The sequence below is a fragment of the Teleopsis dalmanni genome, chromosome X (genome assembly GCF_002237135.1).
Source record: "Teleopsis dalmanni isolate 2A chromosome X, ASM223713v2, whole genome shotgun sequence".
Lineage (NCBI taxonomy): Eukaryota > Metazoa > Arthropoda > Insecta > Diptera > Diopsidae > Teleopsis > Teleopsis dalmanni.
In genome coordinates this window covers 36,285,046-36,429,224 of record NC_051848.1, presented here as the reverse complement: position 1 = coordinate 36,429,224, position 144,179 = coordinate 36,285,046, and the positions used below count along the sequence as shown (strand labels likewise).

The following is a 144,179-nucleotide window of genomic DNA, read 5'->3' as shown; positions in this document are numbered from 1 at the left end:
AAATGATACAGTGTTAGCTAGTTAATCAGATAAAAATAATAATAATTGATATTATGAGACCTTGTTACATTTAGTGTTAGTTAAGTCCATTATTTTAGTATTAAATAGATATTTTCTATATTAAAAAACATGAATAAAATCAATAACAACGACAATTAATGCCATTTAAAAAGACATATATTGCATATTTGTCACATATTTTTTTGTTATATGTATATATACGTAAAAAGCAAAAAATCGGGAGTAACCAAACCTACTAATTCTGACGGATATAATTTCAATTCAATATACGTAGAAACTGAAAACTTGTTATTGATTCCTCCATTTAGTAATTTATTCAGATAATAGAACACAAGTATATGCCAAATCATATGCAATGTATTGAATAAATTGTAATTCATAAAAACATAATTTTTTTAATAGATCAGCACAACAAGGTACGAAGTCGTTTCTGAACAAGCGCGTACCACTTCGAGAAGTAGCTGAACTCTGGCAGAAAAGATTGAGACACGTCATTTGCGTAAATTAAGCATATTTAATGCTGAGATTAATCGCTCAGTAAGATACTTACTGTACAATAATCATAACTCATTACTAAGTGGAGCATTATGAGCAGAAATTCTGAGGAATTCGGATGCTTGAGTAAATGTACGAGTACGTTGTCTTACATACGAGCATTCTTACTAAATGTATTTCACAAATTGAAATCAATTGTGTGTGGTGTTGATTCGTAAGCAACTGTGATGCTGCAAAAAATCTGACATTGAATTGCTTAAATATAAGAAATTCTCAAAAGCTATCATACGGTAGCAGCAACTTAACTTCGATCTATCTGATCTGGATTGTACTTAACAAACGCGACTGACTTTAATTTGTTTGTTGAGCTAAATTCCTTAACTTGGGCACATTAAATAGCGTAAAACACGTTTATTTAAAGTTTTTGAAGCTGAACTTAAAATCAATTCCTGACTAATTAAAAACATTTTACACTATTGTGAAATATTGAATTTTTAAGATTTTTATTACATTTTTTTGTAGAAAAATGTCACTCACAATGTAGTCATTTTTATTTCATAAAAGGTTCCTAATTTTTTCTATTAGTAAATTTTCTAACTCAGCGGTTAATTACTTATTTAAAGACATAAAAAACTATTTTCAATGCATTGAGATACGAGGGATGTATGTAAAGTTTCGCACACAAACATGAGTTCAAAGTTCAAATATTTTTTCTGTCTCAAGCCCATGTTATACAGACACCCATATGACGAATGGTCACGGTAGTTTTATGCTCTTTTTGATCATGACCAGAAGGTATGTTATACAGAGAGTCAAATCACAATTAATAATTTTCTACATTCACCTCTTTTTTTAAGTAATTTAAAATACACATATTTGCTCCTAATATGCCCAAATACTGACATTTATTACTGAGCAACACTGCTTTAACCAACATAACAAGACACAAAAGGACTCATCACCGTGACCAAATTTAAATTGAAATTGCTCTCTCTCTCTCTCTCTCTCAAACTCTTAATCTCAATTATTTGTTTTACATTGAAAGCAAGAACAATTTTACATATGAAGTGACTGATGATGTGATGATGTGTGATGACTATATACATGATATGATCCTTATGGACATTGCTTTAAAATACAATATCAAAATGAATTGATAACTATTATATCCAGCGAACACTGGAGAAAGAAATCCAAGCAAGCGGAAAAACCTTTGGAGAAATTAAAACCCTGGCAAAAAATCGTGACAGTTGGAAAAAGTTCGTTATGGCCCAATGTTCCCATGGGAGCGTACTGGATTGATTGATTGATTGATTGATTGATTGATTGATTGATTGATTGATTGATTGATTGATTGATATTCATCGCCATATCACTGTGATCAAAAAATAATGAGAAATATTTTTAGGGAAAAATAGTGAGAATATTATAAAATCCTTTACAATTCTTGAGTTTTTTTGAGTTGTTTGAGTTCTGAATTGTCATTGAACTGGCAATACAGCTGTTTCGAAAAATTTCTAGTTTTTTCCAGACAACTGAAATTACATGGGCTTGTCGATCTCTGCAACCCTTTTTCTAGGTTGGTAGTACTGTCATGACATCTGCCTCAAATTTTGTCTAAAATCTATAATTATCCAATAATTACCCACGTAGCTTGTGAGAAAAAAAAAGTTAATTTAATAAATTTTCATCTCAGAATCTGCATTTATTCAATAATTACTCTTATGTCTTGTGAGAAATTTAAAGGTTAATTTAACTATATGTCAAGGAAATAAATCATTTCAATCACATAAGCACTAAAAACTAATTTAAAAAATTCAAATAGTTCCTAAGACCACTGATGATGAGTAAGTACTTAGCAATACTCGAAACAGAGTTGTATGGTCAACCACACTTCAATAAATTAACTAAAATTTTTGTTGTTATCTTTTCATCTCTATTTGAACTCTTGTACTTTTAAATATTCTCCTTTTTTCATAAATCACTTTCGACAAAAAAATTAACATCAAAAAATTAACACTGTACTTTTTATAAAATAATTACTCGTCGAAATCAGACTTAAATCCATATGACCCAGAAACAACTGACCCATAAATCTAATAGGTAAGCGAAAACCGAAAATACCGACTCCAAAACCTTAAAAATCAAGGTCATGCTAACAGTTTCATTTGACTATCATGATAACAGTTCAAACTGTTAAAGTTCTTCCATCAGTGAAGTCCTCCTCACCTTTACGTGAGGCTTTTCGCAAAAAAAAACTGGAATTATAAAGAAACAAATCATTCGACAACTATCATATTTGCCTGGTTTAAAACCGTGTGACTTCAGTCCATTCCCTGCGCCATTGATACCATTTCTGTACTGTTGAAAGAATAGAAACCGAATCGCAGCGCAATTCAAAGGTCATTCTGAAATTTAACAATGGTTTCAATGAGAGAAGTACTTTAACTGCCTTGAAACAGATTTGAGGAATACAAAAAAAAAAATTTGAGAGCCATAAACAATTTTTCTTCACTTTTCGATCATTGTGATACTTTTCTTATATGCGAAAATATTAAAAAAATAATCCTTTTTCTATATATTACATATATGAGAAAAAAGTAAACTTAATTTATCAAAAATGTCAGCCGTTCCTCTATGTGACTACTGTCATGAGTAGAGAAGACCCTTTAAAAGTTTATAACTAGATTTGGTTTACTTAGTAATAAACTGCCGAAACTAGTTTTACTGTAACCGCTCTGGAGTCATTCGAAAACTTTAAGATACTTCACCTAATATTATGAAGTTCCTCGTTTTATATGTTCGTCCTCTACTTCTTACTTTGGGGCACACAATAAAGAAATTTTTTTCTCTATCCTAATGCGGTTAAAGCCATTGTCATTTTAACACAATCACACAAATATGGTCTCGACAAGTCAAAAGTATCTATACATTAAGACCGAAAAGTTTTCGGAAATTCTCATTTAAAATTCGCGCGCTGTATATTTTTCGATATTTTAAGTTTATGTAGTTTGGCAGAAATTAAGGACAATTACTATGCCAAAAATGAGCGCGATCTGTCAGACAGTTCGTTTACGGCAGCTGTTGAAACCAGTTCACCTCAGTAGTGCGTTGCGAAAAAAACAATGGAAAAAAATATTGAACAAAGAGTTTGCATCAAATTTTGTGTTTCGAACGAAATTTCGTGTGCAGAATCGTTGCGAATGCTACAAAAGGCTTATGGGGAATCAGTTTTATCGAAAACTCAAGTTTATGAGTGGTACAAAGCCTTTCAGTACGGTCTTACGACCGTCGAAGACATTTCGCAACGCACTACTGAGGTGAACTGGTTTCAACAGCTGCCGTAAACGAACTGTCTGACAGATCGCGCTCATTTTTGGCATAGTAATTAAGGAAAGTGCTGCCAAACTACATAAACTTAAAATATCGAAAAATATACAGCGCGCGAATTTTAAATGAGAATTTCCGAAAACTTTTCAGTCTTAATGTAGGTAACCTAACCAAAGTTTTACTCCTACCCCAATTTCTCACTTGTCTTACTTTTTCCCACGTCTTACTCGTTTTCTTTGCTCTGTGGTTTGAATAACATATGTTTCTAAAAATGTCAATAGTAAAATTTTAAGCTAATCTGATTAGGTGATTAGGTCCTGCAAATATTAACAAAAAATATATAAAAAAATGTGGCCCAAAGGTACGAGCATAAGGCACTTTTACAATACACTTTGTCCAATAAGTTGACTCCAATAATAGTCAATATATGGAGTCCTAGCTTAGTAAACAGGGAAAAGTCGAAAAAATATATGTTCATCTATATGTACTATATGTACTTCAGATCTGGCACTTCCGGAGTATCACTTGCTTTGAACTCCAAAAACTTATTTGACTTTAAAATGGACGTCAAGTTCTTACTTGAACCCGGTTATTATTATAATTATCAAAAGATGTTGGAGAGAATGTAATGGACAAAACAGTTTAAAAAAAAATTTCTAAATTTTGTACAAAAAAAGCAGTTTCAAAAAGCACTTCTGAAGTGCATAAAATGGTTTTGTGGGACGGACAGACGGATTATGGCATTAATATACCTGACATAACTAATTACAAAGTTATTTTAAATAGTCCACTAACTATAGTAATTAGTAACTGTTTTATACAATATCAGATATCAAGTGAAAGCAGAAATTTTCTAGTTGTAGAAAAGTGACGGAACAGCTTTAAACTGCCACCATATAATAGTCTTTGAAATTATTTTAGATAATTCAGGAAGAGTAATAACAGAGTCCTTAAAAACCGTGGGGACTTTGTGTGACTACCTTTGGATAATATTTTCAAAAATTTGAACATAAGCAAGCTTTGCGAGAATAAGATGTATATGATAATTAATCTAAGGCTAGAAATGCAAACCCTTAAGAATTTCTAGTGATCTATTTAAACTACTTAAGCAAAACAGTGGAAAGTTTCTATTATGAATCATAACTGCTGATGAAATAAGGTTGTACTAGAACATTCTAAAAGAATAGTTAAACCATGGGTAAAAAGCATAGAACACTTGCATAGAAAACTTATAGCTATAATTTTCAAGATGGCAACCTTAAAAAAAATCGGACAGTAACTATTTATTTAAAAATATTTATTTTTTGACAAATTTACTGATATGTCTGTTAGTACTCAAGCCAGAATCTGAGACTTAGGTGTTTAATAAAATCCACTATTATCTCTTAGTCACGTTCAGATAAAAGTTATACGAAGAATTATTGACACCACATGCAAGGATAAGCGATAACATATATGACACAATCATGGAGTATTCGCAACTTTTTTCTGAGCAAATGTTGTTACAGAAAGAAAGAAAGAAAACGGTTTTAGCTATTATCGCTTTCACACCATTTTGCCTTTACATGCCCATTTCCAACTGATTGTTCTTTAGATCAGCACCCTTATAAATTATATGTACCGTTTAAGAACCTTCATAGTTCGTTATAATGCAATCATAACATCTAACTTCTTCAGATTACTTGAGAATGATATAACTATGATAACTATTTTCCTTGTCTCGTACTAACGTCTAAGCCAGCCTGTAAATAACTTGCGCTAAAAAATTCATGCTACTCTAGAGGTGTAAGTGCCTTTGCCAAAATAGGTACATGACATATTCCAAATCTCCAATTCGGATTAATGAAGTCCATTTCGTAATGTGTCATCCGTTTAATAATGCAGCTATTGCTTCATCTAGATTGTTTCAGTAAGATCAAGCAATAAAGGCTATAAAATGCAGCGCTATCGAATACTAGACTTGACCGCTGTCAATGGTTCGAAGAATATCACACCATTCATTAGAAATTAATTTATAGTTCTTTAATTATCTACACTGGATTGCCTTCTTTATAAATCACATTTCATTAAAATCTATGATTTATACTATCAAATAATTTTTTAAAAATAATATCGGTCGTAAGAACTGAATACCAAAACTTATTAAATTGTTCGAATAAGATACGTATCATTTTAATAAGATCAGTACAAGCATTCACGATTTATGCTACACCTAAATTAGTTTTGTCTCAGTAAGTTTTCTGTAGCATTAAAAATCCCAATCAAGTCCTAATCAAGTTGGAAGCCTCTCCGCAACTAAACCTTCTTTCATTTCCTTCATTTATTGTATGTTGTATGATATATTGTATGATATACCGCCTTATACTTGCGGTATATATATAGAATATATGTATATATATTAACAGAATATGCATGTTTATGGAATCTATATATGTATAAATACATAAGTCTATATAAGCACGAACATATTTCAGGAAATAAATTAAAAATAATCTTTTAAAAAGAACATTTTCCTCGTACTTGTATACAGATACAGATACTTAGTAAAACGTAAAGATACAAGTACTGTTTCAGAGGAGTATCTAGATAAAAATACTTACCATAGAGTTGTGAAAAGTATCTGCGGTACATAAAGATATAATGCCAGAATAGTAACTATCACCATTAGAATTTTCTTCTAAATGCGACACCGCTTTTATTTCGTACTTATTGGAAGAAAACTTTTTCGACGATATCCAGTTGGAAGCATGATTATAATTTTTAAATATTCTGTTTTTGTGTTTAAAGTCCAATTTTGCATTAAAATACATATACAAGGTACAGCAAAAGAAACATATCTGAGTCAAATACAAGGCACACCATTATGTACCTACATACAGTATCCAGATATTTGCATTTTGTGGCTCCGGAGGGTATGCTGATACCGTTGATAAATATTTATAGCAATACAAGTCCACTATGAAACCCTTAGAAAACGAAAGCAACTTCTTATTAATGATCATTTTCACTGAAAATTAGAATGGTACATATACAAGTATTTCTTTATATTATATATGATTCATGGAGAATTTTATATAAAACATATAAGCTTAAAAATATTTATTCATTAAATTTTTTATAAGCAAACATTTTTATGTAATATTGAACTTTCCTGTTGAGAAAAATACTTAAAAATAAATTTTTTTTTTAATTATAAATGCTTATCTACACAACAATACGTTTACTTATTGATAAATTATTTATGTAAACTTATTCTTTTACATCCGAACCTTTACTTTGAGACCAATTAATTAAAAATTATTTATTTCTAATCACATGTCAAAGGCAACAAGTCTCTAATTATTTGTGCTTAAATAATATTAATACACTGTAAAAAAATTAAAATAAATCGTTAATTGCAATGTGAAAGAAAGTTCCATACAAATTTTTTATGATGTGACATATCCAGTAAATGTTACATTTCAAGTGGGACTATTATGTGTGAATCTAAGTTTACTACTTCAATTAACTAAAACAGAAAATAAGTCCTAGTGTAACAATTTTGATACCGGGAAATTAATTGGATCCAAATATATTGAATACAATGGTTACAATGGTTAAAGTACGGTGGTATGCTTTACATGAGGACTACCGATTTATATGATATCGAATACCGGGTACCAATTTGAAAAATCAAAATATTTTTTTTAACAAATTTCACAGTTATTAACTGACGCTTTATAATGTATTATTTTTCATCACGAGACTATCTGAAACTAATTTGCAAAGCTTCGCATTATAAATATATAAGAGAACCAGTTGTAGGTTAAAAATATTAGAAACTTACTCTAGTGAAACTTTTAGTAAAACTTGCAGAATGGACGATGGATGTTTGCCCGACACTTATACATAATCGAAAGAAATACTTGAGCGCGCATCCTATATCGGATTAATAAGACTCAGCGAAGAGAGTATAAAAGTATGATTTATCCACAAAACTGCATTTGAAGAAACACTTTAAACCCATAAAGGGAGTACTAATAACAATAAGCATCATATTATCTTTTTGATAATGACTTCTTGGGTTTCGATTGGATTTTATACTGAATATTGATTTATTCAAATTTAAAACTATTTATATTCCGCCAGAACTTATAACATATTCCATAAGATCGGGTTTAAAGTTGACGCAAACTATTATTCCTAACAATATCTACTAACGAAAATTTTATATGTTAATTTCCTCAATCCATCGTCAGTAGTTATTATGTACTCTAAAAATTTGGGATACCATTTTTTTACAAATAGTCTTCATTTGCTCTCAAAATTGTTTGTGCTTAAAATTTAAACTATAATTGAATAAACGTCCTTGTGAGGGATGTTAAGGTTATGAGTTATTCTTTTAGGTTAAAGTGCTTAGTATCATTTTAAATTGAATATTTGACATTAATTATACTCTCACATTTTTGATAAAATTATTTAACACTAGGTTAGGTTCGGTTCAGAAGGCGTCAGCACTTCTACTTGGTGGGATATATAGCTCATTGCCATGCCCTTAAAAATTTTGCCGGGAGAGGCAAGTTGTTAACCTTTGTTATCATTGTTAAATCATTTGGTTTTCCAGATGAAGTTGAGGTGATCCGATAAGTTAGCTTTCATTATCTATTCCAAGCCAATGAAAAAGCGATAATAATGGGCATGTGCCTTCAAATTATAAATTATATTTAATTTTTTAGCACCATATATAACTTTTTAGTAAAATACTTCAGATTTTAAAGGGCTAAAGTTCAACCCCTGGTACTCATAGTCTTACAAAATTATTTACACATATTTAAATATAACAAAAAATTCCCTAAGACAATCCTCTATTAAAATTATGAAAAATCCCCAATTAAGAAAACAGTTTCTTTGTTCATAACTGACGTTTAAAAATCACTTCTTTTAATATAATATTTACTTAAAACTATAAGGTCACATATTAACTTCTTATCATAATATCTTCAAATAAAATCGATTTTCCGTCCTCTTTTTTTTCAGTGTAATAATCAATTGGAGTGTTATAATTATTAAAGAAAAGTGAAAAGAACTGTTGGTATAACAATTTGTACGACATCTAAGAACCCACCCATAATATTGGATTACATCGTTTCAAGATTAGCGTCAATTCACAAATCAGCAATATTTCACACGCACACAGCACCCCCTCCACTTTTCAATATCTAACAAGAACTGTTTAATTATGAACTTTTACATTCTATCTATAAGCAAGAAATTGCATATGTTACAGAAGTGTTAATAGTTTTCATTATTAGATAGTAAAATATTAAATAATTAGTTGTTGTTAGTTGATAATTATTTAATTAAAAACTAATAAGACAATTAAATGGCAACTTTAACGGCATTTAACTCCAGATCGAATTTCATGTACTAGCGTTGGTCCACGTATCACTAACAGATGCTGTATTTTAATTTTAATCTATAGTTGCCTTCCTAAAAGCAAATTATCGCACATAAATTAAGAAATCACTTATCGAAGAAATAATTATTTATTTTCTAATTGATTCTAGTTTAGTCATATGGTTAGAGTGAATTTTAAAGGTGCTTAGTTTATTTAAATAAACCATTATCAATGGTATTGGAATTATTTCTTTTACTTAATTATGTTATTCGTAACTAATTTTTTTTGAGACTGCAAGAATCAAGAGTTGAACTTCTGCCCTGCCAAATTTGATGCTCAGAATCAGTGCTACTTAACCAACTGACCCAAAGACGTACTTGACTTTTAAAATCGTAAAGCAGATATATAATAATTAAATTAATTAATTTTAGTTATTTTTACATAACCGTTTAATATTTATATTTTTTATGTATATTAACATTCTTATGTTATTTGAACTAATTTAACTAGTTGGATATCACGTAATGTTGGTTCCACAAAAAAGACTCAACTACTAGCTATTACTAAAAAAATAAGTTTTTTTTATTAATTATTAATATATATATTAATATAATATAATACCAATATACCTAATATAAGTATTAAGTATTTATATTTAGTATTAGTATTAAGTATTTATACTTATTATAAGTATTAAATATTTATACTTAGTATTAGTATTGAGTATTTATACTTATTATAAGTATTAAATATTTATACTTAGTATTAGTATTGAGTATATATTATCAGATATAACTACTACTAATATTGTATATGTCCAAATCTAATATATTCTCAAACAGCTTTGTTAAAATCATAGTTTCAATGCTCTTAACTAAACAAGAGGTCTAATTAAAAAAAAAGGGACGTTACGGATGGTGTAGTTAACATGAGGGATAAAGTTGTGTTGTGAGGACAACAAGCTGAATCGGAGAATTGTTGAGACTGTGCTCAATATCAGAGGTGTCAAGGCCTCTATCACAGTGTTGTCGATATATGCAAACTTGGTTTTTTATATTGGGTCCCAGAAGGTTAAATTCGCTTATAAGACTATTTTAGTCTTATAAGTATATTTTATATAAGTCCGCTAAAATATACCTAATCACTCTCATACATATTAAATTATAATCTGCCAAAAATTTACAAAAAAAAAACTCAAATAAATTGCATTTCATCTTAATTCATTAAAAAGTGCATTATGGATCACTAAAAAAGCAAATGAATCACTAAAGAAGCAAATGGATTCACAATATTGAAAATTTATATAATCGCATTTTGACATTACGAATATCTGTACTAAAATAAAACATATTTGTATGTTATTTTTAGAATATAATATTAAGTCTCAATAAGTCAAAACATATAAATCATAAAAATAATTTGCAATTAACTTTTCATCGATTTAGCCGTCCATAGCGATCCATATCAATAAATAATATTTTGTATTAACAATAAAAACTTATACACTTTTGTTACAATAATGTTTTTGATCTATATATACCTCATTTTTCCGATATCACAAAAAAAGTGCTATTAAGTAGCTCAAAAGTGAAAAATTTTAACACGAGTCGATAACGCATATTCTTCTATTCTTCCATTCTTCTATAAATATGAGGTGCATTAAAATACAGAAAGTGAGATTTAACACTTATTTTAATATAATACTTTAATATCTTCATTAGTTAGAAATAAACAACAACCGTTGGTAACTTTTCGTTTGCTTTGAATGCAATATTGCAATAAACAAGAATTTTTTTTTACATTCACATTTAGTATTTAGATGAGTATGCAACTGTTTCACTCTGAGAACATTCACAACATAACAATTATAATCTACTTCTTGAAAATACCGGATAAAAGCAATTTAAATACTCTATATTCCCTGCATCCTTGTGACAAGATTGATAAATTTCATATATCTACCACACAGATAATACCCACAATGACCTTATGATACCCAACTGTGTTGCGTCCTATATTGACCTCAATCAATAAACGCCTATGAGCACGGTTGCCACTTATGGTACTTTAGTACCAAAATTGGTACTTTTTTTTCCGTTTGGTACTCTGGTACTCATGTTCAAAAAATGGCACATTTTCTGCGGCCCAACTTTATTGTGGATATTGTATTGTTTTATACTTTTTGTACATTTTATATAAATTGTATTTTCTTATAAAAAGACAATAGAAAAATTTTGGACCTTTTTTTACAGAAATGGTACCTTTTTAAACCAATTTTGGTACAGAAAAAAATTTTCAAGTGGCAACCGTGCCTATGAGGACGTTTATCCTTAGCTGGAAAACATATTATCGCTAATTTTTTATTGATATTTTTTGGAAAGAATCAGAATAAACCTTTTTCATTCTCAGGACAATGCAACCTAACAATCTCAATAGCAAAGGAACTTCTACTTCCGGATGATAACAAAGGAAATGCTCTGTGTTGTCTACATTCTTTTGACGAGATTGTTAGTTGAATATGTGTTGATACCCATATGAGTGGCCATGTGATGGACATCTGTGTTATACCTAATACTAGTATTCAGTAGTCTAAGATTATTAATTAATTCTTTATTTCAAAAGAAAACTTAGGTTCTTTCACAATCCTTTTCATCACTTTGGGCATTAAGCGTAATAGCGAAGTAATAATAATTCCAATATTACTGCAATATAAATGGGTAATATAATGTTAATTTGATCAGACGACATTCATTAAATTACTTTTGGAGTTTCGGTTTTTTTTTATTCCATTTATTGTTTTTTTTCCCATAGTTTAAATTTTTCTATTCCCAAAGCCAAAATGTCATTGCGGGGGAAATATTTCGAACCGATTACGCCGATCGAACAATAAAATATTGTGATAGTTTAAGCCCATATCTCAATCGACCTACAAGAGTTGTATGGTGTATTAGATAAAACACTGAAATATTTGTATTACACTCGATATAATCTAATTTAATCAAGGAAGAAAAAATGTTCTGTTTCGATTTGACAGTCTAAGACAGAGCTTTAAAAGCAGCCTGACTGTCAGAGTAAATAACAATTCTCGACCCAGACAGTTTTTTGATGACATTGGATCTTACGCATCATGTGTCCATTGCCTCCGAAATTCTGGTGTTGGGAGCACCAGTGCTCCCATCCATTTTTGATCCATCTGTGTACCAGTGATCGTATAATAATAAAAACCCTCAGTTGTGCTCAACAAACATGTTTTTATTTTTTGAAGCGATGAATTTTTTAAATCATGGATTTCGTGGGTTAATGGATTTTTAGCCGTTTTTGTGACGCTGGCATCTGTTTGGGTAGAGAGATAAACACTTAAAAACCGCTTTTAATTTAATCATTAAATTCAGCGTCTAATTGAGAATAATCTAATAATTCTCTGTTGGGTCTATAAATTTCTTTTATTATTAACTTCTGTTAGAAATTAAACTTATTATCATAAAGAAACGTCTCTTATAAGCTACTAATAAAGCTAAAAGCCATATTTTATTCATCTAATTATTTTATGAAATTATATTATAAAGAAATATTTTATATATAAATTCTTAAAGACAATTAAAATTATTGTTGTGTTAAATTTGATTTCAATTCAGAGATAATGTTTGAAGTGAACTTAGCCGATTATTTAATTGACCTCCACTGACTGCTAAGCATTTCCAATCCGAAAATGATCGATTACTTATCATTAAAGTGATTTAAGCTGATTTCTGCTATAAATAAAATAATCAGTTATTGATCTTTATTATATTTGTTTATATTGTTATTGTCATTAAATTATATTTATATTTGTTTTTCATTAAAGTCTATTAATACGAAATATAACTAATTGTAAAGACACATTTATGTTTAAAACGATTTATTTGTTTAGATTTCATTTCTAGTTCCATAGTTTGTTTGACAGAAGTATTCCGGTTTACTTTAAACGTAAACGGTTTTTAATACCATTTTTTCTGTATCGTTTCAATTGTACAAATATTTTCGTTCAATAAAAATAATAATAAAATTGATTTGTCATTCATATTATGCGGAATAAGTATGGAAATGTCTAATTTATTTGATATTTTTTTATGAAATTTTTTTTTTAATTATAAGTATTCAAGGCTGTTTAACTATACAAATAAATGACCACCTTCGTTGTTAAGGTATACGGCTGTAATACATTTAGGATGTTTATCTGTAATCAGGCAATATTTATAGAACATTAAAATAGGAAATATAGTTTGACGTTGAAATTTACAATTCTTCAAAATCTATCGTAAAAATAGGTATTAGTTTGTCAGCCAATTAGTAAATCCTTACTATAAATCGAAAAAACTTCCATAAATCTAAAACGCTTCGCCCTATTTCAGTAAGGATTTTCTAAAAAAGACAACACAACTAAGTCCCGTTTTCATATTCTCAACGTACAACCACCATTAAAAAGTTTTTATCTCTATTACACTATCTGCAATAATCCAATTGAACTCGAAATCTTCAATCTGACAAGCTGGAGTAAGGAACCTAGCCAAACATCAAACTAACTCGTATAGTTATTTATTGCACCAACATAATACCATATATAAAAAAAGCACCTATCTGGAATACATAAAAATACGAGATCAACTGAAAGGTTCTGAATTTGGCGTATAAACGGTCGAGTGTTTTTATATGGATCCAACTTGAATGAGTTAACTAGAATCTAGGGTTTAAAACCTCAATCTTGATGGTTTCAAAATAAAACTTGCGGATAATGTTATCAACTCATGTAGTCTATTTTCTACGATTTAAACTTCAAAGTTTAAACATTCAACTCCGAAAGTTTACTTTCTTGTATATTATGGATTATCAACTTCAGTGGGTTTAAAAACCAAAACCTCTAAGTTTAAAAATATTGACATAAACCTTAAAAAGAAAACCTTTAAGAATTTAAACTAAAATTTTCAATCGTGTGAAAACATATTGTTTGAATTAATAATTTGTGGTTATCTTTACACTGACTACTTTACTTACTTACTGCTGTCATTCTATTCTAGTAAAGCATAACGCCTGACTACTGACTACTTTGGTCTTCATAAAATATAACTTTTAGTAGTTATCTTGCTCTGGCGTAAAAGCAATATTTTATTCGTGATATCACAACGGGCTCAAGTGAGCTTTAGTCTGTTAAGCCACTACTCTAACCTAATTTAAGTCTAACGCAATAATATTTACTTTCTTTTAAAATTTATACTCCTACACCTTTCCTATGTCATTTTCGCTTGATAAATCTAGATTCAATTTTTAATTAATTTAATTTTTCAATTTTTCAATTTTAATATTTATTATTAATTATTTTTAATCAAGAAATCGGCTGACAAAATTATTATTTCAATAAAGCTTATAATGTGGTTAAGCCATATAGATTTGAACTTAACTATTCCTATTATTTTATTTAACAATTAAACTAATTATTAAAGAATGATTCGTATACTAAAATATATGATTAAAAATTTAAAAAGATGACTAATTAGGCCAATAGGTTTTTACCCCATTTATTAAGGTTTGAGTCCTTTTCTTTTCAATCTTCATTTATTCGTCTAAAATCTTATTCTTTTTTATTGTGATTATATAAATATCTTCTGATTTTTAATAATTAACATAAATAGAAATAAAAATAAATTTATTGGCATTTATTTTATTAATTCACAATAAAAATAAATTATTATGATCAGAAACTTCACTAAAATATTTTTTAATTTAAGTTTCCAGATCTATTATCTCATTATTTTTAACTAATATTATTATTTAAAAATAATATAATTAAAATATCTTTACAAAAAAATTATTTTATAGTTTTGCTTTTATAATTTTTACCAGGAGCAATTCTTTATCTAAATTTCCTAGAGTATCCGAAAGATTTTAATTAATAATTTAATTATTTTTATAATTTGGCAAAAATTTGTATACTTATGTTTAACATCTGATATTAGATGTTTATATTGAATTTAATTTCTTTTTTTTTTGAATTTTAGTTGTTTTTAATAATTAATTTATCTGCAATAATTGGAGCTACTAAAAAATTAAACTAAACATTTTTACGAAAATTAATTATTATTAATTTATTAATCAGCTTAAATAAATAATAATTTAATAAAACAATAAATTTATTAAAACAATAAATTTAAATAATATGATAAGATTAAACTATTTTATAAACATTTGTCTATAACATTAATATTTGTAAAAGAAGTGAACTACAAGAACAAAAAATCATTCTTATATTATTATAATTAATTGAATTTTTGACTGACCATACAGCATTTCGAGAATTACCAAGGACCCATCAGCAGTGGTCATGGAAATAATTCTTGTATTTAATTATTCGTAAATAATTATTTTTGAGACTGCAAATACCTTGAATCGAACTCGGGTCCTGCCAAACTTGAAGCTCAGAGTCAGCGCACTTGACTTTTATGTTCGCACATTTTTCTGAAGTTTTGTTACTTTGCTGTGAAAGTTTTATTAACAAATTCACTTGATGTGTTTATGTTAGAACGAAATCAAAAACCAGCTGTGGAATAATTAAATTAATTAAAAATTTATTTATTATTATTAAATAAAATTTTTTAAGAATTAATTAATCAATAAATTTAAAAAAAAAAAATTTTTAATTGTTAGATAGTAAATTATGACACTTTGAAGTCAAGTAAAGAAAAAATCCTGAATTATTTTTTCGCAAATCAGTCGCGTTATATCAAGTACTCATATAATTTTTAAGCAATTTTATATGATGAGCAATCGTATATAATTATGATCTATAATGATGACTAACATTTTCAGTTTTTTATTATATGTTTTATGTGTTATTCTTAATGTATTGCTAAGAATAGAAGGAAATTAACCATATATGGTACGTTTACGTTTGCAATTGTAAGCCGTAAAACGTTCCTCAATTTTTTTGATTTATAAACCCTATATGAATAAAAATATTATTCATTATTAGTAATTAAAAAAAAAAATTAATGGTTTTTTTCAATTGCAAAATGATAAACAAGATTTTTTCCTTAAAATGCTCTTACCGTATTAGACTTCCTATGCAGCAAAAAACACTTCCTCCGTCCACAGTGTCTCATATACCTAATATTCTGTTGTTTAATTTATGGTATTGTTTTCTAAAGTGAATAATGTATCTCTCTTAAGGCTTATGTGTGGCAACATTAAAAATCCGTTAAAAGGCAACACCAACGCCGTACAGCTCTTTTGCTATCGACCCACGTAGCCGCTGTGAATTATAACGTTCCCAGTTACATTCGATACAGTTTCGGTGCCACTGTCGTTCTTTTGTGACTTGAACTGTCAACCTGTCACATCATTTTCCTCTATTTTCTGGCGTATGGCGTGATGTTGGCATTAGATTTTCTATGCCAAAAGAGAGGGCCAGAGAGACTTTATTAGAATTTATTCTGTGCTTTAATTACAAATGTAATTTCCGCTTTGTTTCAATTAAATAAAAATTTTATTCATATTGTTATGGGGATTTTTTACAAATTTTTTTTATTTTTTTTTTAAATTAATTTAATACAATAACTTATATATGTATATTATTTAGTATGAGAGAATATTTTGTTTTCAATTTAAACTAAATTAATTAATTTAATTTTCAATTAATTAATTTAATTTTCAATTAATTTTGAAATCATTTTGAATTTTTGCTACGCTACTCTTAAGTCGAATTATGACCCTTAATTCCTTGTCCCCTGCCGACTTCAGTAGAGTCAAACAATCTTTATTCACTTATAAAGCAAAACGTTCATAAACACATCAGTACTTTGATTTTATATTTTGAGCACTGACCTTATCCAAACCTTAAGTCGAATTATGGTCCTAAGTCCCTTGTCCCTTGCCGACTTCTGTGGAATCAGAAAATCAATTGTCATCTCATCCTTCCACCAAAAATCATAACGGGTAATATAAAATGGATTAAATATGAGAATATCCAACGCAAATGATCATAGTTGAAGACCGGTGACGCTCCACAAATATTCTATCCCTAGATTAACAACAAAGTCATCAATGGAAATCTTCTAATCGGATTGGAAGAGAATTGCCTAATATCAGTTGCTCCAGTTGCTTTTTTGAAGGCTAATTTCGTTGTCTACTGTTCAAAACAATCACTTAAATGAAATAATCAAGAAAAACTAACCAGAGGACTTGTGTCTGTCTTCGTTGACTGTAAATAAACTAACTGAATTTGATTAAGAAGTTTTAATACATGTACCGTATAGCCCGGATCGTCTGACTCATTTGTTTCGAACTCTGCAAAACTGTCTTAATAAATAGTAACAAATTGAACGACCGTAGAGCCACAAAAAATCACTTGAGCAAGTTTTTCACCGATAGCACTCGGGAACATCACACCGCTAGAATTATAAAAGTACCCAAAAAGTGCCAAGGAGTCATAAATGGCTAATATGGCTTAATAAAAATTAATTTTTATTAAAATGGCATATTTGATCATATTGCGCATAAGCCATAACAAAATTGTATTCGTAATAGAGTTACTTAACCGATAATATTTCAATATAAAATTGTGATACCGAGTATCGGAAAAGGATTACTATGGTTTTTTCTATTTATCAGGGTCCCACTTACATATAGATGTATACTTATTGTTGACCATTCCCAAATTTTATTCAATTATTTTATAAATTTTTTGCATGATACTAACAGTATAGATAGATTTTTCAGGTCCCAAATAAAATCCCGAAGCATCATATCGGTCTAATGAGTCCGTCTTGCAATTAACTGCAATATTCTCTTCACAAGCTGTCAAAAATTATCATAAAAATTATTTAAACAGCACTTAAAACCCGTAATTGTTTTTTTACCATTGTATATATAATAATCTAATTATCGTTATATTCTATAACGAAAGTTCCATTTTGTATAGAAAATGGGGTGATGGTAAGAAAAAGCATATGTTCAAAACGGGAGTTTAATCAACTGAATACTTAAGCTGACTGTTTCCGATATAGCCAAATACTCTAAAGGCCATTATCGAAGATCTTTGGAAACTTTTGATAACAGTTTCAATTGATGAAATTTGATAGGAATTGAACCGTAGATCTGCGTACCATATTTTGAATTTAAAAGAATTTAATTCCTAACACAATTTAAAAATTGTATACGTACAATTAAACCAATAAATATTTCTAAAGACCACTGATGTAGTTATTTCTAATATCCAAACTAGCTGTGTTGTCAAACCAAGAAATTGCTTACTAAATATTTTCCTAAACAAAATATTATTCACTACAAGATAATCTATAACTCTTTCCTAAAGTAACCATTTCCGCTTGAAAGGTGCTGCAGTATTTAAGAAATCTATAAGATTTCGATTTTTTCAATCAGACTCTTCTTTAGAATACCTCTGGATGGAATACTTAAAGTGAGTTTAGTGGAGAACTTGCTAATAGCGAAAGTGTAGTCAATATATCCTGAAAAGGAGCTAAGTGACTTATTTCCAATACCTCAAAGAAAACTTTTACGCCATTTAGGTAATGAGTCATTAGGAGTATTATATACTTGCTCAGTCAGACTCTTTTTAACATACTTCGGAATGGAATATTAAAAGTGAGTTTTATGGAGAACTTGCTAATAGCGAAAGCGTAGTCAATATATCCTGAAAAGGAGCTAAGTGACTTAGAAATTGTTTGTCGTACTAGTTCCTCTTTAGACGTGAAATACCCTTATGTGTAAAGGCCAGGGTATTTCCTTACTATGAAATTAAGCAGCATCCAATTAAATACTTAGGTTTGGTTAGGTTAGGTTATACCGGCAATTCAAAGGGATCTAATGGCCGATTGTGTTGCCATATAAGTGAGGAAAAAAACTCAGAGGTTTAAAATCATCTTGAACCTTTGGCAAAGCATTGAATGTTAGTTTAAGGGAGATCTTTCAGATGTGTGTGTGTGTGTGATTAAGATCCTCCAAGAAGGTATAAACACTTAGTCTTGCCTTTATATAATAACTTAGTTATATATTTAAATATATTAGAAATTACATTTTTTTTTTAAATCTATTATTGGTAATTTGTTAATGAAACATGTTTTTTGTACTCGTATTACTATTGCAATAATTATTGTTGTTGTTTTTATTGTTATTGTTGTTGCTGTTGCTGTCATTTGTTATAGACTTGAAGTGCCCTCGTTGTAAATTGTTAGGTTTTGTTAAAAAGATTTCATTATATTTATGCAATTTTCGAAGATCTTTACAATCTTAGCATCATTCATTCATCGTCCAAGACGACTACAACAACATACAGTGAAACAACAACAAAAATGTTAAGTATTTGGTTCAAGTTGATGAATGAATTAGTAGAAGTGTTTGCTTGGCTTGGCAAATGAAAGGGAAAGTAACAATTGTCGGCTCTTCAAATTTTTTTAATTATTCCTTTTATTTGTTGCTGTTTTAATTATCTTTGGAGGCTTATAACTCTTTTAGGAATTATCAAATTTTAATCTGAAATATCGTGTTGTGTCGTGGATTTACTCATGCACTTTGCGTTTGTTTACATTATTAAGGCTAAGAGTTTGCTTGCAAATGTAAATTGTATATTAAAATCATATACTTACTCTACCATATGAAAGTAATTGAATTTTGGGTAGGCGTGTCATGTGTTTGGAGTTGAAGGTCAAAATAACAATACCCAAATTTTAAAAAAGAAAGATGAGCTAGAGATGAAGATTAAGTTGAAAATAAAGACGAAGGTGTATTTGACTGTAGGATTGATCTGATTATGTTGAAATTTTTAAAATGTCTTATTACATTTTTATTTATTTAAATATAGATAAAAAAGATGTGTTCCACTTTTAATGAAACAAGATTTTTCAATAGGTTTTAGTATGTCATAGTCATATTTTAATTAATAAAATATTACAAAGCAATTTTCGTACTATTGAATCCGTAAGTTAGGTTAAGTTATACCGGCAATCCCTAGTGGATCCACTACGGCCTATTGACACATTGTGTTACCGTATATATAGGAAAACCGTTTAGAATCTTTGGCGATACATAAAATGCTAATCATATTTTTTTATTTCATTTTATTTTATTCTATATTATATTATTTTAAATTATTTAATTTAATTTAATTTCATTTCATTTTATTTTATTTTATTTTATTTTATTTTATTTTATTTTATTTTATTTTATTTTATATTATTTTATTTTATGTTATTTTATTTTATTTTATTTTATTTTATTTTATTTTATTTTATTTTATTTTATTATTTTATTTATTTTATTTTATTTTATTTTATTTTATTATTTATTTTATTTTATTTTATATTATTTTATTTTATTTTATTTTATTTATAATTTTATTTTATTTAATTTTATTTTATTTTATTTTATTTATTATATATTTTATTTTCATTTTATTTTCATATTTTTTTACTATATTTCATTTCGTTTTATTTTATATATTTTATTTTATATTATATTATTTTATTTTATTTTATTTTATTTTATTATTATTTTATTTTATTTATTATTTTATTTTATTTTATTTTATTTTATTTTATTTTATTTTATTTTATTTTATTTTATTTTATTTTATATTAATTTATTTTATTTTAATTTAACCTAATTTTATTTTATATTAATAGTTTAATTTATTTAGTTTTATGTTATTTTGTATTGTTTTTTTTTTAATTTATTTTATATTTTTTTTTTCATTTTATTTTATGCTATATTATATTATTTTATTTTATTTAATTTAATTTCATTTTATTTTATTTTATTTTATTTTATTTTATTTTATTTTATTTTATTTATTTTTATTTTATTTTACTTTATTGTATTTTATTTTAGTTTATTTTATTTTATTTTATTTTGTTTTATTTTGTTTTTTTATGTTATTTTATTTTATTTTTTATTGTTTGTTTTTTTTATTTTATTTTATATTATTTTATTGTATTTTATTTTATTTTATTTTATTTAATTTTATTATATTATATTTTATATGTTTTTAATATATGTTATTTTAGTACATATATTTTTATAGTATGTAATTATTTTTTTATATATTATATATTCTATATTATATTTTTTTTACTATATTTTTGTTTTGTAATCTATATATCTATATACGTATAATAGCAAATAAAATTAAAAACAGAAAAAAAACAAAAAATAAGTGGAAGTAACGAAATGTCGTAAATTTAAAAGCGGATTATGACAAACACAAAAAAAAATAAAATAGAAAAAGAAAAAGAAATAGAAACTTTAATGAAAAGAATTGAAATTGAAATACAAAAAGATCGCGGCACAGGTTCAAGATCAAGTGTATCTCACCGTATTTGTACGGTGGAACACAAATCCGTACAAAAAAGCTGATATGCAAAGATATTTAAGGAGTGCTTTACAGTCTTACACATGTTGATTTATATTAATTGGATTGTAATGAAAGCAGACAAGAAGGGGAGGGCACGAATGATTGATTGCTTCTGCTTCAGTTTTGATCGCTGGGTGTTGTGTGCCTGAATATCAGCAGATTTTGCCTGTACCACACAGAAACGGTTTTATCGCGATGAATAAAATAATAAATTAAATAAATTAGCCTTAAATGGCTTTGTTACGCGTTCTTTCTTAACAAGGCAGCACGTTCGTAATTTGCTTTAAGCACATTTCTAAGGGTTTTTTTGAAAGACTTCATTTTTCAAATGGAATCTATTCGTGACTCAAAAGGTTCTATTATACGGATTATGATATTCTATTTGAAGTTAATTAATTATTGTGATTTTTTGCTTATTATGACTTTATCCAAAAGTAGCTTACTACATTAATTAGTTTCCGTTTTCAATATTTTTATGATTGTCTATTTCATTTATAAAGATTTGGTTTCAGAAAATCAGTGGGTACCTATAATCGTCGAAATATATTATTTAGTTATAATGCATTAGAGTGATGCACTCGTATAACTTCAGATAAAACCAATATTCTTCTAATCGTAGTTAATAATATTATATATAGTATATTGTAGTGATTTTCTAAAAAAAAATCTATAAGATATCCGTATGTATGTCTTCATATAAATCAAGTCCTTTTACTCCTTCTTCATATAAATCGAACTATATGAAACCAATATTTATTAATTTAGTTTTATTAAGCTAAACCATTCCGATATGTTGTCAAGGCAATGAAATGGTTCCACAAATAAAAGGCGTGATCCGTAAAAGTACATATAATGATTAAACTAGAAAGTATATATATTTTTTGGTTGTGTTTTTGCTATATATTTTCTGTAGATATAATATATAAAAATGCCTGTAACGATATTGGACTTAACATCTCTAGGGAGAATTATACTAGAAAACATATTTTTTTATATCTTTTTTGACAGTGTTGTGAGAGGATTTATGCTCTCGTCTCCTCTGTATGTACCACTGGCAACTATACTTATGATTTATTTACTAAAAACACACTAAAAGCTATTGTGAAATAAATATATTATCTAGCTATGTGTAGATAGTATTATACCTTGAAAACATCAGTTACTTGCTACTTTAATAGTATGATATATAATAATAAAAATATTTAGCAATCAAAACAAACTCCATAGCATACACCCTAGTACTATTAATATCAGCATTCTAAAGAAGCACTAAAACGTGTCCCTTTCCTTATGTTACGTCTAGTGCATTTTTAACATCACTTTCTTCTCAGAATTAAGCAAACTGTTTTTGGTTTAGTCGGAGAGCTTTAAATACGATTCAAATCTTCAGTACGCATTTCCGAAGATATGCATGGAAATCACTAATTAGAACCGCATTTAAACCACTCTGCGTGTAACGAGAACGCAGCGCTGTAACAATAATTATATATATCACAATAATTAGTTAATGAGTAATGTAGGTATTTTTAGAAGTCTAGAATATGCTACAGACGTTGGGAGTTCTAAGCTTTATTAGATGTAGAAAATGCTATAGACGTTGGGAGTTTTAAGCTTTATTAGATGTAGAAAATGCTGCAGACGTTGGGAGTTCTAAGCTTTAAGAGATGTAGAAAATGCTACAGACGTTGGGAGTTCTAAGCTTTAAGAGATATAGAATATGCTACAGACGTTGGGAGTTCTAAGCTGTAAGAGATGTAGAAAATGCTGCAGACGTTGGGAGTTCTAAGCTTTAAGAGATGTAGAAAATGCTGCAGACGTTGGGAGTTCTAAGCTTTAAGAGATGTAGAAAATGCTGCAGACGTTGGGAGTTCTAAGCTTTAAGAGATGTAGAAAATGCTGCAGACGTCGGGAGTTCTAAGCTTTAAGAGATATAGAAAATGCTACAGACGTTAGCAGTTGTAAGCTTTAAGAGATGTAGAAAATGCTGCAGACATTGGGAGTTGTAAGCTTTAAGAGATGTAGAAAATGCTGCAGACGTTGGGAGTTCTAAGTATTTTCACTTATCCATATATGATGAAAACTAAGACAACATAAGCATATTGGGCTTGCCAATAGAAACTTATTATTGTAGAGGACAGACTTTTAGGAATGTTTTGGAGATAAAATGAATGACAATAAAAAAAGTTAATTACCTATTTAATAATTTTTGCTACATATTTCTATTATATCCATATATGGTATATAAAATATATTTGTATATTTTATTTTCATATTTTTTAATTGGAATCATACAGTTAGTTGTGTATGGTCCATTAAAAATAAATAAATTTAATACGAGTAAATACATGAAATACAAAAATATGCTAATCAGCAGTATGCAGCGTCTGAGTAGATAGAAGAACACAGAATAGCAACAACAAGTACGTTCGAGCACTCATAAAGCCGCACCGAGTGTGGACCAGATAGCCACCGATCGCCATAAACACCTGAAACTGGTTTATTTCAATGCGACTTCGAAGACTATTTAACAATATCACTGATTAATTGCTGCACGCTTCGGAATTGGTTCTAATTAAAATGGTGTTTGTTCATAGCCTGAAGGGGCGGTGCGCTTATAGGTGTTTGGCTTGGTTTGGCAGAGTGGTAGATTGGTAGATTGGTAGATTGGCAGATAGTTTGCTCTGAATTATATTGTTGCTTCCATTAAGCGTTCCTAAAAAAAAAACACACAATTTTAGCAAAACAATATGATTTACAACAACAACAACGCCAATACCGAACAGTGTTTTAGTATTTTTAATAATAATTATTTTTTTCTTTTTTTTTAGGAATTCAACTGTGGCAATGAGAATTTAAATGTATATCCATAAATCAGGTTTCCAATTTATTGTGTACTCGTAAATACATAAATTTAAGTCACCATAGCATTCCATAGAGTTATTGGAATGCGACACTTCTATTTCATTCATTTTCAATTGCCTTTTTTCAATTTTATTTCTTAAATTAATTTTCTTTAATTAATTCTTTTTATATTATTTTTCACTCATTTTTACTTCATATGATCTGTGAAGAGTCTGTGAATCGCAAAAAGCAGTTCTCACTAAAATTACTTCCTGATATTTTTTTTTTTTAATTTGGCTCTTACTGAAGAATTTCAAATGAAAAATATTTTGGATTGACTTTATTTTTTTTTTCATTTTTGATTTCTAAGAATTTTTGCGTAATATTTTTAATTATAATATTTTAAGTGTTAATTAATATAATTTTTAACTATTTTATTTGGTTTAAAAAAGCATTAGCAAATAACTTAAATCAAATGTTTAAATGTGGTCCCGACTTTTGGGCATGTAAACTCAAGTAATTTGCAAAAGATGTGGAACTCAGGCTTTTCCAAATAATAAGATATTTTAGCATAATCGACTATATATTATATAACGTGGTTCTGATTTAACAACACAGCTTCAGTAACCTGATTACACAACATTGCCCAATTCGTAACATCACAGTTTCCAAGATACATGTCGAGCATATGTTTGCCTTAAAACTTTCCGCTTTTCAAAATGGATCAAGCAATGCTTAGAACATACATTGCTGGGCTTTTCAAACAACACTCAATTTTTTTTCAGTGAAGAGAATTCTTTTCAGCTTAGTGGGTATGTCAACAAAGACTAGTAGGCACCACATTTGAAGAAATTTGTTTGACGAGAAAGAAAAAGATAATTATATTCAAATAATTAATATCCATTCTTATCTCATTGCTAAAAGAAGGTTATCCTATTGCCAATCTATTTTAATTTAATTACTGGTGCAGCAACTCTCTACAAATACAAAGCCTATCAGCTCCATATATCACATTTAGAAAGGATTGTCCCTTTCAAAATGTCATCCAATTGAACGTCTTTCCATTACGAAATACAACATATCAGTTCCATTAAATTTTAAGGAAGTAGTCATGCCTCCATATCTCAATGGAGCGTCTTATTATGAAATTTGATATATGAGACGATCCAAGTGATATAAAATATCACTACGTTCACACTTTTAAAAAGTACCCAACCCCCCATATGGCACATTAGCACCATGAAGTTCTATAAATAACTATCGAAAGATCATTTGATTATTTTTATTATGAAATATGAAACATTACAAAATAGCACATCGTCCATCGTGGAAGGTTGAGAAATGGTCAACCCCCCAAATCCAAAAAGCCAATTCCTTGATTATTTCTTGACTATATGTGTAAATATAGATATAGCCCCTTCTAATACTTCAGTAAAGTTGACTCTAACGTAGAACTCAATGGGTGGTAGAAGTTTCTTAAGACACCTATGTGATAGTATACATCACTTTTATCATGATATTTAAGTTTTCCAATTATTATGTTAACATCATAACCAGCATTCATGCATCCCCTTCACCACATACCCATAATACGCCACTGGCAGAATCTTATCAATCATTCTCATCTATTATTTTTTTTTTCTATGGTGCTTTAAGAGAAATGTGGATACAATATATTAACATACAAAAATATATAAATATATATGTTTTCATATAACATATACATATATATATATAAATACATCTAAGCCCGTAAATGATTAGGATTTAGTACTTAACACGTTTAAAAATCTGAAGAAAAAAAATTTATGGTTTTTCAGTATTTAAAAAAGCTTAACAATTACTTCAATTAAATCCAAATCCATTCAAGTCGGAGAACATTATAAATATTAAAAAACGAAAGTGAGAATAATTCTACATAATATATAAGTTTAGGGAGTGCCTGGCTAAGACTGGTGGCGCAGTCTTGTTACAAATTTTTTCCTTTCTTATTGTTTTTTTTTTTCAATAAATTCCATGCCAACAATGAAAAACGTGTTGACCCAATCGATTGCTTTTCGCTATATTAAAATCATTATTGAAATCAAAATTAATCAAATTTATAAATTATGTGAAACAAAAAATAACAAATAACAGAAGTTTCCAAAATTTATTAATTTATTATTTATTAATTATACGTTGTAAGTTACTCAAGTTTTTTATGTATTTTTGTGTTTTAAAAAAAACCTTTGTAAGTACTCCAGTTAAAACTCCAGTTCTCTTTCTCTATCTCCTTCTACATATATATGTATTCTATGTGTATATACATAACAAAGCAAACTACACGGACTTCATTATTTATTTTTGTATTACTTACTGCCGCATAATATATATTAGTACTAAAAACTCAACTTCTCTTCCTGCCCCAGTCTCTTTCTCTATCTCCTTCTACATATATATGTGTTCTATGTATATATATTAGAAACCAAACTACTCGAACTTCCGTATTTAATTAAATCAATCAAGAAAAATTAAATCAATACGATTGATAAACCAATAAAATATCACGCACAGACAGATCCGTTACCAGACATTATCATCGGAAGGTGTTTTCAGATATTTTTATCTTATTAAATAGACAATGTAATAATAAAGAATATTTGCCTGTCGACATAAGACAATGCCTGTCGACAATTTTAATGACAACATTAAAGCAATATTTTCAGACTTATCAGCTAAAAATCAGAAAGCTAAGTAACCCATTGTATTTATATTTGGCTTCATTTAAAAGGTATCAATTTCTTATCAATATTCGAATATATAATATTAATAAAATAAATACTTCTGCTTTGTGACTCCTCAACCCTTGCAGTTAGTTCTGGATATTCTAAGGTTTAAAATCTCTCTACTTTTATATGGTAACACATAATTTCACTGACTTTTTCTGTAAATCGTGGTATATTGTATATATTTTCAGCTAAAGATAATGTTTCAATCAAAAAATATCTTTTCGACTTAATTAACCATAACAAAGAGCTGTAACGATATAACATATATCCCGATCAAGTGGAGCACTAGAACTCAATGCTTGTAATACTCAATGCTTAAAAAGAAATTGCCTGCACTCTTCGTATATCTTTAGATACTTTGAACTTAATAATCTTTATTTCAATGGAAATATAATTTATATAATGCCAACTGCTAAGTGAAATATATACCTAGATATTTCTATATATACTGTGCAATGCCACTTAAAGTAATTCAGCTCAAGATTATAGTATTGCTATAATATCTTTGAAAATGTTGGCAAATTGAATACATAACATATAAAAAAGTTTCTATGACTACCAGATAACTGACCTACCTATGAACTCAAGTTAAAAACGGAACAAGCAAGTGTGACAAACAACGCTTAGTAGCTAAAAAATTCATGAAAACCTGGATCTGATAGGTTGACCTAACCTATCAAAATACATGATATAGATATGCGTTGTTGGTATGTTACAGATATGCAAAATAAGGTATGATTTGTGGTATATTCAATTAGACATAGCTTGGAATATGGATAGAATGAATATAATAACAAATATTACTTCTAAACACCTTAAAACGATTACAAAAACAACAAATGTGGCACAGAAAGTAATTAGTACCTGAAGAAATCACAAAAACCTGAGTCGCAACGAATGTTGAACTTATTTTGACTATAAATCTTTCAGTTAATAGTATATTTTAGTGTTAATATTTTAACTTAAATATTTTAAACTGTGTCAAAATTTAAAATAATTTGATAAAGAAAAAAGTCTCTGATAGAGCGATGTACTCACATGTCTCGTTTTTAACATTTCTGAATTACTACTCTTCTGATATATATGTTGTTATATATGTTATATATTATTGTATGTATAACATGAGGTGACGAATTCTCCACTGTCTATACTCCCCCAAATCTTGAATGATACTTCTTGATAATTTTAGTTCGACTTCCTTGATGGTTCTCTTTGAAAGTTTGCTGGACTATGTCATTGTTCAGTTTGTATATCGTATGAACAATCCACTTAAATTAGTGTTACCGGCAAGATTCCAAATTTCTGGGCACTCCGATTTTACAACAGATTTCATCAAAATTAACTATTCTCAACAACTTTTTCTACTACGCTATATATCAATATAGCTTAGTGTTTCAGATATATGCGTAGAAACTATTGTTGTTACCAATCATTCGAACAATCGAATCAAAAATTACATATACTAATTGACATTTGACGACTTATACAGTTTTCATCAAAATCAATGTAAAAAGTGTACAACTTTTAACCATAATATTTCCAGAAGTGAGCTATAACGACGTAGAGCATAGTTAAACGGCTTTTCCATTTAACTGACTGTTAAACCGCAAGCAGAGCGTTGTAAAATGGGCATACCCTAAAAATCGCAACTTCCATATTTTCTGAGCTCGGTTTCTACGTCTTGTAGGTATTCGTAGCTCCATTTGATATCCGTACGAGTACTCAGTGTTAATGAATACGTGAATATTCGTGTTTAGTTCGCCATTTTGCAACGTATCATGTTGCAAATGGAAGGCAATTTCAGATCCTTCCTTTAAAGAACATTTTTGGATTTGCCAAAAGTTCATGATGGTTTTTAATCTTCTGAATTTTTTACACAATAACACAATGGGCCAATAGATCTAAGTGATTCCTTAGATTCATCGATATAACATAACCTTAGTTAAATTTGTATGGAAGTAATGAATTCAATATATTTTAATTATAATTTTATAAATAAAAATATATTTCTGTTAATGTATTTAATCACTTTCTGTGTTATATTAAACATTTCACAAAAAATTTCAATCTGATGTCCTTTAAACGACTAACAATATTAATAGCATATTAATGCTATATAATCAAATTAAAATTATTGTTTTACACAATGACTGAAATGTCTTATAATTTTTTTAAACAAATTAAATATAAGCTATTAGTTAAAGAATTAAAAGTAACACCACTGTTCGTTTTTAAAATTTATTTATGTATATTATGCTAATTTATATTATTTCGACATATGCTTTCTTATATGCATTTATGTATATTACAAAGTCTTCAAGAAATTATACATACACTACGAAAAGTGTAAATGGAAACAAAATGTATATTTAACAATTCTTAAAGATCTTAAAAACAATTGTGTAATATATAAAAAATCATTTTGGTAAACATCTTATTGTTTCAAAACTTAAGGCTTTCATATTTTTATACTGTATACAAACATTAGAAAAAATATTATAATAGTTAATAAAAATATATGAACTAAGACTTGCTATATAATAAACACAAAAAAAAATCAATATTTAAATAAAAAAAATCTAAAAAAAAATTAAATGAATCATTTTAGAAAATTTAGAACATAAGGAAATATTTCATCGCAAGCCGAATTTAAATCTAACTTATATTGCGAATATTTAACTATTTGGCATATACTCAATATTAACATAAAATCTAATACATTTTTAAAGACAAAATTAATTATTAATAATTAATTTTATACTTTTTACACAAGGCGATTGTAAATAAATAAATAGTACACATAGTATTTAAATACACAAAGCAAAATTTTAATATATATTGTCAAATGTAGTTATTAATTTAAAACTTAAATGTTGCTAGTCAATTATGTTTATAACTTTGACAATTTAATATTATTATTGTTTATAACAACATTCCAAAAAATATTTCAGTTTGTGAGTTTTACAGTACAATAGACATTCATACGACGATATAGGCAAACGCATTAAAAGGGACATACAATGGGGTACCAATTTATCCATCTTCAAATATGGCTCTAAAAATGTGCGAAATTTTCATCTTATGATAAAAATACAATATTCGAGCCTGTTGTACTTTGTAATAAACTCTTAAATGATAAAAAAAAATTTGGTTTTAAATATTCCACGAAAAAAAGATATTGCAATAGAAATAAAAATTAAAAAATTCAAATTATAATAAAAATTAAAAACAAATACAAATAAATGAATAAAAATATAAAAGACATTATATATTCCGTTCCAAAAATGACCCGATCTGCATCCCAGAGCCACTAGTCTAACTCGATGGCCAAGTGCCGTTCGCTACACCGCTAAATAATTTAACAAGCAGATTCCCCACTATTTACAACAACAAAAGTAATAAAATAAAATAAAAATTAAAAAAAAAATAAAATAAAAATTAAAAAAAAAATTAAAAAAAAAATTAAATAAAAATAAAAAAAAATTAAAAAAAATTAAAAAAAATAAAAATAAAAAAAAATAAAATAAAATAAAATAAAAATAAAATAAAATAAAAATTAAAATAAAATAAAAATTAAAATAAAATAAAAATTAAAATAAAATAAAAATTAAAATAAAATAAAAATTAAAATAAAATAAAAAAAAATTAAAAAAAAATTAATAAAAATAAAAAAAAATTAAAATAAATAAAAAAAATTAAAAAAAATTAAAAAAAAAAATAAATAAAAATTAAAATAAAATATAAATTAAAATAAAAATTAAAATTAAATAAAAATTACAAAAATAACACAAATAAAAAATTTTAAAAAAAATTAAATCAAAAAAAAATTAAAATTAAAAAAAAAAAGAAATTACAAAATAAAAAAAAATTAAAAACAAAAAACAAAATGAAAAACCAAAATAAAAATTAAAAAATAACAGATAAAATTAAAAATGAAAATAAAAACAAAAAGAAATATTATATACAAAGAAAAATAATTCAAACTAAAATTAAGAATAACAGAAAAATTAAGAAATAAAAATTAAAATAAAAATCAAGAAAAAAAATTTGAACAAAAATTAAGAAAAAAAAAATTAAAACAAAAATTTAGAGAAAAAAAATAAAACAAAAATGAAGAAAAAAAATTAAAACAAATATTTAGAAATAAAAATTAAAACAAAAATTAAGAAAAATAAAATTTAAACAAAAATTTAGAAAAAAAAAAAGTTAAAACAAAAATTAAGAAAAAAAAAATTAAAAGCAATAAGAGCTAAATTAATATTTTATTTTCTGTGCGCGGTCGAGTCTACGTTTTGAAGCTGATCTCACCGCTCCCAAGAGGGATAATACCAGTGGGTCTATTCGGGTTACGACAACGACACGTAAAAGTAAATATTAATCAATTAATCGTAGATACTTAAAAACGTGGTATAATTAAAATTTTTATATAAACCATTTGAAAACTAACTATATAAAGTGATTTTTTTGTATTGAGTATATGCCGAGTTTCCGTTTCGTAAATAAAAGTATTAAGGATTTAACTATGATATTATTTCGAAGTCTTCGTCAGACTCTGCATCTGCATCACAGCAATTACCAGAAAGCCCCGTTGTGTGTATGTGATTCACATTTTCGAAATCTGTTAACAAAAACAAAAAGAATATTTTGTATTAAAATTTTGTTTAAAAAAATCAAACAATAAATAAAAAAAAGATATAAAATAATAATAATTATAGTAAGTTTTGAACTATATAAACATAAATTTTGTTAGTGAATTAAATTTTTTTGAAAAACACAATATTAAATATTAAGTAAAGAAACGAAACCTTCTGAATCGCAACAACTAATCGTGCGTTTGCATAAAATATTAGCTATTGCCTCTGTCGTTGGTGTTGAAGTTGTGTTTCTATTTGTAGCATCGATTGAGGTCGGAGTTGTTGTATGTGTTGTGATATTATTACGAGAAGTAGTAGTTAAAAATTGTGACTCAATACCTGTCATCGAGACCCATTCCGGTGAACGAGTTTTTGTTATTCCGAACAGTGGTTGCGTACAAGCGCTTAGAACTTCGTTTTTCAATTTCTCTAATAAAATTTCAAAACTTATACGAGATTTACAAAGGAAACACTGAAAATGAACATTTATAATTAATACATGTAATATGAACACATATAGTATTATCGAGTACATACAACAGCTAAAGAAGGATCCATTTGTTGAAAATTTATACGTCCAGCATATTTTTGATGAAAAGTGTCATCAAAATCATACTCGTCCTGCGAAGTTTTCTGCCCCACAGAACCAGATCGTTGTGTCGTGTGAGGGTCAAGGTAGAGCACTTCGTCGTCTACGTACCCAAGAAAATATAGTGCTTGATTTGGTCTACCACCAATCATACCACAACTTCCCACTAGCTCAAAGCAGCGTTTCAATGCTGGTATATATATTGGATTGATATCACTTAAACCCAAACGCAAAGGTATTACAAGTAAAAGAGGCTTCCAGGTTTCATCGTTTTTAGGATTTTCAAGGCAAAGTGAATCTTAAATGATACGTAAAAAAAATCAAATATTAAATATATTCAATATATGAACAATCTTACATATATCATCGGTGACTATTATATTGTCCATCGCTACATGTACAACAATTGAACACCAATCATCATAACGCACAAGTTTTCTAAAAAAAAAACAACATTATTAAATCTTAGTTACACAATTATATATAATGACATTAAACAGTTAGACATACTTTATAACCTGCGCCACAGTATTAGGACCAAACCACTGTCCCACTTTCTTATCTTCAGAATCACCCATCAACGCAATTTGATGAATTGAGAAGTAGCTTTTACGTGAGTCCTCGAAGCGATTTACAATTTTCAAATAAGTTGAGTCACGTGTTTCTGGTGTCCAAAACCAGTCTCGTCCCAAATGCAAATCTATCAGCGCTTGTGCCAAAACCATTTGACCGCAACGCAGCATACACCCCCATCCTTTGTCTGTAGTTAACTGCGGCTCACCTAAAGGCACGAACCCGCGTCTATAAGTGCACCATAGACGCGATTGTATATCGGATCGTATCAACGCTAATTCTATATTGCAAACAAAAAAAGAAATTTGTATAATTTGTAAATTTACTATTATGTATTATATTTCACTCACCATGTATAGCATTGTAGCGTTTTCCAAGCACCCAAACTGTTGAATTTGTTTTCGGTATATCATCTGGCTCACTAACCGCCCCCGCCACACCAGCAAGCATACCATCTGGACCTAAGTAAGTTTCAAACACACTGTCCATTTTGCGTGAAACATTGGTGTACAATGCTATGAAGCGATCGATCTTTGCGATGCAGTGTAGACGCAGGTAGAAAATGCTAGGACTTAAGCGATAAAGTTCTTCAGGGTGCCAACGCGCCCAGGTAACTTCCGCCAATGTGATGGGTATTAACAATAAACTGATGCAAATAACTCCAGATATCACTTGCCAATGGGCAACTACCAAGGCAACAATAAAGGCAATAATGTTGAAGGTCGATTTATACTTGTGCTGACATAAATGTTTTCTTTATTAACTGCTATTAAAGATTTTTCTTAAATTACTTAAATGTTTTATCGATGCAACTGTTTACTTCCTATTTATCGCTTCTTTGCTTTATCAATAACAACACAGCTTTTCCTCAATGAATTTTTCGTATTAATGGCAAAGCAATGACAAGGCGTTGTTGTTGTTTTGATTATTTGCTTGCGTATTTCTGTTATTGTGTTGTGGCATTGGCCGTTTACTCTGTTTTGAATTTTTAATTATGTTTTTATTTACTTTGTGTTATAAACAAATTTGTTATTTTGTTTTTAAAATATAACTGAAATTTGCGCTTACGGCAGTGCTTAATTTTCAACTAATATTCACGTTTCCCCGTACAAATTAGAGTAATAAAATAACATCACTTTAGAAAACAAAGAAATTCGTAGTTTTTGCTTCTCTTTTTGTTCAGCTCCCTAAATTTTGACAGCTGTCAAACGCTTGAAGTCGCTATTGTGACACCGCGCCAACGATTCACAATAGACAAGTACAATTTATTAATAAATTAATTATTTTAAGTAAATATGTAAAATAACCGAAAATACAATTTTTTTATATCTATTTACGAAACATATTTTATAAAAAAATGTTACCCAGTAACTACCTAGTAACAACATCCGTCCTTCCTTCCTCCCTTCACTTGTTTCCAGTTTTCTCTTATGACGTTTTCGATTGATAAATCTGGATGCAATCTAGATTTACTCTCGACTTCTCAAATTTTATAGCCGAATCGAATAGTTAAAAAGTAATCTAACATATTTTAGCTGTATTAGTATGCTTTTAATTTTTATAAATACATATATCGTATCAAGTCACATATGTCACTTGTCAAGTCTTAATTTGAAGCTCTTAATTTCAGAGTAAACTTACTAATTTAGCAATACATCTAGAGTATTATAAATTAATCTCAAGTATTATACATTTCGCTCGAGATTTGTTGCTCGAAAATTAAAATTACACTAAAAATGAATCTCGATTAAAAAAGTTACTCAGATTTACCAATTGATAATGACGTTAGATATATTAACTGTCTAAATACTAAACATTCTGTATTCTAACGTATGCCTTACACTTGTTTACTGTGACGTTTTAGCTTTTAACCTAAATGTCCAATAACAGTAATCCATATTGTATTTCTAAAATGTGGTTTGAGTGGGTTCAAGTCTCACACTACGGCTTGAGATAATTTCCACCTTCCAGAAACAGAAAAATTGTTTTGATTATGAAATTTTTACATTTTCATACATATATATTTTCATAATAATAAATTTAATTTAGATTTAGTATAAAATTGGAATGAGAAAATTTATATAAATTTTTAATATTATTTTGTATATAAATATTTTATAATTTATAAAATATTTTATAAAAATACAAAAAACCGTCTGTCCGTCCATTTCAATACAAGCAGCTATCCTTTTCTCTCTACTAGTTTATGTTCAAGACAACATCAAACATGACATCATGCGATCTCTTTTCGAATAAAATAATTTGTTATATTTTCATAAAGCATAGAAATTCGGATCAAGTTCAGTAGCTCAACAATATTCGGAAAAGTAATAAACGATTTAAATATTATAGCATTTAGTTAATTCCTTCACCAATAAGTTATAGGTGAAGTTTTGTATCAGGGATTTTTTTTTGTAATTCGTGTCATAGTCTATTCACACGACAAGAAAATTCTTATCTCAATTATGCTCTAATTATATTTTAATCGCACTATTACACACTTCTATTAAAATTGTAGTCTGATTTCTTAAAAAAATCCTACAACCAAAATTATGGATTAATAGTAAAATAATATATAAAAAATCCCTTTGAAATTTATTTCTTAATTCACAATAGAACAATTCACAATAGTATATTTCAATAGTAATTTTGCAAATAATTCTTAAGTAAATAAACTATTTCTCGGTATTTTTATTTATTATTAAATAATATCACAATAAATATGTGAAACAATATTATTTTTATATTTTAAAAACTGTTGTTCTCGCTAATAACAACAGTTTTTAAAATATAAAAATAAGAACGTTTAAAATTATAATCAAAATTAAGTTAACTTGTCATCTGAATTGGTTGTTGAACAAAAATGTAAAATTAAACGTTATACGTTTATCATAATTTTTATTATTTGTGCTAATTTTTGTACAATTACAATTATTCGTTGTTGTTTTTTCTAATAACCAAATTTGCAGACTTGATACCTCGATAATTCGATAACTTGATAATTTGCCGCCTTTACACACAAATTTAACGAGTTATAGAGTTACCAAGATTGGTCTATTGAATAATAAATTCAATTGAAAATTTCTCTATCTTCTCTATACATTTTGGAAATATTGCTATCAAATATCGTACCCACCCAAGTGCTATAAATCTTCATCCCTAAGGACGTGTGCGAGTTAGGCTAAGTTGCGTTCTAAATGAGGGAAATTCTAAGTTGTGCCGATAATGTAGTGATGTGTCGATACGTGTTGATAAATTGCTAAATGTGTGCAGTGCAAAAAATCCCAAAAAATCTCCCATTTGGTTTAGCATCAACTTAGCCTAACTCGCACACGTCCTAAATCCCTTTTAAATTAAAGGGCAAATACGCCAAATAGACTAAAATCACAAAAAGTAAATGTTTAAGGTAGCTGTCGGGTCAGGATCCGAACTCATTATTTAACAATATAAATGCACGCCTTTCCCACGTATTCTCATACTTTGGTTATAGAACATATCACCAATAAAATCTTACAACACCCTCTTTACTTTCTGCACAATAGAGATATCCTTAAATCGGCCCAACAATATCGGTGAATTCATGATTACAACCATCATTAAATCAAGAATTCTAGGTGTCACTCTTGACAGAATTTTCCCATTTTCTGTACATGCAACACAGCTGACACAGGTTTTCTGCAGTCGGCTGATATCAGGCAGTACCTTGTTAAATGTCATTACAGATGGTTCATTGGCGAAAGATAAAGACTCTCTGTTGAACTCAAACAAGGCAATAGACCGTTAAGCTCCAATAACTGCAATCGATCTTTGGAGCCATCCCATTAAACTGGTTAGGTTACTTTACATTGATCCAGGTTGAATTGAATCAAAACTCCACCCATCCCCAATTTCATATTATTTCCAAAGAATCATATCCCCTCTCATAAAACGAACAAATAATGAAATTGAAGAACTGCTTGGAAACGTAAATATAGTGAGATACATTAAGTCGCAAAGGTTACAATGGGCTGCTCATGTAATAAGAATGGGGTCGGAGAGAAAACACAAAGCCGATGACAACCAGGCACAAAGGTAGGCCAAAAACAAGATGGGATGAGAACGTGCATGGTGATGCAAGAACGATTGGAGTACTGAACTGGAAGAGAGTAGCAGAAGATAGGGACAGACGGAGGCAAATCGTGAGAGAGACCAAGGTTCATACTGGACTGTAGTGCCAAATAAGATGAAGATATTCTCTCTCATACTATTACCTATACACATTCTAACGCATTTATATGTGGTTATCATTCCTTTCATCTTATCTCCATGGATCTGTGAAGATCTACCGCGGATTATAACAATAAGAACAAAATGTTTTTTTTTGTTATTTTATTCTATTGAGCTCATAAAACATAGGATTAAAATATTTTACATTTAAAATTGAAATCGATTTCAGAATAATGAATATATTATATTCAATAATTTGTATAAAAGAAAATAAATTTATTCTTATATAAAACATATTTTACATTAAGGCTTACTTAAAGTTATCCGACCTTCAGAAGTGCACAGAATTTATTGTTCAAATCATTGAACTCATCCTCCGTCGAATCATTATTACTTAACGAAGCAATGTTAGGATCCGCAGAAGTTATCGAACCCTCCCCACCTTCAGCTGCTTTCTTTCGCAAAGCCTGCCTCTGTTTCTTTAGCAATTTCTTATTAGCCTGCTGTGTTGTTTCTGTCATCTTATCTTCCTTCCAAAATGGCACGAATGGGACGCACCAATCAATCAGAAATTTATACAAATCGTACATCATGACTGAGTCTTGAAAGATGTTCTGCTGTACATAGTAAAACACATCCACTCGTCCACGTAGTAAATCGTACAAATTATATAGAAACACACCGGAATATAAATCGCCCATGCGCGTACTGGCGAAGGGAAAGTCGAGCAAGGCACTGAGTGTGTTCAACTGAAAGACGACAGATTGAAATTCAGCGAAAGCATGCAACACAATCGAAGAGTAGAGATCGTATTTCTTTTTGAATATTTCTTGCATATGGAAATGCTTTAGAAGCGCATCCTGCACAAGATAGCAATCGGATTTCGGCACAAATTGCATACGTTCCGGCACAGGCAACAACTTGATGTCATCTTTGATGGTACGTTTGATTTCCGCCAGTGCCTCCTTCTCACGTACCTGCCGTTCCCTTTTGATAATTTTGCCAAAACGCTTTTGGAATTCTTTTAGATCTCGTTCGGCTGGTATATTGGCATCGACCGTGCGCAATATGACCACGCAAATAATTAACGCATGCAGATGCAATAAATCACAATGTTGCGACCTTTGTAGCCAAAAAACTATGGCAATAAAATATAACTGCAGGTCCTTGGGCAATAGTTTAACATGCTCAAATAACATATTTGTGTCGAACTTTTTCAAATGTGTTTCGAAGAAATCTTGAAACAGCAAAGGATTGGGATTATCTGGTTCATAGGCATGTGTTAACGAACCCTCGATTTCAATATGCTGATATCGTATGTTCGACACCCTGGGAGCGCGACCCATGTATGTGAATTGAAGTGGTGATTCATCCGGTTCTTTATGCAATGGTAGTTTAGGTTCATCACTAAGAGCAGAATTAAATAGCAAATATATGTACTTAAGTATGTCGATGGAGATTTCATTACAGTCATTGTATGGAAAGTGCTCTATTTGAGGACTGTTTATATACTTTTTTAGGTAGACTAGATCCACTGCAAATCGTGGTAAATTCGCTGGGTAAAGCTTTTTTAAAAACCAAACTGGAAACTGTACTTTTTCGACATGTTCGGACTCTTCGCCGTCACACTCTTCTACGCCGTCAATATCTTCGCCGTCATTCTCTTCCTCTTCCTCTTCGCATTCTTTATCTTCATCATAATTTTCATCATCATCATCACCGTCATCGTCATCGTCATCCTCATCATTAGCATTATCATTACCATTGTTATCATTATTGTCATCAACTAATTGTGCCTCCTTTTCATCTGTGTCAACACTATCACATTTTTCAAAATCATCTTCAACATTATCATCATTATTGTCATCAACGAATTGCGCCTCCTTTTCATCTGTGCCTGCACTATCACAAATTTTAAAATTATCTTCAGCGTCATCAGCAACTAATTCAGATTTTTGTGAGCTAATATTATTGCAAAGATGTTTCTCGCTGTCATCATCAATAATATTAACATTGCCATTTTGAAGACTAGTATCGCTAAGCGGTTTCGGTTTGAATGGTGGACTGTTCTCTTCACCAAGAATTAACACAGGGTTTGTAAGGTTTATTGCACATTTCTCTTCAGCACTAAGATCTTTTTGTATAGATTCAACATTAGCAGTCTCAATTTCTACCAATTCTTTTTCGTCACATAATTTCCGCTTTGAAGTCTTTTTCTGCTTATTGGAAACAGTGTCGGAATTCTTGAGCACGTTTTCATAATTAGCCAAAAAGAAATCATACGATTCGCACTTTTCATTTGAATATCCACTTATAGCATCCTGCACTTGTGCCAGCAGAGAGGCACGTTGTTGCTGCAAAAACAAAAAGAAAAGATAAATGATATGAGTATAATATATATGAGAACTCACTTTCTTCAAGCGCGTCAAAATCTTTTCCAATGCCGATTCCACTGTTTCATGCTTCAACCATTCGAGTATAACGCGTATTCGTCGTTGTTGATGATTCGTTTTACGACTACGTCCCAATTTAACCAAACCACCGACAAAGAAGTTATGGAAAGCAGAACGTGATATGTAATCATTACCCAAAAGCGCTGCAAATAGTGGTAACTTCTCCTCACTCAACGAACGACAAGTTATTAAATTCTCAATACGATATATACAACAATCCAGATATTTGTATGATTGATTCTTCTTACCGGCACGTTTATCTACATTATTAGTACATATTCCACTCATAACGCGATGTGCTGTTGTCAATTTTTCGATATGCCTAGCTTCATTTTTACGTAAATTCCGGGTAGGTTGCTGTGAGTCTGCAATATCTGTTTCACCATTTTTTTCCTTAAGCAATTTGGTATGAGCCTTCATTGTTAAAGTTATAAGTGGTATATACTGTACGTTATGTATATAAAAGTCAGAATCATAGCTCAGTACAGGACAATGTAATCTACGACCCAAGGCTGCCAACTCATCGTCTGCCTCAAAAGTGCAACGCATAACAGGTATACCACAATCACGTACAGCGTCTACAAAAACCTCTTTCATCATAACTGGAAACACTGGTATTGAACCACATGGATTGATACGCCTTATTACAGAGATTTTACCGCGTAAACGCTTGGCAACGGTACGCAACTTACGGTGTTCGTAGCCACCGTCCATTAAAACGTAAGCTTGTACATTGCATTCAGCGAGTACGTGAAAAAATTGCACTACGCCACGATAGAAATCATCGTAATCACCACCAAATGCCGAATAGGTGCCCGTGACATCCTTATAAAGATTGCATGCCAGGTTATCGCCATCGATGACCAAACTGCAGTCATGCAATTCATATGGTGTCAGGTATAATTCGGCACGTCGTGCTATATAGCTTGTTAAACCGCGTACCCCCATAATAAATTAATTAAAATATTTAATTAATAAATGTAACATTAAATGTTATGTTTATTAATTAAGAATCAACGTGGAGTGCCCGCAAATGAAACGTCAAAATTTGACCGAATCAAAACACTGTTTTGTTTGTCACAAATTTACTCAGCTGATTGCCGTCAGAAAAAAAATCTCCAAAATCTCTACACAACATTTGACATTCAACGAAGAAGTTTTTTTAACGAAAATTTGTTTCGCTGTTATTTTGTATATGTCATTATTAACATTAAATTTTAGTTTTTAATTATGTTTTTAAACATTTATTTATTAATATTATTTTATATTTAATAATTACTATTATTTAATATTTGATATTTATTTTATTATTAATATATAAAATATATAATATGAACAGTTTAAAATTAAGCAGTATGATTATGCTAATATGAGTGCTGACATTATTTAATATGATTTGCTTTAATATGCATATAAAATAATTAAATAATTATTATATAATTATTATTAGTAAATAATTTAAAACAAATTTAACTACACAATTTATTTTAGTTGATAAATAATTTATTTAACTTTTAAAATACATGATAGCCAAACGTAAAATAATTGACGTAAACTAAAAATTTAATTTATTAATGTTTAATTATTTGAATTTAATTTAATAATTTATAGTTACCATTTATCATAATTCACAGCATATCATTTATCTTAATGTGTAATTTATTGTTTTTTTTTTGATGCTCAAAATTTTTTATTTATCATATTTTCTTTTGTAACAGGCCCATTAATTAATTGTTCAATTAATAAGTTTTTTTAAAAATAATTGAATAACAATTAACCAATCAACCCGTTTTATAAATAAAAATAATATATTAAATAATATGTTTATTTTGTAAAATACATAAAAGCTAAAATTAACATAATTGCCGCAAATTGAATTAAAATTCAAATTAATTATAAATAATTTTAAGTAATTAATGCACAGTTTAATTAACTTGCTAAATAATTTTTTTCATTTTTTTAAAAATATAACGTGAAACTATAACTACAAATTAATTATTAACTTATTAATATTTCATTATTATTATTAAACACATAATTTATATTATAAATAAGAAAACGCTTAGTTATAGAATAAAATACTGGGATATATAAAATGATGTAAATATGTTATAAAAGTTAGCTATTTATGAACTACCTTTATATCATAATAAACTATTATTTCTGCATAGTCTGACACTCTAGCTTAACCTAACCTATTCTTCTTAATTCCTTTATCGACTTGTGGAGCATAGGGCGTCAACCTAGGGTCATATAAGCTATAGTTTAAACTATATTTGTTTTAGTATATTCTAGATAAAGATATTAAATTAGTTTGATTATTATTAACAACTAAAAAAAATAGTTCTAAGACTACTATAGCCATTTTTCTATTCTTTGCCCTAAAATATTATATTCTTTTATATGTTGAATAATATAATATACAAAATAGAAAATTGTTTATATCAATAACAATTAATTTAAAAACATTTTAGACAAAACTTAATTAATGTAAATTCAATGTGAACTCAATAAATATGCACTGCAAATTTAATTATTTGCATAAAATTAATTATGAATCCATAAAGAAATTATAAAAAACCGTTTTTTATAAATGTTTATAAATAAATTTATCCATAATCTTAAATCTTGATCTTCAGAAGTTTGAAAAACATATATAATATTCCATGATATATTAAAGTGAAAATTGTATTCATTTATATGTATGCACTGTGCCATAATAATAATTAATATATCTTATATTTATTGTTTTAATGACTAAATATTTTTAATAATTAAACTCTTAAAAAACTAAATTATTGCTTATAATAAAGGCTGCCAACTGAAGTATATTCGTTACCAAATTATTCCACTTTAAGCCAAACGATTCCAAACTCATATAACCAATTTTTATCATAAGCATATATTTCTAAAATAAAGTATCTATAATCTATATAAGGATCCACCTTAAGCATACTTTACCTTTTTACATTCTGCAGTAAATCCATGCACAAACCATGCTCCAATTCATTCATCTTACATATGTACTGTGCTCTACATATGTTCGCCAGATCCGTCTGTCTGTCCGGTCACAAGTTATTATACATTGAGAGAACGGACTGAAAAATACAAATATCTTCTTCAATGATATCTTCTTCTAAAAAACTAAATTATAATATTTTTTGAAATTAATTTATTCCTTGCAATTTAAAAGTCAAACCTAATGGATTTTTTGTTTTTCAGAATATAGACAACGTTGAAAACTCTAGTGAACCCTAAATGGATTCTATCCATTAAAACAGTAAAAAATTGAATCGTCTAATGCTAAGACTTTATTCTAACAATAAAGAAAAGTGTTGATATCGAAAAAATTAGAGTTTTTTAAAATAAATTGTTATAAATTAAAATTGTAGCATAAAAAGTGAAAATCTGTAGTTACGACTTACTCAATGGATAAGTAAATTAGTTACTATAAAGACGATTGTGGGGCGAAATATAGAGGAAAAGTAAGTAAAGCAGGACTGATAGAGGGCTAAAAATTATAAGGACTTGTTTTTGAAAAAATAATCTTCAAACTTTTTTAAACAGTGATCAAGTTGAGGGAACACTAACCAGGCGTAATGTACGAGAGAAGGCACACACATAGCAGAAGCGCCTGGTAAGATATGCTGCGTTAGGTCTAACGGTAACGGATTGTTATGGCCAAATAACATTCCTATTAAGTAAATAAGTCTTTTAACTTATGGTATAAAAAACTTAATAATAGCATAAAGCTTAAAAATGCTTTTTATTTTTAATTAATGACAAAAATAAATAGGTTATCTTTCTTAATACTTCCTGATTTTCAAGATTAGAGACACAGCCTTCTCTGACGCGAGTAAATATAATCTATAGCAGTTACCCTCATCTTGTAGTTCAATGCTTCGTAAGATCCGATATTATTTAAAAGACTTTCTCTTTGATTTCTTGAATCAAGTCTGAAGGAGTAGTGATTGTTTTGTAATCGAGTTTACTACAAGAATTAGTATTATTTTACTGATTTCTATTGCCTTACCGTGGTTCAAGCCTTAAGTTTTACATTTAGAGTAATTCAATCCATTAATCTGGTACTTAAATGACATATACAACTAAAACCCATTTTAAATTAATTGTCGGTATATTCTGAAGACCAGTAGCTCCAGTTAACTTTTTAGAGATAATTTAAATTGATTTTACAATTTTACAAAAAACTTGATTCATTTATTTAATTCTAAATCAAAACAACAATTATAAATGAATATAGCAAGATAAGAAGAAGAACACTTTTTTAAAATATAAGAATTTAATTATTTGAACGTTTAACACTATATATTAGTATTGACAATTATTGAGTTTGTATAAAAAAATGGCACACGCCGTTGCAATTTTGTATAATTAATTGCGGTAGTGTAAACGCGCTGTTAAACTATATTTACACTTAGACCTATACAACCACTCTTACATATTTTAAAATAGATTTTGTATGAAAAATGCAAATTACAATGCAGTTACAGTGCTTCATGTATTTAATAATAATTTTATATTAATTCTTATACTTTTCTTATACTTTTTAATTGAGATAACCAATTAAATCAACACAAAACTCAAAATCCTCAAATACTGCCTACATATTTAACATATTAATAACACATTAATATTATTTGTGAATTGTTATAAATTATAAATCAATTTTTATATATTAAATATTAATATATATGTTAATTAAATATTAATTTTAATTCCAAAAAACTTTTTTTATTCAAAAAAGTAGTTCAATTGCTATACTTTGTCTTAAAATACGAAGTTTTTCATTATTTAAATTTCAATAAGTCAAAAAATAAAATAAAAAAGAATACAAAAAAAAGTATTCAAGTAGTGAATTTCAGGTTTGTGACTTATTATTTTTCACTCTATTTACAGTTACAGTTACAATTGTTTTTCTATATTCAAATTTAAAAATTTACACTATTTTCAAAATAATTTTCCGGTTTCATTAAAGTTAACTGTCATTGACATTTATTTAATTAAAAATGTCCCTTTATCGTTATCTCAACTTTATCTTTTGCTAAAAATATATTTTACGCATAATTGCATTTGAAATGTCCCTTAACTTCAGCCTGCGTTTTAACCTTAAAACTAACTTTTGTGTGGAAAAAAAACAATTTAATTTCGCTTAAACGAAGGTTAAATTAAGATTTTTGGCGAAATTAAGATGTATCTGAACATTATATAAAGAAGTTTAATATAAATTTCATAATAAACGTTATAATAAATAATAATAAATGTTTTTCTACATCACGTAAAGAATAAAAATAAGTTTTAGTTTTCAGTGCCATCATTCAAATGATAGTAATAATTTAATAAGTTAATGCAATCGCTTTTTATTCACATCAGCAGATATAATGCTTTGTTTTGCATTAGGTAGAACATATCAGCTGATTTATTTCTACAATATTAGTAACAGCTGATAAAGTATTAAGGACTTGCGTTAACTTTGACAATTTTTTTATTTGTACATATTTTTGAATTTTTGTTTATAAACTATAATTGAAATATCGGCGACAATTATCTATATTGTTTGAAGCGAATTTAAGAATTTTTGTGTTATTTAACATTGACCTATTATTCCGCTCAAATATATATTAATAAAATTATTTCATTAAAATAACATATTGTTATTGCTTCTTTTTTATTATTATATTTCATTATAATAATATGTGTATTATGGCAGGTAGTAGTAAATTAAATCGGTATGACAACTAATGTTGGTATTTAATAAAATTTCTAGTAGGTTAAATTAAATAAAAATGGGGTAAATTATATAAATAAATAATAAATATTTATTAATAATAAATAAATAAATAATTTTGAAAACTTTTAACCAAAAATAATAAATAAATATTTACATAAGTGCAGTGCAAAAATCCCTAGGGAAGTTCAATTTACTTTACCTTAATTTACTTTAATATGTATTATGGTCGTGTGCGAGTTAGGCTAATGCTATGTTCAGACAGCCAAATTTCCTTAGTTTCGGAAAAATGAAACTAAGTTAGTTTCGAAAGTGTTCATACTGCCCAAATTAAGGAAATCATATGTTTTTTGTTTACATATGGAATTTAATGTTGATATGCCGCTTGTAAAAAAAATTATAACTAGAAACTTTCGAAATGTTGGGTTGTTGAAAATGCATTTGGACACTTAAAAGCACGAATTCGACGAATAGGAAAGGGTTTGGACAATAGAATTAATAATGCAAATATTATTGTGAGTGCTTGTTGTGTGCTGCACAATTTTTTAAATGAAAACAACGACCACATTAATGCACAATGGTTAAAAGAGCTGAAAAATATTGATAAAAACCAACATCCTGATTATTATTATCTTCATTACGTTAATTCCAAATACCTGAATTTTGAGGTCATGTTATTTATTTTCGTTTGCACTTCTTTGGGATTGAGCATAAACCCGAGTTGATTTAATGCATCGCTGATTTCTTTATGCACATGCCCGTTCTTGCGTGCACCACGAAAGCCTTCCATATTGCATTCCCAAACCTCCAAAAGTGCATTTTCTGCTGCTTGGGTCCAACCGTACCTTTTTTTATAACTTTTCTTCTCCATCGCCAATGCTTAACTGTTTAAATTTTATTCAAAATATTTTCCCGGTTTTATTAAAGTCAGCTGTTTTTAAAAATACATGTCACTTTTTCGTTATCTCAATTTTATCTTTTGCTTAAAATTTGTTTTTAACATAGTTGCATTTGAAAATTCCCTTAGTTTCATGCTTCGTTTCAGCGAAATTAAGGCTATTTTCCTTAGTTTCGTTTTGACATTGAAACTAAGTTTTGTATGGAAAAAACAACTTAGTTTCGCTGAAACGAAGATGAAACTAAGATTTTTGCGAAACTAAGATGTGTCTGAACAGCATATTAGTTGCGTTCTAAATGAGGGAAATTTTAAGTTGCGCCGATAATGTAGTGATGTGTCGATACGTGTTGATAAATGGCTAAATGTGTGCAGTGCAAAAAATCCCAAAAAATCTTCCATTTGGTTTAGCATCAACTTAGCCTAACTCGCACACGTCCTATATATTATAAATACTAACAAAAAATGTTCATTTTTCGAAATACAACACTTTAAGTCTCCACACTTTGTGGGAAAATAATTCGCCGTTTTTTTTTGAGCATTTCTTTTTATTTACATTCTGCTCTCAACGACGTCTCTTTACCAAAACCAAAACCAAAACTCATTATTCCCTCAGTTGTGTTTGTAGTGTGTTTGAGATCATTTGTAAGGCGGTTTCCGTATTGCACATTTTGTGCTTAACAAAAATAGTTTCTAAATAATTAAATAAAAAGTTAAACTTTTTACGATAAACAATTTATCAGCTGTTAATAATAACTAATATTGAAGCTTTTAGTTAACGTTTAATTGAAGATTATAACAATATCAAAAGGGATTCATCGGAATCAGAGAAGTGCTTTCCTCCGTGCTTAGTTGTGCAAACACAACTAAGGGAAATATAAAAATCTAAGAATTTCCTTGCCATTTAGTAAGTGTACGGCATAAGTACAATAAAGTGTAAAATTAAATAAATTGTTTAAAAAAAAATAAAGAAAAAGATTTGTGCAAAATTATTGCGGCAGAAACGATAAAAAATTTTGGAGAAGTTCGTTATTAGAAATTTTCAAAATATATTTTGCCTTATTTGTTACGTTTGTGCGTTTTTTACTTTGTGGTCGGTTTTTTCATATTTTATTGCTTCATTTTCTTGCCGTTTTATTTTTCCATTCATTCATCTGCAGACAGTGTGTGTAAAAGACAAGAAAAAGAAAAGAAAAAAATATTTAACTCAAAGCAACAACAAAAAAAAAAATTAAAAAAACCTGAAAACGTTTTTCTTTTTGGGCGCAGCGCCATTGTTGTTGTTATTTTCATTGTTGGTGTTGGTAAATGTTGTGTTGAAAAATGAGCAAAGCACATAAAAATATATAAAAAATTTATTAAATTTCCTACATCAAACATCAAACATCTTTAAATTAATTAAATAATATTTAAATCTTAAATCTTATTTGTAGTTCCCGAGACAAAATAAAATTCGCTTTTGTTTTTTGGTTTTTTGAATAAGAAAAGAAATAATTTAATTGCTGCTTCTTTATTGCTCTCAGCAGTGTTTTTGTTATTGTATTATTCGTAACTGTCACACATTGAGCTCTTCTCTCGCTTACACTTTCTCGCTCCGGTCAAGTAAGGAGTTGCATCCACATTCACATCTACATCTACATCCACATCCATCATTTGGCAGTTGACTGTTTTCAATTCAGTTCAGTTCAGTTCAATTCGATTCAACCGGTTCGGCGATTCGATGATTCGACGATTCGGCGAGTGTTAAATGGCAAATGTGTTATCCTTTTTGCAGGTGTTGCAGTGCACATTATTAACTTGTGTGTGACTTAATAATAATTTAATAATTAATTTGTTTAAAACAATTAAAAGAAGAGAAAAGAAAAAAAATTAAGTAAAATTAAAATTAACAGAAATTTAATTATTGAAACGAATCCAACAATTTCGTGAGGACATTCAGCAGATATATTCTAAGTCCTAAAGGATTAATAGGTGAGTTGGTGTTAAAAACTTTTTTAAAAATTAAAAAAATTAAATTATTTAAAAAGATTTTCACTATAATATAAATAAAAAGAAGTACTTACTTTGTTCTTATAATAAAAAAAAATTTAGTTGATATTTAAATTTAGTTAGTTTAGTTCCTATGATATTACAATGGGTGTGTTTCATAGGACCAAAATAAGTCTTGTCTTCCAATAGGCTGTCAAATATTTAAATTTGGTTAGAATCTCATACTAGTTCTTGAGATATTATAATGGGTGTGTTTCATAGAACTTAAGTGAGTCTTGTCTTTGAAAAGGCTGACGAATACTTAAATTTAGTTAGAATTTCATACTAGTTCTTGAGATATTATAATGGGTGTGTTTCATAGGATCTAAGTGAATCTTGACTTCCAATAGGTTGCGAATATTTTAATTTCGTTAAAATATCATATTAGTTCCTATGATATTACAATGAGTTTGTTTCATAGAACCTAAGTGAGTCTTGTCTTCGAATAGGCTGACATATATTTAAATTTGGTTAGAATCTCATACTAGTTCTTGATATTACAATGGGTGTGTTTCATAGAACCTAAGTGAGTCTTGTCTTCCAATAGGCTGACGAATACTTAAATTTAGTTAGAATCTCATACTAGTTCTTGTTATATTACAATGGGTGTATTTCATAGGAACTAAGTGAATCTTGTCTTCCAATAGGCCGACAAATATTTAAATTTAGTTAGAATGTTGTGTGAGTGTCTAACTTACCTAAGATCTTCACCTTAGCGCCCTTTTTAAAGAGCAATTATAAGCAAAAGGATCTCAACTTTCGAATAGAATGAGATCCATTTTCTGAAAATAAATCCAATGAATTCTTACACAATGATCTGTACTAAAAGTATGGAACTCTAAAATAACTAATTAGAATATATATAATACATGTTACTAAAAATGTGTAGTTTAAATAAGTTCTGTCTTCCAGCAGGTTGTGTAAAACCGTAATTTTTTTCTGTGCTAAAAAAAATTCTAGAAGCTACTTTCGCGAATTAGTGTAAAGGATTACGTATTTTGTTTGGAATAATTAAATCGAGTTTTTAAGCCGTTCACTTTCTAAAGTTAAAAGATTTCAACAGAACTTTAGGAAATATACGCATATGGGATGTATACTATTAATAAGAACATAAAATTTTTAATAAATTGAAATACCTCTTTTGAATCAGTCCATACTGCTCTCCAAACACTTAGGATTTTAAGGAATTACTCATAATAAGAATAACAAAAAATACTTTTGTCGTTATATAGCGAAAGTACTAAGAAGTTCTTTCCTTTTGGGAGAGAAAAATAGAGAAGTTACTTTATTTTTTTTTAACTGTCTAAAAACGCAGTAAGAAACTCATTTAAGAAATCGATTCCATTCGATTATTTAAAAAATCTTGTTTAGTATTGCATTGACAATAAAATTGTTTTCTAGACCTAATTGACAGGACATATATCTTCTAAGCGCTTATAATAGAACTAGTTTCCATTGTAGTAAGAAAAAAACAATCTTTCTAATAAGCGCTCAGTTTAACTGTGAATAAATAATAATTCCTTTGTGGAAATCATTTCTAAATTTCTAAATAAAACTGAATCTACTGGTAGCTTAAAAAAAATATTTGCTTCAATTTTATATTACTACACCGTATCATCTTATATTAATAATAAAAGATGTATGTACAGCGTAAAATCTTCTAACGAATACCGGGGACCAGACACTATACCAGACCAGACACCTCTCTCTAACAAAAATGAGTTGTTATTGAATTTTATTTAATAAAGTTTCTACTACAGTTTATAAGATGTCCAACATCTTCATTGAAATTATCCATCTTGACAAACTTATGCTCAACTAACTGTTAAATTACAGTAATTTGCTGTCTTGGCTAACTTACCTAAATGTCAATAACTTTTCGTTTTTGAGTTTAATCTAAGTTGTCTTATAGCTTCTAGGTGGTAACACTCGATAGTTAACTGGCATCGGCTGGTTAATAAACTAGTAGTGCATACAGCGAGTCTTATTCCTACAACTTTAAGTTTGGATTGTGCACAGTCTTATTTCCTGGACTTTTGGGTTTGAGTTGTGCACACTCCTATTCCCAGGATTTGAAGTTTGGGTTGTGTACGGAGTTAAGCACCCGTCATGTTAAAGTAGCTGACAGTGAAAGACGTAAAAAGGCCTCGAAAATGACTGTCGGATAAGCGCACAATTAAGCTATAATCTCTGGATTACAGTGAGAGTCGTCAGTTCTCCTCGTAGTTTAATGGGGTGTTGGACATTTATATATCATTTACTCACAATTATGTACAAGGCTTATATGAATATTAAATTCATATAAAAATATAAAATATATGATTAATACGAAATATTTTTCTTTCGTTAAGAATATAAAATTATTATTAATTAAATATTTTGTAAGAAATCTGATTCCCAATCAAAATCAAGTGAAACTGAATTCTTCAAATCCAATTCGCTTTTATTCGAAAATCATTTATATATAATCCAGAAAATGTTCATAATTGAAGGTAGGCATCCTAATAGCTATGAACAGAAGTAATGTCGGTTGATCTCTTGTAGTTTTTTTTTTTTTTTTTTTTTTTTTTTTTTTTTTTTTTTTTTTTTTTTTTTTTGTTTCATACTTGATTCAGTGTAAATGAAAACAACAAAAATGCTAAAATCTACACTGTAACAATTTCATGAACTTCCTTCCTGTGTAGGCTGGTGCGAAAACCGTTTTTCACAATTTTTCTATTCATCCATTCATGGGGAAGGAAACCAGCTACAGAATGAAATTCCCACGCCTAATAACAGGTAAAAAGTACATTTTTGCGAATCTTTTTCTTTCAATAGCACAGATTTCAGACTAAGTTTCTATAGTTGTTGTTACTGCTAATGGCTTCAGGCGGCGGCAAATACAGGGTGCAACAATAAATAATAAACACATAACAATCAACATAAAACGTTATTGAAAATGTTGGCCATTGAATGCCACAGTTGGTGGTTGCATTATTTTTCAGTTAAGAAAATTGAAAGAACAAATATCTCAGAAAAATATAAAATTAACCCCCCGCAATGCAGTAAAAAAAAAAAAAATAAATAAAAAAAAAAAAAAAATTAAATAATGAAAAAAGTTAGGAAAATTGTGAAAAATCATAATTTTCTATTGAAAATTGTAGAAAATTTTAAAAAGTAATTTTTCTAAATGTATCTCAAATTGCTACAATTTACTTACGTAATATACATATTAAGATATTATTTTATAGGGAAAATTTTATTGTGGCCGCTGTGATTGGTATGTGCCGAAGTCGTTGTCCAATAAAATCCACTTTTTTCCTTCAACCCACTTGGCTTAGTAACAGATTGTAAACACTTTTGTGTGGCTATTAAATAAAATAAATAAATTTAATTTGAAAAATCGGTAGTTCACGTTCATATGATGCGCTACAAACTCTTCCTAACAATTTAATAATTTTGTTTCAATTTTTTTTCGATTAAATATAATTTTGCATTTTTGAATTTTTCCAATTTTTCCACTGATTTACCACAAATGTTGGCACAATGAACCTATCACACCCCATTTAACTTGTGACCAAAATTGAGCATCCATTTAAACGTCCTAAAAAGTTGTCAACTGAATTGAGATAATCAAACCAACCACAGTTAAGTGGTTCATCGAGCCCAGGTCAAAATGTTTGCCTTCTGCAGTTTCTCTGGTTACTCGTTACTCTGCTCCATTATTTGCTTTTCTAGCGAAGCTTTCCTACCAGTCCAGTACTATAAGGTTTGCCAAAATTTGTATAAATGAGTTTAGTGCAAAATTAATTGTAGAGAAAGAACACCAAAAACAATGTTTATGCACATTTTCCATCGACAATGGAAACGAGGACAAAAGTTCATTGCAAAAAAGTAGAAGAATAGCAGAAAATTTTAAATAAATATAATAAAATGAGAACAAGGAATTGTGTATAGTAGCGCGCTTACCAACTTAACATACGACACACAAGGTCCATTTCATTTCTATTTGGAGAGGCTAAAAACAATAAATTTCAAAAACTATGCTAAACCACTACAAAAATATTAGAAAATAAAAAAAAAAAAATATAGAGACGAAAAAAGAAAAGCAGGAAGTAGGTTTGCCCTTTCAATCAACCCTCTTAACCTCGCCATGATGTCTGCGATAAAGATTGATACGATTTGCGATTTATTGTTTAAGCATAGGATTATGCATTTGCTAGGATGACGTAGTGCTTCGGCTTGCCACTTCATGGAAGTAGTTTTCGTTTAAGCTTTAATATATTGCATTAAGTTGATCTCTGTTATTGTTTATTGTTAGGAATATTGCTAAAAACCCACAAATAGTTTTGTTTTTAATTTAACAACATAGTTCCATATGTACCATTTACCTAAAAATTAAATATAAAGAGGCAACCTCCTCCCTTCTTTTTCTTTTGTCATTTTTATTCCATCTCTCCGCACAGTCCATCTATTTTGGGGGGTTTGGACATAATGTTTATGCTATATTAAGCCTTTTCCGAGTTTGTGCATCTGGGCACTTTTGCTCTATGATAGTCATCGCGCTGACTATTTTGAGTATTCCTGATAATCTTCGTGATTATTCAATGATTGATCTAAGATCTGCGTACCGCCCCATGCGATTAGTGATTACTCTGAGATTAGATAATGGTCTGACTAATAAGTGTTCTAGTATCGTCCTGCACTATACACACTATATGTACTGCAACAAAGTAAAACGTTATATTTTTGTTAAAATTATTGAAAGATAAATGAAAATTTGCGAAAAGAACTTTAAATTTTTAAGTTAATCTATTTTCTTTTAATATGGCCACTTCTGCCATGAATTATGGTATTCCAACGGCCAATGAAGCTATCTGCATACTGCTCGCAAGTAGCTTTACGGTATTTTGGCACATTCTCGGCTTTGGGTCTGCTTCAGACGGTGAACATTTTGTTATTTTTTAGTGTCAACCTTACCTTTTAAAATACCTCAGATCGAGAAAACTAAAGGGTTTATATCAGGTGAACACGATGGCCATTGTGTTGATGGAATAAAGCACATTATTTTTCATTCATTCTTGAAATGTCTAACGGCTGCGACCGAAATGCTCATCTGCCCAGGGCTTTATTGCTCCTTCTAAAATAATTTCTCTATAGATTTGGGAGAACGACCGTCGGTCGTTACGACGGCTCACATCATCAGTGACGCCTGCTTTCTAGTGGACATTCTTATGTTTCAATTTTTAACTGACGTTTCTGAGAAGTAAACTCGATCATTTTGCTTATTTACGTACTGCTCAATTATAAATGGTGACATAATTTACTACTTCCCTCAATTTACCAACAATTTACTCGAACTCGCACACGGCCTTAGTACTTCTTCGTTGCACACTAAAAGCGCTATTAAAGTGTACGGTTGGGTGCTGGGTATGGCTCATACGAAAACTGTCATCTGACCTAAAAACAAAGGTGTTTTGAAGAACACTTTTGTAAAATTATTTCTCAATTTTGTTAATATCTTTGTTTGATTTCTATATAGCAATAATTAGTTATATTTTGTGGTGAATAAAATCGTATCTGATACATACTGTATTTGTATTGAATTTACTATACTCTAGAATAAATAACTCAGTTGAAACGGAAACTGTGCCCATTGCAGGCATATTATTCAACTTTTCAAACACGGCGGTACAGTTCCATTGGGCTCTAATCCTTTAGTGAAATAAATTATTTTATTTTTGCGGTTTTTCGTACGTACTCCTTGTACGTATCTATTCTATTTTACCGCAGGTACGAATATACAAGTATCTGAAAACAAATTGCAAGTAACTTCGGGCAAGAAATAGCAGAACAGGGTAGTTTGGTATTTGCCTGATGACCTTTTACTTTAATAATGTACTATATTTTTTAATACCTTCTATTTTTTAAAAATATTTCTTTTTTAATACCTTTTATTTTTAATATCTTGATTTGCTCTATGTAATTCTGAAGTGAACCATAACATAAACTGAAATGTTGCTGCCATTCTAAGTTCTTACTTCACTCGTTGTTATTGATTTTGGTACGATTGTGTTTACCTATGGCTATGGACTTTGCTGGCTGAAAGGCTTGCGGTTTAGTTTGTTTGAAGCTTAATATACAGATATGTTAAAAACATGCAACTGCTGTTGAATACAAAGTATTCACTCACTGTAGATTATATATTAATGCATGACAGATCAAAATGTAGTTGTTGACTTATTACTCCCACTAAATATGCTTTCAACTAAATGAATTTTTATTTTTAAAATGTCAAACGTCAACCAAGTAATATATTCTATTGATTTTAATATATTAGGTGTACACGGTGTTTCCAATCCAATCAGTTCTTCATTTGTTCATTAAACAAACCTCGACATGAAAAAAGTCATAAATATTTTAATATTTTATAAAGCCTTTATTAAATAAAAGTTTAACAATCCTATTAGATTGAAATTTAATAAAGAGGAGGTTTCTACATTGTACTTCATCTGAAACTGAAATCAATATATTGTCTCGGGTACATTTGATTACATTATCGTCACTGCGAAATGTATCCACAAAAACCAAAACGAGCTCTTTTGCGATGTTGTAATATCTTTCATTTCAAACAATTCTTATTAGTCATGAAATGAAAAATCAGCTCTATTATACCCTAAAATACATTCATCATTCATGTCTATAACATAAGATATTTTTGAAAGTATGAATACCGAATCTGTCGTATTTGTAAATCAACGCTGAATAATTGTATAAGACTTGTTCCACTGGTGGCTTTTAAAAAAAATTTTTCCATAATTTCTGATCCTAACTACGTATCTGTGTCTAAGGCAATACCCTATAACGTTAAAAATTGTGGTGTTCCGTTCTATTTCTAAATATGGTCACATAGATGTACTCATCATAGATTTAGTACTATCAAACTGCTGCGTCTTGGTCGCTGCTTAAGACGTTTATCTAAACCAGTGGTTCCCAATCGGTGGTCCGTGAGATGATTAGAAAAGGTTCGTGAATAAAATTTAACAGGCATGGGTACATAGCTTGTAATTTGTCGGTTGAAGACTCACTAATTAGAAAATAAGCACAAACAATTTCTAGGTAACTGTATACCTATTTTAGAGACTATATAATGTACTTATGTAATTATACCATTCAGATGCGTAAGCATATTAAAATAGTCATACAGTTTATTATTCTTAAACTTTGTGATCTCTACCAGAAACAAAAATATCATAGTAGTCCATGGTCAATAAAAGGTTCAGAACTATTGGTCTCAACATATACGCTCTGATATAATATATTTAAGCACCACATATAGTCTGTCTAGCTGTTGCAGCAGAGTATGGAAACCTTGATTAGTTCATGAAAAATTGTTTTTATTTTGGTTTATGCTCAAATATAATTGGGTGATTTTAATCGATGCGAGATGAGTTCAAAGATTGCTTATTTGAATACAGCCGCTCTTGGCATTAAAAAAAAAGATTCCTTCCAGACTTTTAAGAAGACGAAAGGATTTCATTGTGGATTGTACTTAGCGTTGCGATCTTTAATTTTAGCGACTTGAGTATCGGTCTTAGTTTCATTGCTCTTTCATTGGTTACAATTTTAGAAAGTATAGGGACATTATGCCTAAATATTATTTAACAAAGTAGTAGATGTATGAAAACATAATAAAAACAACAATAAGCTATATAAAGTGCTATAAAAGTGCTATATAAAAATCTGTTGTAATTTAGTTTTTTTTATGCAAATTACTACTTAAAATCGTTTGTTTTTAGATTATTAACTATAATGAGAATGCTCTTCGAATTAAACGAGAGATTGCGGACTAGATGAAATGAAGTGATCTTGTTATGACCGTCTGTCTGTCCTTTTGTTCAATAGATGTCACAACTTGTTTTTCAGTTTATGAATCAATAGACACACTTATACTTTCACATTTCTTCAAATGCAGAGTAAAATAATCGTTGTCTTATTAGTTTGTACCCTGCAAATGTTAGGAACGGTTCCCGCATCAAAGTAAGGACCATATTCTGTCTCTGTACTTTGCATCTTCTATATTATATCTATTTTATTTGAACTCAGATCAATCACTGGTGTCTGGTATCACTAGTATTATCTTTTAAAGATGTGATTAAAGTACACTGACACTTACAGATTCTGTGAAATGAAGAGTGAGACTTGTGTACCTCCTTACTGCTTGAGGTACAGACTAAACTAATGAAATGTTCAATTAAGTGATATGGAGTATTTTTTTTCGAAACTGTTTATTAGTCCAGATTAGCTTAGATTGTTTGGGATTCTCAATCAAGAGATATTGTAAGTTTTATCTGTAGTACCGAATTTGTCTCGGTTGGCAAACTTATTCCAAAACTTATACCATAGATGTTTTGGATTTTCAATCAAGAAAAATTGTTAGTTTTTTTAAAAGTTTTAATATGTCCGGACTAGTTTAGAATAGTCGTACTAAAAATATTTCAATAGTTGTTTGGGAAAATAAGTATTTTTTTAAATATATTTAATTTGCCCCGGTTAGTTTAGGCAAACTTTTTCCAGGAACACTTTATCAGATCTCATATGACGTGATATACTATTGCCCTTAACAATATAATAATATTACTTATTAAAAATTGGTTTACGAATTCAATAGTTATTTAAATATCAATCAGTTTTTCAAAACTTTTAAGTATATTGAGTCTTCATTCAAATTCTTACAAGACCACCATCAATTTTTGGCAGCCTATGACTTGTTGGTTTAATGACAGCTGTAAATTAAAGTCAATATACGTAAAATAAACCAATTCCAAAAAAAAAAACAAAAAAAAAAAAAAATTAAACATATTTTTGTGTACCTTAAAGTGAATCCAACATTAAAGTAGCTAACAAAAATAAAAAAGATACAAAAATTAAAGATACCAATACCAATACTAAAATGTAAAAGCCAAGTTATACATTATACTGCCAATGTCACTTGCCCCAGACTCTCACGCAAAGACGACAAACAGCAAACGACAGACGATAGACGACAGACTTAGACCCAGTAAATGGCGTCGACGTCACAGTTTTTGTCAACGTTCGAAGACTGCTCATTCATGCCCTTTTTGTTTCACTTTATTTAGATTATTATTATTTTATTTTTTCATTTTTTCATTAGAAATTTAGCCCAGAAACAACTCCAGAAACAAAAACATAAGCAGAAGCAGCAGTTTGTATCTTAACAAATACTACTCAGGCATATAAAAACATACTTGAACTCCACTGACAAGAAAAAGATATATTCTCCAGCCCATAATAAAAAACAAGTAAAAATATTTTTTCCCACTTCACATGTCGCATACAAAAATTCCAACTGACAGATGACATTTTTTTTCTCTTCTTTTTTTGTTGTAGTTGCTATAGTAGTAGTTGTTGTTGTTGTTGTTTCCCTAAAAACAAATGCCTTCATCATCAGTGAAGATCATCAAGCCTGTTACTATATTTACTTTTTATTGCTTCCATGTAGTTTTTTTTCCTCTGTTCTCCCTACAATAAACAGCATGACACACAAATAGTGTGAACGTCAGTTCAGCTGATATATGTAAATACTTAAATACGGTCAGAGTGACGGACAGACAGATAGACAGACAGACAGACGGAGAGACAAGTGATACATGATATTTGTAATGTAAAATGTACGCACGCGTGCGCAGTTCATACATACTCAAGTGCCCAGTCTTGTTCACAACGTCTTCTTATTTTTATTATATTTTGCTTCGGATAACAGCCTGGAAGTGCTAGAAGTGGTTGTCTTCATATGCACTACAATATTTGCTTATGCACTTCCTCTGCAATCTGCTCAACTGCATTGTATACATTGTGTACTCATATATGACAAGTGTCCTGTTTTGGTCCCTAAGGAACTAACTCAATGTTTATGCACTTTTATTACAATATATATAAAAACTAAAATTAGTAGTAGTTAGTGGGGTTAAAAATTATAGATTTTAGCACCAAAGAATATTATAGTCATTTACTAGAGAACTCTGATATTGAAGATCAGATTACTAGATTACTAGATTATATGTGCGACACGTTCTAAATATAGAGAGTGGAATGTTGGAATCAAACAAAATTTTATTTTTGATCATATTAGCATAATGGATTAAATGACATAATGGATTAAATGATATTATATGTAACACTTATTATAATTCTTTTATTGTTAATACACTATTTCATTACTACTATTATAATTATCATAGTATTAGATAAGCACAATTGGTGTAGGGAGTTTACGCACTCAGCTCGATATAATCTTATAATTCAATTAATCAAACGTTATTCTTAGTATCGTTACTGCACTTAGTATCGTTTTTCAGGCAAAAGTCCATGCCTTACAGCTATGTGCCAGAGATTACCTATGCAGTGGCACCCGATCCACCAAATTATGTATTCTTTCGGACAGCAAAGCAGTTCTAAAATCCTTAGCAAACTCTTTATTCCAATCAAAGTTGGTCTAGGAATGCTTTCAACTTCTTAATAGTCTAGAACTATGTTAGTCTTATATGGGTACCGGGACATGAGGGCAATGAAATTTCAAACTTCCTAGGAAAGAAGGGTGCATTGGTTCAGAGCCCTTCTGCGGGTTAACAAATAGCTTCACAAATAACTTAATATGTGAACGGAATAAACGAAGTCTACTTGAACACTGGAGAGCCCAAACAGGCATGTGGCATTCAAAAAGATTTATTAAACCTGAACACTTTAAAGTTGACGCTATCCTTAATCTTAACGAAAACGATATTAAACTGCACATTGAACTACTAACAGAAAACTATGGACTTAATATTCACATATAGCTAATAAGAAATATAGGCGCGCTAGAAATTGATTCCTATATACTCTATCATGGGGAGAAAGGAACATCAGAACAAATTCTATGCAATTGCTCAGCGTAGATAATTTATTAATAGTCTAGAATACTTTTTTTTGGGATTTTAGGCGCTCCGTATAATAGATCTTCTAGGTCGGCCTATTATTTAATAGTAACCTATTATTTTATAACCTACTATATAATATTAATAATCGTTTTATTAAATCTTAGCTTTCATTTTTTATTGCAATGCAAGTTTTTTTAAGTGGACACTTACGGGACTACAATTCGTCCTGGTTAGTAAAAATGACATATAACATAAAAATAATATATTTTTTATTATATATGAAAACTGCAGACTAGCCAAGCTACACTGCACAATTAAGAGTTATATCTGTTAATGACAAAGCTTTCACGGTGTTGCTTTTAGTTAGTTATATATCCATTTCATATACCCTTTTAGGTATATTCATGATAATCAATTTATCTAAGATTATTAAACTATTTGCAAATTTCGCATTAACGTAATTTTTTTTTTGTTTCTATACATCATTTGCAATAATCTATTGATGATAGATTGATCTATCGATAATCAATCTTTTTTGAAGTTGATTAGGTTCTACTTCGCTCATATAATCTATAAATTATTTTGTTTAAAATAATTATTCGAGTAGTAGATAATTAAAGAATAATTATTAACAATTAAATTTTTAGATTGTATGGTTCTCTTTGTTATGATTTTTTTTTAATATTATTTGTAATAATCTATTGACGATAGAGAATTTGAGTTAGATTAGAAGCTTGATTTCTTCATATATATCTGTATGTAATTACACATTATGTGCCGAAAGACTCTAAATATTTCAATTTACTGGATTAGAATATCTACTTGGTTTTTATTATTTATTGTTTAATAAAAAATTATATGATTAAAACAATTATTTTAATAATAATTAATTAATTAGCATAATAAAGAAATAAATTTCTGGATAGTGTGGGTTGATGTAGTTATGATTAAAGGTCAAATCTTCTTATCTGATGACATCTTCTATCTTCAAATCTTCTAAGTTCTTAAGTATTTCAATCCGATTGGACTAGTGCGTCTGCTTGATTTTTGTAATCTGTTGTTAATAAGCTACTTTGATTAATTAATTATTTAATTAATTAAAAGTTTTTGACAATTATTCCAATAATAATTAATTAAATATTCTAATTAACAATTCAATTTCTGGATTATGTGGGTTGCCGTAGTGATTAGGACGTGATTATGACGAATATATGTCATTTACATTGATCTACTGATGACTATAATTAATTAAACCCAAATGTGTTGTCAATCGCTTGTGATAATGAAGCTATTTGCCAACTTAGAAATTTCAATACAATGTAAAGAAGTCTTCTCCGAGTCTGATTATCATAACAAGTGTTATTTATTGTGAAAACGATCAAAATATATTTTATTATTGTGATCGCGTCATCAATTCAATTGCGAAAAACAGTTGCGAAGAAGAAGTGTCAACACAAGAAATCAGCATTCATTCAAAGATTAAAATTAATTTTTATGTAAATAATATATATATGTTTTTTTTTTTTTAATTTTTCACACCATGGCCAGTTCGCGGACTGGCTTGGCTTGGCTTGGCTTGGCTCATGACTCAATCAATTGTCTTGTCTAGAGTACGTAAGCCGCCTGCGCTGATTTCATGTGCAATTATTTAATTGACTTTCATTAAATGTGCAAAACTATTTTTGCTCTTCTAGTTCAATCTAATCAAGAATAGAATTGGCTTGTGAGAAGTTGGATCTTGTCCGACGTTTATGCCAACAACGGATGTGACACATTTCTAAGACAAATTAACAGCGAATGTGTCTGTTTTATAGGATTTTATTAGTTATAAATTGAGGAACTGCTTTAATGGCTTAAAAACATAAATAACCTTCTTTAGTAGCTTCAATATTGCTCGCTTAAGCTTTTAATTCCATTCTCTCTCTCTATATATATATATATATATATATGTGTGTGTGAGTACGTAAGTTATTAGTATTTAAATTAGACTATTTAACTTGCAAATACTAGTTTCAATCACTAACATTTCCGTGAGATCATAATTAATATGATTTTTCATATTTTCCCTACTTTATGACAATTATTGACGTCTGGTCATAAAGTAGTTGACACACTTAAGAATTTTTTTTACAAAGTTGTCGGTATGACTGCAGTTTTTCATACTAATTTTTATTGCTCCATTACTTAATATTTATGATAAACCTTTTAAAATTTATACTATATTTAGTTTTCTATTACTTTTCCTCAAACATAAAATTAAAACTTTATTTATTATATGGTACATCAAAGGTATAATTTAGTAGAAATTTCAATTAATTATTAATATTATTATTATTAAATATATTATTATTAAATTTATTATTATTAAATTAATTATTATTAAATTAATTATTATTAAATTTATTAATATAAAATTTATTATTATTTAATTTATTATTATTAAATTTAATTATTTATTTATTTATTTTAAAACTCTTTTGCTTCCGAAAATATATTTCGATAATTGCACCATTTAATTTGTTTAAAAATTTTGAATAACATAATTTAATTACTGTACAATTCTTTACGTGATAATCAATCAATAACTTATACTTGTCATTCCAAAAATAAAATAAAATAGTATCTGTAATCTTCCTGACTACTAATACAGTCATCTTCTTTACGTGATAATCAATCAGAGTAACTTATAGTTGCTATTAAAAACAAAAAAATAAATAGCTTCCTTGATTTGATCTTCCTGACAACTAATACAGTCATCCTTTCTTGTAACATTTCATGTTTTTTATGTATTATCCATTTTAATTATTCATTAGTCCCCAGATTATAATTGTGGAAACATACGCCATCAACAGTAACGAATCTATTTAAAATGTTTAACATGGTTGTGCTCAATCCGTTCTAATAAAGTCTCTGAATTATTATTAAGGTTATTGCATTTGTGGTTTAACGTTAATTAATCCAAAAGTCTAAATGCTAATGCCTAAATTTACATTTCTAAATTTACTATTTCAAATATAGTTAAACAAAATCATATTTGTTTTATTGAAATCTATAATCTTTATTCAAGTATCACTCAAAACTAAGTAAGAAGTGATCTTAAAAGATAAATACGAATGGGCATAGCACCTATGGGTATTTAACTTCCATTTATCTTCCGACTCAGATAGAAGTTCAAAATTTTAAAAGCCTTTCCAAGGAAAAAAATAATATATTTAGATTTACATATTATTACAAACCGCGCTGTATCAATAAAAAATTTATTTGCATTTTAAAATAGGTGATTGTATTTAAGGTTTCTCTAGATTTAATTTAGATTTATTCAAGCTGTACTCTATCACTCAATATTCGATAAACTTTTACGTATAATTTCTGTTTGTGTAGTTATCGGTGGATTGTTCAGATCGAATGAGTATAGACAACTTTGATTTTGATAAAAAAATAAATAAATTATTTTGAACTTAATAACTCTAAAACACTTAGTTTTCTATTAAAAACAATGACTTATATTTGAGTTAACAAAATTTACAATGGAGATGTGTTGTATTATTGTTTTGATCCATTTAGATGTTCTACTTTTTGGATTCCTTATGGGTAGAGCGGCACTAGTCATCTCTACTAACAAGTAGATCAGGTCGGTGTCATGAAATGTAAAAAAGAGTCAGTGTCATCAACTTAAAGGAGTCGGAAAATATTATTTTATCATCTGATTTCATTACTGGATTGATATACCACTGCAGTCATTTGTACCGACACCCACTAGAATGTCAAAGATAAGAATTTTATATTCTTAGACAACTTTGACTTGTTGAGGAAATAATTTTCCCAATAAAAATACCTTTATTATTAGAAATTAATTTATAAATTTTTGTTTTTATTTATTTTTACTTTTAGTAATTTTTATTTTTATTAAATTTTTTTTTATTAATTTTTTTTTTTATTAATAATTTTTTTTTTTATTAATAATTTTTTTTTTTATTAATTTTTTTTTTTATTAATTTTATTTATTAATTATTTTTTTATTAATTTTTATTTTTATTAAGTTTTATTTTTATTTTTATTAGTTTTTATTTTTATTATTTTTTTATTAATTTATTTTGTATTCATTTTTTTTATTAATTTTTTTATTATTTTTTTTATTATTATTTTTTTTTATTATTATTTTTTTTATTAATTTTTATTTATTAATTTTCTTTTTTTAATTAATTTTTATTTATTAATTTTTTTTTAACTAATTTTTTTTTTATTAATTTTTTTATTAATATTTATTTTTATTAATTTTTTTCTTATTAATAATTATTTTATTTTTTTTTTCTTTTTGTTTTGAATTTTTTCATCACTTCAGTGCAATGTTTTTTTTTTTTTTAAATTACAATTTCAAGCACGTTTTGCTCAAATTAACTATAGTAGCACATAATTAATAAACAAAAGCTATGCCGTCGTCGTCTATAGAAAGCAAAATAAACTTAAAAACAACAACAAATAAAGTAATTATTTCCTCTCGAAGGTGATATAAAAATTACTTTATAGTTAAAGAAATGGGAGAAAAAAAGTTGACTAAAAATAACACCACAAGTTCCGCTGGAGTAAACTTCAAAAATAATTCCACTAAAAAAGAAAGAAAAATTAATAATATATTTATTGTATTTCCAAAACAATAGAAAAAAAATTAAATAAAAATATAAATACAAAAAAAAAAACACGTGCACGCATTAACTTAAAAATCCATAAAATTAATTTAAACACCGAAATATATGTAAACAAACTTACTTATATAAAGGAAATATATGTACATGTACGAGACTTACTTCTATAAAATAAAGAAAACAACTAATCAAATAATTTACCTTTCCAAAGAGTAAACGGAACGGAACGAAACGGAATCGACTTCTTAAAAACATATTACAGAAAACAGCAACAAAATAAAGTACAGAAATGTTTTTACAAAAAAAAAAAAAAAGAAAGGAACAAAAAGCAAAAATTACAATGATTATAATAATACTAATTACAACAACAACAACAACAACAATAACTATAGCAGCAACAAATACACTTCAAATACACAATTCAATATTCAAAACTCTTTTTTCTTAATTTATTTCACATTGAATTGAAATTGCAAACGTTGGCTGCAGTTTTGTTGTTGTTGTTGCTGCTTCTGCTGCTGGTGTTGCTGGCATTTTTAGGAGGGAAGATATTTGAATTTAATCTTTGCTATTTTATTTATTTGCTGCACTACTTTTTGTGGGCAGTTGAGTTAGTTTTGATGTTAAGTTATTGATTATTAAATTTTTAAATATAATTAAAAATTATTTTTATTCTAAGGTAAAAAAATAAATTCGAATAGAAGAAGAGTAAATTAATAGTCAAGATATTTACCCATTTTTCTATTAGTTACTTATGTATATGTTTGGTAAAATAATGAGTCTTAATGAGGCTGTAGTGGCAGCTCAAAAGATAAATTATTCCTAAACTCAATTAGCGATTTTTTAATGTTTTACTAGCATATTCCTCTCAAGAAACCTTAAGATATAAAAAGATAAAAACTAAGTCGATCTCATCGAACTTAGATAATTTATTATTAGATCTTTCGTTCTTACCGATGAATAGTCTAACAAGTTGTCAAATATATATACAGCCAAACTTCCATAGTTCGAAGTACCATTCTGCAAAGAAAAGATTCGAGTTATGAAGACTTCGAGTTAAAGAATTGCATGTAATTTGCTATCTAAACCCTGTTGCACTGTATTTAGTTCGAGAGTATAGAAAATTCCAGTTATAGAAGTTTTACTGTACTTTCTATAGAATATATTTCTTCTGGAGGTCAGCGCCGGGCATTCACAGAGAAAATGCTATATACTTTCTTTTTCCTTTAAGTTTCCGCAACTTCTATTCTGAGTATTAAAAGGAATGCACAATTTTTTTGCATGGGTTCCTATACATCAATGACAAGGGAGCATTTCAGCAAGCTTTGCAGCATACATGAGGTTCCCTTGAATAAGTTCCAAAAATTTGGTATTGTTAACTGGAAAGTTACACATGAGTCAAGTGTCTTCCATTTATTATTGGCAAACTGAAGAAAGTGGAGGTAAATATTATTGCATTAGTAATATCAGTAATGACTAAGTCATATGAATATTAAAATAATTACAAAATTTTTGCAGAAAAAGCTTTCGATTCTTTGTGCTTCAAAGAATCTTTGTTCAATCTTAAATCGGTGTGCCGCCAATGGTTTATTGTTTGGTCGGTAATACTAATATACTATGCTTTAAATAACAAATTACTATTCCTCATTATATCAACTTAATTCATATTAAAAAATGTTTCTCAGAGTTGTATTCAAAGTTAATTTCAATTATATCTTCATTTAAAATAAATGGAACACATTGTTAATATATATAAATGAATTGCACATATTATTATTAACAAGAACTGGTTTTCTGGAAAAATTAACTCGATATTATGTCATATTTGCACTAAGTAGACCCCTTTTTGCTAGTCTTATTAGTAAAAGATTTCGGTAGAATATCTATTCACCAGTAAATATTTGTTTGGTATTTTATCTATAATAAGTGCATATATGGTTTGAAATAGTGACACATGTCTTGGGTTAATCATCGTATGCTATTGAAGTTTAAAAGAAATTATGCTATTATAACCGCCTGTACAAATAGATAATGAGTAAGACAGTTTGAAGACCAAAAACAAAAAAAAAAAAATCTAAAAGCCGGAACTGACGCTTCACTCCGTATAATCAATAATATAAAATGTAAGATATTTGTATAGAGCGGGGGAAGTTTACTGACTATAAAATCTTACGTATGTAATTACAATTTTATGAATGAATAAATTTCAAATAAATGCGAAATTTTTTGCATCGACTAAACCTCATTCACAGTACCACCACTACGAGCTCATTCACGTATTTGTGGACAACTTTGGAGGTAGCTGAGTCATCGGCTAACGTTATAAGTTGTTGCTGCGGCTTATTGGTTGAAGTTCAATACTCAATTAAGTTGTAAAATAATTTGTTTAGTGTGTAAACATTTGATCATAAATCCACAACTGCCTGTCCCTGTTGGCGAATTACCGATACCGATACCGAAACCAATACCAATACTGAAACTTGTAGTTTTGCTTATTTAAAGTACGGATGTCAGGAACACGGCACCACCATAACATTGAATTTATAAACTTGAACCAATTTTTTTTTTTGTGTCATATTTGCCTATTTCTTTAAATGCTTCTAAGCTAAATTAGTTACTTAATTCAATAATTTTCAATGACAATAAATTTCTATCAGTTCTGTCTGTTTATCTGTCCAATGTACATGATGTTGATCTATATGCGGCACACACTGTTAGACTTACGTCATACGTAAATAGCAAATTACGTATACACCGAACTGCTCTTACGGCTCCGTCTTAAGCCCGGTAGTTGTGTTAATGATCGTAAAACATACATATTTGCAAAAGTTAACTCTAACCAAATATAGCTTAGCCGCTTAATGATCGCTTTTGGTGTTTACTTTGTGGTAGACAAGACTAACAACAACAAGCGAGAAGTTTAGATACAACCTAACGCCATAGCAGATTCAGCAGCCGCAACCGAAGATTTGGCGGTTTGACTAATGATCTTGACCACTTGTGAAATAATTTTTATTTGTTGGTTCATTGTCGTTCTGTGACGAATTGGTAGGTGAGAAGAAATGACTTTTAGCTTTTAGCTTTTATTTTTTAAGGCAGATAGATAGATGTTTTGTGTACGCATGCTGCGAATTTTCTCTGTGTATCAACGGTAAACATTAAGTCACAAAAAAACAGCAGTAGTTAGTACAATGACTTCTGTAGTAGCCTTATATAAGTAAGAAATGTGTTAAAAATAGATTTTATTTAGTCTTATATCGCTTTTCAAGTTGATTAATTTGTTTAAAAATAAATTGAAAAAAAATCAAATTGCATACAAAAGAAAAAGTTTTCAAAGGCTTATGTTCATTTAAATAAGAAAGACAATAATTAAGACAATAATTAAGTATATAATATAATATGTATACTTTAAAAACTATTATGTGTGATGTCTGAAGAAGCAGAGAGCGCCTAGGGAGGAGTGCTGTGTCAGCCCGAAACCTGGTAACGGATTGTTATGGTCATTTAAGTGTAAATAAGATATCTGAAGAAACTTCAAGGCAAACAATTGGTATTTTAGAGTAAAAATTTTTAACAAAAATTGATTATAATTATTTTATTTGCTTAATTAATAGTTTACAGCATATAAATATTTTATAAGGTAATGAAAACTTGTAGTTAATAAACAAAAAATATCAATATTTTCAAATATTTAAGATTTCATTCATCAATTTGACACCGTTTCTCAATACGTACGAATTGTTTAAATATCATTTAGTCAATCAATGAGTGGCTCCATAGACAAGTCAATAGTTGAATAAACAAGTGCTACGATACCATTCTTACAAAGAAATCGAGAGCTTGCCTTCAAGATGAAGTATGAGATGAGAACATTGGTTTAATGGATAGCAGCAACTGCAATCCAGAGTCAATAAGTGGAATTGTTATATAGTTTTTAATTTGGTCAAGTGGTTGTAATAATTACTTATACAATTATTACCTTCAACTGAAAAGGAAAAGAAAATCACATATAAACAACAAAACCAAAAGCACAAAAGAATGTAAATAATAATAGAATGATAGAAAATGTTCTAAAAATCTAACTAAAGGTCATATACCATAAGAGTACAATCAGTACAATAAAATTTCATTCATAACATATAATCGATAGTATAGAAATTAGAATTTCTACAATATCTCAAAACGGTAGTAACAATTATAAATTTTACACATAGCAGGAATATCACTTGTTAATTGGAAACAATAATTCATTGAGTAAACAAGATAACCAGGTTAAAGAATGTGTTTTATGCACAGTCAGTCAATATCTTATATTTTTTAATCATTTTTCCATAAAACCAAAAGTATTCATACTATGACCAATAAATACCTTGGGTTTTTCTATAGTGATTGCCTTCATTCCAAATGATTCATTGAGTAAATTGAAGAATTTCACATATCCATCCATACCAGTACGATCACTTCCCAACTATATCTATCTATTCTCCGTCTTTAGCCACATATGTATGTATGTAATGCTCATTCATATGTTTACCAATTTAAACGGACTGATAAGTATAGATAAATACTCCATATATGTGCACTTGTGAGCTACTAATAATGTTAAATACATAAACAATAAAGTTTGTTTGTATAGATAAAATATTATATAAACAAATGCACATTGTTTAATAAGCTCCAAAGTGTACTCGTCGATATTTTTTTTTTTAATTTTTTTTTAGTTTTTTTTATAAACTGATTTTATATAAATTAACAAGTAAAGCAAAATATTTCTTTTTTTCTATATGTTTACTTTTTCTTCGAAGGAAAATTAAGCACACCCACAAGTATTTTGTATGAAGCGCACTCAAGTATTTTTGTATATACCATGTAATGGATAGACTAGGTAAAATCGGGCAAATTAAGAAGGTAATGGATAATAGATCTTTTCTATCCTAGAGTAAATAAAATTATCGACTGACGTCAATATAATTCATTTTCAAATGTTAATTATTTATAAAAATTGCTCAACAATAATAACAAAAATATTTAAAATATAGCAGAAAATATTTTGTAGATATATTAATATCTAACTTACGTAAATATTCGCAGTACTGTTTTTTTACTGACGTCATAAATTAATATAATATTAATGTTAACAAAAAAACAACATTATAGTTTAGAGTGCATTTAAATCCTTCAACGAATCTAATAAAAAAAATATTTCCTTTGCATTTGTAAAACTTTTTTTTTCTTTATATATAAATTTTTTTGTTATATAAAATAATTCTAATCAAATATATTATTTACACAGTGTTTAGTATATATATTTTTCTATATGAAATGTACTCTTACTTCTTGATAATCACATTTGAATCTAAAGCTTTTCAACGCTCTAAAGTAAATAATTTTTTTTATGGAAATATATATGATTTATTGAACACAAATTTAATATCATATTATAAAAATAGAGGGCCAAAAATAATTAAAGTTTTTTTATTTATTCAAGAAATTTTTTTTATATTGTTTTGTACAAATAACGCTTAAATAGATAATGCCAAAGATGATACAAGATAGAATCTATGAAGTTAAATAAAATAATAAAATATATATTCAATTATAATAAGAAATAAAAAAATAATAAGAACTATAATAAGCGAGATACTAAGGAATATAATAAGGAACATAATAAAAAACACAATTAAGAACATAAAATGTACAAATATAATAAGGATCATAATAAATAATAATAATAATAAGGATCATAATAATATGAAACATAATAAAAAATATGATAAAAAACATAATCAGAAGAAATATAATAAGAATCATAATAAGGAACATAATATGAAACGTAATAAAAAACACAAGAAGATGAAATATAATAATATATAAGAAACTGTTCACCAGATGATATTACTTTTAGATTACAAATCACTTTTCACTGTTCCCACTAGTCATTTCGAAGTTCAGATATAAACTCAATTATTGCAATAATGGATTGTTAAATCCAGAAATATGGCTTTAGGACAATATTTAGATGATGCGGTGTACGTTCTTATATGAATCAAAAAGATCTATGTTGTAATTTACAAAATATTTACTTATATTATTTGGGGTCTCGACACAAACAATTAGATCACAATAATTAAGGCATTTAAAATTTACATACATATATTGCTTTTATAGGTATATAAAACTGTTGACAGTGACATATTTTAATAGTGCAGTCTTTGTTTTAAAAGTTAGTAGTAATTGTGAAGGCAAGTATTGAGTAATTAATTTTTTATATCCCAAAAAACAGAATGCAATTAAAAGCATATATGAATTATATTAACCAGAAAATTAGTAAAATTAATATAAAAACAATTAAGTCAATTGTAAGCGAAAGCTGTTTTAAAATCTAATGACGCAGTGCACATCCAAAAATCATATAAAAACAGCTGTGAGAAATGTTTTCTTGAAATCACGAGACAATCTGATGAAATTTAGAAAAGTACATAAGCTGCAAAATAGTTTTGAAGTAGACCAGTACATCATTGAAAGTGTGGAAGAGTTCATGTTAGTGTCTAAGTGTTAATAAAAATAAAAGTAAAAATTAAAAAATAATTATGAACTTAAAAAAAAAAAATTAATTCAAACCATATCAAATCATATCTTCAATTTTTCGCATAATCTGTTTTACTTAGAAAATATCTTCGTTATACGGTTCACATATTACTTATCAAGGATCTTGTCAAATTATAAGTAAAATAATACCATGCAACACAGTGATTTCTTATTATTCTACAGATAATTGTTTGGAAAATTAATACAAAATCGGTAACTACGAGTTTTAACTACTAAAAATTAATGTTTTTTTTTTCAAACTCCACCCATATTGAATAAAAATCTCCTTCCATGGAGCAATATTTCAAGATCTACAAGCAGTTATTAATTATTGGGGCCTAGATCAAGCTCGTATAATTGATGATTTGTTCGGCTTTTATACAATCCACCGTGTTGAATTGTCCTGGTAAAAGAGTAATTTTTTTCTTAATTTTTCTTAATTTTCATTTAAATTTAAAATGTTGTCTTTAATTTTTTTAAATTTTGATTCCCAAGTAAATATATTAATGACCAAGTACTATTACATAAACTTTCAAACCGATTTTGACACCATAAAACCAGCGGTTTGAGCCACAAATAATTTCAATTTTAATTAAATTATCACTTATATTATAAACTCAGCAAACCCAGAAATGACTATAGAATATAGTTTGAATACACAATTTTTTAAAAACTAAATTTTTTTTTTTTAAGTGTATTATTTAACAATTGACCAACTAGCCCGTTTTAAGGACTCACAGACGTGAGTCGTTTGAATTCTCATTTTTTTTTTCAAACAGTTTTCTTTTATAGTATTTCTGTACATTTTTGTCTTATTGTGTTCACGCGTTTATAACCTATGGGGTCCAAACATAGTTTACAATTTTTTCACCTTTAATTATATATCAAAAAAATTTTCTATTTAAGAATCTTATGTCCTACGATAAAAAATATGCTTCAAATAGACTAATGCTATAAAGAAATTTTTCTCTAAAAATTTTCTCTAATTTTTTTCTATAACTTTTTTAATTTACCTTTTTCTCTAATGTTTTTTTTTAATTTTCTTTAATTTTCCTTTAATTTTTCTCTAATCTTTTTCTTTAATCTTTTTCTCTAATTTTTTTTTTCTCTAATCTTCTCAAATCTGTTTCTCTAATTTTTTTTTTATAATTTTTTTATCTTACCTTTTTCTCTGTTTTTTTAATTTTCTTTAATTTTCCTTTAATTTTTCTCTAATCTTTTTCTTAAATCTTTTTTTCTAATTTTTGTCTCTAATCTTCTCAAATCTGTTTCTCTAATTTTTTTCTCTTTTTTTTCTAATCTTTTTCTCTAATCTTTTTCTCTATTTTTTTTTGTAAATTTTCTTTAATTTTCTTTAATTTTTAATTTTTTTTTTGTTTTCTTTTTTTTTTTTGTTTTTGTTTTTAATTTTCTTTAATTTTTGTGTAAAAATTTATTCTATTTTGTCTATAAAATTTAATGTTTTTCTAAAAATTTTGTCTAATTTCTTTTCTAAAAACTAATTTTATGTAATTTTTTATTAAATAAATTTTATTTAATTTTTTTCTAAACATTTTCTCTAAATTTGAATATGAAACTATATTTATCTTATTTAAATGGAAGATTCTTTGATTATTAAATATGAATATAAGAACATGATAACCAATTTCAAACTTATTTCAAAAAATTGTTTAAATCTATCTCTAAATATATATATCCAAATATCTTAAGTTATATACCAGCTTCTATCCTAGGGTCGTTCTAACTGATTTGTTGATCAAAGCGCGGTATAAGTTTTGTAGGTCCAAGTAAGAACAAAAAAAAAAAAAATAAAATATCTATTTACATTGATTAATAGTTTTTTTTGTTAACTTTAGGTTTTTGCAAAGGGTGGACTTTTACCTAAAAAATTTTTCCAATTCTTGGATCATGACGTTGTCTCCATGCAATAAAATCATGTATTGATATATCACTTAAAAATAAAAAGAAGTTTATAATACCCTCATCAAATGATACATCAATATATAATATATTATTACTGTGTATAAAATATTTAAATAGCTAATGTCTCGATATGTCAGTGTTAATTAATCAAATTTAACCAATAAATTCTTGATAATCATTTGTTTGAGTTTAATTTTCCTTAATAGAGACGATTGACTATATATTTCTCAATGTCTTGTCCTCTCTTGTGTGCTAGTTTTGTTGTTGTTTTTATTTTATGTGTTGTCTCTCAATCTTTCTGGAATTTTTAACTAGTTAAAAAGCCATTCATCTAAAATTTTATATTTAATGAATGAAAGAACAAACGGCTCTGAATTGATATTCACTGGTACATACAGTGAAGTATGTTTTTTTTTTATGAATTATTTTGTATTAAATTTCTGAAATCTGTGTAAATCTAAATCTAATACTTTATTCAAAGTGATAATGACCTTTCGGCAATCTGATGTCTTAAATAAAACAAGTTTCTTGTTAATTCTTAATACAGTCTTTTTTTGATGTGTGTTTTTTTCACAACTGAGCTCAAAGTCGAAATTAAGAATCAAAACTGATTCAGAGTTGAAATTCTATCTCATATAAATTCCCATAATTATGTCTTCTTTGATATTGTATAGGTATATAGGTATATCGCCTGGTTATGCTTGGGTATGAGTTTGTTTGTATTTTTCATATTTTCGTATTTCCATTCCAACCAAATAACTGAAATACAAACTTTGTGGTTACAACTTTTCTAGACCACAAAATTCTGTAGCGCAGGCCGGTCGAATGAATCAAGTAGAAACGAAGAAGAAGAAAACTTTAAACAACACCGCTGCTCCATAACAATACAACAGAATACAAAGTACAGAAGACGAAGGTGTGTTCTGGGTAATTTTGTGCTTTTGTTGGCAGTTGGCGCGGTTTGGTTTGGCTTGACTTGACTTGACTTGATTCGGTCGGTTGGTCGGTCGGTCGGTCGGTTCGGTTCGGTACGGTTAGGTTCAAATCAACTCGACTCAACTCGACTCAACCTGCTTAGTGTGTTTTGGCTTAAATGACTCTACATTGACAGACATAAACTTTAAAATTGTTTTCTTATTATTATAATTTTTATTTTTGTTACCTTCTCTCCAGTGCTTTTTTTCCCTTTTTCAAAAATTTTTTAAATTTTTTTTTTCTAATTTTTGTTATTATTATTATTATAAAAAATCCACAAAAACACAAAATGTTGGAAATGAAATGAAAACATGAATTTTTATTCTCTCAGCTAACAGTTTTAACACTTTTCTTTATAAAAAGTGAAAAGTTTGTTTTGTTTTTAGTAACATGAACTTCTGAAAATATTTTCTAAATTGGTTCAAAAATATTTCCCGTAAATAAAACAAAGTTTTTTCTTGAAAAATGTAGTTTTTCCTACTTTTATTGTATGTACAGCTGCCGATCATCAGCGACAAAAATGTCAAACAATAGAATGTTTTGGAAAACTTTTTTCAGTTTATACAACAAATACCAATTTTAAGATACTAAAAAATGTACATTAAAGTGACAACTGACATCAAAAATAATTCGCTATCACTGTTGTCTTAGCCATAAAATATTGTCCATATACAAAAATATGATACGCAGAAGGTACTAAAATATCTTAACTTTAATTTATTTAATTTAATTCATTTATTTTTTGTAGTAGTATTATACATAGTATATACTTGAACATATTTCCTTAGTAAAAAAAAAAATCTCTCATTAAACTCTCTTAATATATTTACAATAAATAGGTGGACAAACACCTGGTCAATTTTACAGTTCAGCTATTAGCTAGAAGAATCCAAGTAATATGCTTAAAAAGTGCGTCAATATCTATCTATCTATCTGTATGCTCATATCTCATATCATAGTTTGAATCCAACAATAGCCTAATGCAATAATATTACATTTTAATTGCTTACGAATATATTTACGAATATGTACAGAAGCACACAAGTGCTTCATTCTAGCACATTCCTTTTTATCGTCTACTGATGCAATTTATTGCAACAATTTTTAGTTTGTATAAAAATTTAGTTCTTCATGTTCTTCATAGTGTGTACCGGTTACCATATGTGTTTGATTAACCCTCTAATTTGTGCCCCATTGTTGCACTCCATTCCATGTTATGCTCTCACCACACCACACACGCATAATTTTGCGGTTCAGTAAATCAGTAGCGCTACTTACTGACTTGTGTTTCGGATTTTTTTATTATTTTGTTTAGTTTTTTACCTGTTTTAAAATGTTGCATCTGTGTTTAATTTATATGCTGTCTACATAAATGGGGTTACCATTGTAAATTTGTAAAGCGTGCTAATATGGAACCGGTATATGGATATGCTTGTAATACAAATTTAAGTCAGCCATCTTGAAAAAAGCAAAGGGCCTGTTAATAACAATCGTGATAGAATTTATGATGTTTTTGATTTAAAAATATAACATGATTTGATAATATATATTATTTTTGTAAGGCCATGGGGTGTATAGAAACCCACATAGAGAAATTTACACGAGTTGAAGACAATCATGGATATTTTCTATAATTGTCCAGCTTTGGCAAACAAAAGGAGCAGAGTCTTGGGGAAATACTTTTATGATAGTGTATCGGTACAGCTCATTCATTTTACATGAAAAATTTACATAAAGCTCCATATAAAAAAATATTCTACAAAATTTGGACATAGTGGAAAAATCTGACACTGTAAATACTGACACTTGGCTTAAGGACAAATGATTTATTACATTACATAAGCTCAATAGGGTAGTTCTAATCTTGTTAATTCATGGGGACTTTTACAAGTACGGTTTTTAAAAAACATATAATTACTGATCATGCAAACAACTTAAACTTGCTTTTATTTTTATCTATATTAATTAGATATTATATTAATAATTAATTATAATTAATAATAATTAATAATTTCATGTTCTATGACAAAAAATCTAGTTCGCACAGAAAAATGGACTAATAGTGAAGAAAATTTCAAATCCAAAAAAACAAAATTTTAAATCCAGAAAATTCATGGGCTGACTATATAGCAATTTCGTTTATCACCAAAATTCTGGAACACCGGTATGATCAATCCAATAGTTCACTTTATTAAAATTGTTAACTATTTTTCAAAAAAATTTGATATAACTATATAAATATAAATATGGATTTATCATTGGGATATATTCTCTTACATTTATATTCCGCGTTATCGCGAAAATGTTTAAAATCCTTAGAGATAGAACAGATCTTTAATTTCTCCTAAGATATCTATCACACATTTATGTAAAGATTTAATTTTATTGCATATTTCTAAAAACAAATAGTTGTGTATCCTACAGCCAGTCTACTAACCTTTATATAAAATCTATTAATTGTAGTTTTGTAAGTTATATTTCATTTGATAAACACATTTGCTTAAAGCTCTAATTTTATCTGATACTTTTAAAAACCAATAAATTTATGTAGAGTTTTGTAAAATATTTTTTATTTAACAATCACTTAATTTACTTAATGGTCTAATATTATTTGATACTTCTAAAAATCATTGAACTACAACAATTTGTATGGAGTTTAATGCCAGTCTAAGTAATCTAAATTTATTCTATACATTATATTTTTAAAATGCCTTTTTGTAAGATATATTTTATTGGTCTATCGCAAATTTGTGTTAAGGAAAGGTCAACGTTTATCTGATACTTCTAAAAACCAATAGATTTATATGGGGATTATACCCAGCTTGAGTAATCTAACCTTAAGCTATATAGTACATACTATTTTTTAAATATAGCTTTAGTAAATATAGTCTAACTATAGATAAACTAGTTAAATCTAATTAGTTAATTGTTTTTGTTAGTTGTAATACTTTTTTTTATTAGGTCTAGATCTAACATGCCTAAAGAGCATTTTATATTAATGAGTCTGTATTAAAATCAGTGAATAGATCAAGAAAAATCAAAGTAAACCATAATTAAAAATCATAATCATGGAAAATAATTACAAATTTGTTAAAGTTAGTAATCCGTTAATATGACTAAGCATTTTCAATGAATTAAATGAACTATTAAAAGCGCCACCTTTACTAAATTCCGCCACCTCCGTTTGACGTCATTATGTATAGAACAATTATAAAAAATGTTGTAAAATATTTTGATATATAGCCAGTCCCAGTTCAATATTCATAGTATACTATAGTATACTACCCTCAAACGATCCTTAAAAGTTTTCATTATGTACACATGAAATACATTTATTGTTCATTAAATTTATATAATAATATATTCAGTGTGGCAATGTGATTTCCTATTTGGGAGTTAATCTATGGTGAGAGTAAATTAATTTTTTGGAACACACGTGCTGCTGCCTCACCAACTAAAACACAATTAATTTTTAGTAAACTTTTTGGAATATATAATTTTTTTTGCTTTTGTCAAAAAAAAAAAAAATGAATAATATTATTTGCAATGTATTTCACACAAAAAAAAAAAAATAAGTTGTTATCGTGTTTAAACTTACTTAAGTTTTGCGTGAAAAAAAAGTTATTTTGCAACAAAAATAAAAAAAAAAAAAAAAGAGAAGTCAGCTTAACATAAAATTAACCCTCTACACTCACTCCTTTTAACTATACACAGAAAAATTATAATAAAAAGGTCACACACCTTGAGTTCGAGGCTTTTTTCTTGTGTATTTTTTAATTTTACTAATGCGAACTGGCGTTTTCGCGTTAGCTTTCAGTAAATTTGCTTTCCTTAGCTGTTTGCTGATTACACACTCCTTTCGCAGTCTGCTAAAACCCTTTTAACCTTTGCCAGTAAGTGCAGAAAAAGACGAAAACTGGAAAGCAAAAGGTAAACTTCACAAAAATATCCTTACGATTTATAGTTCCTTTAATATTTGGTGTCATTTTAATCGCGTGTCAAGTTTATTCCCTTTTAAGAATTATATTTTCTCTTATTTTAATCCTTTAAACAATTATCGATCGTTTAGTTGGACGAACGTCAAAAAGTTGCAGATGTCTGTCGGCGATAAAATATGAGCACTCCAGTAAAATATATTAAACTCAAGTCAAGAATTGATAACTTAATAAATCGAATCAAAATACTTATTTATCGATTATTCACTACTCACTACTCATTTGCAAAACTGTCAAAAACTGTCACTTGGAAAAATTTTATAGGTTCGAAAAGATAGGGAAAGTTAAATTAAATGAAAGTGTATCAAAAATTTTACTAACTCGAAACTAGCATTGTAGATGACGATATTATATTTGAATATCACTTCAAAATTGGCGACATTTTCAAATTTTTAGGATTTTATGTCAACTGCATCAATGACTACTTAATTGACGTCTAGAATACCTTTAAATATCTCTGTTGCATATATAGCAAGATTGTCTAGTTTTATAAGGCCAATAGTTTCTTTTTCTGGACCCAAAAAAATCAGATTTGCATAATATAAAACGTCTAGAACAAATTTTAGTTTTATTGGGCCTATAGGTTTTTATTTTAGAATATTTGTTCTAGACGTTTAATATTATGCAAACCTGATTTTTTTGGGTCCAGAAAAAGAAACTATTGGCCTTATAAAACTAAACAATCTTGCTGTATATGCAACATCTAGAACAACGTCTAGAACAAATTTTAGTTTTATTGGGCCTATAGGTTTTTATTTAAGAATATTTGTTCTAGACGTTTTATATTATGCAAACCTGATTTTTTTGGTTCCAGAAAAAGAAACTATTGGTCTAATAAAACTAAACAATATTGCTGTATATGCAACAGAGATATTTAAAGTTATGACTTGTCTATATTAAGCTTGAAAGACTAAGTTGGACATACCCAATACGTCGTTAAAGCCTAAAACTCAATAGTGACCTACATTCACTACAGTAAATCTGTAGGAAGAAGACGTGCTAAACGACCTAAAACTCCATGACCTGCGAAAGCTAAGTATTCTTAATTAAAAATGTGAAGAATAATAAAAGGGGAACAGTATTGTTTAAAAGACTAAATCAAAGCTTTAGCTATAACCCCAAGTAGCCAGAACGACGGAGCTACTAATACTGAACAGAAAAAACATTCGACTTGTCACAGAGTTTCTCACTGGACATTGTTGAGTTCAAAAACATCTATCGACTCTTGGTATTAGAAGGAACAATAGCTGTACACTTTGTCACAAAGAAGAGAAAAACATTTTGTGTCACTGTAATAATCTTGTCAGATTCAAACTTCGGTACTCATCGATTGCTTATTCACTTATAGCGGAAATAGGCAATATCTCTCTAAGGGACGTAATAGTATTTTTGATTGCTACACACCTCTGGAATTAAAGTGGGTTTATTGCAATAAACCTCAAAGGATGTAGTGACATATTGACATAGTTTCCAACCCTTTTAAAATCTATCTATCTAATCTAACTCCAAGTATAATGATAATAATGATGACAAGGAATCTGTAGAAAATTTTCATCAAGCGGACAACTGAGATTAGTTAGTTGCAAATTTCAATAAAAAATTGTCATTGTGATGCATCCTGATTGATATACATTAGATCGTTAGATATTTAACGAACTGAAAACCAAAAAAAAAAATCGATATATTTGCAGCAGCAAAAACCGGAGTTAAACGGAATACAATATATCGGTTTACTATAGTTTATTATTGTGCAGTTTGGTAACTATTCATACAAGTGTATTTTTAATATTTAATAAATAAGAGTTTATAGTTTAAAAACAGTTTTTATTTATCAGTATTTAAATTTTTTTTTAATGTACTTGTATATGTACCAGAACTTTGACTGAAAACAGTTCTATAGGTATACGTTTTTCTTCTCTGATCATTTGTTACAAACATGCAAGTCAGTTTATATCTTCGTAAAAAAGTCTTATTTGCTATGAGTTCTGCTTAGATATTATTTTGGATACTTACTATATATATTTTTGACGTCTACCATTCTAGGTCGTATCAACTTTTCTAAAATCCCCAAACGTTGAGGGAGCTTTATAACACATATAAACTGTTATATTTTTATAACACTATCGCAATTTAATTTTAAAGTCAATTAGGGGATGGATCTCATAGAGTATGAAAACTTGATTAAGTTATTGATCAATTTACATTCCTGATATCTGCTCCATGATTGATCACTTCATTACCTTTTTTTTTTTGTTTTTTTTTGTATAACATACTGACATATGTATTCCATTTAAATTTATTGTTAAAATTTCTAAATTAATGCACCCCTATAATAATCCAATTTTTTGTTTGCCCCCACCATAACACATCTTTAGCTTACAATTCCCAATCTCAATCCCTTTCCCAATCGCAATCGCAATCCCATTTCGATTTTGATTTGATTGCATAAATTTTATATCGGTTTTACTGTTTACGACTTTGCTCACGTAATACTACACCGGCAGGTGTTTTCATCAATATTTTTCGCAATTACTTATTTACTTTTACTTGGTCTTGTTTACTTCTGCCGATGGCTACGTTTCTGAGTTGTCAATAAAATGTATCTGTGTCATAAAAAGGCCATTGCATGCATTTAACCCCGTCAAATTCAATTTTGAAAATTAAATTTACACAAGAACTCTCTCGCTGCACGTCATTCGTTCTCGATATTTAATGGCAGCAATTGACATTTATTGTTGACATTTTCATATAATTTACTTGCTTTCAAAATAGTTCTTTTTATTGAGAAATTATTTCAATAGTTTTATTAAGTAATAACAGAAAGTATTTTAATCTAATAAGGTAATTTGTCTTATTGAGAGCATTAAAATCATTAATTTAAATGCTTATCTGTTCTAAATCTACAATAGTATAAAGTTATGCACAATGAAATTTGTTCTAAATTTTCCAATACATTACAAAAGTAGATAGATAGTATCTATCTACTATCTTAGCATTGTATTTATAGAAAAAAAAAGTAATAAAATGTTTAGTGTTCAATCAATATTACACTGATCTGATCTGAGAATAAATACTTCGATTGTATATTTTCTTGTATACAATAGTAATTACAAATTAATTATAATTAATTTTAAACTTTCATAAATCACACAAAATCATGTTTATATTTGTATGTCATAATTAAAATATATACACTACATACAATCCTGTTAAATATATACTTCATAAGAAATTTTCTACTCAAGTATCGAAAATTAGAAGAAAAAAAAATTGAAGCAGCTGCTGTTTGTTGCTAAGAAAGTGGCTTGAGAAAGATTTAAATGAAAATTTCTTTAAAAAAAATATATATCATTACAAATACTTTAGCCGCTGTTAAGAAAAATAACTGAAAGAAAAGATACTTGGTTTTTTTTTTTTGCTTTTCAAGTACAGAAAATATTATGAACAAAAAAATTGTATTCATAGCACAACTGAACACATGACTGATGCACAGCGCCCTCCTTATGAAACAAGTGGTGCTTAACATACACCTAAGCTACACATATCTGCCTGAAGAAATCTAATCACAATATATATGCAGATACAATTTTAGAAGCACATACCCAAGAATTATATAAACAATATCATGAAATTATTATGGAAAATGCTTTACTTGTTTTTGTTGTTATTGTTTTTCAATATATATATATATATGGTTGTCTGAAGTATCTGTTAAATAAACATCGAATTAGTACAACTTTTGCTTTTGTAATTTTAAAAGACTTTCACTGGTTCCCACTTTTTAAATTTCCGGGCTCATTTTTTACATACGCAACAGAGTACACACATAATTTGCAAGTGACAACTATTAAGAGTTTATTACGATTTTATATATACTATTTATATATATACTATTTATATATATACTATTTATATATATACTATATTTAGTTTTTAATATACTTATAAACACAAAAATGCTTTTTATTGTAATTTAAGTTAAAATAATTAATTATTGTAATATAAATAATTTTAAAAATTTTTTTATACTCTTTATACCCACACTTCATCGAGGATTTTAACAGCACATTCAAAGTACTCTAAATAAGCTGTTAATAAGCGCTGTCCTTGTACAGTTAATTTTTTTTTATAATATTTTCATGTCATTGTAAGTAAGCGCGTTTTTTTTTTTTTTTGTCAGTAGGTGGAAAGCATCGAAAGCCACAGTGTGAGACTTGAACCCACTAAAACCACCTCTTAGGAATGAATGGAGAAGATTCCCACAACAATGTGGGAACTTCATTCCAGTAATCAGGGGGGAGAGATAGACTTTATACCTAGTGAGTCAGAAAGCAAGGGCATTAAGAAGAATTAAGAAGAAAGGATAATAATGAAGATGGTGAGGTTACAGCTAGTTAGCGGTGGTGATATAATTTGTGACCAGGGTCAAGAAAGCCGCGGTTCACACTCGCTATGCTCAGAGCGTTTTATATGCGCTTCATATCATCACTAATAGTATACATTACTAAGTATGTCCATTACTAGGCAATCGGTGCTAGTTTAAAATACATCTAAAAATTCTTAGGCAAAATAAGTAAGAAGCAATTGTTATTTTTAATAGTTTTTTGCATTTAGAGCAGCAAATCTCTTCAAAGTAATGTATTTGCAAGAAGACCCGTTCTTTAAAGCATCAAATAAATCTGTTCGATCTGATTAAATACATATTTATACAGAAAGCAATTCTTGCCTAAGTAGTAGATTGGCAAGGATAATGATCCATCATTCAATACTACATCATGTGATACTACGTCAATAGAACTTTTCTCTTCAACATTATTTTCTTATTGATAAAAGAATCCGGCATTTTTTTGGAGTGTGTTCAAAATATAATATTTTTGAGAGCTATGTAAAAATATATATATATTTTAATATATTTTCAAAATATTTTTAGAATTTTTTTTTTTAATAAAACAAAATTTTTAATGATTTTAATTTGAACAATATTTGCCACAACAAGCCTGGGCATGGTTTTACAAATTATATCATACGTTATTTATTCATAGAAAAATATGAATTAATTGATTACCAATTATTGAATTAAGAACAAGTTATATATAAATAGTTTACAAATAATTATAGCACATTAGTACTATTAAATTCCAGATGTTATAGGTTTTGATTCACATTATCTCTTCAAAATTATATTAAAACATATATTATTGTCACCTAATTGAATGTTGAGCATTGCTTTTATAGTAATTATTAACTATATTTATGTAATTACATTGAAGTGCTACAAGCAAGCATTAAAAAACTTTTTGTTTTTTTTTTTAGATGTATTTGTATTATTTGTCAGAGATAATTACGTTTCTTTTTCTTTGCTATTGAAGGATAATTGGTCAGAAATAATTAAAGTCAGAAATTATTCACATTATTATTCTTCTTCTTGAACCATTGTTATTTCTTATTTCGTGATATCTCTATCTGAAGTGATGCAGTCAAACTTTCATAACTCGAATTTTCTTTTATTCGAACAAAATAGAGTGCAATAGGGTTTAGAGAACAAATTACATGGAATTAAAAAAAAAATTTTTAAATCGACGTCTCCATAAGTCAAACCTTATATATAGACCTTGTCTTGTATTTTTTAAACCTTGTCCAATTTATTTAAAAACTTTGTATTTAAGCCGTAATATAGTTGAAAGTATAATTTTCTCAAAAATTAAGTTCCTTATAACATAAAAAAAACAGAATATTATATAAATATAAATATTTTAATATATTTAGTACCAAAATCTCTTCATTAACCAATTTTATCCGAATAACTATAAGAATCTGGAGTTTGATAACAATGCGTTCTCTGCAAATCCATGTTTAATTCGTTATGCATTTACATTCTAAGTATATAAAATCATTAAAAATCATGCCATACAAAACATGACGATATACATACATACATACATACACGATATAAATTTATAAATTCCAAACAATTTTTCATTAGTAATTTTCTTGCATCATGCATCTGCATTGGCAATACATCATCCATGCGTTTCCACAAATCTACAACATATGTTGTCTCTGAAGAAAATTCTTCTACAACATTTTCATGTTATCTACATATTTTCTTATTTTCTTCATTTCTTTTAAAATAACAAATAATCTCAGTTTTCATTTTTCACCTTAACTGCTGTCACCTGAAACTGGCCGCTTCCACTATTCCACATCAGTCTCAATGGCATGCACTTTCATTTCCTATTTATTATCTCATTTCAAATACACTTTATATCCGTATATCTATGAAGAAATGTATCTATTCTTTGAAAGGTGCAATTTGTTGATTCTGTTATTTTTATATTATTCTTATTTTTTGTTATTGTTTTTCAATGTATTGTTTTTTGCTTCCAACAAAATTTAAATCCGCTTCCCATTTTCCACAGCTTAGCATCGAACCATCATCCAACCATCTTAGGTAAAAGAAAAAAATAAAATTTTGAATCCTGATTAAGTGGCTTATTATTTTTTTTTATATATCTCTCTTTTTTTTTTTTTTTGGGTACACGAAAATACTACGGCCAGTGCTGCTGTCATTGCGGGTATTAGAATAGTTTTTGTATAGAACCATTCAAACACCTTGTGTGTAACTTGATTGTTTTCTGTATGTTTGCTCGAATTTCGTCCATCAACACGGTTTGCATTTCAATCCATTTGTTGTTGATTGGACACACTGGTTGACTATGCACTACAGAGCTTGCCTTTTCTTGATTAGGTCAATTTTATGTGCCCATGTGTGCAATACGGCAGGCTATTAACAATGTAAGGGTAACCATTTGTAGCAATCCAAGTCCAAGTTATACTCTAATAGGTTTTTATAATGAGCAACATGTAGTTCTTTTTAATGCTAAGTTAGACTTGGCTGTGATTGGCCTTTATATAGTAAATGTTCTGGACATTCCACCGTTTTTATCTGACCTGTAATGAATGATTTTGAATTGCAAACAAACATTTTTAATTTTTATGCCATTTTGCATTTTATTATTATTAATTAAAGTTTTTAAACATATAAAATATTTACACAAAAATTTAAAATGGAATATCTATTTATTATATTTTTCCACATTCGATACAAACACTTGCAAACGTAATTTGCTACAACAACTATGTTGTTTTGTGAAGAAGTTCGTCTGTGTGAATTATTAAAAATTTTTATTTATTTTATATTTGCAACATAAATATTTGTGTAACATATTACTTGTATGTCAACAAAGAAGTAAGTCTTCTTAGTAAAATAAAAGATCTCAGTATCTGATTTAATTAGTTTATGATGTTGAGAAGTCAAGTCTTCTCTAACTAGTGAAGATGTTTTCAATATCTGATCCAAGTATTTTGGTACATGATGTTGAGATTTTTGTCATGAATACCTGTTACTTTGATTTAATTTGTTTTTTTTTTTATTTAAATTACTAGGGTTTTATAAGGGTTTACTAGGGTTTTTAAGAAAATAATATCTAATACTCAAAATAGGGATTAATTTAAAAATTTTTAAATGGTTAAAATTTATACCATTAAATAAATACATTATATATAGGGAGGCCAAGATTCATACTGAACTGTAGTGCTAAATAAGAAGAAATAAATACATTAATTTATATATAACAATATATTGATAATATATTTAAAAATACATTTTTTATCAACAATATAATCATATATAAAAAACATAATAATAACAATAATAATTAATTATTATACAATAACTAAATAATAATATTACGGTAAATAAATTAATTTAAAAAAATTAATTATTGTGAAAAAAATATTGAGATGTATACAAATATTTATATAACTTGAGATTATAGTATTTATTTATATTTTTTTTATTATCATTTTAGGTAAGCATCAGATTCAAGACTGATATATACAAACTAAATTTGGAACTATATTATTCGAATAAAATTTTCGCAGTTGTAAGTAATTTATGTATAATTTTTGTTTGCATGTTTGTCTTTTAAAGATTTATTTATATATATTTATTTATGTATATTACTTTTATTTTTATTATGTGTGAATATTTTTTTAATATATGTAACTTATATTAAATTTGTATAAAAATTTCAACTAATTTTATCTATTTTTCATGATTATGTATTTTTCAATATTATGTACTTTTCATGAATATGTATTCATAAGTGATATGTAATTGTAATGTAATATATAATTTATAATATATACAGGGTAATTCACATGATCCTATGTATATCTGTATATAGAACGCTATATTTTTATATATGAAACTGAATTACATTCAATCACTATAAATAAAATGTTGTAAAATTATTCAATATTTCGAAATCATTTGGAAGTTTCGAACTGGCATCGGGGAAGTCATTGGGGACGATGACTCCTGAGTTGTTTATCTGGCTGAGAAATGAATCGAATGCAGATAAATCTACGTAATCCATTCGTTCATTTCCGAATCATGTTTTTTTTGAGCACATCAATACAATGCTAAGCTTGATCTGAAAAAAAGTCCTTACCGAGAAGCCAATTGTGGTTGTTAGTGGTTAAAATGGTTACTATACTATGGTGAAGTGCTTGCTTGCCTACAGCTTTCTTTAAAAACCTTTTCGCGTTGGATTTTCGTAATATATGTATATAATGCCGGTAACATCAACGAAGAGTGACAATCGATAGTCACTACATTGAAGTACATCTTGTTCCAAATATTTGAATGTCGAAGTTTTTATATTATCTATTTATCTATTTAGTTTGTTAATGAAATACTCAATTCGTATTTTTTTACCTTATAAAGAATGGTATTTGGCAATATGTATATGGCGACCCTGTCATCACAAAAGCTACTTTGCTCTCTCAAGCTTTATAGTTTTTTATATTTATTTAGTTATTTATTTTTTTAGTTATTTATTTTTTCTTTCGTTTTAAATAACAGTGAATTATTGTCTTATTAAAAACTTTCCAAGTTTCAGTTTAAGCCAGCGACCGTTTTTCTTCCACTGCAGTGAGTAAAAGGTCAAATTTTCGAGAATCAGCTTACGGAACCTCTTTTGTCTTAGAAGAAGTTTATCACGATAGTATGTAGTAAGTCCATCACTTTTATTATAATGTGTTATATTTCAAAATTTGAACTATTTCTTTACCTATAAATGTTTAAGGGTTCTAATAATAGTGACGCTTATTTTTCTACATATAGAATATGATATATTATATATATCATAATATTATATTGAATTTATATGACGGATAAATTTTTTTGTAAAAAAACTGGGCTGCTAATGTTGCCGTTTGTAAATAATAAAATAGGTTTTTAACTTGAAAATTATGGTACTTTATACTTGGGTGACTCTCTATATCAATGTTAGTAAAGTGAATGAATGTTTTTGGCTACAATCGAAAAACTTCTCATGTATTCCAAATTTCAATATCTATTAACATTTCATATATATTTATACGTTTTTTTATATCGTCTGGTATCGAATAATCGATTTTAATTTGCGATTAAGCGATGTATTTTTTTTTGTATCGTGAGATATTGATTAATTGATCTTAATTTACGTTTAAGCGTTAGATCAGCATTAGTTCGTCATGTTAGTAATATTCAATTTAAAAATGAATTTTAGTAGTTATATTTTGTTTATGTATGGTAAAGCATTATATTGGGACGTTATTTTTTTTTTTGTATCATAAAGTATCAATTAATCGATCTTAATTTAAGATTAAGCGTTATTTGTGTATTAGTTCTTCTTGCTGGTATATATTCGATTTAAAAATGAATTTTAGTTGGTTTATGAGAAATATAATCTAATCATATATGGTATAGCATTATATTTGGACTTAATTTTTTTTTTTTGTGTCATCAGATATCGATTAATTGAAATTAATTTTTACCGCTACTATCTACTCAATTTACATATAATTTTGATTTGGTTTATGATAAATATAATCCAAAAATATACTATATATCATTACATTAGAACTTAATTTTGTTTTTTTTTTAGCGCCAGTTATCGATTAATTGATTCTTATTTAAGATTGAACGCCTTTTGTCTACTAATTTTTACCGCTAGTATTTATTCAATTTGCATATATTTTTCACTTGGCTTATGAGAGTAAATATAACCCAAAGCACATAAATTGAATCAAATAAGACTAACCGCAATAGCACATGCTAACTGTCGGTATTATTATAGTTATTATAATGATTATCGTCATTGGAATTATCATCATCACAGTAGTGTGTTATTCTTTTAAACGCTTCGCTTCGGTTCTTGCCAGTGCAAAATCTTTCATAAACAAGTCGGGCGTATATAAAATTTGTACTACCGCTTTTTTGAACTATGTTTTCCTGGTAATCAACTTAATAAAAACAAAACAAAAATAAAAATAAAAATAAAAATTGTAGAGGAATAAATAAACGTAACTTGTATCTACAACAAATAAAAAAAAAATATAGAAAAGAAGAAACAGAAGAAATATGATTTCTTTCTTCTCCATATAATATAGTTGGCTACGATCATATGTGCAGGTGTAGAATACCCGCAGAAATGTATCTGAGGAATACTGCAACTTCATTCAAAGTAAAAGAACGTTATGTGCACAATAAATACGAATACTAGATACAAAGTTTTTACTTAAGTGAATAACAATTACAATAACAATAACAATAACAACTAAAGCGAAAAGTTAAAATGCTTGAAATGCCAAACAAAACATCTGAAGTCGCTTCAGGCTGGATGAATTGGATTGTTGCAACAAAGTTGCAAGTGTAAATCAAGTTGAAATATTTTTGCTATTGCAGTTAACAAAATTGTTCGTTCTTACCTACTGCAGTACATTTAATATCAATTAAAGAGTAGGAAACAAAAAAAAACACCTGTATTTCATAAAACACATTTCGATTTTAAATATTATGATCATAGTAATTATTTTGAACCGAACATGGAGTTGATCAGAAGTTGAAACTGAACTTATGTTTCCTAAATGCAGTGCTAAAGTGCAACATCTGAATATAAAACCCAATACGGCATACCCAAATGAACATGGTTCTTTATCATATTTTTCTGCAATAGATAGCAGTAGTCAGCAGTCCATGACTACACATTATAATAAAATAAGATTTACTAGCATGAGCCATAAGCTACGTACTTTTACAATTGTTAATGGTGGAGTGCGTAGGTATGCAATTCGTTCCTCACTGAAATATTTATGAACTTACTATGTAGAAAAGGTTCAAACATTAGTTCATATATTTCAACATTCGTACAACAGTTTCAATTTATGCAGTCAAGAATAGATTTTATGAATTTATGGCTGTATATGTGATATATTGAGATCTTTCAAGATAATCAAAATATACTCTTTTGCTGAATGTATTTCCATTGATAATAATATTAAATTTATTGGATGAGTTCTCTCTAAAGCATAAATACTGCTCATATTTTAGTAAACCTATTTTATATTTTCTTACTTTTATTCACATAAATAAAATTTTTTTAAATTCTAATGCTTTTATAAATTATTTTTATACTCTTCATACTAGATGATATAGTATAGATTTTAATCTACAAACTCAGAGTTGTAGATATAATATAGATTTACCACTTTATTCCAAAGACCTAAAAGTAATAACAGTAGATTGAAAATGTAAAAGAGCTATGTTAATGAGGAAGACTGTGTTGTCATCAGGGAATCTGTGTTGTCGGTCACGGAATGGCAATTTGCTGAACAACTTACTGAACGTCGTAATGCTTGAGAAATGTCTTCAATTGCAAAAAGGACTAATATATATTCATAGAAAATTTATGTATATAAAAGTGTTATAAATTAATGAATGCTAATAGAGCATACTTTTTTGCTACTACAGAAGCTGAAAAGGAAGGATCCTGAAATTCGAAGAAAGATTCTAAAGGAAAATAAAGAATATAGAATTGGATTGCATATGGGAATTGAGAATTTGACGGGTTGTGAAAATGTTGTTCATTTTATTTTTAAATAGTTTCAAAAAAATACATTCTTTAGAAATATCCGAAGTTTAAGAGTGCATTTTTATAAAAAATAAAATAAATAGGGCGACTATATCTGGAATGATGTGAAGACGTTGTGCGGGAATTAGAAAATGGTTTAAAATTGGAGAAAATTTTTCGAGTGCAAGACTTATATGGAGACATATTGTTATGCCGTCCAATGTTATTAAAACGCAACCGTAACTGTAGAAACATATAATGTACAAGAAGATTGAAGACAAGATGATTCTTCCGCTTTACTTGATGAAACACGAATTAGTGTTTAAAGTACCTTTATTCAATAGTGTCTATGACTGCATGGATGATCTACTGTAATAAGAACTGCGTTGAATTCTGATAATAAATCATTCAAATGACTTTATAGAAATCAGAAGAATATATATTGCATTTGATTTCGGGGAGAGGTCAATTTTGAATTATTGTGCGTATCCCCGTAAAATGATAGAATTTCAATATGTTACTGCTGTTTAAAATACAGTGCGTCAAATAATAAGGAAGAAGAGGAAGGATCACTTTAAAATTTCAGAGAATATTAATATTCAATGATATGATGAGAATATTCAATGATATGCAAATTTTTTTTTTATGGCTTAAGTTTTCAATTTGTAAATTCTGCTTAATTATTTTGCCGATGTAATGGCTTTCGATTTCTCTGTGTCAGAATTCCATAAATTATCGACCAACTTTTTAATTCTATCTTAACTATATAGAAATTAAATATTATAAATCTTTAATTTATGTTAACAATAATGCTTTTTTGATATCAATACTTTCTAGTACATTTAATTAAAAGAAATAAATATAATGATATTTATGTAGCGTAAAAGGTTTACCTTGATTTCTTGAATTAAACAAAATAAATTTATCAAGAAATGTTAACATTTTAATACGATTTCCATTGTTTCGTTGTAATTCTTTAAAGTCATATATATTCCACTTTTTCTTAGAATCGCAACAACGGCAGAGCACATTTCGTACACATATCAGCCATATTGTCAAAACAATGCTACAATTACTTTACATTAGTCTCTGAAGTACCTTATTGTTAACATTTGTCCAGAGTAGGCATCACTTAAACTCAACTTGAAGATACTGCAGTGGTACTGGCAGTGCAAGTGGATACATTGGAGCCAACCACAACAGTTAAGAACGTCACTTGCATACTGCATACTGCATAGTGCATATTACATACACTCGCTTATATGTCGACGATGCATTCCATTGCAATGTTTCGCGGTTAATGATCGTGCGTTAAATGTAACAACGCCGGAACAACAACAACAACAACAACAAAAACAATAGAAATAGTAGTAGCAGCAAGTAGCTGAAAAACAATTCAGTATTACCAATAATAAACAACAACAAAAAAGTATATATAGTGTAGTAGAAAATGTTGTATTATGCGCTGATGCATGACAAAAGCAGGTTCAAACATTCTCTTAGCCCATGTAAATACATAAAATATACAAACATCATCAACAACAACAACATCAACATCAACAACAATAAAATAATGAAACAAAAACCAAAAACACATTTGGATGATCAACATCAACGGCGGAATACTCGTCACAACAACAACAGCAAGAACAACAACAACAATAATAATAAATATTATATATATGAGTACCTATCTTCAGATACAGTATGTGTAGTAAATAATTTAAAGTCCATATGGTATTTTAATACAAACATACAATAAAAATGCAATTGTTTGTCTTTAAAAACAGACACAACAACGAACGTTGCAGGTTCACTAAAGTTAATCGATCATGACGGTTTTGCTAAGTGAGCTATACGAGTGTTTGCAGTTATGATGTCAGCTTGAAACTTGGCTTATAGAAATATTAAGACTTAAATGAGGGAATGAATTAGTGTCTTGAACACTAAAACATTACGAGATGACCTCTTGTATTTGCGAATGTTATTATTGTTGATATTATTATTATTATCATTTATTATTATCATTGTTATTATTATACCTTGAAGTAATACTTACATCATATCGTGGTATGACAAGATCTTAAGGAATGACGGGGAGTGATTTTATTCCTTGCGAGTCGGGCTTGCGAGTCACTTTCTAGGTCGTCAGATTGTGTTCAGTGCGTAGGCATTATAATCCTGTAAAACTGTAATACATTGCCATTTATAAGATCTATAGCGTTATTCCTGAAAGTAATTTTCTAAGTTAACTTGGACATATGTAGTCTTTTGAGAAACTTAATAATGTCTCTTGGTTTTAGATTACAACCCACCCAATTCAATGAAAGTTGAATGTAGATACTGGACTCGTTTTCGGGTACAAGCAAAACACTTTAAGAGATGTAAACTATTGACTTTTGGTTTTAACATAGATTGCAGACCTCGTTCAATACAATAAAAAATAATGATAGCATTAGACTCGTTCCTGGGTAATCGCTCAGGTGTAGATAACTATTTTTGGCTGCCTTTATGGCAACGAATATATTAAAACATAGTTTATTTTTGGTTTATATATTTCCCATTGTTTTTATGGGCTTGAGGGGGTCTTACTAATAATCAAGATATTACTAACATCGCTCTTTAGTACATCATTTCAACTGAACCACTAATGACATTTAGAAATTTAAAAGGAAATAATATTTAAATACAACATCATATAGTTGTTTGATTCCTTCACGCTTAATACGTTTATAGCAACCTCTTTTTGGTTGTTTGGTTTTGATTTATACATTCTCTGTTGACGTTATTGGTTTGTGGGGGGCTCTACTTATATTCTTGATATATATATTCTATATATTCGGTCTTCTTAGATTACCATTTTTACTTATTTACTTATTACATCTAAACATTTAAAAGGGGATAAATATATATATATATATGCTATATATGTATTCTATATATATATGCTATTATATATTCTATATATATATGCTATATAAATATTCTATACATATATGCTATATATATATTCTATATATGCTATATATATATTCTATATATATATGCTATATATATATTCTATATATATATGCTATATATATATTCTATATATATATGCTATATATATTCTATATATATATGCTATATATATATTCTATATATATATTCTATATATTCGGTCTTCTCAGATCACCATTTTTACTTATTTACTTATTACATCTAAACATTTAAAAGGTGATATATATATCATCTGTTCTTTAATTCATTCCTGCTTAACCTATGTATAGGTACCTCTTTTTGGTTGTACTTGTGGTGGTAATAGTTACTAAAACGTGGATTATTTTTGTTTATATATATTCCTATTGACGTTGTCGGCTTGTGGGGCCGGACCATACTAAGAATGAAGACATTATTAGCATCGTTCTTTAGATTATAATTTCTACAGAGCGTTGAATGTTTGTACGTTTTCCGGCTAAAAGGCGGGTTAATTTGTTTCAAAAGTTAAAAAAAAAAATGGGATGTTCGTTCGGAAAGTTTTTACTATTATTAGAATATATATGTATATAAAAACTATTTTCGTTTTAATTGTGCTATTAATTGTGATTAATTAGGAATTTGTATGAAAATTGGTTTGCTTAATTTTGACAATAAAATTTCAAGGCGAAACAAATTGAATTATGAATTTTATTTAATTTTATTTTAATACTGAGAAAATGTGAAAAGAAGCATAAATATTTTTGAAAAAGTGTTACATTTTAAGTCAGCATGAAATGCGTTTGTTTGCATTATTCTTACCCTATGGTAAGGCCACCACCTTGCATTGTTCCTGCTTATCCTTCAAAGTATTCCTGCTTGAGCAGGTATTCATTCCTAAATAGAATAAAGAAATTGCTGTTCACTCACTTACTCACTAACTAGAACGTGCTTATTTTATTAAATAACAATTTATGTGCTCTGGAGGGTATATCCTGATGACAAACTGGTTCAATGCATCCATATGTTACTTCGTATCAACAGTGGTAGTGAAAAGGAACAGTAAATTTTTCGCTTTGTGTTTCCTACAGGGACTATCTGAAGACAAAAAAAAAAAAAAAAAAACTATCTGAAGAATAAAAAACTGAAAGGTAGCCGTCGTAGTCTGTGTGTGGTGTGTGGTCATTTCGGGTAACGTTTGCGTGTCAACACTACATGGCAAAAATTTTATCTTTTACTTTTGTCTGGCACATCTATGAGCAAGAGCAAAATAAGTAATTGTCAATTCCAGTATGTTGAATGTAATACTTCGGTTTATCCCGTGCTTTTTATATTTGCTGCTGTTTGTTTGTGTAATAAAATTCTTGTAGGATTGGTGCGAACGTTGAGATAATAATGACGCCTGTTTGCAGTTGGCCAAATATATTTTTTCTAAGAACTCTGCTATTCGTACACACCAAATTAGCACATTTAGCTAACCTACCTATTCCCTGAAATTCGTAATGTCTTCTACCAAACACCCGTTGACCCAAACACCCGTTACGCTTCTTTTTTTTTTTTGTTTGTTAGCTGTTTTTTTTATTGGAGTACGTACTAACTTTAGTATAGTACATTTAGCATTTTTATTTAGTTTCCCTTTCGTGTTGGCAGTTGATGTATTGCAGTTGAGGCCGTTTTAACTGTACTAGCATTCCTTGCATACTAGGACGATTTTGAAGTTCCTTATGGATTTACTTGGATTTCGAGTTTTGTTAAGACATTTGCTAAGACTTGCTAGGGCAAAAAGAAAATTACCACTTGGTATTTCACTTTATTTTCACTAAAAATGAATTTAATTTGTATTTTATTACAATTTTCCATTTCATTTTGTATATTCTCCCTAATATATGTTAGTTCGAAAAGGAACTGAAAGCACAAAATTCTGAATTCTGAATTCTGAAACTGACGACGTATAAAAATCATGATTAGATTTTAAGTGACTTTTTGTTGGCAAGCTAATGAAAGAAAAATATTGCTTCTTGGTTCTTAAAAATTTATTGTCTTGCTCCCTTTTTACGTGGCACTTAACAACATTAAAACTTAGTTTGTTTGGTAGTTGAGTTTTTTCTTTTTATTAATTTTTATTTTTTTATTTTTCATTTTTCATTTATGTACATTTTTAAATTTTTATTGTTATGTAGTTTTGAAAGCATTTAAACAAGCACGCCATACTTACATTTGCCAAAAAAATAAAAATGGTTCAAAAAACGTCTTGAAAGTGACAGGAAGAGTACGAACCGGCGAGCAGTCAATTTCGATGGGATGATTGTGTCTTGAGCAGTTGGTGGTACAAGTTTGCTGCATATTTGGCTCATAAAATTGTCTACGATTTGTAATTTAATTTGTTTGCTAGAAAGAGTTATTGCCACTTTGTCTATGCCGTTAAAGACTTGCCTCACTTTTATTGCTTTTGACAAGATTTACGTGTTTGCAGATGAATTTGTGAAAAGAGATTGTGACTTTTAAGACTGGGGACATTAAAATTAATAAGCTCTATTCAACTCAACAACTACTGTACTTAACTATTTATATATTCTGACTTTATTACACAACTACTCATAATAAAAACTTATAATATCAAATATTGATTATAATATTAACGACTCGCGAATAAGTCGTTAACTTATATTAATAAATATGGGAATGTTTCTTTAAAAAATGTTCTATTCTTTTCTATTCTATTCATTTTTATATAAAATAGAATTAAAATTTATTGTAAATAAAACAATATTATTTAAATAAATAATAAACAAGGTAAATAGTAATAATAATAATTATAATAACAACTTCTATATGGATGTGTAGCGTTTAGTAAAGCTTCAAACACTACAATTTGCCAGCTAGAAATTGCACAAAGCCAGGATCTGAGAAGACTTTCCAAGGTGCCGTGGTACATTAGGACGAATGACATCATCAGGGACCTCAAAATTGATCCCATCAAAAAATACATAAAGGATAGAGCCCTAAAATTATTTGCGAAAACTGACAGACTTACCAACACCGCGTTATAGAATCTTAGAAGGGTTATAGGCTGCTCGTGGAGGTATGCAAAGCTAAGGTCAATTATTGCTTAGTCTAATGAAGTGATAAACAATAATCCAGTCAAGGCTTAAAGAGGGGTTTTGAAAATACGTCGAGTTAAGAAAGAGTAAAAGTGCTTAAGTGCACTGGCTCAAATAGCTTCAACATAATAAGAAATAATAACAACTATAATAATAATAATAAGTAATAATAATAATTAATAATAATAATAGTAATAAATAATGATAACAATAAATAACAGTAATAAATAATAATATATAATAATAATAATAAAAAATAATAATAATAATAAATAACAATAATAATAAATAATAATAATAATAAATAATAATAAAAATAAATAATAATAATAAATAATAGTAATAAATAATAATAATAATGAATAATAATAATAATTAATAATTGTAAAAATAAATAATAATAATAAATAATAATAATAAATAATAATAATAAATAATAATAATAAATAATAATAATAAAAATAAATAAAAATAATAAAAATAAATAATAATAATTATAAATAATAATAATAAAAATAAATAATAATAATAGCAAATAATAATAAGTAATAATAATCAAAAATAAAAAACTATAAACAGAATAAATTTATTTAAATAAAACCTGAATAAAATAAATTTAACAAACAAATAATAAATAAAATAATTTCATTTAGTTTAAATGAGGATGACATAAATGAAACGAATTCTGAAGGCAACTTCTCTGTGAAAGATAAATGACTGATTTCTGATATGAGATGATATTTTCAAGAAGTGACATTTGATATGATATTAATAAAGATTATATGAAGTAGTATATGTTGAAGCATTAAAATATTAGCAAGTTGAAACACTGTCCATTGAAACATTAAGAATGTTACTCAAAAAACATATGATTTCCTCCATTTTAAGTAGTGTGAGTAGTTTCCAAACACCTTAATTTAATTTATCTGTAAATAAAGATATCTTTTTGTCTGTCCTATAACATAGTAGATCACAAAAAATTAAATAAATTCAGATTATTCTGTGACACACGTTCAGTGAAATGGAAAAAGGGTGGCAACTTGCAATGCCTTTGACGTATTGACAGTACGGTTTGCATAAAATAATTCCGGTGCGCTTTGAGAAATGGCGCCTAATTCCACTTTTTTTTAGGTATTGCACAAATTTTTTTACAAAGCAGTTGGAATTGAGTAAAAATAAGAATAAATAAACAAATTAAATTTCCAATGACTACACAAAGGCAATGATTTTCAAATTATATATTCTGTTTCTCTGTGAATGTGGCATTAAATCATAGACACAACCATTCCGATTTACACGCGACTCCATTAAGAAAGAGCCAGCCATGATTTTGTATCTTCCCAATTGGACTAAAATTGATTGAAATAAATTGCCTTGGTTTATGGTAATTGTGTGCCAATTTTACATTAATTTTTAATTAATTTCATTTTTATAGTTGCGAGTGTTACATTTCATTATAGGAATTCTATTGTATGAAGTGCAAACTGCACTGAAGCATATGCTATGAATCGTAAATGCTTCTCATGAACTGAAATATCTTTTTATCTATTTGTATCTGTAAACGTATCAATATATCGCATAGTGCAATGAAAATTCATCTTCTACACTTTGAATTAATTTGAATGTAATGGGCTAATAAACGTTTTTTTATAAAAAAAAAATTGTTCTTAGAAAATCAATTTACACATCCAAGATCATCCAATTAATAAATTAAACAAAAACATGAAGTTCAAGCTTATATCGTAAAATCTATTAAAAATACTTGTCAATTAATTTAGAAAATTAAAATAAATATATTATATATATACAAATATATGTTGAATATTTGTGTGGTTTAGATAAACCATTTTTGAGGTATTACTTTTTTGACTAAAGGTCATTTTTTTGCCATATGTGTATATTTCAGATCCTCTGTCACAGTAAATATTTATAATTGATCCCACGATTTTTTTTGTCTCTTAGACCAAGCAATCATCTTCAAAAAGTTAACGGGAGCATTGGCTCGAAATATTCAACATATCATACTACTTAATTAAAACTCTATTTGAGAACAAATCCTCAAGTATAATCTAATAATTTTAATGGTCACATAAAAAAATTACACTAAAAAGACTTACCAGATCTACAGATCTACCTCTGTATTCTGTAGATTTACTACATTTTAAATTGTTCGTAGTGATCTATCATAAGGCATAATGATTTTTCATTTTCATAATGAGAAAGAATTGTAAGATTATAACAAAATAAAGTGAGAACTCTCTTCGATGAAATCTGTAGGTTCTGCAAACATGAGGAGGAGACCGTGAAGGACGAAAAAAATTCATAATAGCTACTCAACTAATTTGCTGATGAACTAAAATTCCAAGGAATAGCAAAAATACTATAATTTATTAAAAAGGTAAGACTTGGTTAGTCTGACTAGGACATTGTACTCCAAGTAGGCAGTGCAATATGCCATCTATATAATAATGGGCATATCTGAAGTTATCCAAACTTGTAAGAAAAGTAACAATACAATTTATTTAATTTTATATATAAAATAATATATTGGAATATTAGAATTATATTCCAATAAATGAAAATATATTCATATCTTCTTATAATAAATATATGAAATAATAAGACTATACAAGATCCATCTGATGGATAGTGTAGGATATTAACACGAAATAGAGTCCTATTTATACACATTTAAGAGTAGATGTAGTAGACGAGTAGAAACATGTATGTTTGTCAAAGTTATCTTTATAATTGTATATATATAGTAAATCAGCTAATAACGGAACAATATCAATTTTTATTGTAGTATTGGCTTTATATAAGAAACATATTGTGTACGAACATAAACGATTTTTATATTGTGAACTCTTATATTGTACGCTAAATAAAATATAAGTCACTTCATTTTTTATAATAAAAATGTATAGAATCAATTTGTCAACTATAAATCTAATACAAGTATCTGTTTAAAGCATATTGGTATTTTTTTAAACATAATATACATCATCTCATCTCATCATATTATCACAGTTCGTGATGACCCATTGTTTTTCCGCTAATCATTCCATATTTCTTCATTTTCAATTTGATTTCTTCGGTCTCTAACCCTTAAAGTTCGAATATCATCCATCGCTTTCGTACATCCTTTTCTTCCTACTTTATTGCGGACTTCTTTTTTTTTTTATAGTAGGGCATATAGCCGCAATCTGCTTGCGGTACTACATCATTCGTTAATTTTTTTTATATAAATTTTAATTAAAAAAATTTTTTGTGTTTTTTTTTAATAACAAAATACGTTAGTTTTATTTAATAATAATTTTTTTTTTTGTATTTATTGAGAAATTCAATATTTCGGCCATTTTTAAAACGGGTCCATACCCACTTATTCACTTCACTTATCACATTTAATGAATCTTACCAAATTATTCTGCTCATTTCATATTTCCAGTTGCTTATTATGTTAACAGAGAAGTGTTATGCGCTAGGCAGGTCTATGGGTCCGAAAAGTTTTCTCCACATCGCTTAATTTTTTTTTTTTTTTTTCATTATTGTATTATATGATTATTACTAAAAATCTCTTTCCTATTATTGCTTAAAATAAATTAAAATTATTATAAAAAGTAATAAAATATTTTAATTATTATAAGCATTTTTTTCGTAGGCTGATACCTAATACATTTTATATTTATATGATGATTTCTATGCTGATATCAATACTATTTTTAAGTTGACTTATTTTTGATTCTTTCAAAATATTATACGGTATAGACTCTTTGATTTTGAGCTTATATATTTCTTTTCTTTGGTCTCAAAAAAAAAATAAATATTTTCTTTTTGATCTTTAGCTTTTATTTTACTTCACTTGGATCCTTCGTTTATATATTTTTGCTTTTTGATTCTTAGCTTATATATTCCTTTTTTTTCGTCCAAAGTTATTTAATCCTTCTTTTTGATTCATAGCTTTTATTATACTTTACCTGGATCCTAAGTTTATAAATTTTTGCTTTTTGATTCTTAGCTTATATATTTCTTTTTTTTCTTCCGAAGTGATTTAATTCTTCTTTTTGATCCTTAGCTTTTATATTACTTCACTTAGATCCTTAGTTTATATAGTTTTGGTCTTTGATCTTTGATCTTATATATCTCTATTCCTTGATCCTTAGCTTATATATTCTTAGTCTTTGATCTTTTATCTTATATATCTCTATTCCTTGATCTTTAGCTTATATATTTCTACTTACTGATATTTAGCTTATATATTTCTGCTCTCTGATATTTAGCTCATATATATATCTTCTCTCTGATCCCTAACTTTCATATTTCTTTCTCTTTGTAATTCTTGTTTTTTAAAATAAGTCAAATATGCCAATGGCATGCAATTTGGACCTTCTTATTTCTATTTAATCCTTTAAATGTTGCGTCGGTATTCGGTATTCATTGTATTGTTTAAATGATGGTATATGGAACTGATGTATTTCTAAGTAGAAGCCACATCGAAAGACGTTATGGTTCATAAACTTGGAATATGGTTAAAGCACAATAACGATACAGCGACGGTAATTATAACGTTGTTGTTGTTGCTTGTGTTGTTGTTTGTGTTGTTGCTGCTGCTGCTGTTGATGTCGCTGGTGAAAAACATCTGCTGTTGCTGTTGCTGTTACTGTTGAACTCATTTCATTAAGTTTTGCCGTCTGTTGCGCAGGCGCACAAGTACCTTCTCATTTGTATTTTTCGTCTTGAATTTATTTTTTTTATTTTGAAATATTTTTTGTTTTTTGTGAACTCTACTTGGTACACAATGTTTTCATTTATGTTTCTATGCATTTTTCTTTCAATTTCATGTGTATTTGAAGCATTTTTGTTATTTTATGTATGTGCTGGAACGTTGCATTTCTTGTCTTTTTTAATTTGGTTCAAATGCCGCACATTTCGAAATTCAAAAATATTTCAATTCTTCTACGTCAACAACGTCGTTTTCAGCACTTACTTCCATTCAGTTCTTCAGTTCTTCAGTTCTTTGGCTTACGACTACAACGACTTAAGATCGTTTTCTTCAATGTATGTGCATATATTTTTGACAGGTGGTGCACATTCTCAAAAAAAACCTCAATTTTTTTTCTTCTTACTTCTGCTGCCTGCCTGCCTTGCCTTGGCTGCCTTTCATATTATTATAGTTTTATTTTTTTTGGGAATATTTTTTCTTCAAATGTATTTTTGCCTATTCATAAAAATTTTAATAAGTATTTGGCAGACAACAGTAGCCGTAGCAGCAGCAGCAGCAGCAGCAGTCTGATCTGGTTGGAATTCAAGAGGTTTCACTCATAACTTATGGAAGTAGAGATCCTTAAGCATCCCTAACTGTGTGTTGTACCAAAATAAAGTACATCAATATTTATGCCTTAAAAGTCAGTAAAATTCTGTCTGTCCGTATGCTTAGGTTTGTATGAGGCTGTTTTTTTTAGAAACTATAGTATAGCATAAAACGAGATTTAGCAGCTAAGAAAATTATTGTCTAAAGGACAATGAACTTTATGGAATTTACAGTGTTTTAATATACAATTTAATAAATTTATTGAATATTCTAAAAAATCATTAATTTTTAAAATATGTCTTTATTTCTTTGCAGTAAAAGCCGCACAACCATTCGAAAGAGAACCACAATAAACTTACTTAGTTCGGTGCGTGTCAGCACTTTAATTAATTATATATAGATTTATATATATATAAATACATATGTGGTGAATGTAATATGCTATAATTGCAACAAAATGTGCCTCTACGAAAAATCAAAAACTTATACATATAAAAAATTTGTGAAATATTAACACACAAATTGCATTTAAAATTTAAAAATACTTAGCCAAATCAAACACGCTGAAATATGACAACTGAGTATTCAGCACACCCAGCTTTAGCTTCCGAGCAGTTAAAACGTGCTGAACTGGCGAACAATTGTTCCAATACAGCGCAAACCTATCACAGGCGGCACATATCAGGGTCAAGTGGGAGTAAAAGCTTATTTTCTACGCTAACAGATGCCTTAACAGCAGTAACAAAATCTGCAAGCAAACCCGCCAAAATAACTTCCAACACTTCAAAAACAACAGCCACCATTACTAAAACTAGTGATATAGTAAGTTCTACGAACGATATCAATACAACTGATGAGCCACAGAAGACGCTGCCTGATCGAACTAGTTTTACTGATATCAGTCAGGTACGAGCTGATAACAATGTCATTGGTATTAGTTTTGCAAATTTAGATGATAATGACACCAAAGACTGTGTAGACTGTGCGCCCACAATACCAACAGTCTCAATTGATGAACCAGACCATCTGCAGCATCGTTTTAGTCGAACACCACAACACCAACAAAATAGTCGACAGTATTTTTCTCAGCAGCGACAAAATGATATTGATAAGGAAAAAGATAATTTAAATGAAATAGATGATCGAGATGTTTGCAGTAGTGCTATAATGCAGACACACATCAACGATGGATGTTTAAGCGATTTAAGTAGTATTATAAGTTCACCAGCACCCAGTACAGTATCTTCACCACTTTCTACGCCGACAAGACTTGCGCCACACTTTCAACAAAGTCATCACAATTTTCACAATCATCACAATCAACACAATTATCATAATCACAGCCACAATCAGAATCAAAATCAAAATCAAAATCAATATTGCTGTCAAAAGTCAACAACAGCGGATAATGTTAATGTGGCGGGTATGGGTGGTAACAATACGTTGTCTGGCACATCGTTGTCGCTTCCAACAGCGACGTCACAACACCAACATCAGCACCATCAGCAACAACATAATCATCATCATCACCACCATCAACATCATCATCATCTACATCATGCGCATCATCATCATCAAGCTAAGGCCGCAAGCGGATGTAAAAAACTACAGAAATTTGATCCGCGACTTGGTCCGTCGCCCTATCGTCAGCTCTTGCCGATCGCGTTATGCATATTGTCATTTGCGACCGTTTTCAGCATATTAATTGTTTATATGGATACGACAGGTGAGTTTGTATTTAACTTTTATTTATGTTTTTTTTTATTATAAACATTCTAGTTTATATTTTATACTGTAAGGGATTTATTTATGCCTAAGCAGCACATATTTCCTATTATGTATAATTTTTTTTTCTGATTTGTTTACTAAAATTTGATACCTCTACCATATGTTTCATCTTTCGATAAATATATTTATTTATTTAATTTTTTTTTATTGTTTTTATTGTTTTTATTGTACTTCATACGGGAGAGTTCTACCGGAAATAGGTTGTGTTCATTTAATGGATGTAGGCACACTTTAAAGATTAGTTTACCTACCTTCCTTTCTCAATTTTTTTTCTGGTTAGTAGGAAATCATATAACTGGACATACTACGTGATGATATTAACCCATTAAAATTAATATTTTAAAATAAGTGAAGATTATATTATTATTATTAATATTAATAATATATATATAATATCATAAAAGATAGTTCAAATACAATCGAAAATATATATTTAATTATTTTATTAATGGCAGAATTATAATATGTATTTAAGAACTTTAAAACTTTAGCATTTGAACTAATTTTGTATTCGATAAGATTAGTTTAAAGAAACATATTAGCTATGAGTTCCAATTATATATAATATATACAGTAGATATATAACGGAATAATAGGTAATCTAATTGAACTGCAACTTTTCAGAGAGTTGTATTTTTGGATTTTAACAAATAAACAAAAAAAGTAATTAAATTAAACTGTTTTCCGAATTCATTTCGAATTTTCGATATTTAGCTTTTACAATGATTATGGAACCATTTTTGTTACTTACTTACTGCTCTCCTTCTCTCCTAATAGAGTATAGGGCCTCCATAGATAAATCGACAGATAAGTCGAACGCTGCACTAATGATTTTGTAGAATCTTTATCTATTCACGCTGAAGACCGCAACATTTTAGTATTTCTTAGTGCCAATCTTGGTCTGCTGAAAGTTTATGTCTCATACTGAAAACTTCAGCGTCTTTGGTGTTTGGACTAAGACCACTATAAATTCAAAATGAGGTGTGAGGTGTATCTATCAGCCATTGTTTGTTTGATGCATTATAAAATGTCATTGAAACGTTACTAACGTATTATCGAAAGTTAATTTTTTTAATTACCACTTTTGCCGCATATACTGTTTATCCCCGAATTATCTATAGACAACACAATAGAAGTATGGATACAGTGTTGTCACCATTTTGAAACTTATATTAGTTTAGGATTAAATTTAGTTCAATTGGATGCTCTTGTATATAGTTATATATACTATATATACAACTACATATATATAGTATTATGAAGCTATATAATTTATAGCCCCATATAGTTGTATACGTCCTAAAGATTTATATGGATTGTCGTCTTAAAACCTTGCAAAATAATTTTTTAAATTAAAAAAAATTGGCTTAATAAAAAAATGTAGACAGATTACTATAGATAGGTTAATGATAGGTTATTATATATAATAGATAGGTTATTATATATAATAGATAGGTTATTATATATAATATATAGGTTATTATATATAATAGATAGGTTATTATATATAATATATAGGTTATTATCTATAACAGATTATTATATATAATAGATAGGTTATTATCTATAATAGATAGGTTATTACATATATATAATAGATAGGTTATTATCTATAACAGATTATTATATATAATAGATAGGTTATTATATATAATAGATAGGTCGTTATCTATAATAGATAGGTTATTATATGTAATAGATAGGTTATTATATATAATAGATAGGTTATTATCTATAATAGATAGGTTATTATATATAATAGATAAGTTATTATATATAATAGATAGGTTATTATATATAATATATAGGTTATTATCTATAACAGATTATTATATATAATAGATAGGTTATTATCTATAATAGATATGTTATTATATATAATAGATAGGTTATTATATATAATAGATAGGTTATTATATATAATATATAGGTTATTATCTATAACAGATTATTATATATAATAGATAGGTTATTATCTATAATAGATATGATTATATATAATAGATAGGTTATTATATATAATAGATAGGTTATTATATATAATAGATAGGTTATTATATATATAGATAGAGTATTATATGTAATAGATAGGTTATTATATATAATAGATAGGTTATTATATATAATAGATAGGTTATTATATATAATAGATAGGTTATTATATGTAATAGATAGGTTATTATATTTTTAGGATAATAATACATAGTATTTACATATAATGAAAAACTCTGAACTATGACTTTGACCTTAGCGCCATCATAGTGTCAGACTATGTAGTAGTAGTTTTGTAGTAGTAGTTTTTTGTTTAATATATGGCAATACTAGTAAATGCGTCCATAGTTCTGTACGACTTTCACGTCACAAAGGCATTAGTTAAAATGATTTGCATATCATGAAATATATTATCCATGGTTTGTGTCTACTTTTGTTGCTGTGAAGTACTTTTACGCATATAGATTAATACAACCACAAATGTATCTGCATATGTTTTAATAAAAATAATTTTTCTAAATTTTTTTTAAAGGTATTTAAGATTTTATTAACATTTAAAAATATATATGAAATGTTGTATACTAGATAAAAATATCAATGTGCATTCAATTTATTATATATTATATATTGATATGGTTTTGGCAAAAAGACAACATTTATGGCTTCAAAAATTGTTCATATGTCTGAGAGCTGTCTTCACTATTGTTCCTTATGTTTTTTTTTTTTTTTGGTTTTTGTTTGCAATCTTCCTCTATAAAACTTTTTTTTTGCATGTTCCATTCAAAAAGTTTTGCGCCAGACGCCGTTACGTCTCATGACTCATCCTTGTCGGATGTGAATGAGGCAATTTCCTTAATTCGTTAATCGTTGTTGATGTTGTCGAGCTTTGTACTTTTTCTTACTTTTGCCTTTACATTTTTAAGTATCATGTAGTACCATCCTAGCAGTGGAATCCATTGCATATTGTACACTGCAAAAAAAAGGAATTTTTAATTAAGCATACTAAGACGCAAATTAATGATGTTCAGGTAGGAAGGAATGTAGAGGTAGGAGTTTTGTAGATCTATTGTTAGGTTTGTATTATATGAAAGTTTAAAAAATTTTGTTAATATAAAGTCTTTTAAATATATTTTCTTATAAAATAATTTTTTTTTATATAAAATTTACTTCACAATGTTCAACTTGGCAATCTTGTTCGCAACATAACTGCTTGATTTAAATACATATTCAATAGTTTTATTTAAAATATAATTAATTGTAATCAATTAAACACTGCTTTAAATAAAGGCTTTATAGGTCTTTGGGATATTAGTTGGTTTATAAATTCTTTACATTTTATAGTTTATAGTTGTGTTAACAATTTATAAAATAAAGTAATTAGCTATGAGGTGAATTATAACTATGTGTTTTATTGTATATTTTATATTGGACCCCACAGATTTTCAGGTTTTAAATAAAAGGCTTTGGGACATTAGTTGGTTTATAAGTTCTGAACAGTTTATAGTTGCATCAACAATTTATAAAATAAAGTAATTAGCTATGAGGTAAATTATAACTATGTGTTTTATTGTATATTTTATATTGGACCACATAGATTTTCAGTTATTAAGAAATATATAAAATTCAATTTTATTAAGAAAAAATCCAATAAATTCTCAAGCATAGCGCCATTTTTGTCTTTCATTTATAATTTCGCTTGATTTATTAATATTTTATTTTATGTTTCTGGAATTGTTAGTTACTCCTTTGATGTTTGCTTATTTCACTATATATGTATATACATTTGAGTTAAATTGAGTATTGACTGCTTGCATAAATAAAGTAAACGGGTTGCTTCGTAAATGTTATGTATTCAATTTAGTAAAATGAATGAGGAGGAAGCTTTTCAATGTATGATTAAATTGTATTAGTAATGGATGTCTAACATATTTGTTTTAATTTTTTCATGTATTAGATCAGTGGTTCTCAAAATGTTTTTGACCCAGGACCACTATGATATGTTTGTTGTTAATAGGGACCATCTCTGGTATAAAGTGTAATGAATTGTATAAGTGCGTAGGTACATTATTTAGGCTATAAAATAGATTTATAATTACTTAAACATTTTTTGTGGTTATTTTCTAACAAGTGAGGTCACAGTGGACTACAAGCTATTTTTAACCATCTCACGGACCACCGGTTGGGAAGATGGTTAGATAAAAATGCATAATTGTTTTAGATAAAACGAAATTATTTTAATTTATTTAAAAGTTGCTTTCAAAGCTTATAAAAAAAAGAATTATTTAATCTAATATGATTTGTTATATTGTTTTCCTGTATTTATTTCCATTAACAACTTATATTCATATATTAATTTTTTATTATAATTTACTATTAATTTATTTATAAAATTCATAAAAAATTTTCTCAGTGCAACGTGCCAATTTTAAATTCACTGCAAGTATCTACGATTTTCGCTTACTTCCTTCAATTTTTATTTTATTTTTTAATTTTGATTTTTTAATACACGATGTACTTTTCATTATCTTTTGTATTGCTTTTTTAATATATTTTTTTCTTAGTTTAATTCAGTAAAACTATCTAGTAAAAGTGGTGTTCACTTTTGTGGTAATTCAGTAGATACCAGAGGCAATGCAAAGATATATTAAATGTACTTGATTTACGTGTAATAACTCGGGTTTGTTGAGGAATGCAAATATTTAGTGAGAAGTTTTAAATTGAGCTAAACAGTTTCACGTAATCCATGAATAATTAAGTTATGTGACTTATGAAATGGAAGAGGACCAACTTATCACTGGAAAATGAATACAACGGACGTTACAATTAGCTGGACGCCATTACGACTAGACTGACACGACTGTTAAGACTGACAAGACTGTTAAGAATGCTGTTGACATATTTAATTAATTATAAAATATTTATGCATCTAAATATTTAAGCATTGGGTGGATATATACATCTATAGATAAACTGTAGGATTATGTTTGCTTGTGAGATATTTTCAAATTTTTGTATTTTTTGGTGTCTACAAAATTAAAATAAAAAAATAAAAAATAAAAAAAGAAATCATCCATCTAATAAAACTTATTATTAAAATGACAAAATTCTCAACTAATTTTATGACAAAAAAAATTTCATTCATAATAAAATTTATTTCCCATAATTTGCCTCTATGTTTTGTTTTTTAATGTATATGCACTTAAGATTTTGGTTATAGATACAATATATATGTATACAGCGTTAAATCGGTTCTGCTATGTGTGAATCTGGTTTGTCGTCATATATGATTCATCAGTTTTTTCTCACTTATTTTGAATAATTCTTTCTTTAAAAATTATTTTTTTTTATTATTGCTGTTGAATAAACTAAACATTTTGGTAGTTTTTTTATACAATCCAACACTTGATAGCTGCAGTCACGTTCCAATTCTTTTGGGAATTCTAGTTTTTGATTGCCGATTTCTTTGCATGAGAACCAACTTCTTTTAGGTAAAGTAAATGAAATCAGATTTTGTCTACCTTTTTTTTTCAAAGGTAATTAAAAAAATTTCAAAGTTAGTTAAGAATTTAGTTTTAGGTCTGTTGCGTAGTTTACTTTTAACTCATATCATTTGATGTTATCTTAACATTTTCTTTTTTTATGTAATAGAAATTTTTTTATACTTAATAGACATGTTTTTATTTATGAACCATAATTTATATACCATAATTAATATAATTATTTATTTATATATCTTAACACGCATTTATTGAAAATGGATATATGGGCTATGGTATAATGAGTACATATATTGGTTTCTATATCTTATATATCTTGTATATCTTACGCCAAATAACGGTTACAAAAAGACGGTACACGTTAGTAAGAAATTTCTGAAATAAAAGTGTTTGTCTAAGAGACCTTAGAATAGATCCGATCAAAAAATACATAAGGGACAGAGCTCTGAAGCTATATGCAAAAACCGACAGGCTGCCCTACTTAGCACTATCTAATCTCAGAGTAATCACTAACCGCACGGGGCGGTATGCAGATCTTAGATCAATCATTGACTAATCACGAGGATATATCTTGATTAGTTTTGATATATCTGCTTTTAATTGGCATAACGATTTCGTGTCAACTTGACATGTGGCTCAAAGCTATTTATCATTATCATTTATCATTATTTATTTAGTTTCTAAAACCTATAAATAAACTCTCTTAATAAATTATTTAAATGAACTGACTAAATGTATTCTCAACAAAAAAAAAAAAACTTTCTAAATATACTTCTAAATAAATTGTATAAGTAAATTCTCTAAATAAACTCTTTAAATTATTTCTCTAAATAAGTTTTTAATATAAACTCTAAACCAACTTTCTAAATGAACTCTTTAAATAAATTCTCTGAATAAACTTCTTAAATGTACAGTCCAAATAAGTTTCTAAATGAACTCTCCAAATAAATTCTCTAAGGTAACTCCCTATATGAATTCTCTGTATGAATTCTCTAAATGATGTTTCCAAATGGACTCTTTAAATAAATTTTATATATAAACTCCGTAAATGAACTCTCTAAATATGTTTTTTACATAAACTTTCTAAATGAACTCTCTTAACAAATTCTCTAAATGAACTGTCTAAATGAACTCTCTAACTGATGTTTCTAAATGAACTCTCAAATGAGTTCTCTAAATAAACTAAGTGCATGAACTCTTTAAATGAACTCTTTAAATAAACTAAGTGAATGAACTCTTTAAATGAACTCTTTAAATAAACTAAGTGAATGAACTCTTTAAATGAACTTTTTTAATGAACTTTTTAAATAAACTAAGTGCATGAACTCTTCAAATGAACTCTTTAAATAAACTAAGTGAATGAACTCTTTAAATGAACTTTTTAAATGTACTCTTTAAATGAACTCTCTAAATAAATTCTTTAAATGTACTTTTTAAATAAACTCTCCAAATGAATTTTCTGAAAGAATTAACTTTAAATAATTAATTAGAAACTTTCTTATCCAGCTTTCTAAATGAAATCTCTAAATAAACTTTTTAAACATATTCTCTAAATGAAATTTCTAAATTAACTCTAATTGAGTGCTGTTAATGAACTCTCTAAAGGAACTCTCTAAATAAACTCACTAAACTAACTCTCTAAATTTACTCTCTAAATAAAGTCTCTAAATGAACTTTTTAATTGAACTTTTTAAAATAATTCTTTAAATGAACTCTCTATATAAACTCTGTAAATAATTAAGTTTCGAATGATCAAACATTCAAAAATAATAGACATACCAAAATTATTTTCTCTAAATAGGGAATATATCATATAAAATGTATTCGAAATTTTAAAAGTTCTTGACATTATATCTTTCGTTATACCAAGAGTCAGTCTACTATCTATATACAATTATTCTATTCTTTATGAACATAACTGATTTCTATCGTCAGCAATTGATTTGGAGACATACAAAATATTTAAAACAGTACCAGTGGAGAAAAACTAGGCCATTTGTTCCAATATGCTAGATAATTACAGATTGTGTGTGTTGTTGCCAATCGTCTAATATGCGGTTGGACGCATTCTTGTCACCTATACAGTGGAATAATTAAAATGCAGCAATTGCTGCAACTTACGTAGTGTTGCAGTTAGACAAAACTTGAAGGCTTACTAAATAAAGCCAAGCAAAAGGTTTTTCACACTTACCCACAATTCAACATATGTATATATAATTTGATTTGTTTTTGTTGTTATACGAGTAAATGCATTTTTTTTGTGATTTTGTGATTTTGTGATTTTCGTCTTGCCTTTTTCCAATCCATGCGAAACCTTGAGGTTGAGGCACACATGCCATACAATAAGGGAACAATAATACTTGTAACATTGCAAAGATTTGGGCTAATGCGATTTGGTGAGGCTAACGACTTTGTTTGGCGGCAGAATTGAAAGAGTTAAATGGCATTAGATAAGTAACAGCGAAAGCATAGCAGCAACACCACAAAGACGAGAAGAGAAGAGAAGAGAAGACACTGTAAAATTAGTTAAAACAGAAAGGCAGAAGAGCAGAAGCCTAAGATACAAATACGCAACAGTACGTACGAACTACAACAACCTATTAAATTCAATGAAAATGCTAAATAGCAACAACAGTAGCAACAACATATATCAACAGTAACAACAGCAACCAACAAGTCAACACCAGACCAGACCAATGAGCAACAACAGCAGTTTTCTAACAACAATCAAAACGCATAATGAGCAGATTTTGCAAGGCATAAATTTCTGCATTATTGCTGCGATTGTTAACGTATCCGTACATTCTGTTGCTGTTGCTGTTGCTATTGCTGTTGCTGGTTATTTGTTATTTGCTATTTGTTGATGTTGATGTTGCTATGTTGTGTGCTTTGTTGTTCATTATTATGTTGTTATGTTGAGTGTAACAATAGCTGTTAGCTTACTGCTGCTAGGCTGTTTAAAAATCTTCATTGTCTTCAGAAAACAGAAAACAGAAAACATACAAAGTGAGGCTTGGAAAGTTAGTAGTGTGTCTCTCGACATAATTGTATCGCTTGACAAAGTTTCCTGATGGACGGATGAATTTGTGGCTGCAATAAAATGCTTTAAGATGATAACGAAAGCCCAAATTAATTAAAGTAACATTTTTATTTATTTGAATTTTTTTTTTGTGTGTTTTGTTTTTCTTCAGTTTGTTAACTTTTGTGTACTTAAATCGATTTAACCAGAGATAACTCGTAAGTGTTGGAAATAAAACAGTTATTTTGATTTATTGTAATTAGGAAAAACTAGTACGTACAAGAAAGAAGCAGACATAACATTTGTTTTATAAGATAAATCCAAAACAAACCAAAAAGAAAAAATTAAATTTTTTGGTTAATCAAATCTCTAACAAATTATATTAAAACACCACTGAGATATAGATCCATCCATCTAAGTGACTGTATAGCAGATGTATAAAATATCTTTTAAAGAATGTGTATTTTATATATAGCTTTCCAGAACAATACATTCCCTTTTTTATACATTTTTGAACAGGTTTTTTAAAAATATATAAAAATATATTTTTTATTTTTACCAATTCTACAACTGAAGATGGTTTTTTTCTAGAATTTTAATAAAACAATAAAAAAAAAAACTAAAATTTTATTTTTAATTAATTTTACTATTTAAATAATTTTTTTTTTTGGTCTCTAAAGTGGCCTTTAGACATCAACGCGCGTTGACAAACACACGAAGTCTTCTCTCTCCATTACACATTAAATTTACCAACAATTTTTAAACACGCCTCCAGCAAACAATGCAAAATTTGTTCACTCATCAGTATTAAAGCAATCGCTGAAGTGTCGACAGCGGCTGCTATGCGTAATTTCCTTACGAAAAATGATGACATTTAATTTATAATTTTAATTTATATATTTATATTTATTTTTATGATTTCAATTTATATATTTATTTTTATATATATTATATTTTATATAATTTAATTTTTTTTTTGGTATTTTTTAATAACAAATTTTCCGTAGGTGCACAATGCAATTAATATTTAAAACAAAATTTTTATTGTAATTTAATGTTTGGTTATTTTTTTTTAGCCCAAGGTTATTAATATTTTAATTCTCCTTAATAAAATGTTTTGGAAATTAAAAAATTTTACCTAGGTAGAAAATACAAATATTTAAAATAAAATTCATTCATATTTGCAAAGCATCGCATGCTAACGACAAATCATGCGTGCATTTAAACGATGTTTACGCTTCCATTTCTCAAAATAAATAAAATTTTGCATGCCGACCAAATCCGACTGTATATGCAAAAACACGAGCATGTTTGAAGAAATATCAAAATTTTTTGATTTTCGTCAACACATTTCTTAAAATTTCAAATGTTACTATTACACAAACAAATTTCGCATTTCACAAAGTAGGAGAAAAGTAGGAGAAAAAAATTCTCATGTGAGAGCGATTTTTTAGTATATTTGTTGTTTTATCTGGGGCGTGTTTAAAAAATTTTTAAAAAATTGTTTGTGTAATGGCAATCGCGCGTTGACAACGAACGTTGCTGTCTAATGGGCCCTTAAGAGAACAGATTCAATAAATTTTCTTAATTCATATCTGATGAAAACGATTTTGAATTATTGATAATACCGGCTTTAAGTGAGTGTATACGATAAATTAGTTTTCCGAAATTTTCCTTTATTCAAGGAAGTTTTAATATTTAATGCGCTTTCTTTTTTAAGGGTCTTGGCATACTTCAGGACCTTCCTTTGAATAGCATCATAAGCTTTGTCAAAGGTTCTAAATAGTTTTAACCCTTAGTATACGGTAGTATACTATTTAATAATACGGTAGTACAATGGGCCTATAGGCCTAAGTGTATATCCCCTATGATCGCCAGTATAATCTAACCTAATCTAAGAAAAAGAACTTTCTTGACCATTTTTACCTTGTGATTTTGTATTTTTAATTGCTTATCTTGAACATTGAAATAATCATGCTTCATACAGATAAGTCGAGTGGGTGTTGTTGCATTAATGCGAACTTTCAAAATCTGCATTCATTCACGAAGAAAATCTTTCTTAACAATGACCACATTTATCGATATGATTAAATCTTTACATTTACTGTTCAAGAAAGCTAACAGAGTCAGAGTTCAGAGTTTTTTTACGTGATTACTTGCCATTAAAGCTGAACACCACGGTGATTTTAGGTTATACCTACGATCTGAAGGGATTCACTCAGGTCTATAGGCCCATTGTCACGGTGATCTTAATATATATAACAATATAATGCGATAATAAATGCTCACATTGGGATTTTGAAACCATAACCACCATGAAATGTTCATTGCAGAGGCCAATCTCAATTAGTCAGGACAGCCGAAACTGTAGGTCCTAACCCATGTGTTGTCAGATTTAAACCGCCGGTCAAGTGCCGCAAGTGAAACTAACTTACAACATTTGTACTTTAAACAGTATCGGGAAGTGTTGACTGGTTATTAGTCATCTCTTACGACAGGCATGCGACCTCGTGAGTATTCTAATTCGAGGACTGGAATGATTTTTGATATTTTTTGTATATTATGTTTTGAAAATCCGATTTTAGTGTTATTAATTTTTAATGGTTACTAATTTTGCTATTCTAATTATATTATTATTAATGAAGTATATTTTATTTATATAAAATACAGTTCTCTAATGGGTGTTTTATTTTTTGATGTTTAAGAAATACTCTCTTTCATGAATTATTTAATTAGTTTTTGTTTTTATTTATCTGTGAATTGATAAAATTAATTTATTTTATGCAAAAACTTAAGCTATTTTCTTTTACGAATAACAAATTTCTATAACACTTACACAACTATCCATCCCCGTCGTATTTCCAGTAAGTAGTGTCGTTTCGTTTGTTTACTTGTTGTAATTCTGTGATTTTCCACTTTAGGGCTCAAGCTGAAACCTGCCTCGAACAACAATTATCACAGCAAGCAGTCCACATTGTGGTAGATTCACAAGTTAATACTTAATAATATTATTAATATGTAAAGTGAATGTGAATGCATGTTTATATATACTTACCATAGCGTCTTAGTAAGTGCATGTGCATCTTGTACTAAGCCCGCATTATGGTTTCAGTTTACTGTACAGAACAAAAAAAAAAAAAATAAATAAATAAATGCAAAATAGGAAGGGAAAAAGATTTTTAATCAATTTATTACATCCAATGTAATGTTGCATTTTTTAATACGATGAACATAATTTGCAGCCCTTGTAAATGCAAAATTATACCATCTGTGTGAGTTTCTAAGCTTCCTTCTTGAGGAATGGACACAAATTATTTACTTCAATTTGTTTAGATTGTATATGATAGTAATATATATATATATATAATATATATATATATATATATATATATATATATATACTTATGTTATATTCCTTTTGCATTTTATTAAAAATGAAAAATATCGTTGGTGTGTTTTTTATGTGGGGTGAAGATTTCCAAAGAGAATAATCTGTTTAAATTGGCACGTGACAGTTGGGTAGGGTTTTTAATTATTTGATTTATTTTAAATAAATTAATCACATTTTTTTTAATTTTACCACAATTATTTTACAAAAATGTTCACTTTTTGCATTGAAGTCAGTAACAATTTTGACACACTCTTTAATAACAAAAAAATTAGCTTAAAAAAATTGTTAACCCAAGAGAGATGTCCGCTAAGTACTTTAAGATATTTTTCAACAAAAAATATGCTGAATTTCATTAGATTTGCTTAATAGTTTCTGTTTGATAAAAATCTGTTTTAATATAAAATATCTATTAAGATTGTAGTACTCTGCCTTACCAGTTGCCTGAATCCATATTTCATTCTAATCTAATTTATATATGTACATGAAAAACCATATAGAATTCTGAAATAATCTGGTTGCTGATTAAATTTATAAAGATCTCGTGTTAATGCCCGATAACATCTAAATCTAGATATCATGATTAAACTTTGTCATTTTCATAAGTTATTGAAATATTATATTAACTTTAACGATAGAATAATCGTTATAGTTGGCTGTATACTATTGACGTTAATAAAGTTGTCTAACTATTTATGAATACTTCTGTTTATTGCCTAGTTAGGTTTTTAGTTTTAGAGTTTCTCAACTAATTCAGTCAAATTTTTCTACATGAATCTGGACTTATCAGATTATTGAATTTTTGAAACTCATTGACTGTATTATATAGCGCTTAAATAAATTAATGACAGAAATTGAGGTATGTATATAGAAATATATTTGTATCGGATTATTTTTTTATAATTATTTTTTTTTTATTATTATTTTTTTATTATTATTTTTTTATTATTATTATTTTTTTATTATTATTTTTTTATTATTATTTTTTTATTATTATTTTTTTATTATTATTTTTTTATTATTATTATTTTTTTTTTTATTATTATTATTATTTGTTTATTATTATTATTATTATTTGTTTATTATTATTATAATTTTATTATTATTATTATTATTTGTTTATTATTATTATTATTTTTTTTATTATTATTATTATTTTTTTTTTATTATTATTATTTTATTATTATTATTATTATTTTTTTTATTATTATTATTTTTTTTATTATTATATTTATTTTCATTATTATTATTATTATTATTTTTTATTATTATTTTTTAATATTTTTTTAATATTATTTTTCTATATTTTTTTTATATTAGTTTTTCTTTATTATTTTTATATATAGAAATCATGCAACAAATATTGCCTCTACAAACAGAATAGTATTGAAATTTAACAATTAAAGAAATTAAAAAAATATAATTAATTAATTCAATTACTTTGCAGCTGATTTATGATTTCGTTCTAATATAAACACAGCAAGTAAATTTGTTAATAAAACTTTCACAGCAAAGTAACAAAACTCCAGAAATATTTGCGAACATAAAAGTCAAGTGCGCTGACTCTGAGCTTAAAATTTAGCAGAGTATTTGTACAACCATTGCTACTTGCATACTCAAAAAAAAAAATTATTTACAAATAATTAAATTGAAGAAATAATTCCACTGACCACTGATAATGGGTCGAAAAACCTCTTTATTATTTTTTAACATTATTTTTAATATTATTTATTTTTTTTATATTATTTTTTTTATATTATTTTTTTTATATTATTTTTTTTATATTATTTTTTATAAAATTTTTTTTTTCTATTATTTTTTTTCTAATATTTTTTTTTATTATTTTGTTTTTATATTATTTTTTTTTTATTATTTTTTTTTATTATTTTTTTTTTATTATTTTTCAGTATTATTTTTTAATATTAATTTTTATATTATTTTCTAGTATTTTTTTATTATATTATTTAAGTATTTTTAAAAATTTTGTGTGTTAAAACAATAATTTATTTTATTGCTGAACAATAAAATATTGTTGAAGTTTTTAAATATTACCAGGAGTTGGATTTAAAGGTAGAAAGTACACCAATTTCGTTCTCTTCTCCTTTTGTCCTACATAGCGAAAAAGTTTTATTGATAATATTTTCCCATAAACAAATGGAATAGTAATAAATTTAACGTTTATTTGCATAACTAAGTTCAAATTACTCAGTCTTATCTAAAAAAAGAAAAAAAAGTTTGTTGCCGCACACGCTTCAAAAGCGGTGGTGTAAAACTGTTGACCTATTTTTCTGGTATTCCGTAAATCACCACAAATTACTTAATTTCTTAGCACTAACAGTTTAGCAGTCATTTTTATCGGTTATCATATCTTCGAATCACTTCTGCCAACTAAAGTTGTGATTGCAAAGTGCAAATAAATCGAGCACTACCAAATTTTACGGTATTTTACGAATCGGATTATTTACTACATAATTTTTTGTTGTGGTGCCAATAAAATTAAATGAAATAGCTAAATAACTGACAATGGAGTGTGTTTAAGCAGAGATATTGAAAACGAAAGACGGATACGGATATGAATACGAAAAGTTATTTGTTGCCCAAGAAGGGCGCATAAGGACTTTTATTTCTTGAAGTTTTTTACAAGCACTTGAGTTTCGTATTATTTTGTATGTATGATTTGCTTCGTGCAATACAAAACCCATTCTGTTATGAATAATGAATATAACTTAAGACCACTAAAGACTATAAGGTAACATATTCAACTATGACTTAATTTTTCTCCACTGTTTTGCTTTCAATTTTTTATTATTGAAGTTCAAACCTTTTAATTATGCACTGTATGTTTGCGATGTAATAACGCTCTTATTTACTATTTACTGGGGTGGTTCGTTGTAAGTCCCTATTGTTCTGTTCCTTAACAAAACCTACTTACTCTTTTAATTTTCTTTATATATATACATATACTAAAACTGCAGGAAGAGGGCAAATATTAAGTATGGTAGGTACAAAGGCAATCCCATTGATTCGTATGCAAGAAAAATTTGGAAGTATTTTGCCGCAATTAATTGTTAATGTAAAAAATAAAAACTGTCAAAGTTTAAAGGGGAATTGATATATTGAATGGAAGTTTATGGAGTTTAGCGATTTTTATATGCAACCTAGAAACGAGTTCTTACGGTACAGTCTGCTCTGCTTAATAAAATATTGGAAATTAATAAAAAAAAATTAATAGAAATGAATTGAAAAATTTCTTAAAATATCTAACGGACTTTAAATTTGTTGTATTTGGTTAATTGATCACTTATTTATAAGTATTAGAAGAAATAAAAATCAACAAAAACAACTTCAATTTATTTTACTTTTATTTTATTCTTAATGTTTGAATTCTAATCTGTATAGTTCGTCTTCAAGACACTCCGATTTATAGTAAAATATTACTTAACAGATCTTAGCGTAACTTAGGAAATTTAATATTTCAATTTAATTGAATATTATTTAAAAATTTTAATTCGTATGACAAAAACTTCATCTTCGAATATTTATTAGTATCCAAGAAAAGTGGCTGTATGCCAATCTCCACGACCAAGGGGAGATCTCCCTGACCGTTCTCCACGACCGTTCAACACCTCCCAAAATGACTATACAAGCAGACTATACAAGATCAGCCTAAGTTTGAATTTGTTGAAAAACTAAATGTTTATGTTTAAAAATTTCCTTACTATTTCCTCTCTCTTCTTTTCGAATAGAGATTTTTTATTTAAAGACAAAAAAACTTTAATGAAAATTATGATATATAATTGTATATCTCATATAATATAATATGAGAATAATGAAAAAAATTTCTTTATGCTCTTAAATGGAAGACACAAATCTTCTTTAGAACAATATTATATAAAGAAAATATAAATTTTAAGACATGATTTCGTATCAGTATATACTTTAAAATTATTCAAAGTACAAAATAGTGTTTTGAGTTATTCTTTTATTTATAATAGATTTTAGTATTATTTATAGTTTCAATTATCAAACTTAACTCTGTAATTAACGCATACTAGTTTACCTATAGCTTGATTAAAAAAGAAGTTATTAAAAAAGAGATATTTCTTTCATATATATATATATATATATATATATTTTCAAATTTCGGTGGAATTCTTCTTACGTCTCCGTTTTGAAAAATTCTACGTTTTTTGGAACATTGTAAAAATATTAAGTATCTTAACTATTTCATGTTTTAATTTATTTTTTAGTTGAAAATGTAAGTGGATTTTAAAAATCAAGTAGAGACCTCATAGAGTTATGGCTTACTTTATATCATTTGATCAAATCAATCATAAAAGATAATAGCTAAAAATATTAGTTACTTTACGTACAGTCGAAATAGGTGCCATGTTTTCTACGTCTAAACCAGCATTTCTCAAAAGTCGATCTTAAGACCGTTGCCGTTCAGGCATTATCTTCAATAACATTTTTTAAAATATGTTAGTTAAAGTGGATTTTTATTAATTGCCAAAATACTGTGATTTTGTAATTTCCATATCAAATCCTATTTAAAATATACCAGATTTTATAAATATAAAATTTTATAAATATATATGTTTATATTACTCTAATAATCATTTAATAAAGATGTATTATATCGTGTGAAATAACTTTTCAAACACCTGCTCAGATCTTTTGTAAATAGTCAATATAAGGTTCATTAATATAGCGGTGATATATTTATTCAAAACTTTTGTCGTCCATGGAAGTCCTTAAACAATCTATATTTGGATATTAAATTTAATTTATTATTGTTGATAAGAACGAAATAAATAAATTACGAATTTTTTTACAATTCGTCACTCTTCCTCACTCGATAGAGTCTCATCATTGCGTATAATAGACAGCTCCATAGATAAACGACTTGCTTTAATTCTTATCATATATATTTTTTGGCTATCTTATTTGATTTTTAATAATTTTTTTTATTAGATATTAACGTTTAACAAATGAACGCTATTAAAAATTAAGTAGATAATTTTTTTACGCAGTTTAATAGATATGCGCTAGAAATAGACAGAATAAGATTGAAATAGATAACTTTTTATCAAAAAATATTATAGTCATTAAAATTGTTTAAATATTTGTTAGGATTTTTTTTATATATTAAAATTTAAGAAATTTTTATAATTTTGTATATTAGTTAAACATTTTTTTTTTTTTCGCAAAAATATGCTAAGTAAATAAACTTTCGCCTAAGCTGATAATTACAAGCTTTAAGTACAATTTTTACTATCAAGGAAAGTCTAAAATAAAATTTTTTTAAAACATTATAAATAAATGAGCAATGATAAGAATAAATCATTAAACTATTCCGATGTATAAAAAAATAGTGAAAATTACTCACAACCAACCATCAAGTTGAGTTTGCAGATGATTAGAAAAAGTATGTGCCAATAAAGGTGTAGATATTATATGCGAACGTGACAAATAATGAAAATTTTTTCTATTTAATTGCATTTTTTTTGTTTATGGTTTATTTACAAAGTGTAGTTTTTCTTTTAAAAAAAAGTTTACATTTATTATTCAAGTAACAGAAGAAAATAAAATAAAATAAAATCATAGGTCTAAATCTTATCTTAGCTATTATTTTGGTATTAAGTCTGCAACGGAAAATTAGTTTGAAAAAAAAATTAATAAAAAAAAGATATTTTTTCGATGTAATTTTACTTCAACTTTAACCTTTTGACAAAAAAAAATGTTTTATACAAGCTACTTTCCAAAGTAAACAACACATAGAGACCTATATATTGAGGTTACATCCTGCATTAGGCCCCAAATTGCATAACATTTGGATGTATAGCAGTGAAGTTTTTGAGTCTGAAGTCACTATCTTTGAGAATGTCAGCTTTTTGAATAGTTTTTAATTCAATAAAAACAGATAAATGGAATATGTGGTCAAATCAGGTGAATATGGATAATGGTTGACCTGACCAAAATCAAAATAGGATTTTGTAATTACGTGTAATTTTGAATTTATCATGATCAATACATTTTAAATCCAAAATGTCCAATTGTTCGTCCAAAATGAGATAGATGAATATTTTGGACATGTTCCAATTCCTTGATTTTTAATCTATATAAGTTATTATTTTGTCTGGCAAAATTTTTTTACAATTTGTGTTGATTATATACTTCGTTAAACTAATATGTATCGTAACATTGCTATTCCCTGATTTTATATAAACCTGAGAATGTCAGCTTTTTGAATAGTTTTTTATTCAATAAAAACAGATAAATGGAATATGTGGTCAAATCAGGTGAATATGGATAATGGTTGGCCTGACCAAAATCAAAACAGGACTTTGTAATTACGTGTAATTTTGGATTTATCATGATCAATACATGATAAATCCAAAATGTCCAATTGTTCGTCCAAAATGAGATAGATGAATATTTTGGACATGTTCCAATTCCTTGATTTTTGATCTATTTAAGTTATTATTTTGTCTGGCAAAATTTTGTTACAATTTGTGTTGATTATATACTTCGTTAAACTAATATGTATCTTAACATTGCTATTCCCTGATTTTATATAAACCTCCGATTTCTTCCTTTCAGTTTTAGCGACATTTTATTAGATCTTTATTTATTTAATAATGTTAATTTTATATTTGTTCTTGTAACTGAACACTTTCCCTTCATTTTAGATACATTATTAAAATTTACTTTGAATGTAAAATTGTAACTTTTCGCATGTACTTATAACTTCTTTTTTATTTTATTATATCTTTATAGAACTATTACTGCTAGTTCTATAGCATTTAACATTAATGTGTTATTAGGTTTACTTAAAAGTTAAAAATGTTTAGTAAACAAAAAAAAAGTTCTGTAACTCAAAAGTTATACCAAAATAATACCAAAACTTGTTCTTGCTTCATTTTTATACTGAGTTTCATGCACTTCTGGCATAAATATTCTAGAATTTGGGTGAATGTTATAATGAATAATTTAACATACAACCACAAAGTAAAAAACTCATAAGTTTAAGCGAATAAATATTATAAACTTTACTAAACTAAAAGTACTTGTTCAGAACTTGTTCATTATAGTTATGGCAAGTTATTTTTATATATAAGCTTTTATATATATATGTACATTTACATATTAACTTGAAAAAATCAATTTTTTTATATACTTTGTATATATTTTGGTTTTTAATTTAGGTTAGATTTTCTTTTTTATTAGTATTTATGTTTAATATAAAAATATTTAATATATAAACATAAATTAAATCAGGATAAATATCAAGAAATCAATTTTTCTTTACTTTTTTATATCTAAAATTGTGTTATATGTAACTATAACATATAGTATATCCTATCCTATATTATATTCTATCCTTTATTCTATCCCATCCTATATCCTACCCTATCATATATCTTATCCTATCCTATTCTATCTTATCTTATATACTATCCTATATGCTATCCTATCCTATATTCTATTCTATCTTATATTTTATCCTATATCCTATCCTATACCCTACCTTATATCCTACTCTATCCTATTACAAATCACACTACCATATATCCTATAATGAAGAACTCTCTTCATCGCTGCATGTTTTACAGTGTTCATTAAGATTTGTCTCTAGATCTTCCCTTCACAGGCAAGGATAATTCTTGTTTGGTATATCTGTTTCGCTTACACATTACTTTGATATATTCTGGGAAAGTATCGTCACATTTTCATTCAATATTAAAATACTTTTGTGGTCCTTTTTGTTCTTGTTTTAGTGCTGGACTTCAAATCGGCATATAAAAAAATAATTAGTGTTAACTTATAAAAATATTATGGTCTTTTGTTGTTATTTATTTATCTATTTATATTGTGTAATTATTTTAATATATTATATGTACACTCATACTTATAATGTTCTAATTGAACTGTAACGAAAACTCTAAACTTAAACTGATATATTTGAAATGTTGGCAGTAATGCATATATAATTCACCTAAGACAATTATGTCGTTTTCGAAGTACAAGCTTTCGAAAGCATTTTTTATATCTCAGTAATAATGATAGTCAAATCATTATCAATGAAGCGTTATATTATGATTTGACTGCACAATATGTGAACGTGAAATCATAAGTGGCTATTAAAACAGTCCACGAATAAGTCAATGTGAATAAAGCATTCATAGCTGAAATCATAGCATGTTATAGGTAAATAAATTTGTAGTGTTGTAAAACGCTATGATGGTGGTTGGTCTTATGGAAAACTATATCTGCCGCAGATGTGGTTCAAAAAGTTGTGTTTCTGCATTAAACGAAATCCATCAAACAAACATGCAATCACGGAATAAATAAATCATCAAAGTAAAGCTTAATAGGTTCCAAAAGGTACAAGATTTTATTGCTTTAAAAAAAATATCTAATCTTGACAGAATAGAGGAACTTTAGTGCATGCAAGAAAGCGCTCAAGTGTGGAACGTTGCAAACTCTGATTTAAAAAATTTTTCCGTTAAGCAATTCATTAATAAACCAAATGATCGAATTTACGTAACAGGGATGTTATACAAACATTTTTACATTTACATAGTCAGAAAAAGTCAAATATTCTATTTATAAAAGATTGGACCGTTAATGGTCATTGGAAGTAAAATAAATTAACTTTCAGATATATTTTTTAGTTAATATATAAAGTATTACATATAATAACAAAATTATATTAAGTTTGCTTTTTGTTGAGCTTAATATCCCACTTTCTGTGCGTATATTTGGATGTCTCGCATTTCAGACAATCTTAAACAAATAGTAGTTCTACAGTTCATATAATTGGATATGTTCCATTTCTGAAAATCAAAATCAAACGATAGCTATATATATCATATGTTTAGATGTATCCTATTTAGAACAACCCTATGAAACGATAGCTGAATGATTTGTATATTTGGATATGTCCGATTTGGGATAATCTTGATCAAACGAAAACTAAATAGTTTATTGTCTTTAATTTCAGATAATATTAATCAATTATATAGCTGAATGGTTCATATGTTTGAATGGGTAGTAGGAAATCAACATGTCCGTCTTTAGTTGTCTTAGTATGCATCCGACACATGTCACTGATTACAATAGACCAAACGTACATTATCTGTCCAATTTTACGCAAGCCTAGTAAAGTTCTTTAAAGAACTTTTTTTTTTTAACCAATGGAAAGATTTTCCAACCCATCCAAATATAATCTCTATAAAAATATTTAGTGTTTCTTTTATTTATAATTATATATGTTAAGTTTATTTAGTGTTTTTTTTTAATTTTCATTTTTTTGGTAACATATCATTAATTTTTCTTTCTCTTTTGAAATATCTTTTGCAGAAATTCGCCATCAACAATTTCGTTTGAATATGTCACGGGACTATGAATTTTATGGTGTGGCTCAAGATAATCCACGGCTTATAGAATTTCTACAACAGCTGCATATGCCCAAGAATGCATTACATTTTGTCAAGAATCGCGATGCAAGTAATGAACCCCAACAGCAACAGCATTTCAATTTTAGTGGAGCACATAAAAATGAATTAACACCGGAGATGGCACACTATGTTGCCGATTTAGTGGGTGGAAAGATGAATGGCGCAGTAATACAATCATTACCAGGTACTCTCGGGCATCTTATGACAGCGCCATGGCTAGCAGAGACACTAAATTGGGCGGGAGTTATTGTTGAGCCGGAACCAAGAAGATTTTTTACTTTACGCAAGCAAAATGCGCAACGCGATCGTATGCAAGTATTGCACGCATGTGTCTCACCTAATTCCTATCCGAAAGAGGTATGTGCTTTGTTAATTTCATTTCATTTAATTAAAAATAATAATACTCTATAAATTTTCATATGTCCACCTGCACAGGTCACCATTCATAATGAAGACGCTGAAGTGCGAATTAATAGTCTACTTGATGAGGAGACATCGTGCTTTTATTCGCGTGTTAAATGCTTTCCACTCTATACAATAATGCTAGCATGCAACCGAGTAACTTACGATCTGCTCAGTTTAGGCGTGCATGGCCATGAGTTGGAGGTGAGTTCTGTTAAAAGCTTCGATATTAACGAATTAATTAAAGCAAAATTTTTCTTTTCTTATAAAATACATAAGAAATTAGCATTTCAAATATAAAAAAGTATGTTATTAATAAATATAATTGGTTAAATTATAATAGTAGCAGATGCAAGCATCTTATTAACTATTACTATAATAGTTCATATAAACAATTTTTATAATATAGTCTTAACCTTTTAATATTAATGTAAACAATAGAATTTTTTCCACTGTAAATAGTCCTTAATCTATGTTTACATAACCTAATCGTATGTCCTATATCATTCACTACTCCATTTAATTCTAAACAATTTCAAAACAGCAGCTTTATAGATTATATATCTTAATAACTTTAGTTTTTAATAATATTTCTATAAAAATATTTAATAATAAAAAACTAAAAGACATTATTTGAAATAGAAAGATATGCACTGTAATTATGTACACTAATTATTTGTTGTGAATTAAATTACTCTTTCTTTCAATTCTGTAATTAATTGATGTTAGTTAAAACCTTGACTGGGGCCGTACTTATACAGGTAGTCATAGTCATATCAAATTGTTGTTGTTTTCAAAGTAAATTATTGTAAAAGTTTGACATTAAGAACTAGAAAGTGAATTTCTATGAAATTATGCTCAGGGCAACAAATTCTTTTCTATTCCTTGTCATGTAAGAAAAATAATGTTGCCTACTAATACAATATATGTTAAAAATTTCGCCTCTTTATGAAATAGTATACAAATATATTATTAAATATTATCTTTTAAATTCAAATATAGCCAAAAAGTATTCAATTACTAGTAATAGCACGAAACTGACTGTCTAAATAAAATTATTTAAAGTCAAATTAAACTTTTATTAAATTAAAATTTGACTTTCGAAATAACACGGTGTCATCCTTGGTAATGACAAGCGTAAACTGTAGATGGTTACTATATATGACCATCCTATATGTCATATGACTATCTTAATAACATAGTCTAAATACTATACAGTTTACAGTTTAATTGTTATAATGAGATTTATGAATATATTATATTAATATATTTCCTTACTTTATTCTGACCTGCTTCTCACCAGATATATTTCTTATATCACTATACTGAGATCTATCTAATTCATATTATAATATAATTTCTAATAATTTAACACAAAATAAGTAATCTGTCTGTTTTTATAATATATTGTCAAATTGCAACACTACATACCATAATGTCACCCATCTATCTGCATGTTTAGTATTTCTACAGCACATATAAATGGTTGAGATTAATATATATCCCAGCGAGGTGATAAATTTTTTAAGTCTTGTTAGAGTTTAAACTAGATCTCCTAATACTTCTCCGAAATTATATTAATACTGTCTTTCTAAATCACATCTCTAACCATAATACCTTATTATTAATATTCTGCTGCTATGGTTGTTTAGTTGGTTGGGCGTACTTTCTATTTCCTCACCATCACTTCCAATTGACATAAATCTCAATAAGCTATAAAGACATAGGTGCTTAGATTTCTCCGGCTTTGCGTTTGCCTTTAATTTATATTCCACCAACATCCGAACCATTTTAGCTACTAAACAATTCTGTCCCCTCTCATACTATAATTATATACCCAGATCCGAACCTATATAAACATATTTGTATTCCATTCATGTCATTTTTTCTATGGTATAGTTTATTAAAATGATTTTATTATTCCTATCATTTTCCAAATGTTTAACCTTAATAGTTTAAGTCCATAATTCTACTCTTCTACTCGTCCATTAAAATTCCTATAAGTAGCAGATTAGATGTTCATTCAGTTTTTTGATTCTCCTATTCAAAATTGACAACAACTACAATAGGTTTCAATAATATAGTGTGTGGTTTATAGTTATTTATTAAAATGATATTGTTTACTTAGTATTTTATATAATATGAAAGAATTTCGATTTTATATTTAATAAGAATTTTGCTTATATTAATTTTTAATGATAATATCATATATAATAACATATCATATACATTTTTATAATAATATATCAAGGTTTCTGAAGATTTTTGTTCAATTGTTAAAGTATTAAATAAAATTATTTAAAATATAGTTGTAAAAAATAATGTTTTAATAGTTCTAGTATAAAACTACTACAATATAAAATTAATAAATAGATTTATATAAATAGAATAAAAATTCACTTATAAATTTTTTGTTGAACTCGATTTGTTAAACTCAGGAAAACTCTTAAATTATTTAAAAAGAGATTTATTATTTAGCAAATAAATAAAGAAATTTATTATTTATTAAAAAATACATTATAAATGAAGAAATAAACACACATCAATTATTCATTATGGAAAATCTTTTGATTAGAGTGAAATATTTAGATAATTAAATTTATGTGATTTGCAAATTACATGAAATATAATTTTTTTTAAATCAAGTTCTTAATTGATTTAATTAATAATATAATCATTTCAACTAAATCCTTAAATACCTATCCAAAGCATTGTAGCTGGCTTCATAGACTAGCTGATTTCACAAAACCCAATAGAATATATATTAAAACTGTAATAAACAATATTTAATAAATAAATTGAACTAGCTAGGAGTTAAAACTCCAAAAAAAACATCCAAAAATCACATTGTAGGATACCATATCTTGCTCCAGATGTTTACTCTAACACATCTTGAACCAAGAATTCGAATATATTTGCAACCAAGAAATCCTAGTATACCTGATACCAAAAGCGGCCGGCCACTCTTTAATTTCGATTTAATATTCAAGCACCAGTCACGATGTCCAAAATAGACTATTACAGCAGATCTCAGGGGGTTACGAAAGAAAACGAGAATTCTTTGAACCGAAAAATGGTAGTGTTCTTTCTTAGCTCTAAAGCACCATCTTTATCTTATGTTAAGAATTAATAACCGTAGATCATATCCTGGGCAACTGCATATCTTTAGCTTATATTAAAGATTTTTAATTTCATCAACTATTATTATATTCTAACTTATTAAATATAAAATCCGGATCAAATTTTAATAATTATGTTAATTTTAATGAGCATTGTAATTTCATGAAATGCATTTAATCCTTAGCTAAACTTTCATATTTAACTATACATCGTCGAGTTGAAGGTCTCGGTGACTAGTAGTTCTAAGAATAATTTTTTAGATTTGATGTTGTGTAATGATGTACTTTTCAGCCGAAAAATGTATGTATTCTTTGATTTCAAGATTGCAAATACTCTTTGGTTCAAAGACTGCAAGTATTCTTAGAATTAACGAATGCAAGTATTCTTTAAACCCAAATTGATTTTCTTTTAAAACAAATGTTGTACCAAACATACAAGTCTTCTTTTTCCCGAGTTTAACAAATCGACTTTAATGCTTTTCTAAGGCCGTGTGCGAGTTGAAGTAAACTGATGGTAAATTGAGGGAAATAGGAAATTATGTCGGTGGAGCAGGAAATGTTGGTATTTACCAGAATTTCGAGTAGGATAAATTAGATAAAAATTAGGTAAATTAGGTGTTACCATTGTGAAAATTTTATAAGATGTTTAATGAATAAATAAATAAATAAATATTTACATAAGTGCAGTTGGAAAAATCCCTAGGAAATTTCAATTTACTTTAACTCAATTTACTCGAACTCGCACACGACCTAAAATGCAAAGTATAAATTATTCAACACTTATTTAAAACTTTAATATGAGTTTACTATATTTAACATAGATCGTGAGAAATCTTACTTATTCTGTTTTTTATAAGTACTAATGAAATTTTTTTCTTCTTACAGATTTTACAAACGCTGCCTTTTGACAAAGTTCAAATTGAAGTGATATCGATACATTTGCACGACGAGTACTTTCGCAACGATATACGCAATTACATACAATCGATTACAAAGTTCCTAATGGGAAAATCCTACAAGCTGCAAAAACAGTTCGGCAAGAATTATTTTTATCAAAAAATCAATACCACAAGCCGAACATGAGGAAAGCCTAAGGATTAAACTGGGTACTGGTATTCAAGACGCCTTAAGAAGAGGGACAGCTATTACTTTTATGCGGTCTACCTCTTCTCTCGAAGTATAAGCATACACAAAAACTCATACATATACAACACTTACTATACCACACTACACCACTACACACGCCTCTAAAAATTTCTATGGCTGCTATTTATTAATAAAATACGTAAAATTATATATATATATGAATATATTTATAATATATATATATATATTTATATCTTATAAAGCTAAAACCTTATAATTTTAGTTAAAAAGCGAAATAAAGCAAATAATATTTTTAATGTTTGCAAAGTATAAAAAAGAAATTAGTTGTTAATTAAAATTTTGTTTAATTAAATATGCAAAATTCAATAAGCAACGAATTATCAATATTAATTTTATGATTTCGAAACTCGAAATATTTTCTATTAAGCGTTTAATTGCATATTTGGGATATCTTTTTGTTTTGTTTTGTATCTTTTCCATATGATTTCGAGAAAGGTCACTTAGTTACAACGAATATATTCTTTAATTTAATTTAAGTACACAAAATTATGTTTAAATGTATGAACTTTACACTTCATATTTATGTAAACGAGCATAAATGCATAATAACGTATTATTTTATTATTACAAAGAAAAAATTATTTAATACTATTTAAATATTTATACAATGCTAAATTATTATTTATATTAATTCTGTATTCGCTAAGTTCCAGTTAGTTTACGTCAGAGAAATATATGTATCTGTATAATTTATAAATAATTTCCTTAAAATAATTGGTAAATGCTTTTGTAGAATTAAAAATTATACAAACAAATTAATTTATATAAAACATAATTCAAAATATAATAAAAACTAAATAATTAAAAATCTTAAATACAATAAAATGTTAAATTATTAGTAAAAGTAAGCAACAAACACTATTTAAATATGTATTTATATATATATTAAATATATGCAGATATTAAATATATACAGATATTAAATATATACAGATATTAAATATATAAAAACACATTAAAATCAAGAACGCATAATAAACATGTACACTCTTTATGTGCACGTCAATTAAAATTATGCATATAAGTTTACATTATTTAATTTACATATATACTATATACATTGAAGTTTATATTGTATGTGCTAATTAAATATTTATGTATTATGTTTGCAATATCTATATTTATATATATATATATTAAAAATGTGCATTTATGCACTCATTTTATTGTATAATTATCGATATTCCAATAAATATGCAAATGAAAAAATTTGGCCTTAATAGCTGCATTCGCATCTCATAGTTAAAAAATAAATAAATTTATAGCTATTCATAAGCAAATCATACAATCAACGCAAAACTTAATTATTCATTTTGTTATTAAATTTATTATTATTTGATATAATTTAATTAATTTAAAACATTATATATATAATAAATTATACATTATTTAAAAGCAAATAAAAGAAATCGTATATATATATTATATATACATAAAATAAAATTTGCGATATTTTATAGTATTTACTTTTTAGCTTATTATAATTAAAGTTATAACTATTATTATTATTATTATAATATATATAAATTTAATTAATTAAATATTATTATAATATATATAAATTTAATTAATTAAATATGTATTTTTTTTTTGTAATATTTTAGTAGTGAAAACCTTAAAATCGAAACAAAATTTACAATTGAAAGGAAATTCAATATAAAAATACAAGTTAAAGCAAATAAAGATGCTGCTATGTAATTTATATATATTAGTATGCCTACTTTACACTGAAATTAAGAAAATTATTTTTAAAATTGTAAAATTAATGATATTGTTTTTAAAAAAAATCTGTTTTGATTATAATACTGTCGTGTATGTACACATTCATTTTTTTTTTATTGCATTTTTGTTTGTGCAAAGCAAAGTTACTGTCCATAGTTCATTTTTGAATAAAATTTTGTAATGTTAAAGTTTAAAAATAATTAAAAACAATAAAAGAAAAATGTTACTAATGTTATTTTAATTAAACTGATTATATGGTTAGAATATTCGATTGTGATTTAAAGAACACTTTTAATATAAGATATGTGTTAAATGCCAATTTAAAGTTGTACATTTTTAGGACTTTTAGTAATCCTTTAGTTAACGGAATTATCGTATTTCTCTGGATTTTTCTAAATAGACGTAATTACACAATAAGAAAGATAAAAAGAGAGTTAGTTATATACAAGCTAAAATGTTTATATTGTTCTTATAACCCGCAGGGATCTGCTTGTGTAGTGCTTTTTCGGTGTGGCGAACGGCACTTAGTCGTCGAAGCTAACATACCATATATCCGACCGTTTTTGGCACCATAAAACATTTATTAATTGATTAAATAGATTAACATTTACTAGAGTCACTAGTTTCATAAACTAGTAAAATCAAAAAAACGTTAAATACTTACAAATAAGAATCTCAAGATACCAAGGTGTCGATTCTCAAGTTGGAAACGAAATCAGTCATATATTTATTTTGCAAATGAAAAGTACCTTTACGCTTTAACACCTGTACTTTAAATAGCTAAAAGGTAGCTGTGTGCTATTTATTGTTAGTAAACCAAATCCTTGCTATATAAAGTATACAGGATTTATCATTATCCTGAAGTAAACATAAGTTGCTTGGAACTTGTTTCTAGGTATAAATTACAACATCATTTAAATGTCTTCCATTGAACATCTTACAGTACTACAGTACTAAATCCTTCATAATTTTTATTGATTTATTAATAAAAATATTTAACTGGTATAGCTCGGCCATAACTTGATAGAAGCTTATCAAGTTAAATTGAAGAGTCCAGAATTTAAGGTTTCCTCATAAATCCTAGACAAATAGTCTAATGGTGACATATGCCAATTCGCATTACCAAAACGTGTGATTAGACAAAATCGAGCAAAATCCACCCAACGAAGCTAATGCATAACGTGTTATGTGGCTTGTGCCACCGTCATATTGAAACTACATATCATTCCAATATTGGATGATGATATGTTTCTTTTCTCCTAAGTGAAACATAGAGCCTCTACAATTAATTTAAGTTTTTATTTTGAATATTTATGGTAATATTATTTCAAGAATAATTAGCGGTACGAAACTCTCTTTCGTTGGTTCATCTCGAAGTCATAGATGAGACCCCTTGGCATCTATTACCTCAGATTAATATTAATTAATTTCTAATTCCACCGAAACGTTTGTTTCGCGAAGTTAGTGCTGGAATATTCAGTTCCACTTATGCTGCCGTATCTAATGTGTTACAGGTTTTTGTTGCGTTCCCAAAAATCCTTATTTGAAATGCACTGGAACCGGTATTGTAATGACTCTGTTGCTTTTCATGTTTCCAAAGGGTTCTACTGTATACCTTTACGTCGTTTGCATGCAGATTTGAGCACCTCAATGTAAGACAAGTATGAAGAGAAAAGGGGATAAAATGCACCAATGTTTGATGCCCGTTTTTGCCAAAAACGGTTCAGAGAGCTGGCCCATATGACTGACTTTGCATGTCAAATACTTAGTACTTAAATATTATCAATTTAATTATTATTAATAATAATAAGCACGTGGCTGCCCTGTCACACCTTTGCAATTTTTAAAAAAGTATGGACCTGTCACACATTCAGATTCAGTCCTATACAATGACATATAATGACTTTTTTTGCAAGCAATGATTTTTGAACAGAACTATATATTTTTAGAATTCCAAATAAGGCTATTATAAACTGTTCGTATATCTGTCAAGAGAGAAATTAACTTTATTATTGAAGAACATTTGATAAAAATTTTTGTAATAAATTTCAAAATGTTCAGCGATTGTTAAACGATACATATTGCAAATGATAAACTTAATGTATTATGTTTCAGTTAAAAGTTCTGTTTGTGATATGTCACTGTAACAGTACTGCTACTCAATTAGTATCACAAAATTAATAATAACTAGAGCCACTGATAATCAAAATCAGTAACTCAATGCTTGGTCGAGCATTTTGGGGTTGTACCATAGTTGTTACAGCAAAAGTGGAGCTAATTGTACTCAAATGTAGAACTGTGAATACTATTATGATTGGTCTTCATTTACTACATTTAATTGATAAGAAACAGAATCAGTTATTTAAGCCAAGATTAGGAATTCCAAGCGTTTATTAACAGTAGTAGAGGAAACTTTGCCGTTATTTAAACCAACCAAACAAAACAACTATAATATTGTCATATACAGATCTTAAATCAGATCTGAGCAACAAATTCTTAAAATTATTTAATCTCAAAATCTGAACCATAGTATGTAACCCAAACTGATATACTTTAAGTAACAATATAGAGTTACTGCGGTTTACACAGGAAGTACATGTTATCAGAGATATCACTGTCTGAATAGAGAGAAGCGAGAACACTATTAAGATCAAAGTCAGATGAGCGAGGAAACTTACTATTATAACTCGTAACACAGCATTGCTACAGTTCTCGCAGGCGCCCTGCTTCGTCATTGTACATTACGTACATTACGTACATTATATGTATATTAGAATAGAAGATGACAGTGATTCTGAACTCAGAAGAATACTCTGAAAGGAGTATATCCTTTGAGGAATACAATTCAAAGAATTTGATACTCTGAAGAGAGTATGCAATTGAGCAATATCGAAGAATATATAAAAGGAATAGAATTGGGGAACTTAAGAGCAATAGTAATGAGGAATATAGAAATAAGGAATAGAAGGAAATTCTAGAGGAGTTATAGTCCAAATCGTGTAATGCACTAAATGTTGTTAAATAATAGTAAAATATACAGAAGTTGATGTGTATATCATAATATTTCACGCATTCAAAAGTGTGACTTTATGAAATAAATTTTAATATTTTATTGAAATATGAGAATGGAAGATTTGTAGTTTGGGTTGTAGATTTTACATACTTACCAATCAAACTATTTTTATTTACTCCCTTACACATTTGAAACTCTATTTTGCGTAAACTTGCGAAAAGAAAACACATATTATGTCGTTAGATTGTCATTAGACTGCCATATGACGTCAGTATAAATTTATCCATCCATTCATCGACATTCCATTGATGCTTGGGTTATTTAGATTGATTAGTCTAAAAAGTTTCAAATTTTTGCTCAAATAAAATACTTTACTCCTCGTATTTATCAAAGCTGAATTTAATTAAAATTTCTGCACAATTTATCGCACAAATAGAATAAGTTAGGATGTGTGATGACGAGAATTTGGATAGTTGAGGCCATGCGTTTCTGAAAGAAAACTTAAATATTGAAAATAAATTAAACATAAAGCAGAAATCCCTTCAATAAATGTTAAAGAGAATAAATGATTATAAAGGATAAAATATTATAAATAAATATTACGACGAAAATTAAATACGTTTAAAATACTAGAAATAAAATAAACTAGCCTAGCAGACGTTCAATAGCAGTGCTTTTACGATTACACTAAGAACTCATATCCAGTTGAGAAGAGCTGTCAATTTCTGGTTTTATGGCATAAGCAAGGACTCTATTTCCTTTATTGGCAACAATATTCCAAGGCATAGGAAGTAAACTGTCAGTTGTTGACAAACAATTGGATTTGTTGCGCTTCTTCTTATACGTTACGACTATTCGGTAGGTTATGAGGCAAGGCTAGAAGTGTCCTTGAAAGAGCACTTCGATGGCTGTGAAGCATACAGCAAGTGACATACTTAAGTGCTTGACATGTATAAAGTTTTTCTGCCCTTGCTGGTTTTCGTCTGGTGTTCTTGTGTAAGTTTTCATCATAACATATACTTCTCAGTTGGATGCCACCAGTTGCACAATACACAAAGGATAAGAAAAGTACCGCTTTCGTGTTTTATAGACATGAATATATTTAACCTGCTTTTTTTTCTGTAAAATGTGTGCTTTACAAATAACTTGTGTATTTACGAGATGTCAAGCAATACTATCAACACATTTCATTTAATTTTAAAGAAAACTAAAAGTTTCCTACTACGAAGTTGCTTTCTGTCATAAAGTCGTATTATAACTTGAAAACGTAAACGTCATATTCGTATAAATTGACTATGTTACGTATCTGCGCTAGATACGGTTTTTATATTAATATACTAGGATTCAGTTCCGATATCACCTGATAACTCAGTGCTAATTAAAGGAAGAAGTTAAATTTTTGCTTAGTTTTTCATTTATTTTTCAACACTATGTATCTCTGATCTTTACATTTATCTGCTTGACTGGAACTGTAGTTTTATCATACATTTGAAAAACTAGTATTCCTCAAGATCTTCTAAATATTCAATAGTTGCAGAAATTGCTTCTAAGTTCGTTGAAATTGAACTTAATCAATTACATATAATATCTATTAATATCCATTAGTTGAAGACATTTTTTCTATTTTCGTTGAAATCGGACTTAATCCATTATATATACAAATAAAATTTCTTAAGGTACTCTAACTAATCATTAGTTACTGATGTTGCTTTTAAGTTCAAATGATATTTCTTCCCAAAAAACCATTTTTTTAAATTAAAATTAAAAAATTAATAGAAATCACTTGAGGACAAATCTGGTAAAAACGGTAGAAGTGGTGGCAGTCCATAGCATAGGTAAGTAAGTAGGCGAAGCAAAAAAAGTGACGATTCCTCTTCAATTATTTAAAAACCCGTTTTGTTTCCACATATCTAGTAATTCTGGGTGGAAGAATGGACACATTAAAACCACGCAAACACAATAATAAATGTAAATAACTGATTAATATCAATGTTGGAAATATCGCCGAGTGTACCATTGATTTTATGTCTCAATCAAATGTACTAATAATTAAATACTTATTAAACTCCGCTTCAAAAATATTTTTTTTTTGGATAATCTTATTTAAAAATATTTTTAAAAAATAATTTAACATCTATTTTATGCATAAAAGTTAATTAAATTAAAATTAAAAACATATATCATTAAAAACATTTAGTTTTTATATATAATTTGGATCTATCTATCTATCTATAAATGGATATATCTATAGCATATGCTATTGTTTTTCCTTTTTAGTATTCCAAACAGTCTTTGAAAATTTTTCCACTTGAATCTGCGATCGAGCAATTTAATACAACCGTATAGAATGCCGCGTAGAACTCAACCAAGCATTTCAATGAATACAAAGAAGATCACATAGACAGAGACAAGAAATCGTGAAGACAAAAGACGTTTGAATGAAGCCATAAAAACACTTAAAGAAACCCTAAGGGAGAACAAAAACAAAAACATTAAAACATACCTATCTGCATTGTCTCCCAGTGAAGCATCCGACTATTCATTATGGCAGGCCACTCGCAAGCTGAAGGGATCAACGCCACATATGCAATCACTCAAAATGTATAATGGACAGTGGGCTAGATCCAGAATCGACAAGGCTCAAACTTTCGCAGAGCATCTTCAAGGTGTATTTCAACCATACCCGTGCAGAAATTATGAAAACGACATTGAAATTAGAACTTTCTTGCAATCACCGCATCAAATGGATTTTCCGGTTCCAAAAACCACAATACAAGATATTAAATGGACAATTAAGACCAAAATTAAAATCAAAAAGGCTCCTGGGTACGATTTAATCACTGGCAAAGTGTTGAAAGAGCTTCCAAACATTGGTTTTGTTTTCATCAACCAACTCTTTAACGCTATTATTAGCCAAGAATATTATCCAAGTCAATGGAAAGTAGCCCAAATTATCCTGATACCAAAACCAGGTAAACCATTAGAGTTAGTTACATCTTACAGACCTATAAGCTTACTTTCATCGCTCTCCAAAGTTTTTGAAAAAGTACTTTTAAAGCGTCTTAATAATATCATCCAAAGTCGCTCACTAATTCCTGCTCACCAATTCGGCTTTCGAAATCGCCACTCACTGCACTGCAGCATTCATCGATATAACGCAAGCATTTGACAAGGTATGGCACACTGGACTGCTCTACAAACTGAAATTGCATCCACCACACAGCTTTTATTTGTTACTTAAGTCTTATATCAATAACCGATATTTCATGGTTAAAATAGAAGACTATAATACGAAAATCTTCCCGATAAAAGCCGGAGTGCCACAAGGGAGTGTACTAGGTCCAACCCTCTACACACTGTTCACAGCTGACTTACCACTTAATCCATCAACGTATACCGCAACTTTTGCCGATGACACAGTGATCATGACTAAAAGCAAAGACCCAATAATCGCTACTAGTCAGTTGCAAACAAACTTACACAGCATCCAAGTGTGGCTAAATAATTGGCGCATTAAAGCTAATGAATCTAAATCTGCACAAACCACATTCACTCTTCACCTTAGTTCCTGCTCACCAGTCACACTAAATAATAACGTACTACCACAATCCGATCACGTGAAGTATCTAGGTGTTCATCTTGATCGTCGTCTCGCCTGGAAACATCATATATTTAAGAAACGCAAGCAAGTGGGTACTGGCTTCTTTCCCAAAATTCAAAGCTATCACTGAACAATAAAGTACTTTTTATAAAGTTATTTTAAAACCAATATGGACCTACGGTGTCTCAATCTGGGGAACAGTTGCAAAATCTAATATAGCGATATTACAGAGATTTGAATCAAAAATACTTCGTTTATGTGTGGCTGCTCCATGGTATATATCAAATAGTACTTTACAGCGCGATCTCCACGTCCCATCAGTGTTTGAAACAATACAAACAGTCAGCAAAAACTACCGTACAAGGCTATCAAGCCATCCGAACTCACTGGCACACGAGCTGTTATCAGATATCAATCATCCACGTCAACTAAGAAGATTTTCTACGTTGGACTTGCCAAGTCGAACCCGAAATACGTGAATCGTAATTATAAACTCACTAAAATTAAACATTTATAACCAACTATTTGCTTATTAAATTATTAATTGTAATCATTGTAATCATTAATTGTAATTTAATCTTCAGTGGTGTACACTACTGAGTGTCCCGCACATGTTTACATATCATCTTATTCTATTTTATATTCATAAGTAATACTGAATGTTCTTTTACAGATTGTGTTTATATAATAAATAAAAAAAAAACAAAAAACTTGAATCCCAAAACACGAAGTCAAAACTTTTTCATCCGATTGTGCATTAACGAAGTCATTGTCGTTTTTGGTCTTTGGTTTTTGGTGTGCAAACGCGGCACCCATCTTACCGAAAGATTTTTCATACCCACATATTCATGTAAAATATTCGATACACATTCATTTGAAATGTTTGTCATCTCTGCTATCTTACGCAATTTAATTTCTGGATCATCCAATTTAATTTTTAGATTTTTTCAATGCTCTTTTCAGTTGTGATCTCTTTTGGATGACCCGGACGCTCTTCAGCAAAAACACTCCTAAGATCACGTTTAAATTCAGTTTTCCAATATTTGATTATTGTTAACGGTAGTGGAAGGTTGCCGTGAATAGAATGCATTTCCAAATAGATTGCATCATTGTTCATTCCTTTCAAATGGAGGAATTGTACTGAACGATATTCAATTCTTTACATTTTATAAGAAATCTCAAAGGTGCACTATATAAACTATTTACAAAAGCTAATCAAATATTTGATGAAGTCGAAACTTTTGATAACTTGCTAGATATAACATACAAAATATATTCGATTTTGCTTTGGCGTTGTCACCTGTGAAATCAGGTTATTATCAATCCATCTAGCACAGGATTGAATAAATGGATGTAAATGACATTGAATCAGCTAAACTCTGTATAGATTCATATTTGTATAAATACCAGGAACTTAGAAGCTCCCACCTCCTTGAGAGAACCGAGTTTCCTGTAATATTTCTGCTATTTTTTCAGTTACAGCACCCAATATAACTCCATATCAAGTAAAAGGATGAAGTTATTTTAGCACCCGAACTTTCTGTTTTAATTACAGCCCCCACTATACTCCCATTGAAAAGGTAGATTGAAGACAACACATTGGAACAAACTAGGGGATGTGAAAGAGAATGGTTAAAACTTAACTGTGGGCGAAGTATGTTATTTCTGATATGATTTCAGTTCAGAATATTGACATAGAGCACATGATGTAAGGAGGATCGTGGCTTTATATTGGAAGACAAATATAATTGAAGAATAAACAGAATATATTATAGTCCTCTTATATACGAAGCAGCTGCTGAAAATAAATTGTATATATGGATTATACTGGTTATATGCGTTAATCGGGATTTTTTGCTAAAACCCAAATTGAGTTGTGAATTAAAAGTAATGGATGGATTGCTTGGGGTATTAAAGCCAGTGTAAACAGAGTGCGATGCACAAATTTGTTATAATTTTTTTCGTATTAAAATCAGTGAAGCAATGTTTCTTTTATTTTGAAAAAATCCTTTGAAAAGAATTTTATTTATCACAAAATCATAAATACCGTATGGTAAATGTACTGATAGATTTATTTTCTTTTCACATGTGCAAATAACAGGAATTATTGAAACTGGCAGCGACGTGACTTGACATATTCTGTTTATTAATTGAGTTTGTTGGAGGTGCATTTATTTGTTGAAACAAATATTTTTTCCATTTTCACATCAAATATTAATAAACGACATTTGAATAAAATAAATACTTTTAAAATATTTTTTAATCTGTACTGCTATAGTAAAGCCCATAAGCCGAGTAGATGCTACTTCCTCTCTTCCACATTCAACTCAAAATTTTCTCTATGATTGAGTCAAAATAAAACTAAATAATAACCATTTTTTTATTTAGATAAAAGATAAAAGAGTTTCTTTAACGAAATCTTCTTGGATATATCATATATATTTCTTATTTTATTATAATTGCTTAAGGACGTAGTCCGTCTTTATGGCAGAACTATAAAGTAGACAACGGAATATTTTTCTTCTGCTTGGAACCTTATTAACTGTACAAAGTTTATTATACACTAACTATTACTTTATTAAAAATGGATTAAAATGTCTACAGGATTTTTAATATTTTTTTGGACCAGAGAGCTGCATTCAGAGTTTACTCTAGTTTATAAGAAAACTATATATTTTTGACAGGAAGTTATCCATTTACTGATTCTAGTTTTGCACTAATGCCACATAGCATTGTCTTTTAAGAAATTATATGTTTAACTTAAGGTCTGCTATTTTACAATATAGAGTGTTTAATTCCAGCCGAACATATTTAAGCAGTGAAAATTTACTCCAAAAAATGACGTTCACTTTGAATTATCTACGTTATAAACGGGGTACTAGCTCTCGACGAAGCAGAGTACTGCGATCAGATTGATCTTTTGTGCTGTATTATCTACGATATGTCCAACAATATAATTGTCGCAACTGAAGCGATGAAAGTCTACAAGTAACTGCTGAGAGACAGCTATATACACAAAAAGTCATACTACGTTAGTATGTAGATAGGGTAACACGAAGGAGTGGTACATCTCATCTGATCACTACTTTAAAGTCCTTAGTTTTTAACAACATTACTTACCGTGAAGGCTTCACACAAGAGTGCTCTTAATATACGATTTAATATAACGCGACAATAAACGCCTCCATTGGCAATCCAAGGTACTCTGCCAGTATCAATTGGAACCAAATATTTGGATATAGCCTCCTCCTTGGGAGGTGCGAGTATCCTGTAACATTTCTGTTATCGAGTGAAAGTAAAAGAATAAAGTAATTTTATTCACTGAAGTTTTTGTTTTAATTACAGCCCTCACGATAATCCTATTAAAGAGGGCAATCTCAAATACTCAGTACGCTGAAGATGTGGGTCCTGACAATCGTGGTATCAAATTTTCACTTTCGGTCAAATGCAGCAAATGAAATATGCCTATAAAGAAATTCGCATTAATAATTACATATTCCCACGTATAACATAGCAAATACTTTATTTGATATCATGATTTCGTTCCCGATAACCTTCAGATTGACGGAGTTTTCTTTAATTTCATTGTTTTTATAGAATAACATCAAATTATCTGACTTCATACTAATGCTTTAAAAAAAATTTGAACACAATAATATTGACTGAACGCACAACTGTTTCGAGTATTATCAAATACCTATTATCACTAGTCTTTAGGGAATTATTTTTTATATGTAATTATTCTTAAATAAATTCTTAAGACTGCGAGTACAAATTATTGAATTTGTGCCCTGTCAAATTTAAAGCTCAGAGTCAGTGTTTAGCTATGCTTACTACTAAGTGTCATATCATTTTATTCTGTTTTATAACTATAAGTAATACTGAATGTTCCTGTATTTGTTGTTGGATGAATGCTAACAGCTCTTTCTTAACGCTAAGCATTATTTTGTGGTATCTGAATTTATTCATTATTTTGTAGCGATGACTTTTATTCTAATGTTCTTAATTAGTTGCCTGTATTTGTTTTTGGATGAATGCTCATATTCTTCCTTAGTGTTAAGCACTATTCTGTGGTATTTGTATTCATCCATTATTTTGAAGTGGACATTTTCTATTGTAATATTCGTAATTAGTTGTCTGTATTTGTTGTTGGATGAATACTGATATTGTTCCTACATCCATTATTCTGAAGTGAAAAGTTTCTATTGCATAGTCTACGTGTTAATTAATTAAAGGAAAATAATATTCTTAATTATGTTCTGTTCGCAGAAATATGTTCTGAGTTTGTCCTTAACAATAGTTGAGTATCTATGGTTATTTGGATTTACTGGTATATTCAAGAAAAAAAACCCTGCAAGTCAATCAGCCAATCAGAGTTGAAGTTTAAAATGCATATAATATTAAGAGATTTTAATAACTTATTCAATTTCATAACTCCATATGCCAAGGAAAAAAAAATTAATATATGTTTATTTACTACTACACCTTGAGTACATAATCCTTTGCCAAGCCTGGGCACACAAAGCCCAGTGAAATGCCTAAAAATATGCAATGGAAATGCGTGTTAAGTTTACAGCAAATTTAATTGTTTTGTAGCTGCAGGGGTTGCCTCCTTGCATTTAGTTTGAGGCTAGTGCGTTCCATTCTTGTGATAAGAGAAATGCTATTGTTTTGGATATTTAAATAAGTCTTCTTCTTCTTGTGTTTTTTGTTTTTGTTCTTTTGTTTGTGTGTTAACTAAATATTCCTGATTCCTGGGCAAAAGTGTTGCCATTGGTTTATGAGCTGAGCTTATTTTTAGACTTGCTGCTATTGCATATGTGTATGCAGTTAACTTGAAATTTATGTGGGCGATTGCAAATTGCAATTTTTCATTTTTCATTGTATTGGCGGTGGTGCAGCGCTTATTTTCGATGTTAATAAATTCTGATTATGTATAGGAAAATGATTAACAATTAAAGGGGAGTTGCTGATATATCATTGGAGATTCGGAAATGCAAATATATCAAAGTGCTTACAATAACAATAGCAACAACTTCAACAACAACAACAACAACAACAACAACTACAATAACATAAAACACCACACACCAATACCTGATATGTTGATTAAAGAAGTTCATATGCGAAAACAGTCTTTGGTCAAAGCGTATACCATTAGTTATGCAGTAAATGCCCAACAAGTGGGTTAATGTTTTGATTTTAAATAAAAAAAAATATTATTATTTGAAGTGCCAAAGCATAACGCAATAATGTGTATTATTTGCAATGGCATAGAAAGAGTAGCAAATAGTAGATATCAGCGTTATTGCAAAATTGCAACGCTACAGTGTCAATATTTTAACACCACTAAATACAACAATAACAGCAACAATAACAGCAACAATAACAGCAGCAATAACAACAGCAACTAAAACGGCAACCAAAACAGCAACAACAACAGTTGCACCTCAAGTATCAGCAGATTTGCTCTGCTAACGTAACATATATTGGCATCACATCAAAGTAACATAACACATACTGTTCGCACATAACAGAAACACACACATATACATACATAAAGCATAGGCATAGCATAAGTAAACTGGCTTGATTTGTTTAACGTGCCATGTCCCATGTCCCACGCCTACACCGAGCAGATACTCAATGTCCGCAATAAAGAAAAAAAAGTGGGCAGAGAGATACTATGGCTAAAAGCAGAGGAAATAACGTCGATGTATGTATAAAATATGTGCTATGCAGCAGCAGGGATAGCAGTAGTGATGGCAGCAGTGATAATAGTGGCCGCAGCTGAGCCAGCAGCAGCGGCAGATTGAAGTTGTAGGAGAAATTTCGTTAAGAAGAAAACAGTCGACAGGCAACAGGCGGTTGTGTTGTTTTATGCATCCGCTTTCCATTGTTTATTGTGCGCATGTTCACCAATTTATGGCAAAGCAGCGTCCAATTCCAATACGCCGTTGGGGTACGTACAGTCGCTGCACGTAACATATATAGTGCCATCGCACTATAAATTCTACGGAATAGAAAGAGAGAGCTAAAAGCTCAACAGAACAGAGAAGCTTTACTTTCATTTGCTAAACTGTTGCGTAAATATTTACTTGCTTTTGATGAAATAAATACATACGTACATGTACATGTTGTGTGTTTTTGTTTTTGTTATTGTTTTTGTTTTTGTTATTGTTTTTGTGTTTGTTATTGTTTTTGCGTTTGTTATTGTGATTTTCATTGCCAGCGCAGCTGTTCTATAGTCACTGTTGCTGTTGCTATTGTTGACATTGTTGTTGTTGTTGTTGTTGTTATTGTTGTTTCGTATTAGCCCACTTGTTTGTGTGCATGTATGAGTGGGGTATGCATGTGAAATATGTGAAATAATCAATATGAATATGAAATTTTTTTCTCATTTGTTTTTGTTTTGGTTTTTTGTGTGTGTGTTTTTGCACAAGAAAAGCTCTTAACACCACCAACAATACTGTTGAAGCTTTTTTTTTTCACATACACACATGTATGTCTGTATGTGTATGTGTATGTGTGTGAAACAGATGAGTTTTGCAGTTTATTTTCCCATGAAGCCTATGAGGCCTATGAGGCCTGTGAAGCCTATGAAGCAATTTGCCTACGTTGTCTACGTGTTGGTAGGATAAATGGGGAGTACGAGAGAGTGTAAGAGGGCTGTTGATTGTTGTGTGTGTTGGTTGCTATCAGTTGTTAGCTGCAGCAGCTGTGAAGGAACTTCGGCGCTGCAAAATCAGCTGTCAAGTCGCGTTAAGTGTGTGCGGAAATTACGTTTTCACTTCTTTCATATTTGATTTGATTTTGTGTGGGTCGAGTCGAATTGTGTTTCATGTTAAAGCCGAGCACCGGAAAATATTATGGAATCAATGTATTCACACGGCATTGATAGAAAAATTGCGAATTGCAGTGAGAATGTTTTTTATTTTTTTTTATTTGTTCAATATAAAAAATAAATATTTGTATAAAAAATCTGTGTACAGTCCAGCAGGAATGAGAACGGAAAAAAATTTTCTGATGCAATATTAAAAAATATTTATTGAAAATAGAATTATATTAGTAAATAAAATGAAATAAGTTAATAAAATTCAATTAGTAAATACAATTCCATTAATAAATACAATACTATTAGTTTGTAATCTTATTTTTATTTAAAAAAATTTTTTTTAACAAATTATTAAGTTTTTTAATTTTTCTATTTAATTTGGTCTATAATAATACATTGTTTTTGTTTATATAACAATAAATACTAGGTTAGGTAAGGTTATGTGGCCA

At 28.0% G+C, this 144,179-nt stretch overlaps 3 protein-coding genes across 7 annotated transcripts; 1 reads left to right on the top strand and 2 right to left on the bottom strand.

The window, feature by feature from the left end:
- Window positions 1-30,098: 30,098 nt before the first annotated feature.
- On the bottom strand, window positions 30,099-33,779 carry LOC119662313 (cysteine protease ATG4B). 2 transcript variants are annotated; one of them, XM_038071909.1, is made up of 7 exons: window positions 33,376-33,779; window positions 32,963-33,305; window positions 32,811-32,890; window positions 32,401-32,750; window positions 32,035-32,335; window positions 31,677-31,847; window positions 30,099-30,356 (listed from the first exon to the last, which is right to left on the bottom strand). In XM_038071909.1, the coding sequence occupies exons 1-6, from the start codon at window positions 33,512-33,514 to the stop codon at window positions 31,750-31,752; spliced, it is 1,311 nt and encodes a 436-aa protein (XP_037927837.1). In that variant the 5' UTR covers window positions 33,515-33,779; the 3' UTR covers window positions 30,099-30,356; window positions 31,677-31,749. The 2 variants fall into 2 exon arrangements, with proteins under 2 accessions (XP_037927837.1, XP_037927836.1); XM_038071908.1 differs by having other exon boundaries at window positions 32,203-32,335; window positions 33,376-33,596.
- Window positions 33,780-37,479: 3,700 nt separating this feature from the next.
- LOC119688060 (protein asteroid) lies at window positions 37,480-40,788 on the bottom strand. Its single transcript, XM_038102688.1, has 2 exons — window positions 39,643-40,788; window positions 37,480-39,585 (listed from the first exon to the last, which is right to left on the bottom strand). The coding sequence occupies exons 1-2, from the start codon at window positions 40,630-40,632 to the stop codon at window positions 37,552-37,554; spliced, it is 3,024 nt and encodes a 1,007-aa protein (XP_037958616.1). The 5' UTR covers window positions 40,633-40,788; the 3' UTR covers window positions 37,480-37,551.
- A 6,170-nt stretch (window positions 40,789-46,958) lies between these two features.
- LOC119688031 (protein Star) lies at window positions 46,959-128,709 on the top strand. Of its 4 annotated transcripts, XM_038102649.1 has the most exons (6): window positions 46,959-47,232; window positions 48,100-48,296; window positions 101,039-102,449; window positions 123,774-124,228; window positions 124,307-124,477; window positions 128,278-128,709. In XM_038102649.1, the coding sequence occupies exons 3-6, from the start codon at window positions 101,294-101,296 to the stop codon at window positions 128,473-128,475; spliced, it is 1,980 nt and encodes a 659-aa protein (XP_037958577.1). In that variant the 5' UTR covers window positions 46,959-47,232; window positions 48,100-48,296; window positions 101,039-101,293; the 3' UTR covers window positions 128,476-128,709. The 4 variants fall into 4 exon arrangements, with proteins under 4 accessions (XP_037958577.1, XP_037958576.1, XP_037958579.1 ...); XM_038102648.1 differs by lacking the exon at window positions 46,959-47,232 and having other exon boundaries at window positions 47,769-48,296; XM_038102651.1 differs by lacking the exons at window positions 46,959-47,232; window positions 48,100-48,296 and adding an exon at window positions 85,299-85,342.
- The last annotated feature ends 15,470 nt before the right edge of the window (window positions 128,710-144,179 follow it).

What these genes read in the sequence shown, in the direction of transcription:
- LOC119662313 (XM_038071909.1), bottom strand. Translation starts at nt 33,514, where the DNA reads ATGGACAGTGTGTTTGAAACTTACTTAGGTCCAGATGGTATGCTTGCT. An exon ending in AATAGTCACCGATGATATAT is followed by an intron (nt 32,751 to 32,810) that starts GTAAGATTGTTC and finishes GTATCATTTAAG; the next exon opens with ATTCACTTTGCCTTGAAAAT. An exon ending in TAGTTGTTGCGATTCAGAAG is followed by an intron (nt 31,848 to 32,034) that starts GTTTCGTTTCTT and finishes TTTTGTTAACAG; the next exon opens with ATTTCGAAAATGTGAATCAC.
- LOC119688031 (XM_038102649.1), top strand. Translation starts at nt 101,294, where the DNA reads ATGACAACTGAGTATTCAGCACACCCAGCTTTAGCTTCCGAGCAGTTA. An exon ending in CTAATTCCTATCCGAAAGAG is followed by an intron (nt 124,229 to 124,306) that starts GTATGTGCTTTG and finishes CCACCTGCACAG; the next exon opens with GTCACCATTCATAATGAAGA. An exon ending in TGCATGGCCATGAGTTGGAG is followed by an intron (nt 124,478 to 128,277) that starts GTGAGTTCTGTT and finishes TTCTTCTTACAG; the next exon opens with ATTTTACAAACGCTGCCTTT.
- LOC119688060 (XM_038102688.1), bottom strand. Translation starts at nt 40,632, where the DNA reads ATGGGGGTACGCGGTTTAACAAGCTATATAGCACGACGTGCCGAATTA. An exon ending in TTTTGACGCGCTTGAAGAAA is followed by an intron (nt 39,586 to 39,642) that starts GTGAGTTCTCAT and finishes TTGTTTTTGCAG; the next exon opens with CAACAACGTGCCTCTCTGCT.